General features: G+C 47.0%; 2 protein-coding genes across 8 annotated transcripts in view; both read right to left on the minus strand.

Annotated features, from left to right (window-relative positions):
• Nucleotides 1–6,523, minus strand: part of LOC122564622 (endophilin-B2-like) — a 163,192-nt gene extending 156,669 nt beyond the window's left edge. For 3 of the 5 annotated variants that reach the window (XM_087998224.1, XM_087998223.1, XM_087998222.1), the window contains exon 1: nucleotides 6,173–6,523. In XM_087998224.1, coding sequence (XP_087854350.1) covers nucleotides 6,173–6,235 — 63 coding nt within the window. In that variant the 5' untranslated portion in view covers nucleotides 6,236–6,523. The remainder of the gene's footprint in view (nucleotides 1–6,172) is intronic. The other 2 variants (XM_087998225.1, XM_087998226.1) reach the window with 2 other exon arrangements.
• A 12,149-nt stretch (nucleotides 6,524–18,672) lies between these two features.
• On the minus strand, nucleotides 18,673–120,757 carry pip5kl1 (phosphatidylinositol-4-phosphate 5-kinase-like 1). Of its 3 annotated transcripts, none has more exons than XM_087998228.1 (10): nucleotides 119,413–120,757; nucleotides 71,579–71,770; nucleotides 61,301–61,351; nucleotides 60,298–60,452; nucleotides 59,244–59,368; nucleotides 39,211–39,245; nucleotides 32,484–32,539; nucleotides 31,410–31,522; nucleotides 28,819–28,981; nucleotides 18,673–23,615 (listed from the first exon to the last, which is right to left on the minus strand). In XM_087998228.1, exons 2-10 carry the CDS (start codon nucleotides 71,747–71,749, stop codon nucleotides 23,186–23,188), a joined length of 1,299 nt encoding a protein of 432 aa, XP_087854354.1. In that variant the 5' UTR covers nucleotides 71,750–71,770; nucleotides 119,413–120,757; the 3' UTR covers nucleotides 18,673–23,185. The 3 variants fall into 3 exon arrangements, with proteins under 3 accessions (XP_087854354.1, XP_087854353.1, XP_043576475.1); XM_087998227.1 differs by having other exon boundaries at nucleotides 119,376–120,757; XM_043720540.2 differs by lacking the exon at nucleotides 119,413–120,757 and adding an exon at nucleotides 95,750–96,220.
• Nucleotides 120,758–121,896: the final 1,139 nt, after the last annotated feature.

Raw genomic sequence — 121,896 nt, forward strand, 5'->3', positions numbered from 1 at the left:
ATTTTGATCTGTCAGAGCTCAAAACAAGCACCTTCAAACCAGCCAGCCTTTCAAAACCACAGCCGCAAGGAGCGAGGGAGGGAGGGAGGGAGATACAGCAGCAAGGAAGGGAAATGTGGGCGTGCGCGCACACAGTCACACACACACACGTGCACATACACACAAGGTACACACACACACACAGGCACACACACACAATGTGCACACACGTACAGGCACACACACACACACAAGGTGGACACACTCAGAAGCACAGGCATACTCACACGGTGGACACACGCACAGGCACACACACAAGGTAGGCACACGCGCACAGGCACACAGACACACGTGCACACAGACATGCACAGGCACACGTGCACACACACACACTCATAGGCACAGGCACACACACGCACAGGTGCACACACACAAGGCTCACACACACTCACAAACTCACATGCTAACATGTATGTGTACACATTCGCCACACACAAACTCATAGGCTCACACATGCTCTCTCTCTCACACACACACACACACAGCCAGTCCCGTGTCACAGAGGAGATCCACAGGGTGTGTTAACCCAGTACAACTGAGCTCAGTGAAGGAAGCAGTAAATGCTGGTTGTGGTTGTTGGAAGTCAGTCAGCTCAGCTCCAGGATGTCTCTGAAGGAGTCCCTCAGGGTAGTGTCCAAGGCCCAACCATCTTCAGCTGCTTCATCAAAGACTTTCCCTCCATCATAAGGTCAGAAATACACAATCCTCAGTGAACATGCCTGATACTCAGTACTGTTAGTGACTCCCCAGATACTGAAGCAGTTCCTCTCCAAATGCAGCAAGACCTGGGCCTGGACAATATCTAGGCTTGGCCTGATAACTGGCAAAAAACGTGTCACATTTGGCCCCAGCAATGACCATCTCCAACAAGAGAGAATCCAACCATCACGCCCTGACATTCAGTGGGATTGCCAACACTGAATGCCACCTCCACGACCAACATCCTGGAGGTTATACTGATGATGAACTAAACTGGACTGAGTACATAAACACAGTGACTCCAAAAGCAGGTCAGAGGCTAGGAATACTGTAGCAAGTAACTCCCCAAGGCCTGTCCACTGTCTACAAGGCACAAGCCAGGAGTGTGATGGAATACTCGCCACTTGCCCTGGGTGGGTGCAGCTCCAACAACACTCAAGACGCTTGACACCATCCAGGACAAAGCAGCCCCCAGCACCACATCCACAAACATCCACTCCCTCCACCACCAATGCTCAGTAACAGCAGTGTGTACTATCTACAGGATGCACTGCAGAAATTCAGCAAAGATCCTCAGGCAGCACCTTCCAAATCCACGCCACTTCCATCTGGAAGGACAAGGGGAGCAGATACATGGGAACACCACCCCCTGCAAGTTCCCCTTGGAATCCCTCACCATCCTGACTTGGAGAAAGATCGCCGTTCCTTTAGTGTCACTGGGTCAAAATCCTGGAACTCTCTCCCTAAGGGCATTGTGGATGGCCCTGCAGCAGTCCAGCCTCTGTTCCAACCTGACCCCAGACTCCCTGACCGAACCTCTGCACAATGAGACTCCTGTAGCCCCAGGTCAAAACCACAGTCTCTCTCTCTCTCTCTCTCGGAGAAAGTGAGTCATACTCACCGAGATATGACCAACAACATTCTCTCTGAACACATCCCTGGATTTAGGAGACTCCCCCCAGGGTCCCTGCCATCCAAATACACGGAGGAGTGCAGGCAGGGAGTCACCTGGCAGCAGGGTCTGGAGCTCGAGCCCGGAAACAGAATCCTAGAACCAGAGTAGGCAGCATCCAAGGAGAAGGAGAGTCGATATTTCGAGCATAAGCTCTTCATCAGGAATGAAGATGAAGATGATATTCCTGATGAAGAGATTTTGCTTGAAATGTCGACTCTTTTGCTCCTTGGATGCTGCCTGACCTGCTGTGTTTTTCCAGCACCATACGTTTTGACTCCGATCTCCATCATGTGCAGTCCTTGCCTTCCCCCTAGAACAGGGCCTAGTAGGCCCTCGAGCCTGTTTCGCCATTGAATGGCTGACCTGAGGCCTGACTCCACATAACTGCCTCCTGCCTGTCTCCCTTAAAACCCTCACTGGACACCAGCTGAGAGCTTCCCCTTTCTCAGGTACAAACTGATACCTCACCACCTCCTGACAAAACACCCACAACCATTTCCATCCTGAGGCAAAGGCCCAACAGGGGGAGGGGTTTACTTCATGCAGTAAGTTCCAGGATCTCCTCAGAAACAGCGTTGTGAAGGCAGATCCAAATCAGGGCTTTGAGTGATGACACGGACCATTACGTTGGGGTTCTGGGTAGGTGGGGAGCGGGCCTCCATCCAACACCAACACAGTGGGCTGAGTGGCCTCCCTGCTGCATTATCAACATGTCCCTACATTCCTAGTCTTACCCACTCTTACTCATAACCAGCACAAGATTAGCACATTCTATTAAACAAGCCCCAAAGTTCACTGAAAAGGAGCTGTTTATAAATCCTCAAACCGACGTGATGTTAATTGTGACAGGATTCCTCACAGATCCTGTGCTGACCTGTGCCAGGCCGGGAAACGGGAAACGGAATAATTAGTCAAATTGAAGAATTGGGGCAGGAATTGTTAGCAGCTCCTGGGTTGGGGCAGAGATAATGCCAGGTCTGGCTCAGCTCAGTATAATTAACCAGCACCTTTATATAAAAAGATGAATTCTGGTCTCAAGCTCAGCAGAGTACTCCAGCCTGAAGTTACACACAGACTTTAACCTGGATCGAAATCTACCCTCCACCACCTCCCAAACGACAACGGTTACATTTAAATTCATTTTAGAAAATGGTTCAGTTTCCCAGCCGTCCTGAGTCTGGAGGTATTAAAGTGTCACACCATCAGACCATTCCAGCTACTGGGCTCTGACACCATCCCGTTCATTACTGTCTCTCTGAGCCTCATTTGTTACACTCTCTGTTTCCGTCACCATCTCTGGGTCTGGGTCTCTCCCTATCGCTCTGCCCCTGTCCCACTCCCCTCCCCCATTCCCCTCTCCCTGTCCCTCTCTCTCCCCCAGCCCACGCTCCCCCTGTCGCCCTCTCCTACCCAAACCCCTCTCACCCCTGACCCCATCTCCCCTTCCCTCAGTCCCCCTCTCCTTCTGTCGCCCTCCCCCATCTCTCTCTCTCTCTCTCTCTCTCCCCCCTCTGAGGTGTGTACACTATCCCCCTCCCCTGAGGCATGTACACTGTCTCCCTATCCCCGTCCCCCGAGGCGTGTACATTGTCCCCCTCCCCCCTGAGGCGTGTACATTGTGCCCCTGTCCCCCTCCCCCTGAGGCATGTACACTGTCCCTTTGTGTCCCTCCCCCTGAGGCGTGTACACTGTGCCCCTCCCCCTGAGGCGAGTACACTGTCCCCCTGAGGAGTGTACCCTGTCCCCCTCTCCCCCTGAGGAGTGTACCCTCTCCCCCCTGTCCCCCTCAGGTATGTACACTGTCCCCCGTTCCCCTCCCCCTGAGGCATGTACACTGACCCCTGTTCCACTCCCCCTGAGGCATGTACACTGTCCCCCTCCCCCTGAGGCGTGTATACTGTCTCCCAGTGCCCCTCCCCTGAGGGGTGTACACTGTCCCCCTGTGGCATGTACACTGTCCCCCTGTCCCCCTCCCCCTGAGGCGTGTACACTGTCCCTGTCCCCCTCCCCCTGAGGCGTGTACACTCTCTCCCTGTCCCCCTCCCCCCTGAGGCGTGTATACTGTTTCCCTCTCCCACTGTCCCCCTCCCCCTGAGGCGTGTACACTGTCCCCCTCTCCCACTGTCCCCCTCCCCCTGAGGCGTGTACACTGTCCCTGTCCCCCTGTCCCCCTGAGGCGTGTATACTGTCCCCCTGAGGCGTGTATACTGTTTCCCTCTCCCACTGTCCCCCTCCCCCTGAGGCGTGTACACTGTCCCCCTGTCCCCCTCCCCCGAGGCGTGTACACTGTCCCCCTGACCCCCTCCCCCTGAGGAGTATACCCTGTCCCCCGCCCCCTGAGGAGTGTACCCTGTCCCCCTCCCCCTGAGGAGTATACCCTGTCCCCCTCCCCCTGAGGAGTATACCCTGTCCCCTTCCCCCTGAGGAGTGTACCCTGTCCCCTTCCCCCTGAGGAATATACACTGTCCCCCTGTCCCCCTTCCCCTGAGGAGTGTACACTGTCCCCCTGTCCCCCTCCCCCTGAGGAGTGTACACTGTCTCCCTCCCCCTGAGGAGTGTACACTGTCCCCCTCCCCCTGAGAAGTGTACACTGTCCCCCTGTCCCCCCTCCCCTGGAGGAGTGTACACTGTCCCCTGTCCCCCTCCCCCGAGGAGTGTACACTGTCCCCCTCCCCCTGAGGCCTGTACGCTGTCTCCCTAACCCCCTCCCCCTGAGGAGTGTACCCTGTCCCCCTCCCATCCCCCTGAGAAGTGTACACTGTCCCCCTCCCCCCCCTCCCCCTGAGGAGTGTAAATTGTCCCCCTGTCCCCCTGTCCCTGAGGCGTATACACTGTCCCCCTCTCCTCCTGTCCCCCTCCTCCTGAGGCATGTCCACTAACCCCCTGTCCCCCTCCCCCTGAGGAGTGTACACTGTCCCCCTCCCCCTGAGGAGTGTACACTGTCCCCCTCTCCTGAGGCGTGTATACTGTTCCCCTCCCCGAGGCGTGTACACTGTCCGCCTCCACCTCCCCCGAGGCGTGTATACTGTCCCCCACCCACTGAGGCGTGAACACTGTCCCCCACCCACTGAGGCGTGAACACTGTCCCCGTGTCCCCCTCCCCGGGGCGTGTACACTGTCCCCCTGTCCCCCTCCCCCTGAGGTGTGTACACTGTCCCCCTGTCCCCCTCCCCCTGAGGTGTGTACACTGTCCCCCTGAGGTGTGTAAACTGTCCCCCTGTCCTCCTCCCACTGAGGCGTGTACACTGTCCCCCTGTCCTCCTCTCACTGAGGCGTGTACACTGTCCCCCTGTCCCCCTCCCCCTGAGGTGTGTACACTGTGCCCCTCTCCCCCTCCCCCTGAGGCGTGTACACTGTGCCCCTCTCCCCCTCCCACTGAGGCGTGTACACTGTCCCACTGTCCCCCTCCCCCTGAGGCGTGTACACTGTGCCCCTCTCCCCCTCCCCCTGAGGCGTGTACACTATCCCCCTCCCACTGAGGCGTGTACACTGTCCCCCTGTCCCCCTCCCCCTGAGGCGTGTACACTGTGCCCCTCTCCCCCTCCCCCTGAGGCGTGTACACTGTCCCCCTCCCCCTGAGGCATGTACACTGCCCCCCGTCCCCCTCCCCCTGAAGCGTGTACACTGTCCCCATCCCCCTGTGGCGTGTACACTGTGCCCCCGTCCCCCTCCCCCTGAGGCCTGTACTCTGTCCCCCTCTCCCTCAGGCATGTACACTGTCCCCCTCCCCAAGGTGTGTACACTGTCCCCCTGTCCCCCTCCCCCTCCCCCTGAGGCGTGTACACTGTCCCCCTCCCCCTGAGGTGTGTACACTGTGCCCCTGTCGCCCTCCCCCTGAGGCATGTACACTGTCCCCCTGTCTCCCTCCCCCTGAGGCGTGTACAATGTTCCCCTCCCCCTGAGGCATGTACACTGTCCCCCCTGTCTCCCTCCCCCTGAGGCGTGTACACTGTCCCCCTGTCTCCCTCCCCCTGAGGCATGTACACTGTCCCCCTGTCTCCCTCCCCCTGAGGCGTGTACAATGTTCCCCTCCCCCTGAGGCATGTACACTGTCCCCCTTGTCTCCCTCCCCCTGAGGCATGTACACTGTCCCCCTGTCTCCCTCCCCCTGAGGCGTGTACAATGTTCCCCTCCCCCTGAGGCATGTACACTGTCCCCCCTGTCTCCCTCCCCCTGAGGCGTGTACACTGTCCCCCTGTCCGCCTCCCCCTGAGGCATGTACACTGTCCCCCTCCCCCTGAGGCATGTACACTGTCCCCCCTGTCTCCCTCCCCCTGAGGAGTGTACACTGTCCCCCTGTCCCCCTCCCTCGAGGCGTGTACACTGTGCCCTCGATGTCCCTCCCATGTAAAGGCCTCTCAGAATGAGCCTCCCAGAATGTGCTCCCATCGTCCATCCCCCTGCCAGCCCTACCCTGGGGTAGGGGAAGGGAGGAGGGGGGAGGAGGGGTGTGGGTAGCCTGGGCAAACAGCTCCTTACCTGAACGGCTCGACTGAAGAAAACGCCAGCGTCTGAAGCCAACTTCTTGACGTTGAAATCCATGGCTGCTGCTGCCTGCCTGCTCCTGTCTCTCTCTCACACACACAGACACAAACTGAGCTAACAACAACCACATCCAAACCCTAGCAGCTTAACCCATCCATCTCAGCAGGCATCAGCAGGCACTGCCTCTTAAACTGGAAATAGCCTTGGACAGTGAGGTTCCCCAGCTGGTAGCTCCTTCCCTGGGCGACAGGACAGGGCACACAGGCTGGTCCCAGCCTGACCCTGTATTTGAACCTCACAGGGGTCAAACCCCTGGCAAACGAGAGAGAGAGAGAAACACCACAGAAAATGCTCAAAACCCCCTGATCTCATCCACATTCTCAGCAATCAGCCAGACAGCCTCTTAAAAGGGCAACTCCATGTACCAGTCCCTCCTCCCTCTCTCTGTAACCTGACGCCATACCCGGCTCAGGCACTGTGGCCAAGTTAGGAGGAGGGTCCCCAACAGCCCGTTAAAAGCCAGACTGTGTCAAAAACGCTGCAAAGCCTTGTGTTTTGTGATATGTGATTGTCACAGAGGATTACAGCAACAACACAAACCATTGAAGTGGGGAGCTGCTCTGAGCTGGAAAACTATAGTTTGCTCTAACTCACTGGGGGCCCAAGGTAGTTCCAGTACAATGAGGCCTTCATGATATCCCATATAGCTCCCCAGAGTCAGGCCGGTCCCGAAACATTAACCCTGTTTCTCTTCTATAATGTCTTTTCCCTAGGGTGGGAGATTTCAAGACGGTGGAGGGGGGAGGGTGTGGAAGTGCACATATTTTTAAGGTGAGAGGACAGAGATTCTAAAAAGACATGAGGGGCAATTTTTTTTTTACACAGACAGTGGTGAGGGAGTGGTGGATGTGGGCTCAGTTACAACGTTTAAAAGATATTTTGGATACGTACATGAATTGGGAAAGGTTTGGAGGGATATTGGCCAGGAGCAGGCAGGTGGGACTAGTTTAGTTTGGGATTATGGTCGGCATGGACTGGTTGGGCCGAAGGGTCTGTTTCTGTGCTGGAGGACCCTGTGCTGACAGACCTGCTGAGTTTCTCCAGCTTTCTCTGTGATTGTTTCAGACTTCCAGCATTCGCAGGAATTTATCTTAATTATGTAATTATTACTGATTGTCATTCAAGACCCACCTGGTTCACTAGTCCACTTACGGAAGGAAATCTACTGTCCGACTGTATTTGCTGCTCACAATGTCGTCACTGGGGAAACAAAGCATGGACTGTGTGATCACTTCACTGAACACTTACGTTCTGCCCACGGTCCCTGAGCTTCCCATCGCCTGCCACTTTAACAGCCCACCCCTGTCCCCTGACCAGCCTCTCTGTCCCCTGACTGTCTGCAGTGCTCCAGTGAAGCTCAGTGCAGGCTGGAAGAACAGCACCTCATTATCCACTTGAGGACCCTGCAGCCTTCTGGACTCAATATTGAGTTCAACAACTTTAGGGTCTGAGCTCTCCCACTTCATTACGCCAACCCCCACACACCAGGCCTTGTCATCACATGGTCTGCTACCACAAACTACCCACTCTCACCTGTCAATGGTCCCCATTAGCAGCTATTGATCCTCCCAGGTTGACCTTTACCTGATCTATCGTGCTTCCTTCCTCAGGTCTGTGTCTCCACCTATCATTTACTCCAACCCATCTCCCCCCACCCCACCTTCAGCACTTATACCATTATCACCATCGGCAGGCCCTCACAGAGGAAGATGACTCTCTCCCCCTCCCAGGGTGAGTCTGTAGGCGGCTGTACAGACCGATGTAGCTACCGCGGGCACTGTTATACTTGGGGCAGGTGGTGGTCACGGGAAGGGGGTCATGATTTGGAGGAGACAGTGTCGGACTGGGGTGGACAAAGTTAAAAATCACACAACACCAGGTTATAGTCCAACAGGTTTAATTGGAAGCACTAGCTTTCGGAGCGCTGTTCCTTCATCAGGTGGTTGTGGGATGTTGGTGTGGCAGTGCGCCCCTTCACCAGGTGGTTGTGGGATGTTGGTGTGGCAGTGCGCCCCTTCACCAGGTGGTTGTGGGATGTTGGTGTGGCAGCGCGCCCCTTCACCAGGTGGTTGTGGGATGTTGGTGTGGCAGTGCGCCCCTTCACCAGGTGGTTGTGGGATGTTGGTGTGGCAGCGCGCTCCTTCACCAGGTGGTTGTGGGATGTTGGTGTGGCAGCGCGCTCCTTGCGTTCTTTTCTCCCGGATTCCATTTTTAGCCGAGAGCAAGTCTCGAGGTGCTCAACAACTTCCTGGATGGTGCTCCTCCACTCAGGATGGTCTTGGGCCAGTGATTCCCAAGCGTTCTGTGGGAACGCTGCACTTTACCAGTGAGGCCTTGTGGGAATACCAACCAGCTCCAATCAGTGCTGAAGCAGGGTCATTGGACCCAAAACGTTAACTCTGCTTTCTTTCCATAGATACTGCCAGACCTGCTGAGTTTTTCCATCAATTTCTGTTCTTGTTTCTGACTTCCAGCATTCTCGGTTTTTTCTGGTATTCAAAATCTGATCCCTTCTCTCGATTTCCAACAATTTACTCGGTGAGGGAATGGGATTGGATAATCTGAGTTGCTTTCTCTCTGGCCGAGAGAGATTCTGCTGACAACATTACGTGTCAGTGAAAGGTTACTTAGACTTTTAATGACCTGAATTTCTGCGGCACCTTCACTGAACAGTTAATACACTAATCAGTAAATTTTAAGAACCTTTTGGGAGATTGAAGGCAAGATGCAATTTTTATTAATTTTGGAGGCACTCAGCCATTTGTGAGGGTTCATATTTCATGGGTAGCTCCTTCACTTGCAGATGAACATTAATAACTGCAAAACTTCAATCACACACCATTATTTCTGTCTCAATTTCCAGCCCACTCTGTTAGTTACTGGTAAGTGTGATAGGAAAACCAATTCAATTCAGTAGAGTTGATAAAAACCAGCCAATAGGTTATTTATCAAAGAAATTATTAAATCAAGTGATCTGGGTCAAAACTCGAGAATTCCCTCCCTAAGGGCATTGTGGGTCAACGCACAGCAGGTGGACTGCAGCGGTTCAAGAAGGCAGCTCACCCCCACCTTCTCAAGGGGCAACTAGGAATGGGCAATAAATACTGGGCCCAGCCAGTGACGCCGACATCCCACAAACTGAATAAATATATTTTTAAAAAGTGATCGATCCAAGTGATTCTTCCTCCTGGCAAACACAACTTTTAATAAATTTGTGCTTTGCCAACAAGACATTCTCCGAACCTATACACCGTCATATGCACCGGCTTTTCAAATCCTGGGGTTGCAGCTGGCGAGAAAATTAAATTTATATAGCAACTTTCTGAAATGCCTCAAAGCATTCCCGCTACATTGGGGGCCTGGCTGGTACTGTCCCATGAGGAAAAGCACTGACCATCCTACACACAGCAAGGTGTAACAATCAGCATTGTCCTCAATTACTCGCTAACAAGTACCATTATCCACCTCGGAAATTCTGTGTCACTGGTCATGGATTCTATGGGTCCTTGTGTGGGTGGTGATCCTGCAGCCACATCTCTGACCACTCACTGGTAAGAGTTTCAGGGAAGCAGCATTGGCCCTTGACCTTGAGATAGCTAGCATTCCCTTCTCCAGTTTATTTTCTTGCCTCTTGCTGATGGGTCTTCTCAAAGAATTGTGCCCCTGCAAACAGGAACTTCCTCCAAGACAGTTTCATTTGAACGAGGGTCTCCCACGCATTGACATCTACGTTCCATTTCTTGAAGGAAGCCTTCAGAGAATCTTTGAAAACTCCTTTTGTCCTCCTCTCATTCAATTGCCTTCCTTGAACTTGGCAAAGACAATTTGCTTTGGTTGTGGGAACACAGACACCCTAAGAGCAAAGCCAGCCCAATGCAGTTGGTTTCGGATGACCATGGCCTTGATGCTGGTGCAGCTACTGGGTGCAACTAATATCAGGAACCTGAACGATCCCTCTCTTCAATTTCATTGCAGTTTTCAAAAATTCAGTAATAAGACCTGGTCTTGGCTGGTGGATGTTAGCTCCCTTCTTAAACTACTACAGTCCTTGGGATCTAAGAAAACCAACAATATTGTCAGGGAGGGAATTCCAGGATTCTGACCCAGTGACCGTGAAGGAACAGCGATATATTTCCAAGTCAGGATGGTGATTGGCTTGAAGGGGAACTTGCAGGGGGTGGTGTTCCCATGTATCGAGATGGATGTGGCCGTAGGTTTGGATGGTGCTGGCTGGGGAAGTTTGCGAGTTGCTGCAGTGAATAATTTGACAGAAGCATGTCTACAATATGTAAGCTCAGTTATTGTGTATGTTCAAGAGAAAAATTCAAAGATTTCTAGGAATGAAGGAGCTTAAAAGATCTGGGGAAATGGTGTTGAGACAAGTAACCAGCCATCACCTGGAATAGGAGCATAGGCTTGGGGGCTGAATGGCCAACCCCTTGTTTCAAAGATTTTATTTTGATAGCATTCCTAACACTCCTTTAGCAGTATCTAAGGATAGGTGCATTGTTTCATGTCAATAATAGACAAGTCTCACTTTAATGTCTCATTTAAAGGACCACATCACTACCTTCGGATCTCTCCCTCAGCACTGACCCTCTGACAGTGCAGTATTCCTTCAGTGCACACCCTCCGACAGTGCAGGGCTCCCTCAGCACTGACCCTCCGACAGTGCAGGGCTCCCTCAGCACTGACCTTCCGACAGTGCAGGGCCCCCTCAGCACTGACCCTCCAACAGTGCGGCACTCCCTCAGCACTGACCGTCCGACAGTGCGGCACTCCCTCAGCACTGACCATCCGACAGTGCCCGCTCCCTCAGCACTGACCCTCCGACAGTGTCCGCTCCCTCAGCGCTCACCCTCCAACAGTGCCTGATCCCTAAGCACTGACCATCTGGCAGTGCCCGCTCCCTCAGCACTGACCCTCTGACAGTGCGGCGCTCCCTCAGCGCTGACCCTCCGACAATGCCCACTCCCTCAGCGCTCACCCTCCAACAGTGCCTGATCCCTCAGCACTGACTGTCAACAGTGCCCGCTCCCTCAATACTGACCCTCCGACAGTGCCACACTCCCTCAGCAATGACCCTCCGACAGTGCCCGCTCCCTCAGCACTGACCCTCTGACAGTGCGGCACTCCCTCAGCACTGACCCTCTGACAGTGCGGCCCTCCCTCAGCACTGACCCTCCGACAGTGCCCACTCCTTCAGGACTGACCCTCCGACAGTGCCCACTCCCTCAGCACTGACCCTTTTTTTCCCTGACAATCAGTAACAGGTTTCCTGGTCATCACTAATTGATTGAATTCAAATTGCATCCTCTGGGATCTGAACGCAGGACCATGGAACATTACCTGGTTGCCTGGATTAATAGTCTCGTAGTAATACCATTAGACCATCATCTCCCAGTGTTAATGCCCCTTCCAGGTGGTCCATTTAACAGCACAAATTATTCCCCACTGCCCCACCTCTCAAAGCTTCTCCCTTCCATCACCTCAACCCCTTTTACTGATGGGTGAGCCTTCAGTCTGCTAGGGAGGTGGTGGTGTCATCCGAATGTCACTGGGTTTTGTTCACTCAGAGGATGTGGAGTGACTCCCACTACAGCACCTGGTGAAAGTTGACTTCAATGTGGGGGAAGACAAACATCTGAAGTAAAAAAGCTTAGTTTAATTACAGCTATCTAACCACCAGTGATTGCTGTTAAAACCCCTTCGGGTTCACTAATGTCCTTTGGGAAAGGAAATCTTCCATCCCTGCCTGGTCTGGCCTACACAAGACCCACAGCAATGAGACTGGCACTTAACTGGGCAATGGAGAATAAATGCTGGCCCAATGGTTAATAAATGCTCCTGATTTAATCTTGTGAACTCACCTTTGACCTCCTGTGCTCTAAGGGGAACAATCCTGGGTGTTGAGTCCCTCTGTGTAACTTTGTCCCTGTCTGTGCTGTTCTGTAAGTCTCCTGTGTCCCAACAAGAGATGGAAGCATATCAGATTCTGAGGGAGTTTGATAGGGTCAATGTTGGCAAGGTAATCAAAGGCAGGGACAGTGTAGGATTAAAGGGTTGCTCAGTGGTTAGCACTGCTGCCTCACAGCGCCAGAGACCAGGGTTTCATTCCAGCCTCGGGTGACTGTGTGGAGTTTGCACATTCTCCCCGTGTCTGCGTGAAATGGGGCAGGGAATTTAAAACACGGACACTGTTTCAGGACAAAGGGTTGACCCTCAGACTGAGATGAGGAGAAATTAATTGACTTTGAAGCTTGTGAATCTTTGTAACTGTCTCCCTGAGAGGGCTGCTCCATCACTGAGGCAAGGATAGAGATAATTTTAGTTTCTCGGAGAATTGAGAGACAGGGGAACAAGCCAGATTGTGAAACCCATGCTAACCATGGTGACATTGGATGGCTGAGCAGGATTGACAGACCGAATGATCATCCTTCTCTCCTCACTGACAAAATTCCGTTCTTGCTTTCTGTCATCTCAATGTGACTCGGGGGCATGATGGCTCAGTGGTTAGCACTGCTGCCTCACAACGCCAGGGACCCGGATTCAATTCCCGGCTCGGGCGACTGTCTGTGTGGATTAGTCATGGGTAAATGTAGGGGAATGGGTGGGTTGCTCTTCTCGGAGGGTCGGTGTGGACTTGTTGGGCCGAAGGGCCTGTTTCCACACTGTAGGGAATCTACTCTAATTCTGGGGTACAAATCTTTCACAGAGTCTGTGAACCACTCCCAGGGCTGTTCCTCTGAGTAATGTGAAGAAACCTTCGAGATTGGGCTAATTCTGTCCATGTCTCTGTCCTAGGGGGTAACTGGCTCCCTCTAGTGTTTGTGGCAGGTAGATCAACTTCATTCACCAAGTCAAGCCATCGATGGCTCTGAAAAGCCAGGAGACCAGTTATCAATGTTATCAGAGGGACCCCTGGGTCATACCCAGGGTTATACCCAGGGGTGTTACAAAGTATGCTTCTCTCCCGCGCTGAAATAATTCAAGTTAAATTCTGAAATTGTAAAGAAAATATAGGGAGGCTAATGTACTCGAACTAGGGGCATATATAATTTCAGTGACATCACACTGTAAACATTTGCTATAAATTGTGTGTCTTACGATCTTATTCACCACAACCACCTGATGAAGGAGCAGGGCTCTGAAAGCTAGTGCTTCAAAATAAACCTGTTGGACTATAACCTGGTGTTGTGTGATTTTTAACTCAAAGTAAGGGGGGAGAGATTTGGGACCGAGTTGAGGAGGAACTTCTTCCCCCAAACGGTTGTGAATCTGTGGGATTCCCCGCTCAGTGAAGCAGTTTGAGGTTACCTCATTGAATGTTTTTAAGGCAAAGGTAGATTTTAAACAGTAAAGGGATTAAGGATTTTGGTGAGCAGGCGGATAAGTAGAGCTGAGGCCATTGAAAGATCAGCTAGATGGTCTCCTCCTGTTCCTCATTCTTACGTTCTTATGTATAGTTCAACACAGCATTGGTGGGTACTGTATACAGTGTTGGTCCCCATATTTAAGGAAGGGAGCATATGCATTTCAGAGAAGGTCTACCCAGACTGAGACTTGATTCAAGTGGTGCTGGAAAAGCACAGCAGGTCAGGCAGCATCTGAGGAGCAGGAAAAACGATGTTACGGGCATTCCTGATGAAGGGCTTTTGCCTGAAACGTCGATTTTCCTGCTCCTCGGATGCTGCCTGACCTGCTGTGCTTTTCCAGCACCACTCTGATCTAGACTCTGGTTTCCAGCATCTGCAGTCCTTGTTTTTACCTACAGACTGAAACTTGCCATGGGCAGGTTGTCCTTATACGGAGAGTTTGGACGGACTGGGCTTGTAGCCATTAGAGGTCAGGAGAGTAAGATCTGGGCAGGGTCATGAGGAGAGGATGCTGCCTCTTGTGGGAGAATCTAGTATTACCAGTTGCTGTTAAAAATAAAGGTGTCGCTCTTTCAAGACAGTGATGAGGATTTTCTTCTCTCAATGGGTCATGAGTCTTTGGAAGATTCTTGCTAAGTAAAGGAGGGAGAGTGTAGGCAAGAATGTAGAGTATTCAGATCAACCGTGATCTTATTGAACAGCAGGGAAGATTCAAAGGGTTGATTGGCCAACTCCAGCTTCCAACTTGTCTTATGTTCATATGTGTTGGCAGGTCAGAGATATAGCAGAAAAGTCATAAAAGCAGGTACAGTGTAGGATTAAAGGGTTGTTCAGTGGTTAGCACTGCTGCCTCACAGCGCCAGGGACCTGGGTTTGATTCCAGCCTCAGGCGACTGTGTGGAATTTGCACATTCTCCCTGTGTCTGCATGGGTTTCCTTCGGTGCTCCGATTTCCTTCCACAGTCCAAAGGTGTGCAGGTTAGGGTGGCCATGCTAAATTGCCCATAGTGTTCAGGGATATGTAAACTAGGTGCAATGGTCAGAGGTAAATATAGGATAGGGGAAATGGGGCTGGGTGGGTTACTCTTCAGAGGGTCGGTATTGACTTGATGGGCTGAAGGGCCTGTTTCCACACTGTATGGATTCTATGATAACTTCAAATGATGAACTTAGAAATAGATGATGTGTCCTTCATAATAATGTCACACGATCTTTTGCAGAGACTGGGTCCCAATAACTCTGGCAGTGCAGCACTCCCTCTGTAGAACTGTCATTCTGAATTGCTTCTTCAAATGTCCAGAGTGGGGCTTGAATCCACAACATCTCTGATTCAAGATCGGAGAGTGCTACCCAGCGAGGCAGTACTGGCCTCCTTACCCTAACTGCAGCTTTGGTCAGTCCACAGGCAACAACCCTCAGAAATTCCATTGAATTTTATTTCAGGTAATCTAAGTGACCAACTTCCCTTGAATTAAGGCGCAGTTTTGGAGGATTTGAGAACTGTAAACATTACACTCTTGTTCAAATTAAAAAGTTTCAAGGATCAAGCCAGTAACTACACCACCAGGCAGTTAAACTTTGGTGATGGGGAAACTTCCAGAAACAATTATTCAGGCTAGAATTAATACTGTATGTGGAAAAGTGTGAATTGATTGGGAGGAGACAGCATGGATTGGTTAAGGGAATATTGTGTCAAATAACTTGGAGTTTTTTTGAAGAGGTAACGGATAGGGTTATGAGGGTAACACTGTATGTTTGATACAGGCCACACAATAGGCTTGAGGAATTGTACAACTGGTGGGCCAGTAGCAACATGGATACAAAACAGGCTGAGGGATAGGAAACAGAGGGTACTGAAAACACCACATGCTGGAGATCACAATGGGGTCAGACAGTATCCCTGGAGAGACACTAAACTAACATTTCGAGTCTAGGTGACTCTTCATCTAAAGTTTACTTCAGTTCGGATGAAGAGTTATCTGGACTCAAAACTTAAGCGTGCTCTCTCTCCATGGATGCTGTCTGACCCCAGTGTGATCTCCAGCATTTGTTGTCTTCAGAACAGGTTCCAGCGCCTGCAGTAATTTGTTAGGACAGGAAACAGAGAGCAATGGCCAATGGATATTTTTCGGGCCGGAGGAAGGTTTGTAGTGGAGATTCCCAGGGATCAGAATTTAGGACCCTTGTTTTTCCTGATACATATTCATTAATGATCTAGATGTTAGTCTGCAGCGGACAATTTCAAACTTTGCCTCTAACACAAAACTTGGGAGAAATGTAAACTAGAGAACTTCACAAGGACTTTAACAAGGTGATTGAATGGACAGGTAAGTTAACGGGTGAAATTCAAACCAGAGATGTGTCAGGTAATGTAACTGGGTGATATTCCTTAGAGATGACACAAAGATAAATGAAGGGACAGGTAGTGTTGAGGATGTGAGGAGGTTGAAGAAGTCTTGGACAGGCTCGGAGAGCGGGCAAAGCAGTAGCAGATGGAATACAATGTCAGAAAGTGTAAGATTATGCACATTTGAATGAAGAAGAGGCATAGACAATGCTGTAAATGGGGAAAGGCTTTGGAAATCTCAAGCACAAAAGGACTTAGCAGTTCAGGATTCTCTTCAGGTTAACATGCATGTTCAGTTGGCAGTTAGGAAAGCAAATGCAATGTTAGCATTCATTTCAAGAGGGCTAGAATACAGGAGCAGGGATGTACTGCAAGGGGCGTATAAGGCTGTGGTCAAACTGCATTTGGAATATGAGCAGTTTCTGTATCTAAGGAAGATGTGCTAGCATTGGTTTGGGGAGTGGGGGGGGGCGGGGGCGGGATTCCAGAAGAGGTTTACAAGAATGTTCTGTGGGATGAAGGCTTTGTCATAGGGAGTGGTTGAGGACTTTGGGCCTGTATTCAATTGAGTTTAGAAGAATGGGGGGGGGGGGGAAATCTGTTTGAAATGTACAGAATACTGAAAGGCCTGGATAGAGTGGACATGGAGAAGATGATTCCTCTAGTAGGAGACACCAGGACCCAAGGCACAGCCTCAGAGTGAAGGGACAATCCTTTTCTACTGGGATAAAGAGTAATTTCTTCAGCTAGAGGTGGTGAATCTGTGGAACTCGTTCCCACATAGGGCTGTGGAGGGCAAGTCGTTGAGTGTCTTTAAGACAGGTAGGTTCTTGATTAATAAGGGAAATAATGGTTACAGGGAGAAGGCAGGAGAATGGGGTTGAGAAACATGACCTAATGGCAGGGTAGACTCAATGGGCTGAATGGCTAATTATATTAGATTCCCCTACAGTGTGGAAAAAGGCTCTTCGGCCCAACAAGCCCACAACGACCATCCGAAGAGTAATCCACCCAGACCCATTTCCCTCTGACTGATACACCTAACACTATGGGCAACTTAGCATGGCCAATTCACCTGACCTGCACATCTCTGAATTGTGGGAAGAAACCGGAGCACCTGGAGGAAATCTATACAGACACGGGGAGAATGTGCAAACTCCACACAGTGGCCTGAGGCTGGAATTGAATCTGGTTCCCTGATGCTGTGAGGCAGCAGTGCTAACCACTGAGCCACTGTGCCACCCCAGTGGCTCCTCTTAATTCTCCTCCTATACCTTATGATACAAAGGAGATATGGAGGCAGTATAAAATAAGGGTACTATGCTACAGGATCAGGGAAATCTACATGACACGTACACGTAAAATAGCAGAATGGGTAGAAAGTGCTGTTGATATGGGGGGAGGTTAAGATGAACTTGTTTAAGAAACTGATTCAACCTCAGCTGAAGTACTGTATATGAAACTGGCTGTATTGCAATAGGAGGAACGTGAATGCTTTGGGGAGAGTGCAGAAGCGATTTACAACAATGGTTCCAGGCAGTTATGAGGATAGATTGGGAGAAATTGGGACTGTTTCCCCTGGAGAGGAAAAGGCTAAGAGGAGATTTGATTGAAGACAGATCAAACGCAGGCATAAGGGTTTGAGTAGCCGATGAGCTGAGGCACAGGCAGAGACAGATACCAGGTCATCCGGTTGGGGCCGTCAGATATAAACTTCCTCCAAATATTTTGGTGCATTATTTTCAAGTCTCCTGCTTGTGAAACGTTCAGGTGCCCTCAGTGTCAGGTGGCTCTCTCAGGCAGATGTGAAATGGACACCATGTTGAAGGACAGCGCACGGGATCCTTTCTGATATCCTGGTCAATATTTGATTCCTATCCTTCAATAAACATCCCAAAATCAGATTAGGAGCAAATTATTACAAGTGCTGGAATCTGGACTGAAAACAAAAAGTGCTGGAGATCACAGCGGGTCAGACAGAATCCATGGAGAGAGAGCAAGCTAACGTTTCGAGTCTAGATGAGTCTATCGGAGCTGAGGTTAGCTGTGGAAGGGGCAGCATTTGTGCTATAGTTGGGGGGGGGGGGGGGGGGGGAGAGGGGGCGTGTGGAGTGCTGAGGGAGAAAGAATATTGATGGTGCAAAAACAGATTACCTGGTCATTACCACATCTCAATTCGTGGAAGTGATCTGTGCACAAGTTGGCTGACACATTTTCTACATTGTAAGAGTGTACATTGGCGGTGAAGTAGTTAGCAAGATCCTGTGGATTACTGTCTGGTTAAACCATACTGTTAAGTTTGTACATGCTTTTTATTTCAGGTTCAGAAGAAAGAGGTGGTTGTATTAATGGTTGAGCACATATATAGAGGAACAGGCTCTTGTGGCACAGTGGTAGTATCCCTGTCTCCGAGCCAGGAGGCCCAGGTTCTAGTCCCACCTGCTCCAGAGGTGTATAACAAATTCCTTGAACATATTGGTCAGGAAGCCATCTGTAGATAGGGGAGTATCTGTCCCACTGTGAGTGGAAGAACTGTAAGACTGAGTAGTTTATTGATAAACTACAGTCACAAAGGAAGGTGTTTTGGTTTCTGTCTCATAGACTGACATGAATCCTGACTGGCAGTGAATGGTGTTCAATAAATGCAAGTCTCTCCCTTTTTCGATCAGATTGATTGCACCTGAAAATACCAGAACAACAATAGGGGTGGGAAAAAAACCAATTTAATTCACCAGATTTTGCATTTACATTTTCAAATACTATACAATTTATTAAATCAGTTATTCGCACAGTGTGAATTCATTATACATGATGCCTGAGTGTTCACGTTCATATTTTACAAATGCACTAAATCCTCACAATTCTGAACCCACAATTCCCTCGGCCACAATGAAGAGTGCTACTGTTTGAGCCAGATTGGCACCTGACCCTACACTTGGCCTGTGGATTGTTACATGTTCTATGGTTGAATGAAGGTATATTACAAGTCACATGATTTAAAGAGGATGGATTTCAAAGTCATGTGGTTTTGTACAAGTGTTGTGACAAATTGTGGAATCCTATCGGATCCGGTAAACATGGTGCAGTATGATCCATTGGGGCTTTGTGTGGTCCCATGGGCTTGCAATGTAAGTCACAAGGGACAGTATCCAGCGCCTCCCTATAGAGTCATAGAGTTGTTATAGTACTAAAGGAAGCCATTTGGCCCATCAAGGCCCTGCCAGCTCTCTGGGTAATAACCAGTCAATCCTACACTCCACTCTCTCCCCCTAGCCTTGCAAGTTTATTTCCCTCGAGTGTCGATCTAATATCAGTTTAAATCTTTGACCATCTCCATTTCCACCAGATTCGAAGGTAGTGAGTTCATTAGCGCCCCTCTTCCTCACACATCCCCCTCATTACTTGCCAAAAACCCTGACACCTGATTTCTTGGATTATCTGACAGCAGGGACAGTTCCCCTAGCCAATCTTGTTTTAATTCTGTCACAGTCCTGCCTGGTTTGTGATACAGAGTGACACTAACATTGTCTAAGGTTACCATGGAGGACTCTCCTTCTCACACTCTCCTCTCACCTGAGGTGGGGTGGCTCAGGTCAAACCATCAGCAGTCAGCTCTGTCTCTCTCTCTAGAGAGCAGCTCTATGATCCAGCAGGATACCCTGACTTTACCTTTCATCTGTCCAGCTCCATTAAATTACTTCAGGGAGAACAAACCCAGCTTCTCCTCACCCTGGGAAGCATTCTGGTGAATACCCCTCTGCACACTCCCATTCTGCTCAAAACATCACCACCCAGAACTGGACACAACCCTCGAATCGTGGCCTACAACGTTGTACAGGGTCAGCCTGACTTCTCTCAGTTGGCCAAGTTGGTGGGAGAGTCCTGATCGCCAATGAACATTGCTGGAGAAACTCAGCAGGTCTGGCAGCACCTGTGGAGAGAAAGCAGAGTTAATGTTTTGAGTCCGGTGAGTCTTCGTCAGAACCAGTTCACTGAGCTCGAAATGTTAACTCTGTTTCTCTCTCCACAGTACTGCTGGACCTGCTGAGTTTCTCCAGCAGTTTCTGTTCTTGTTCCAGATCTCCAGCACCCACAGTTTTATGTTTTATTGAAATGAACATCCAATGGGCTTCCCAGGAGTGGGGTTAGACTTAAAGCAATCGGTGAGTGTTTAATGGGGCACGTGGAGCCCATTGACTGAGGGAGTGACCCACTCCCTCCAGCCTCCTCCTGTGCAAACCAAACTGACTCCCAGCCAAAGATACTACTAATGCTCCCTCGGGGCAACCTCTTATTGTCCCCGTCTCTCTCTAATCCCAGTTTATTCGATGGACCCTGCAACTGAAGCAGTAACTCCCAAATACTAGTGTAAACATTAGCGAGTCCTCACAGCTCCTGACTAGGTCTGACAATTGCCACTCAGGTGGTTTATCTTTTAACTAGACTGTCCAAAACCTTAGAATCTCCCATCCCAGGAGGAGGCCACTCATCCCAATGTTTCTGTGGTACCTTTTTGAAAGAGCTCTCCAATTATTCCCACTGGTCTGCCCTTTCCCCCATTGCCTTGCTGTCACTTCCTTTTCAAGTATTTCTCCTGTTCTGAAGCTGCTCTCACCGCCCTGCCAGGCAGCACGTTCCAGATCATCATCAATTGGTTTGTAAAATACCTCCCTCCTGCCTCTGCTTGTTACAGGGACTGGGGTGTACAAAGAGCTGTAAGACTGAGTAGTTGATAAACTCTACCTACACAGAGAGGCACCTCGTTTTCTGTCCTGCCGACTGGTATGGATGCAGGTTGGTATGTTTAAGTGTTAAAGCAGAGAGTCCAAGCCAGGTTCAATGTCTGTACTGGTTACCGTGGTGAATGAGGACTGCAATATAAAGAGGCAATCATTGTCACTTTGGCATCATGTGACACAGGCATGTCTATCAATGAGGTTTACAATTAACTGTCCAAATGAAAAACCCTCAAACCAGATTCCATTCCCTCACTTACCCATGAAGTGGGTTCAGTTTCACTAACTCAGCCCTGGTTAAACTGTTACTCACAGCCCGGGGATAGGATTGGTTACACTAACTCAGCCCTGGTTAAATCATTACACACAGCCCGGGGGTAGGATTGGTTTCACTAACTCAGCCCTGGTTAAATCATTACCCACAGCCCAGGGGTAGGATTGGTTTCACTAACTCAGCCTGGTTAAACTGTTACTCACAGCCCGGGGATAGGATTGGTTTCACTAACGCAGCTCTGGTTAAACTGTTACTCACAGCCTGGGGATAGGATTGGTTTCACTAACTCAGCCTCGGTTAAACTGTTACTCACAGCCCGGGGGTAGGATTGGTTTCACTAACTCAGCCTGGTTAAACTGTTACTCACAGTCCGGGGATAGGATTGGTTTCACTAACTCAGCCTGGTTAAACTGTTACTCACAGCCCGGGGGTAGGATTGGTTTCACTAACTCAGCCTGGTTAAACTGTTACTCACAGTCCGGGGATAGGATTGGTTTCACTAACTCAGCCTGGTTAAACTGTTACTCACAGCCCGGGGGTAGGATTGGTTTCACTAACTCAGCCTGGTTAAACTGTTACTCACAGTCCGGGGATAGGATTGGTTTCACTAACTCAGCCTGGTTAAACTGTTACTCACAGCCCGGGGGTAGGATTGGTTTCACTAACTCAGCCTGGTTAAACTGTTACTCACAGCCCGGGGGTAGGATTGGTTTCACTAACTCAGTCCTGGTTAAACTGTTACTCTCAGCCCGGGGGGCAAGATTAGTTTCACTAACTCAGTCCTAGTTAAACAGTTACTCTCAGCCCGGGGGTAGGATTAGTTTCACTAACTCAGCCCTGGTTAAACAGTTACTCTCAGCCCGGGGGTAAGATTAGTTTCACTAACTCAGTCCTGGTTAAACAGTTATTCTCAGCCCGGGGGTAAGATTAGTTTCACTAACTCAGTCCTAGTTAAACAGTTACTCTCAGCCCAGGGGTAAGATTAGTTTCACTAACTCAGTCCTGGTTAAACAGTTATTCTCAGCCCGGGGGTAGGATTAGTTTCACTAACTCAGCCCTGGTTAAACAGTTACTCTGAGCCCGGGGGTAAGATTAGTTTCACTAACTCAGCCCTGGTTAAACAGTTACTCTCAGCCCGGGGGTAAGATTAGTTTCACTAACTCAGTCCTGGTTAAACAGTTATTCTCAGCCCGGGGGTAGGATTAGTTTCACTAACTCAGCCCTGGTTAAACAGTTACTCTGAGCCCGGGGGTAGGATTAGTTTCACTAACTCAGCCCTGGTTAAACAGTTACTCTCAGCCCGGGGGGTAAGATTAGTTTCACTAACTCAGCCTTGGTTAAACAGTTACTCACAGCATCAATGAAGCGGCTGAGATCTTTCTTTGAAATCTTCTGAACCAATCTGCTCCGAGACGTTGCCACACGTCTCTGGAGCAAGTGGGACTTCAACCTCCTGGCTCAGAGGTAGGGGTCATTACCACCATGCCACCCTCTGAGTTGTCCCCTTGTGGAGGAATTCCTTTCTCCCCAACCCGCCCCCATGAGTTGATGTGCCGGAAGCATGGACAGGTTCACCTTTTGACAGGCTGGATAATGCTCTTGACCCAGACGTGGAGAGATTTGGGGGAAGAGAGAGCTGACGAGGGTAACTCAGCTGGATGTGGTTTTTCTGATTATATACAGCAATGAAAACAAAACCATTGTTTATACATGTTACGGAGCAGTGATTAGGTATGTACTTTATACTTGGCCTAGAACTCAACAGTAATGCTCAGCAGCGCACCCCCCCCCCCACCCCACAGTGATGAGGGTAGACAGAGGGATCATGCAAAGGTCAGGCAGCTTCCCCATGCACTCCTGAGGGCCGCAGACATCTCCAAACGCCAGCGCTAGTGCCAGGGTTTGTGAGCGAGTGATGGATGGAGCCTATGTCTGCTGCTATCTCAGCTCCAGACCAGTGTCCCCTCGGCCGTGGGACCCAGCCGTACACTGCCCAGTGTAGTGCCTCCCCTCCCGATAACCCATCCCCAATTCCAGCACCTTCTGTCAAGACACTGACTGCACACGGTCACGGGACCGGGGTTGGGTGCGGGGGGAGTGGAGAGAGCCCCCACCCTCCCCTGGCTCTCTCCTCGTCTGAAAATCCCAGCTGTCTCCAGATGGTCCTCCCCGTCAGCCCGTCTCGCCCAACCCCTCCCCACCAGATCTGGCACCCTACACTGTGTGGTCCTCTACCCACTGGCACAGTCGCTTTGCGTATTGGTCAGGGCTGACGGTGGAGAAGGATTGACCGCGGTACCGGATGGACTTCCACAGGTGTTCCAGCTTCTTGCGGAAGCCGTACACGGTGAAGATGTCGATGATGCCCACAAAGTAGCGGGACTGCGCCCCGTCGATGACGTGCAGAGAGTTCCGGAAGTTGGGCAGAAGCCGGCGGTTCTGGGTGGCCGGGTCTGCTTTGTCGAGCTCCGAGCTGCCGGTGCTGTCAGGCCCCGCGGTCGCGGTGGGCCCGGGGATCTCCTTGACATGGCACTCGTCTGTGCCACTCACTGTCTCAGCTACCAGCACTGCCGTATCCTCTTCCACCAGCCCTGGCACCGGACTACCCACCGAGGCTGTGGGGCTAGCTCCACTTACCATGGACCTGCACGGGAGAGATGGAGAGAGGAAAGTCTAATATTACACAAAGCCTAATACTACCTCGAGAGCTTTGAGTCACATCATGTACTTTGTTGAGGTCTAACACAGAGTAAATAGGAGCAGGAGTAGGCCATTCAGCCCATTGAGCCTGCTCTGTCATTCAATACGGTCATGGCCAATCACCCATCTCAGGCCTCGGTTCCTGCTTTTTCCCCTTACCCTTTGATCCCTTTAGCCTGAAGAACTATAGAACATAGAACAATACAGCGCAGAACAGGCCCTTCGCCCCTCGATGTTGTGGCGACCTGTGAATTAATCTAAGCCCATCCCCCTACACTATCCCATCATCATCCGTGTGCTTATCCAAGGATTGTTTAAATGCCCCTAATGTGGCTGAGTTGGCTACATTGGCAGGCAGGGAATTCTGTGCCCTTACCACTCTCTGAGTAAAGAACCTGCCTCTGACATCTGTCTTAAATCTATCACCCCTCAATTTGCAGCTACGCCCCCTCATACAAGCTGACATCATCATCCTAGAAAAAGACTCTCACTGTCTCCCCTATCTCATCCTCTATTAGATATTGTATGTCTCTATTAAATCCCCTCTTGTCCTTCTTCTTTCCAATGAGAACACACCCAAGTCCCTCAGCCTTTCCTCATAAGACCTTCCCTCCAGACCAGGCAACATCCTGGTAAATCTCCTATGCACCTTTTCCAATGCTTCCACATCCTTCCCATGATGGAGCGACCAGAACTGGACACAATATTCCAAGTGAGGCCGCACTAGCATTTTGTATAGTTGCAGCATGACATTGCGGTTCTGGAACTCAATCCCTCTACTAATAAAACCTAACACTTCTTAACAGCACTATCAACCTGGGTGGCAACTTTCAGGGATCTATTTACATGGACACCAAGATCCCCCCTGCACATCCACACTACCAAGAATCTTTCCATTGACCCAGTATTCTGTTATTCTTCCCAAAGTGAATCACCTCACAGTTATCTGCATTGAACTCCATTTGCCACCTCTCAGCCCAATTCTGCAGTTTATCCAAGTTGCCCTGCAACCTGAAACATTCTTCCACACTGTCCACTACGCCACCGACTTTAGTGTCATCTGCAAACTTACTAACCCATCCACCTATGCCTGCATCTAAGTCATTTATAAAAATGACAAACAGCAGTGGTCCTAAAACAGACCCATGTGGCACAGCACTAGTAACCGGACTCCAGGCTGAATATTTTCCATCAACACCACTCGCTGCCTTCTTTCAGAAATGATTTGGAGGTGCTGGTATTGGAATGGGGTGTACAAAGTTAAAAATCACACAACACCAGGTTATAGTCAAACAGGTTTATTTGGAAGCACTAGCTTTTGGAGCGCTGCCCCTTCATCAGGTGGTTGTGGAGGAGCAGTGCTCCGAAAGCTATTGCTTCCATTTAAAACTATTGGACCATAACCTGGTGTTGTGTGATTTTTAACTTCTTTCAGAAAGCCAGTTTCTAATCCAAACTGCTAAATCAACCTCAATCCCATGACTCTCCATTTTTTCCTTATGGAACCTTATCAAAGGTTTTACTGAAGTCCACGTATACCACATCAACTGCCCTACCCTCATCCATACGCTTGGTCACCTTCTCAAAAAACTCAGTGAGGTTTGTGAGACATGACCTGCCCTTGACAAAACCAGGTTGACTATCTGAAATCAAATTGTTGCTTGCTGGATGATTATAAATCCTATCTCTTATAATTCTTTCCAAAACTTTTCCGACAAGAGATGTAAAGCTCACTGGTCTATAATTATCTGGGTTATCTCTGCTGCCCTTCTTAAACAAGGGCACAACATTTGCAATCCTCCAGTCCTCTGGTACTAAACCTGTAGACAATGACGACCCAAAGATCAAAGCCAAAGGCTCCACTGTCTCCTCCCTAGCTTCCCAGAGAATCCTCGGATAAATTCCATCCAGCCCAGGGACTTGTCTACTTTCAGTCCTTCTAGAATTGATAACACCTCTTCCTTACTAACCTCGATCCTTTCTAGTCTAATATCTCGTACCTCATTCTTCTCCTCTACAATATTCTCCTTTTCCTGAGTGAAAACCAATGAGAAATATTCATTTAGCCCCTCTCCGATCTCCACAGGGTCCACACACAACTTCCGACTTCTCTCTTTGACTGGCCCTATTCCTACCCTAGTCATCCTTTTATTCCTCACATACCTATAGAAAGCTTTAGGGTTCTCCTTTATTTTATTTGCTAAAGACCGGTCATGTCCTCTTTGCTCTTCTTAATTCTCTCTTTAAATCCTTCTGAGCTGATCTGTAACCCTCCATCACCTCATCTGAACCATCTTGCCTCATCAACACATAAGCCTCCCTCTTCTGCTTAACAAGAGATGAAATTTCTATGTTAAACCACAGTTCCCTTACCTTATCACCTCCTCCCTGCCTGACAGGGACATACCTATCAAGGACATGCAATATCTGTTCCTGAAACCAGCTCCACATTTCGATTGTCTGCATTCCCTGCATTTTGCTACCCCATTCTATGCATCCTTATTCTTGCCTAATCGCATTATAATTGCCCTTGCCTCATCGATAACTCTTGTCAGTTGGCATGAACCTATCCCTTTCCATCGCTAAACTAAACGTAACTGAATTATGATCACTCTCTCCAAAGTGCTCACCTACGACTAAATCAAACACCTGGCCTGTTCATTACCAAGCACCAAATCCAGTGCAGCCTCCCCTCTTGTCGGCCCCTCAACATAGTGTCAGGAAACCCTCCTGTACACATTGGACTAAAACTGATCCATCCGACATACTGGAATTATAGCATTTCCAGTCAAAGTTAGGGAAGTTAAAGTCCCCCATAATGACCACCCTGTTCCTTTCACTCCTACTCAGAATCATTTTGCCAATCCTCTCCTCCACCTCCCTGGAACTCTGCGGAGGCCTATAAAAAAACTCCCAGCAGTGTGACCTCTCCTTTCCTGTTTCTAACCTCAGCCCATATCACCTCAGCAGATGAGTCCTCGTCGAAAGTTCTTTCATCCACTGTTATACTGTCCTTGACTAACAAGGCCACACCTCCCCCTCTTTTACCGCTTTGCCTGTTCTTAATGAAAGATCTAAACCCTGGAACCTGCAACATCCATTCCTCACCCTGCTCTATTCATGTCTCCGAAATGGCCACAACATTGAAGTCCCAGGTACCTAACCATGCTGCAAGCTCACCTACCTTATTTCGGATACTTCTGGCATTGAAGTAGACACACTTCAAACCAGCTTGCTGTCTACCAGCACATTCCTGTGACCGTGAATTCCTGTCCATGCCTCTTTACTCTCATCGTCCTGTGCACTGGAACTAACCTTGAGTTCCCATTCCCCTGCTGAGCAAGTTTAAACCCACCTGAATATCTAACTCCTTGAAAACATTCAATGCCTCAATTCCTTTCTGTGGCAGAGAATTCTGCACACTCACCCCTCTCTGGGGAAAGACATCACTCCCCATCTCTGTCCGAAAGGGCCTACCCCATATCCTTAAACTGTAGCTCTTGGTTCTGCACTCCCTGGTCATTGGGAACATCGTTCCTGCGGTTACTGCAGATGCTGGAAACCAGAGTCTGATGAAGGGCTTTTGCCCAAAACGTCGATTTTCCTGCTTCTTGGTTGCTGCCTGACCTGTTGTGCTTTTCCAGCACTACTCTAACATTGTTCTTGTGTTAACCCTGTAGATTCCTGTTAGAATTTTATAAGTTTCTATGAAATCTCTCCTTCATTCTTCCAAACTCCTGTGAATATAGCCCTCACTGATCCAGTCTCTCTTCAGATGTCAATCCTCCCTTTGGGGTAATCTTCGTTAGCGAGAGCCACCAATACCTATCCATGGCAGGAAGGATTGTGGAAAACAGGAGGTCACTCACACATCCCTTCTGTCAAAAGGCAGGCTCTGAATGACTGTGGTGCATGTGGTCCTGGTGAAATGGGTTCATAGAGTCATAGATGTGTACAGCAGACAGACCCTTCGGTCCAACTCATCCATGCCAACCAGATATTCTAATTTAATTTTATCCCATTTGCCAGCCTTTGGCCCATATCCCTCTAAACCCTTCCTGTTCATGTACCCATCCAGATGCCTTTTAAATGCTGTAATTGTACCAGCCTTCATCACTTCCTCTGGTAGCTCATTCCATACACTCATTACCCTCTGTGCGAAAACATTACCCCTTAGGTCCCTTTTAAATCTTTCCCCTCTCACCTTTAACCTATGCTCTCTAGGTTTGGACTCTGCCACCCTGGGGAAAAGACCTTGGCCAAACTGGGGTCCCTGCACTGCCAAGCATCACCTCTGGAGCCCTGAGTACAAACCCAACAAGCACTTGTGGAAAGGCAGAGACAATGCTATACATTACTGAGGAGTGTCAACTCAGCAATGGACTAATCACCTTCAACTCAGCAAAAGAGGTGATCTCTTGGCTCTGGGGATTTAAATAAATAATGAATTGGTCACAGAATATGCGAGAGAAACTCTTATTCAAGATGGTGGCCATGGGACATTTCATGTCCATCCAATAGGGCACCCAGTCCGATGTCTCACCCACATGATGGTGCCCTCTGTCAGTGCAGTACCTCCTTGGTACTGACCTTACTGTCACCCTGGAATCTATACTCAAGATCTTCGAACTCACAACCGCCAACTCAGAAACAAGATGCTAACCACTGAGGAGGAAGATATTGGGATGTGGCACAGAAAGAGGCCATTCATTTGCCATGGTGCTGAAAGTCATTAATACATACTTTCATGAGTGGGGCGGCACGGTGGCTCAGTGGTTAGCACTGCTGCCTCACAGCACCAGGGACTTGGGTTCGAGTCCAGCCTTGGGTGACTGTCTGTGTGGAGTTTGCACATTCTCCCTGTGTCTGCGTGGGTTTCCTCTGGGTGCTCCAGTTTCCTCCTGCAGTCTGTGGATGTGCGGGTCAGTATGGATTGGCCATAGTGTTCAGGGATGTGCACGCTAGGTGGGTTAGTCATGGGAAATGCAGGGTTAGAGGGTAAGGGTGTGGGTCTGATTGGTATGCACTGAGGTTCAGTGTGGACTTGATGGGCTTAATGGCCTGCATCCATGCTGTAAGGTCCTATGATTAGGAGATGGAAGGAGCCATTCCCTGGGAAAGGGGCCAGTTCCAAACTATCCACTTACTTCTTAGTGCGGAGAATGATGTTTGCAAAGGACCAGCTTTGGCGACGCTCATCGAGATGCAGGGGCTGGTGGGCTACCAGGAGGCTGTAGTCCAGGACGTTGAGGCTTCTCAGATACTCCGTGTCAACGTTCATCTGCCGAACCAGCCAGGACCGCTGCTGATCTGTAACAGAACACATCGAGAATCCAGAACAGCACAGAAAGAAAATTTAACAATACCAATACTGCCCGACGTTTATAGGCTCAGCACCTCACCAACAGCATAAAGGGAGTTGTTTCTTTTATGATTCACTCATGGAACGTCGCTGTCTGGGCCCAGCATTTACTGCCTGTCCCTAGTTGCCCCTTGAGAAGGTGGGGGTGAGCTGCCTTCTTGAACCACTGTGGGTTGACCCACAATGTCCTTAGGATGAGAATTCCGAGATTATGACCCAGCGACAGTGAAGGAACGGTGATATATTTCCAAGTCCAGTATAGTGAGTGGCTTGGAGGGGAAGTTGCAGGGAATGGTGTTCCCATGTATCTGATACCCCTGTCCTTCTAGACAGAAATGGTTGTGTATTTGGAAGGTGCTGCCTGAGGATCTTTGATGAATATCTGTAGTCCATCTTGTAGATAGTACACAGTGCTGCTACTGAGCGTTGGTGGAGGAGGGAGTTAACATTTAAAGTGGTGGAGGTGGACCTGTTTGGTCCTCATTGGTGCCCAGAGTTTGAGAGCTGAACTCACCCAGGCAAGTGAAGAGTATTCTATTATCCTCCTGACTTGTGCCTTGTAGATGCGGGATGGGGCAGGGGGTAAAGTGGGAGGGTTGTCAGGAAGTGAGTTACTCACCACAGAGTTCCCAATCTGTAAGTTGCTCTAGGAACCACTATTTATATGGTCAGTGCAGCGCATATATATTAATATTATATGCTCATTATATCATTAAAAACATACTGTGTTATAGACCAGTCCAATCTTTAACAGTGGACTCCCATCTTACTCAGTTAGGTAAAAACAATGACTGCAGATGCTGGAAACCAGATTTTGGATCAGTGGTGCTGGAAGAGCACAGCAGTTCAGGCAGCATCCGAGGAGCAGCAAAATCGACGTTTCGGGCAAAAGCCCTTCATCAGGAATAAAAGCAGAGAGCCTGAAGCGTGGAGAGATAAGCTAGAGGAGGGTGGGGGTGGGGAAAAGTAGCGTGGAGTACAATAGGTGAGTGGGGGAGGGGATGAAGGTGATAGGTCAGGGAGGAGGGTGGAGTGGATAGGTGGAAAAGAAGATAGGCAGGTAGGACAAGTCATAGGGACAGTGCTGAGCTGGAAGTTTGGAACTGGGGTGAGGTGGGGGAAGGGGAAATGAGGAAACAGTTGAAGTCCACATTGATGCCCTGGGGTTGAAGTGTTCCGAGGTGGAAGATGAGGCATTCTTCCTCCAGGCGTCTGGTGGTGAGGGAGCGACGGTGAAGGAGGCCCAGGACCTCCATGTCCTCGGCTGAGTGGGAGTTGAAATGTTGGGCCACGCCCCCCCACAACCCACCCTCCCATCCTGGCACCTTCCCCTGCCACCGCAGGAACTGCAAAACCTGCGCCCACACCTCCTCCCTCACCTCTATCCAAGGCCCTAAAGGAGCCTTCCACATCCATCAAAGTTTTACTTGCACATCCACTAATATCATTTATTACATCCGTTGCTCCCGATGCGGTCGCCTCTACATTGGGGCGATTGGACGCCTCCTAGCAGAGCACTTTAAGGAACATCTCCGGGACACCCGCACCAATCAACCACACCGCCCCTGTGGCCCAACATTTCAACTCCCCCCCCCCCCCCCCCACCCCCGACTCTGCCGAGCACATGGAGGTCCTGGGCCTCCTTCATCGCCGCTCCGTCACCACCAGAAGCCTGGAGGAAGAACGCCTCATCTTCTGCCTCGGAACTCTTCAACCCCAGGGCATCAATGTGGATTTCAACAGTTTCCTCATTTCCCCTTCCCCCACCTCACCCTAGTTCCAAACTTCCAGCTCAGCACTGTCCCCATGACTTGTCCTACCTGCCTATCTTCTTTTCCACCTATCCACTCCACCCTCCTCTCTGACCTATCACCTTCATCCCCTCCCCCACTCACCTATTGTACTCCACGCTACTTTCTCCCCACCCCCACCCTCCTCTAGCTTATCTCGCCACACTTCAGGCTCTCTGCTTTTATTCCTGATGAAGGGCTTTTGCCCGAAACGTCGATTTTGCCTGTCCTCAGATGCTGCCTGAACTGCTGTGCTCTTCCAGCACCACTAATCCAGAATCCCATCTTGCTCAGTGGGACAACACTACATTATGTTCCAATGTTCTCAATTTCAGAAACAGGGGGCTGCATCAGACATCAAAGACAGGGAGCTTACAATCACAAGATCACAGAGCTCTTACAGTGCAGGAGGAGGCCATTCAGCCCATCGTGTGCGCCGGCTCTTCAAGTGAGCAACTCACCGAGAGCCATATACCTGTGGAGAATGGCATTCAGTGAGCTCATTGGAGGGCTAACACTGGCATTCTTCTGGTCCTACACAAGTGAAGAGAGTTATGATGGGAAGCAGAATAAGATGGATCCTTACCCAGGCTGATGGTGTTTCCCTCGAAATTTAAGTCTTTGAGCACCACGATGACATTGCTCCCCTCAGGAGCAGGTTCGGTCCATCGACTTACCTGACAACCCTTGATGTCATACCTGGAGAAAGCAGTAACATTCTTGAGCAGGGCGCTGTGTGTGTCACTCAGGGGCTCGGATTAGGGGAGGGTAATAGGGCACGGAGTAAGGGAAAGTAATAGACAACAACCCAAGTTGAAAAAGCCATTAATGAGAAGCTAATGAAATTCTAGTACTTTACATCAGGGCAGAATCTACAGGTTGGTAACTCTCTTAGTTTGAAGAATGGCAGAAGAATAGAAACAGAGAAAATAGGAACAGCTGTAGGCCATTCGGCCCTTCGAGCCTGTTCCACCATTCAATAAACTCATCCAAGTAAGTTTCCGCTCGCTCCCCATACCCTCTGATTCCTTTAGCCCTAAGAACTCCATCTAACTTCTTCCTGAAAATGTTTAATGTTTTGGCCTCAACTGTGTTCTGTGACAGAGAATTCCACAGGCTCCCCACTCTCTTCAACACCCTTTCTCCTCATCTCAATCCAATCATTGAGTGATGGAATCAGACAGCACGGAAATAGACCCTTCGGTCCAACCCATCCATGCTGACCAGGTTTCCCAAACTAAACCAGTCCCATTTTCATGTATTTAGCCTATACCCCTCCAAACCTTTCCTTTTCATGTACCAATCCAAATGCCTTTAAATGTTGTAACTGTACCCGCACCAACCACTTCCTCTGGCAGCTTTACCCTTAGACTGTGACCCCTGGTTCTGGACTCCCCTGTGTTTACCCCATCTGTTAAAATGTTATAGGTTTCTATGAGATGCTCCTCATTCTTCTTGTGGTTGAGTTATCTGACAGACTGTGGCACTAACATTGTGTTAACTACCTTTATAACCTGCCAGTCGCACACTTCGTCCTTTTCATCATGAGCACAAGGCCCACACTGAGGTTTACATACAGACAAACCCCATTGGTGGAAACCCAGACAATAGTCAACTGACTGGACTTCAAAGAATCATTTTGGAAAAGGTGCAAACATACCTGGCAACAATTCTCTCGTCAGGGTAAAAGACACTCTGCATTATGATGAAGTACTTCTGTCAAGAAAAGAAATTGTTATTTTCAGAAGGATGGGAACAGTATCACAGTGCTTATGTTACTGGGGCTGGTAATTCGGAGACTTATGTCTCCAGACACAAGATCTCAAATCTCATTGTGGAGGCTGGGACATTTAAATTGAATGATTGAAATACGTCTACAAAAAAAAACGAGAAACTTCTGAATTGTCATAAAAATCTACCTGGTTCACCAATGCCCTTTAGGGAAGGAAATTAACCATCCCTACCCAGTCTGGCCTACACGTGACTCCATACCATACCCACAGTGATGTGGTTAACTCTTACCTGCCCTCTGAAACAGCTAAGAGGCCACTTGGTTGTATTCAAGAAAGCGATTCTCCACCAACTTCTCACATTAGAGATGGATAGCAAGTGTCATATTTGCCAGCAATTCCCACACTCTGTTAATGACTAAAGAAGTTGCAACTCACTGAATCCAACTACTCACTCTCAGCCTGTGCTGAGAGTCTGCACAGTCCCACTTTCTGCTAGACATAACTGCTGTATTTTACAACCGTGATTGTGCTCCAGGTGTGTTTATTTGGCTGTGACCACCCTCTGTGTGTTGTGCAGCTTTCCCCGGGGGGGATTGAGGGACTCTGGGGCCTGTACTTGCTGACAGCCAGGAGGTAGCTTTGTAACTTGGGGCTCTAGGCTGGCTGTCCTATTGAGGGAGAGGAAGAAGGACTCCTGTTGCTCCCGGCCTATCAGCTGCTGGTTCTGGAGCCTCGGTACTCTCACATAGAGGTCCAGCTGCTGCTGAGGCAGAGAAAACAGGAGCAGCAGGAGACCATTCGGCCCCTCAAACCTGCTCCACCATTCAAACTGATTATGGCTGATCATCCAGCTCAGTCCCCTGTTCTTACTTTTCCCCGTATCCTTTGATCCATTTATCCCTGAGGACTATATCTAACGCCGTCTTGAAAACATTCAATGTTTTGCTCTCTACTGCTTGTTGTGGCAATGGGTTCCACAGGCTCGCCCCTCTCTGGGTGAAGACATTTCTCCTCATCGCAATGCTGAAGAACTTACCCCATATCCTTAAAAACTGTCACCCCTCAGCGCCAGTCATTGGGAATGTCCTTCTGTTTATTCTGTCTAGTCCTGTTAGAATTTTACAGATGAGACCGCCCCCCCCTTCATTCTTCTGAACCCCTGTGAATATAACTGTAACTGATCCACTCTCTCTTCACACATCTCAAGTGATTGGAACGAGGTCAGGCAGGTGGACCTCATATGATTCCCCTGGTTGGGGCTGCTAACCTGATCCAATCAGGGAACCTCGGCTGACAAGTAAGAACAGGAGTGTCGCTGCACGCAGCAGTCCCCTGCAACCGCAGATTGCGGTGGTTCACGGACTCCCAGCCCAACTGCTTGTTCTGTGGCGCTGTGGAGTCCGTGGACCACGTGTATATTGGGTGTGGGTGTTTGCACTCCCTTTTTGATTTTCTTAAAAACCTTCTCCTCTGTTTTTGGCTGCACTTCAGTGCCACGCTCCTGATCTTCAGGCACCCGGTATGGAAGAGGGAGGGCAGGTCTGAAGACCTCCTCGTGGGTCTGCTCCTGGGCCTGGCCAAACTGGCCATCAACAGGTCCAGGCAGCGGGCCGTGGAGGGGGTCGTTAGGGCCGACTGCCTGCCCCTCTTCCGCGGTTACGTTAGGGCCTGGGTGTCCTTGGAGAAGGAGCACACGGTGTCCACCAACACCCTGGCGTTGTTCAGGGAGAGGTGGGCGCCGCAGGGAGTGGAATACATCATTTCTCCCTACAACTCTATTTTGATTTAGTCCCTACCCTCCCCTTCACTGTTTTGATCACACAGCACTGTCCCTTGATGTGAAGGGCAGTGTTTGTCACTGGCCACCCGGGTGTTTTCCTATCTTTGTGGTGGTGGAAATTGAATAAAGATTCGTGCACTTTGAGTCTCTCACTGTGTCTCACAGCTGCACACACACACCATGGCTGCTGGGGAAAAAATAAGCACTACCGCGGTGAGGCGGTAGTGTGGGGGTAAAAACAAAGAACCGAAGTGTTAGGAGTTCTGCTCACTCTGAGAGCTGGCTCTGAGGTAGCTGGGCTGGTGTCAATGACTCTCCACGTGTGAATAAAGGGTGACTTGGTGACAGGATACCGGCCTCTGTGGAGTTATTTCACATCAGTCCTGAAATCCCAGGGATCGGTCTGGTAAAACTACTCTCTCGATAGTCAGAACATCCTTCCTCAGGGAAGGAAACCAAAACTGCACGCAATATTCCAAGTGTGGTCTCACCAGGAGGCTTTATAATTGTAGCAAGGGAGCCCTGCTCCTGTACTCAAATCCTCTCACTAAGACCATCATATCATTTGCTTTCTTCACTGCTTGCTGCACCTTCAGCGACATGGTCATCCACGTATCCTTACACTTCCCCTTTACCCGATTTTTAAAAGATTTTTTCATGTGATGTGAGTGTCACAAACTAGGCCAGCATTTATTGCCCATTCAGATAATAATTTGCCTTCCTGTTTTTGCTACTAAAGTGAATAGCCTCCCATTTATTTACATTACACTGCATCTGTCTGGAGTTAACTTTGCTTCCACCAGATTCCCAGATGAGGACGGAGAATTCGGGGGAGGGTGTGGCTTAAACATGAAGGTATCATCAGAAAGATCAAAATGAGGTGGTCACTGATATCGGGGGCCCTGAAGCAGAGGGGAAGGAGCTCCAGTGGACTCCCTGTGGACATGAAGGTGGTCTGCCCTTTCTGTGGCCCCAACAATGGGGTATGGAGCCACTGGCCTTCTGTCGGAGTGATGTTCCTCTGGATTAGTGGTGCTGGAAGAGCACAGCAGTTCAGGCAGCATCCAAGGAGCTTCAATATCGACGTTTCGGGCAAAAGCCCTTCATCAGGAATAAAGGCAGAGAGCCTGAAGTGTGGAGAGATAAGCTAGATGAGGGTGGGGGTGGGGAGAAAGTAGCATAGAGTACAATGGGTGAGTGGGGGAGGGGATGAAGGTGATAGGTCAGGGAGGAGAGGGTGGAGTGGATAGGTGGAAAAGGAGATAGGTAGGTAGGACAAGTCCAGACAAGTCATGGGGACAGTGCTGAGCTGGAAGTTTAGAACTAGGGTGAAGTGGGGGAAGGGGAAATGAGGAAACTGTTGAAGTCCACATTGATGCCCTGGGGTTGAAGTGTTCTGAGGCGGAAGATGAGGCGTTCTTCCTCCAGGCGTCTGGTGGTGAGGGAGTGGGGGTGAAGGAGGCCCAGGACCTCCATGTCCTCGGCAGAGTGGGAGGGGGAGTTGAAATGTTGGGCCACAGGGCGGTGTGGTTAATTAGTGCGGGTGTCCCGGAGATGTTCCCTAAAGCACTCTGCTAGGAGGTGTCCCGTCTCCCCAATGTAGAGGGGACCGCATCGGGAGCAACGGATACAATAAATGATATTAGTGGATGTGCAGGTAAAACTTTGATGGATGTGGAAGGCTCCTTTAGGCCCTTGGATAGAGGTGAGGGAGGAGGTGTGGGAGCAGGTTTTACAGTTCCTGTGGTGCTTTTGCCTCCTGCAGGCTGTCAGTAAAGCTCAAGGACCTGAAAGATGGCCCTCGGTCAGCAAGCCAATCCATCCCCTGACCTGTCCAGTGCTTGTAATGCAAGGGGATGTCCCAGGCTGAGAGGATTCTACCCACAAAGGTCTGTACAATCAAAACTGAAATAAACATTGAGCCTGTCATTCATCATCCGATCACCAGGGGACAGTGTTTCTACAGGAATGATTATGTCTGAGTGAAGTTCGTTTCAAGCCCAATCCCCTCTCCCACATCAACCATCCTTATAAAAGCCAGACATGGAGGGGATTTAACCTGGCCGAACTGAGTCTACTCCACTCCCTCATATAGGCAGCTCAGATTACTCTGCAATGGGAAACTGGGCCATCAGATCACACAGTGTCACAGATGTGTTATGGCACAAAAGGAGACATTTAAGAAAGACTGTAATATTCAAACTTTCAGCTTTATTTCTTTATTTTCTACTTAAAATGAAGAAGGTCTGCAATGTTTACCTTTCACCTTATTTTGTATGCTTTACACTGTACTATAATTCTTGCAATGTTCAACTTTTAACTTAGTTCTTTCTTTCTACCTTGTTGTTATGATTCTGTACCTGGCTACTTGTCCCTAAGATGGTGCCTTGTGTGATGACATTATACACTTCTCACTGTACTCCTGTACTTTTGTACTTGAGTGCCCTTGGCAATAAAATCAAATCACAACAATTCAGCCCATGGTGGCTGAACCAGCCCTTCAAATGAGCATCGTGTTTTACTGCCGTCCCCCTGCTTTCTCCCATATTTAAATAATACCCTCCGGCATGCCTCAGTTAACTCTGCCCTGATCACATCTCCAGGCAGGGAGGGAGAAAGAGGGGACTGCAGATGGTGGAGAGTCAGAGTCGAAAAGTGTGGCACTGGAAAAGCACAGCAGGCCAGGCAGCATCCGAGGAGCAGGAGAGTCAACATTTCAGGACATAAGCCCTTCATCAGGAAGTGTACCTCCAGGCAGTGCATTCCAGACACAAACCACTTGCTGTGTGAAAAAGTTTTGATGTGGCTTTTCAGGGAGGGATATGAAAACCAGGAGGAGAATTGAAATAAAAACCCAAAAGGACTGCAGATGCTGCAAATCAGAAACAAAAACAGAAACTGCTGGAAAAGCTCAGCAGGTCTGGCAGCAGCTGTGGAGAGGAGTCAGAATTAACGTTTCATTTCTAAGAAAGGGTCACTAGACCTAAAACATTAACTCTGATTTCTCTCCACAGATGCTGAGCTTTTCCAGCAATTTCTGTTTTTGAAGAGCAGAAACTCTGATTCCAAAGTGGTTCTTGTTGAGGGGGTTTATTGGTAGGTCAGGGTCTGAGGGACATAGAGAAAGGACTGGATGTTACTGGTCAGGACACCTTACAGGGAGCCACCTGCAGCCTTCACCTGAAAATGTTTTGTGCTGTACAGGAGTGGAAGCTACAACAAGGCAAACGGGACAACTAGGATCTCAGGGAATGCGAGACAGCAGTTTGTCTCTGTAGGTTGTGACTGAAAAGAAGAGAGAGGAAAATAGGTGAATTAAAGTAAATTCAGAATCAGTGAGAGGAAAAAATTAACTGGAATTAGAGGGAGAGAATAAAAAACAGAAACAGAAAGGGATAATAGAAAACAAAATTTAAAAATTTGTACCAGGGATCTCAGATTTACAAACATGATCCCAGACAGGGGTGTAATTTTAAAGATTCAACATATAAATGTTTTCTTATTTTTACGAACTGCTACTTTACATTGTCCTGCATTGTGTTCCAAATTGTGTCCAAATGAACTTGCGAATGGACTCAAGAACAGAACCTGTTTGCAACTTGGAGATTGCCTGTATAAAGTAAATCATTAATAACACTTTACCATCTCCAGGAAGGAGAGTGAAACACTTAAAATTGTCACCTTCTGGGCTGGAGAAATTGATTGACATGTGTTTAATGTAGAGTTGTAGCAAGCTCCTAAGAATAACAGGAGGTTGAGAGTAGTGTGTTGTTAGTTGTACTGATAATGGGGGAGTGACATAAATTAAAGTCTCTTACAATCTTCTATAAATGCTGGTCAAGTCACCCGTTAGTAGTTTTGTGTATAGTTAGCATGCTGCAATTTTCCCACCAAAATCTGGCTTGCCGTCTTTCAATGGAGCATCATTGTTTTAGTGTAAAACAGAATATGCTGGAGAAATGTGTTCTGAAGAGTCATATCCGACTCAAAACGTTCTCTCTGTTTCTCTCTCCGCACTTGCTGCCACACCTGCTGAGTTTCTCCAGTACTTCCTGTTTTTATTTCCGAACTCCAGCATCCTTGGTGTATTGCTGTTACTTGATCATTTTAAACCTGAATTACAGCAACACTTGTTACATCTCCAAACCCATCCTCCAAATTCCTTCAACAAAACCTTCTTCGCTCTGACTGACAGCCCCTGATCCTTGTTGCCCTGCCTTTCACTGACTGCCTTCGTCAAAACAAGAAAAGAGCTTGCATTTATCTAACGCCTTTCATGACCTTGAGGGATCCCGAAGCATTTTGCAGTCAATGAGGTCCATTTTGCAGCATTGTGATGTAGGAAATGCTTCAGCCAATTTGCACCCAGCAAGCTCCCACAAGCAGATGGTGACTAAATAATCCAGTTCAGTGCCTTTAGGATTAATGTTCACCAGGATACCAGGTAGTACTCACCTGCTCTTCTACTGAATGTTGCCAGGGGATCTGTTACACCCATCCAGATGGGACCATTGGTTTAATGTCATATCTGAAAGGTGGAACCCCTTCAGTATCCAATCACCAGGGTGGGTCATAAAGCTAAATCATCACTTGGAGCACTTGGGGCTGGCATTTACCAGGGGGTCAATCACCTCGCCCTGTTCTAGACAAACCTGGACAGAGAGAATTCCAACGCATTTCACAGGAGCCTCCAGATTTTATCACAAACTACTGTGGGGAATAAAGTGGCACTGACTTTCAAGACGATGATTGTTTAGTGAATGTAGCCCCAAGCCCCCCGGACGCAGTCCAGACTGAGATGGTCTGGGGGTTAGGTCCTTGTCATCTAACCATGGTGCAGCAGAGTGTATTGGAGAGAATGGGGACCAACTCACCTTCTGCCCACGGGCAATCTTGATACTGTGAACACCTGCAGGAAAAGAGGAACACACCTCAAACCTCAAACAGTCACAAGTAAGAAGACATAAGAACAGAAGAATTAGGAGCAGGAGTAGGCCATTCAGCCCGTCAAGCCTGCTTCACCATTTAACATGATCATGGCTGATCCAACCTTGGCCACAACTCCATTTTCCTGCCTGTTCCCCATAGCCCTTTACTAATTAAACATTTGTCCAGCTCATCCTTAATACTACTCTGTGTCCAAGAACCCACAACACTCTGGGGGAGTGAATTCCACACATTCACAAGCCTTTGAGGGAAGTAATTTCTTCTCATCTCTGTTTTAAATCTGCTGTACCTTATCCTAAAACTATGACTGCACATTCCTGCCCCACAAGAGGAAACATCCTTTCTATGTCTTCAATTTGACATTTGTGATATTAAAACATTAATAACAGGAGTGGGACACAAGGTACATCAACAGGATGGTGATCCTGACCCTGGGATTACCAGACACCAGCAGATTTTAGTGCAGTTCTGGCTCAATTATGTGTTGTTCGATGTCGATATGAAATGCTTTCAGTAAACAAAGCAGTGCCTGAAAGTGTGTCAGTATTTAGAGTGGACACTCTTCCCCAGGAGATGGCAGCACTCTGACATTGAAAAGCATTATTCCCATTGCAGAAACCCCTGTAAATACTGACACACTCCCCAACCGCCCACACTGGGGAGACCCCCTGTAAATACTGATACACTCCCCCTAGGGACTCCCTGTAAATACTGATACACTCCCCCCAGGGACCCCCCTGTAAATACTGACACACTCCCCCCGGGGACTCCCTGTAAATACTGATACACTCCCCCCTGGGGAATCCCTTTAAATACTGACACACTCCCCCGGGGACCCCCTGTAAATACTGACACACTCCCCCCGGGGACTCCCTGTAAATACTGACACACTCCCCCCTGGGGAATCCCTTTAAATACTGACACACTCCCCCGGGGACCCCCTGTAAATACTGACACACTCCCCCCCCCGGGGACACCCTGTAAATACTGACACACTCCCCCGGGGACTCCCTGTAAATACTGACACACTCCCCCCCCCCGGGGACTCCCTGTAAATACTGACACACTCCCCCGGGGACTCTCTGTAAATACTGACACACTCCCCCCCGGGGACACCCTGTAAATACTGACACACTCCCCCCCGGGGACACCCTGTAAATACTGACACACTCCCCCGGGGACTCCCTGTAAATACTGACACACTCCCCCCCCGGGGACTCCCTGTAAATACTGACACACTCCCCCCCCGGGGACTCCCTGTAAATACTGACACACTCCCCCCCGGGGACTCCCTGTAAATACTGACACACTCCCCCCCGGGGACACCCTGTAAATACTGACACACTCCCCCGGGGACTCTCTGTAAATACTGACACACTCCCCCGGGGACTCCCTGTAAACACTGACACACTCCCCCGGGGACTCTCTGTAAATACTGACACACTCCCCCGGGGACTCCCTGTAAACACTGACACACTCCCCCCCGGGGACACCCTGTAAATACTGACACACTCCCCCGGGGACTCCCTGTAAATACTGACACACTCCCCCCCCGGGGACTCTCTGTAAATACTGACACACTCCCCCCCGGGGACACCCTGTAAATACTGACACACTCCCCCCCGGGGACACCCTGTAAATACTGACACACTCCCCCGGGGACTCCCTGTAAATACTGACACACTCCCCCCCCGGGGACTTCCTGTAAATACTGACACACTCCCCCCCGGGGACTCCCTTTAAATACTGACACACTCCCCCCCCCCCGGGGACTCCCTGTAAATACTGACACACTCCCCCCCCCCCCCCCCCCCCCCCCCGGGTACCCCCTGTAAATATTGACACACTCCCCGGGGACCCCCTGTAAATACTGACACACTCCCCCCCGGGGACCCCCTGTAAATACTGACACACTCCCCCCCCGGGGACTCCCTGTAAATACTGACACACTCCCCGGGGACTCCCTGTAAATACTGACACACTCCCCCCCCGGGGACTCCCTGTAAATACTGACACACTCCCCGGGGACCCCCTGTAAATACTGACACACTCCCCCCCGGGGACCCCCCTGTAAATACTGACACACTTCCCCCCCAGGGACTCCCTTTAAATACTGAAACACTCCCCCCCCACAGGGAGTCCCTGTAAATACTGACACACTCCCCCAGGTACTCCCTGTAAATACTGACACACTCCCTCGGGGACCCTCTGTAAATACTGACACACTCCCCCCCCACAGGGAGTCCCTGTAAATACTGACACACTCCCCCCCCCCCACAGGGAGTCCCTGTAAATACTGACACACTCCCCCCCCCCCCCCCCCCCGGGTACCCCCTGTAAATATTGACACACTCCCCGGGGACCCCCTGTAAATACTGACACACTCCCCCCCGGGGACCCCCTGTAAATACTGACACACTCCCCCCCCGGGGACTCCCTGTAAATACTGACACACTCCCCGGGGACTCCCTGTAAATACTGACACACTCCCCCCCCGGGGACTCCCTGTAAATACTGACACACTCCCCGGGGACCCCCTGTAAATACTGACACACTCCCCCCCGGGGACCCCCCTGTAAATACTGACACACTCCCCCCCCACAGGGAGTCCCTGTAAATACTGACACACTCCCCCCCCCCCACAGGGAGTCCCTGTAAATACTGACACACTCCCCCGGGGACCCCCTGTAAATACTGACACACTCCCCCGGGGACCCCCTGTAAATACTGACACACTCCCCCGGGGACCCCCTGTAAATACTGACACACTCCCCCCGGGGACTCCCTTTAAATACTGACACACTCCCCCCGGGGACTCCCTTTAAATACTGACACACTCCCCCCTCCCCCCGGGGACCCCCTGTAAATACTGACACACTCCCCCCCCCGGGGACTCCCTGTAAATACTGACACACTCCCCCCCGGGGACTCCCTGTAAATACTGACACACTCCCCCCCGGGGACACCCTGTAAATACTGACACACTCTCCCCCCGGGGACTCCCTGTAAATACTGACACACTCCCCCCCCCCCGGGGACTCCCTGTAAATACTGACACACTCCCCCCCCCCCGGGGACTCCCTGTAAATACTGACACACTCCCCCCCGGGGACTCCCTGTAAATACTGACACACTCCCCGGGGACCCCCTGTAAATACTGACACACTCCCCACCCGGGGACTCCCTTTAAATACTGACACACTCCCCCCCGGGGACCCCCTATAAATACTGACACACTCCCCCCCGGGGACTCCCTGTAAATACTGACACGCTCCCCCGGGGACCCTCTGTAAATGCTGACACACTCCCCCCGGGGACTCCCTGTAAATACTGACACACTCCCCCGGGGACCCTCTGTAAATACTGACACACTCCCCCGGGGACCCTCTGTAAATACTGACACACTCCCCCCCCCCCGGGGACTCCCTGTAAATACTGACACACTCCCCTCGGGGACTCCCTGTAAATACTGATACACTCCCCCCCACAGGGACTCCCTGTAAATACTGACACACTCCCCCGGGGACCCTCTGTAAATACTGACACATTCCGCCCCCCACAGGGACTCCCTGTAAATACTGACACACTCCCCCCAGGGACTCCCTGTAAATACTGACACACTCCCTGGGAATTCCCAGTAAATACCGATATTCTCTCCCTGAGGACTCCCCGTAAATACTGACACACTCCCCGGGGACCCCCAGTAAATACTGACACACTCCCCCCCCCCCACAGGGACTCCCTGTAAATACTGACACACTCCCACGGGGACTCCCTGTAAATACTGACACACTCCCCTCGGGGACTCCCTGTAAATACTGATACACTCCCCCCCACAGGGACTCCCTGTAAATACTGACACACTCCCCCCCAGGGACTCCCTGTAAATACTGACACACTCCCCCCCAGGGACTCCCTGTAAATACTGACACAGTCCCCGGGGACCCCCTGTAAATACTGACACACTCCCCCCGGGGACTCCCTGTAAATACTGACACAGTCCCCGGGGACTCCCTGTAAATACTGACAAACTCCCCCGGGGACTCCCTGTAAATACTGACACACTCCCTCCCCGGGGACTCCCTGTAAATACTGACACACTCCCCCGGGGACTCCCTGTAAATACTGACACACTCCCCCCCAGGGACTCCCTGTAAATACTGACACAGTCCCCGGGGACCCCCTGTAAATACTGACACAGTCCCCGGGGACCCCCTGTAAATACTGACACACTCCCCCGGGGACCCTCTGTAAATACTAACACACTCCCCCCCCGGGGACTCCCTGTAAATACTGACACATTCCCCCCAGGGACATCTGTAAATACTGACACACTCCCCCCGGGGACTCCCTGTAAATACTGACACACTCCCCCCGGGGACTCCCTGTAAATACTGACACACTCCCCCCGGGGACTCCCTGTAAATACTGACAAACTCCCCCCTGGGGAATCCCTTTAAATACTGACACACTCCCCCAGGGACCCCCTTTAAATACTGACACACTCCCCCCCCCACAGGGACTCCCTGTAAATACTGACAAACTCCCCCCTGGGGAATCCCTTTAAATACTGACAAACTCCCCCCGGGGACTCCCTGTAAATACTGACACAATCCCCCCCCCACAGGGACTCCCTGTAAATACTGACACACTCCCCGGGGACCCCCTGTAAATACTGACACACTCCCCCCGGGGACTCCCTTTAAATACTGACACACTCCCCCCGGGGACTCCCTGTAAATACTGACACACTCCCCCCGGGGACTCCCTTTAAATACTGACACACTCCCCCCGGGGACTCCCTGTAAATACTGACACACTCCCCCCCCCGGGGACACCCTGTAAATACTGACACACTCCCCCGGGGACTCCCTGTAAATACTGACACACTCCCCCCCCCCGGGGACTCCCTGTAAATACTGACACACTCCCCCGGGGACTCTCTGTAAATACTGACACACTCCCCCCCGGGGACACCCTGTAAATACTGACACACTCCCCCCCGGGGACACCCTGTAAATACTGACACACTCCCCCGGGGACTCCCTGTAAATACTGACACACTCCCCCCCCGGGGACTCCCTGTAAATACTGACACACTCCCCCCCCGGGGACTCCCTGTAAATACTGACACACTCCCCCCCGGGGACTCCCTGTAAATACTGACACACTCCCCCCCGGGGACACCCTGTAAATACTGACGCACTCCCCCGGGGACTCTCTGTAAATACTGACACACTCCCCCGGGGACTCCCTGTAAACACTGACACACTCCCCCGGGGACTCTCTGTAAATACTGACACACTCCCCCGGGGACTCCCTGTAAACACTGACACACTCCCCCCCGGGGACACCCTGTAAATACTGACACACTTCCCCGGGGACTCCCTGTAAATACTGACACACTCCCCCCCCGGGGACTCTCTGTAAATACTGACACACTCCCCCCCGGGGACACCCTGTAAATACTGACACACTCCCCCCCGGGGACACCCTGTAAATACTGACACACTCCCCCGGGGACTCCCTGTAAATACTGACACACTCCCCCCCCGGGGACTTCCTGTAAATACTGACACACTCCCCCCCGGGGACTCCCTTTAAATACTGACACACTCCCCCCCCCCCGGGGACTCCCTGTAAATACTGACACACTCCCCCCGGGTACCCCCTGTAAATATTGACACACTCCCCGGGGACCCCCTGTAAATACTGACACACTCCCCCCCGGGGACCCCCTGTAAATACTGACACACTCCCCCCCCGGGGACTCCCTGTAAATACTGACACACTCCCCGGGGACTCCCTGTAAATACTGACACACTCCCCCCCCGGGGACTCCCTGTAAATACTGACACACTCCCCGGGGACCCCCTGTAAATACTGACACACTCCCCCCCGGGGACCCCCCTGTAAATACTGACACACTTCCCCCCCAGGGACTCCCTTTAAATACTGAAACACTCCCCCCCCACAGGGAGTCCCTGTAAATACTGACACACTCCCCCAGGTACTCCCTGTAAATACTGACACACTCCCTCGGGGACCCTCTGTAAATACTGACACACTCCCCCCCCACAGGGAGTCCCTGTAAATACTGACACACTCCCCCCCCCCCACAGGGAGTCCCTGTAAATACTGACACACTCCCCCCCCCCCCCCCCCCCGGGTACCCCCTGTAAATATTGACACACTCCCCGGGGACCCCCTGTAAATACTGACACACTCCCCCCCGGGGACCCCCTGTAAATACTGACACACTCCCCCCCCGGGGACTCCCTGTAAATACTGACACACTCCCCGGGGACTCCCTGTAAATACTGACACACTCCCCCCCCGGGGACTCCCTGTAAATACTGACACACTCCCCGGGGACCCCCTGTAAATACTGACACACTCCCCCCCGGGGACCCCCCTGTAAATACTGACACACTTCCCCCCCAGGGACTCCCTTTAAATACTGACACACTCCCCCCCCACAGGGAGTCCCTGTAAATACTGACACACTCCCCCCCCCCACAGGGAGTCCCTGTAAATACTGACACACTCCCCCGGGACCCCCTGTAAATACTGACACACTCCCCGGGGACCCCCTGTAAATACTGACACACTCCCCCGGGGACCCCTGTAAATACTGACACACTCCCCCCGGGGACTCCCTTTAAATACTGACACACTCCCCCCGGGGACTCCCTTTAAATACTGACACACTCCCCCCTCCCCCCGGGGACCCCCTGTAAATACTGACACACTCCCCCCCCCGGGGACTCCCTGTAAATACTGACACACTCCCCCCCGGGGACTCCCTGTAAATACTGACACACTCCCCCCCGGGGACACCCTGTAAATACTGACACACTCTCCCCCCGGGGACTCCCTGTAAATACTGACACACTCCCCCCCGGGGACTCCCTGTAAATACTGACACACTCCCCCCCCCCCCGGGGACTCCCTGTAAATACTGACACACTCCCCCCCGGGGACTCCCTGTAAATACTGACACACTCCCCGGGGACCCCCTGTAAATACTGACACACTCCCCCCCCGGGGACTCCCTTTAAATACTGACACACTCCCCCCCGGGGACCCCCTATAAATACTGACACACTCCCCCCCGGGGACTCCCTGTAAATACTGACACGCTCCCCCGGGGACCCTCTGTAAATGCTGACACACTCCCCCCGGGGACTCCCTGTAAATACTGACACACTCCCCCGGGGACCCTCTGTAAATACTGACACACTCCCCCGGGGACCCTCTGTAAATACTGACACACTCCCCCCCCCCCCGGGGACTCCCTGTAAATACTGACACACTCCCCTCGGGGACTCCCTGTAAATACTGATACACTCCCCCCCACAGGGACTCCCTGTAAATACTGACACACTCCCCCGGGGACCCTCTGTAAATACTGACACATTCCGCCCCCCACAGGGACTCCCTGTAAATACTGACACACTCCCCCCAGGGACTCCCTGTAAATACTGACACACTCCCTGGGAATTCCCAGTAAATACCGATATTCTCTCCCTGAGGACTCCCCGTAAATACTGACACACTCCCCGGGGACCCCCAGTAAATACTGACACACTCCCCCCCCCCCACAGGGACTCCCTGTAAATACTGACACACTCCCACGGGGACTCCCTGTAAATACTGACACACTCCCCTCGGGGACTCCCTGTAAATACTGATACACTCCCCCCCACAGGGACTCCCTGTAAATACTGACACACTCCCCCCCAGGGACTCCCTGTAAATACTGACACAGTCCCCGGGGACCCCCTGTAAATACTGACACACTCCCCCCGGGGACTCCCTGTAAATACTGACACAGTCCCCGGGGACTCCCTGTAAATACTGACACACTCCCCCGGGGACTCCCTGTAAATACTGACACACTCCCTCCCCGGGGACTCCCTGTAAATACTGACACACTCCCCCCCAGGGACTCCCTGTAAATACTGACACAGTCCCCGGGGACTCCCTGTAAATACTGACACACTCCCCCCCAGGGACTCCCTGTAAATACTGACACAGTCCCCGGGGACCCCCTGTAAATACTGACACAGTCCCCGGGGACCCCCTGTAAATACTGACACACTCCCCCGGGGACCCTCTGTAAATACTAACACACTCCCCCCCCGGGGACTCCCTGTAAATACTGACACATTCCCCCCAGGGACATCTGTAAATACTGACACACTCCCCCCGGGGACTCCCTGTAAATACTGACACACTCCCCCCGGGGACTCCCTGTAAATACTGACACACTCCCCCCGGGGACTCCCTGTAAATACTGACAAACTCCCCCCTGGGGAATCCCTTTAAATACTGACACACTCCCCCAGGGACCCCCTTTAAATACTGACACACTCCCCCCCCCACAGGGACTCCCTGTAAATACTGACAAACTCCCCCCTGGGGAATCCCTTTAAATACTGACAAACTCCCCCCGGGGACTCCCTGTAAATACTGACACAATCCCCCCCCCACAGGGACTCCCTGTAAATACTGACACACTCCCCGGGGACCCCCTGTAAATACTGACACACTCCCCCCGGGGACTCCCTTTAAATACTGACACACTCCCCCCGGGGACTCCCTGTAAATACTGACACACTCCCCCCGGGGACTCCCTTTAAATACTGACACACTCCCCCCGGGGACTCCCTGTAAATACTGATACACTCCCCCCCCGGGGACTCCCTGTAAATACTGACACACTCCCCTGGGGACCCTCTGTAAATACTGACACACTCCCCCCCCCACAGGGACTCCCTGTAAATACTGACACACTCCCCCCAGGGACTCCCTGTAAATACTGACACACTCCCCCCCGGGGACACCCTGTAAATACTGACACACTCCCCCCCCCCCGGGGACACCCTGTAAATACTGACACACTCCCCCGGGGACTCCCTGTAAATACTGACACACTCCCCCCCGGGGACTCCCTGTAAATACTGACACACTCCCCCCCCGGGGACTCCCTGTAAATACTGACACACTCCCCCCCGGGGACTCCCTGTAAATACTGACACACTCCCCCCCCGGGGACTCCCTGTAAATACTGACACACTCCCCCCCGGGGACACCCTGTAAATACTGACACACTCCCCCCCGGGGACTCCCTGTAAATACTGACACACTCCCCCCCCGGGGACTCCCTGTAAATACTGACACACTCCCCCCCGGGACTCCCTGTAAATACTGACACACTCCCCCCCCGGGGACTCCCTGTAAATACTGACACACTCCCCCCCGGGGACTCCCTGTAAATACTGACACACTCCCCCCCGGGGACTCCCTGTAAATACTGACACACTCCCCCGGGGACTCCCTGTAAATACTGACACACTCCCCCGGGGACTCCCTGTAAATACTGACACACTCCCCCCCGGGGACTCCCTGTAAATACTGACACACTCCCCCCCGGGGACTCCCTGTAAATACTGACACACTCCCCCCCGGGGACTCCCTGTAAATACTGACACACTCCCCCCTGGGGAATCCCTGTAAATACTGACACACTCTCCCCCGGGGACACCCTGTAAATACTGACACACTCCCCCGGGGACTCTCTGTAAATACTGACACACTCCCCCCCGGGGACACCCTGTAAATACTGACACACTCCCCCGGGGACTCCCTTTAAATACTGACACACTCCCCCCCGGGGACTCCCTGTAAATACTGACACACTCCCCCCCGGGGACTCCCTGTAAATACTGACACACTCCCCCGGGGACCCCATGTAAATACTGACACACTCCCCCGGGGACTCTCTGTAAATACTGACACACTCCCCCCCGGGGACTCCCTGTAAATACTGACACTCCCCCCCGGGGACCCCATGTAAATACTGACACACTCCCCCGGGGACTCTCTGTAAATACTGACACACTCCCCCCCGGGGACTCCCTGTAAATACTGACACTCCCCCCCGGGGACACCCTTTAAATACTGACACACTCCCCCCGGGACTCCCTGTAAATACTGACACACTCCCCCGGGGACTCCCTGTAAATACTGACACACTCCCCCGGGGACACCCTGTAAATACTGACACACTCCCCCCCGGGGACTCCCTTTAAATACTGACACACTCCCCCCCCCCCGGGGACTCCCTGTAAATACTGACACACTCCCCCCCCCACCCCCCCCGGGGACCCCCTGTAAATATTGACACACTCCCCTGGGACCCCCTGTAAATACTGACACACTCCCCCCCGGGGACCCCCTGTAAATACTGACACACTCCCCCCCCGGGGACTCCCTGTAAATACTGACACACTCCCCGGTGACCCCCTGTAAATACTGACACACTCCCCCCCGGGGACACCCTGTAAATACTGACACACTCCCCCCCAGGGACCCCCTGTAAATACTGACACACTCCCCCCCCGGGGACTCCCTGTAAATACTGACACACTCCCCGGGGACCCCCTGTAAATACTGACACACTCCCCCCCCGGGGACTCCCTGTAAATACTGACACACTCCCCCCCGGGGACTCCCTGTAAATACTGACACACTCCCCCCCGGGGACTCCCTGTAAATACTGACACACTCCCCGGGGACCCCCTGTAAATACTGACACACTCCCCCCCGGGGACCCCCCTGTAAATACTGACACACTCCCCCCCGGGGACTCCCTGTAAATACTGACACACTTCCCCCTCAGGGACTCCCTTTAAATACTGAAACACTCCCCCCCCACAGGGAGTCCCTGTAAATACTGACACACTCCCCCCCACAGGGAGTCCCTGTAAATACTGACACACTCCCCCGGGGACCCTCTGTAAATACTAACACACTCCCCCAGGTACTCCCTGTAAATACTGACACACTCCCTCGGGGACCCTCTGTAAATACTGACACACTCCCCCCCCACAGGGAGTCCCTGTAAATACTGACACACTCCCCCCCCACAGGGAGTCCCTGTAAATACTGACACACTCCCCCCCCCCCCACAGGGAGTCCCTGTAAATACTGACACACTCCCCCGGGGACTCCCTTTAAATACTGACACACTCCCCCGGGGACTCCCTTTAAATACTGACACACTCCCCCGGGGACTCCCTGTAAATACTGACACACTCCCCCCCGGGGACTCCCTGTAAATACTGACACACTCCCCCCCCGGGGACTCATGTAAGTACTGACACACTCCCCCGGGGACTCCCTGTAAATACTGACACACTCCCCCCCCACAGGGAGTCCCTGTAAATACTGACACACTCCCCCCGCCCCCCAGGGACTCCCTGTAAATACTGACACACTCCCCCCCGGGGACTCCCTGTAAATACTGACACACTCCCCCGGGGACCCCCTGTAAATACTGACACACTCCCCCCCCACAGGGAGTCCCTGTAAATACTGACACACTCCCCCCGCACCCCAGGGACTCCCTGTAAATACTGACACACTCCCCCGGGGACCCCCTGTAAATACTGACACACTCCCCCCCCACAGGGAGTCCCTGTAAATACTGACACACTCCCCCCGCCCCCCAGGGACTCCCTGTAAATACTGACACACTCCCCCCCGGGGACTCCCTGTAAATACTGACACACTCCCCCGGGGACCCCCTGTAAATACTGACACACTCCCCCCCCACAGGGAGTCCCTGTAAATACTGACACACTCCCCCCGCCCCCCAGGGACTCCCTTTAAATACTGACACACTCCCCCCCCGGGGACACCCTGTAAATACTGACACACTCCCCCCCGGGGACACCCTGTAAATACTGACACACTCCCCCCCGGGGACTCCCTGTAAATACTGACACACTCCCCGGGGACCCCCTGTAAATACTGACACACTCCCCCCCCGGGGACTCCCTGTAAATACTGACACACTCCCCCCCGGGGACTCCCTGTAAATACTGACACACTCCCCCCTGGGGAATCCCTGTAAATACTGACACACTCTCCCCCGGGGACACCCTGTAAATACTGACACACTCCCCCGGGGACTCTCTGTAAATACTGACACACTCCCCCCCGGGGACACCCTGTAAATACTGACACACTCCCCCGGGGACTCCCTTTAAATACTGACACACTCCCCCCCCGGGGACTCCCTGTAAATACTGACACACTCCCCCCCGGGGACTCCCTGTAAATACTGACACACTCCCCCGGGGACCCCATGTAAATACTGACACACTCCCCCGGGGACTCTCTGTAAATACTGACACACTCCCCCCCGGGGACTCCCTGTAAATACTGACACTCCCCCCCGGGGACCCCATGTAAATACTGACACACTCCCCCGGGGACTCTCTGTAAATACTGACACACTCCCCCCCGGGGACTCCCTGTAAATACTGACACTCCCCCCCGGGGACACCCTTTAAATACTGACACACTCCCCCCGGGACTCCCTGTAAATACTGACACACTCCCCCGGGGACTCCCTGTAAATACTGACACACTCCCCCGGGGACACCCTGTAAATACTGACACACTCCCCCCCGGGGACTCCCTTTAAATACTGACACACTCCCCCCCCCCCGGGGACTCCCTGTAAATACTGACACACTCCCCCCCCCACCCCCCCCGGGGACCCCCTGTAAATATTGACACACTCCCCTGGGACCCCCTGTAAATACTGACACACTCCCCCCCGGGGACCCCCTGTAAATACTGACACACTCCCCCCCCGGGGACTCCCTGTAAATACTGACACACTCCCCGGTGACCCCCTGTAAATACTGACACACTCCCCCCCGGGGACTCCCTGTAAATACTGACACACTCCCGCCCCGGGGACTCCCTGTAAATACTGACACACTCCCCCCCGGGGACTCCCTGTAAATACTGACACACTCCCCCCCGGGGACTCCCTGTAAATACTGACACACTCCCCGGGGACCCCCTGTAAATACTGACACACTCCCCCCCGGGGACCCCCCTGTAAATACTGACACACTCCCCCCCGGGGACTCCCTGTAAATACTGACACACTTCCCCCTCAGGGACTCCCTTTAAATACTGAAACACTCCCCCCCCACAGGGAGTCCCTGTAAATACTGACACACTCCCCCCCACAGGGAGTCCCTGTAAATACTGACACACTCCCCCGGGGACCCTCTGTAAATACTAACACACTCCCCCAGGTACTCCCTGTAAATACTGACACACTCCCTCGGGGACCCTCTGTAAATACTGACACACTCCCCCCCACAGGGAGTCCCTGTAAATACTGACACACTCCCCCCCCACAGGGAGTCCCTGTAAATACTGACACACTCCCCCCCCCCCACAGGGAGTCCCTGTAAATACTGACACACTCCCCCGGGGACTCCCTGTAAATACTGACACACTCCCCCGGGGACTCCCTGTAAATACTGACACACTCCCCCCCGGGGACTCCCTGTAAATACTGACACACTCCCCCCCCACAGGGAGTCCCTGTAAATACTGACACACTCCCCCCGCCCCCCAGGGACTCCCTGTAAATACTGACACACTCCCCCCCGGGGACTCCCTGTAAATACTGACACACTCCCCCGGGGACCCCCTGTAAATACTGACACACTCCCCCCCCACAGGGAGTCCCTGTAAATACTGACACACTCCCCCCGCCCCCCAGGGACTCCCTGTAAATACTGACACACTCCCCCCCGGGGACTCCCTTTAAATACTGACACACTCCCCCCCCGGGGACACCCTGTAAATACTGACACACTCCCCCCCGGGGACACCCTGTAAATACTGACACACTCCCCCCCGGGGACTCCCTGTAAATACTGACACACTCCCCGGGGACCCCCTGTAAATACTGACACACTCCCCCCCCCCCGGGGACTCCCTGTAAATACTGACACACTCCCCCCCGGGGACTCCCTGTAAATACTGACACACTCCCCGGGGACCCCCTGTAAATACTGACACACTCCCCCCCCGGGGACTCCCTTTAAATACTGACACACTCCCCCCCCGGGGACCCCCTATAAATACTGACACACTCCCCCCCGGGGACTCCCTGTAAATACTGACACGCTCCCCCGGGGACCCTCTGTAAATGCTGACACACTCCCCCCGGGGACTCCCTGTAAATACTGACACACTCCCCCGGGGACCCTCTGTAAATACTGATACACTCCCCCCCACAGGGACTCCCTGTAAATACTGACACACTCCCCCGGGGACCCTCTGTAAATACTGACACATTCCCCCCCCCACAGGGACTCCCTGTAAATACTGACACACTCCCCCCAGGGACTCCCTGTAAATACTGACACACTCCCTGGGAATTCCCAGTAAATACCGATATTCTCTCCCTGAGGACTCCCCGTAAATACTGACACACTCCCCGGGGACCCCCAGTAAATACTGACACACTCCCACGGGGACTCCCTGTAAATACTGACACACTCCCCTCGGGGACTCCCTGTAAATACTGATACACTCCCCCCCACAGGGACTCCCTGTAAATACTGACACACTCCCCCCCAGGGACTCCCTGTAAATACTGACACAGTCCCCGGGGACTCCCTGTAAATACTGACACACTCCCCCGGGGACTCCCTGTAAATACTGACACACTCCCCCGGGGACCCTCTGTAAATACTAACACACTCCCCCCCCGGGGACTCCCTGTAAATACTGACACACTCCCCCCCGGGGACTCCCTGTAAATACTGACACACTCCCCCCAGGGACATCTGTAAATACTGACACACTCCCCCCGGGGACTCCCTGTAAATACTGACACACTCCCCCGGGGACACCCTGTAAATACTGACAAACTCCCCCCTGGGGAATCCCTTTAAATACTGACACACTCCCCCAGGGACCCCCTTTAAATACTGACACACTCCCCCCCCCACAGGGACTCCCTGTAAATACTGACACGCTCCCCCAAGGGACTTCCTGTAAATACTGACACACTCCCCCCGGGGACTCCCTGTAAATACTGACACAATCCCCCCCCCACAGGGACTCCCTGTAAATACTGACACACTCCCCCCCCGGGGACTCCCTGTAAATACTGACACACTCCCCGGGGACCCCCTGTAAATACTGACACACTCCCCCCGGGGACTCCCTGTAAATACTGACACAATCCCCCCCCCACAGGGACTCCCTGTAAATACTGACACACTCCCCCCCACAGGGACTCCCTGTAAATACTGACACACTCCCCCCGGGACTCCCTGTAAATACTGATACACTCCCGCCCACAGGGACTCCCTGTAAATACTGACACACTCCCCCCAGGGACTCCCTGTAAATACTGACACACTCCCTGGGAATTTCCAGTAAATACCGATATTCTCTCCCTGAGGACTCCCCGTAAATACTGACACACTCCCCGGGGACCCCCAGTAAATACTGACACACTCCCACGGGCACTCCCTGTAAATACTGACACACTCCCCGGAAACCCCCTGTAAATACTGACACACTCCCCGGAAACCCCCTGTAAATACTGACACACTCCCCGGAAACCCCCTGTAAATACTGACACACTCCCCCTCCACAGGGACTCCCTGTAAATACTGACACACTCCCCGGGGACCCCCTGTAAATACTGACACACTCCCCCCGGGGACTCCCTTTAAATACTGACACACTCCCCCCTGGGGAATCCCTTTAAATACTGACACACTCCCCCAGGGACCCTCTGTAAATACTGACACACTCCCCCCCGAGGACTCCCTTTAAATACTGACACACTCCCCCCAGGGACTCCCTGTAAATACTGACACACTCCCCCCGCCCCCCGCCGGGGACTCCCTGTAAATACTGACACACTCCCTGAGAATTCCCAGTAAATACCGATATTCTCTCCCTGAGGACTCCCTGTAAATACTGACACACTCCCCCCCCCCCCCCCCCCCCCTCCGGGACTCCCTGTAAATACTGACACACTCCCTGAGAATTCCCAGTAAATACCGATATTCTCTCCCTGAGGACCTCCTGTAAATACTGTCACACTCCTCTGGGACCTTGCTGTGGTGATCTGCTGACATGGTCTGACTACGATCAGCCACGGGGAATGGTTAGAATGGATACTGGTCCTCCAAAGCCAGCTGAACTGCTGCAGTACCCTCAGTTTGAGTACTAAGCGAGAAGATGCAGCTCGAGAGAAGACAGCTCAGCATCACTGTGAGTGACAGTGTAGCAAATGTTTATAATTCTCAGGGGGACGTTACAGGCCTGTTTACTGACATTGACACATTGTGTGGCCATATTATTATTTAATATGTGTAGGATAATGGCTACTAGGGAACAATTATCAGGCACTTCCTGGCTTTAAAGTTTCAAATAACCTCATAAATGAAGCATCATTTAGACCCTCCCGATAATGGGATGTGGAACAACATAATGCCCCAGGGGTGCTGGGTATCTTTTAAAAAATACATAATAACAGGTCTCCTGTGGCACTAATCAGGAAACGAGTAAATAAATCTACCCCTCGCCCAGTGCACTGCAAATGATGACAACTCTTCCCTGGTGGACCAGTTACAATAACAATCTTCTCCAATCTGCTGCTGCAGAATAACTAAATCGAGATGATCAGGGAACGTACAACAACCATCTGCATTTATGTAGCACCTTCGTCAGTGTAAAAACATCCGTGAGATGTTTCATGGAAGTGTTAATGGTCAGATAAATGCTGATTGTGAGCTGCATAAAGAGGCGTCTGGCCAGTTGACGAAAAGTTTTATCAATCAGATAAGTTACAAACAGCGCCTCAAAAGTGGGAAGGCAGAGAGCAGGATTACCAACACTGATTGGATATATTATTGGAGATTTCATCTCTGCCTCTGATCATCCAGCTGAATCAAATCCCTTTGTCCAAAAAGATACCCCAACTCCAACAGATTTGTAACTAATACACACAATCATTTAGTCATAGAGTCATAGAGATGTACAGTATGGAAACAAACCCTTCGGTCCAACTCGTCCAAGCTGACCAGATATTCCAACCCAATCTAGTCCCACCCGCCAGTACCCAGCCCATATCCATCCAAACCCTTCCTATTCATATACCCATCCAGATGCCTTTTAAATGTTGTAATTGTCCCAGACTCCACCACATCCTCTGGTAGCTCATCCATACATGTACCACACTCTGAGTGAAAAGGTTGCCCCTTAGGTCTCTTTTATATCTTTCCCCTCTCACCCTAAACCTATGCCCTCTAGTTCTGGACTCCCCCAACCCAGTGAAAAGACTTTGTATATATATCCTGTCCATGCCCCTCATAATTTTATAAACCTCTATAATTTGAAGAAAACAATTAGAAAACACTGTTTTTTTAAACACTCCCATTATTTCTTTATCCCTCCTGACCAGTGTCCAGGGGATTCATTCTTCAATTCTGGAGAATGCAAGATACTTCAAGAGGATGGGTGATTCGAGGGAAGAATCCCAAGCCAATGGAAGTACTTTATCTACCCTGCCTTTTCTGTTAATATCTTGAAGACTTCAATCGGTTTGCCCCTTAACTTCCTAAATTCCACATGAAAACAGACCTAATTTACATAGTTAAAAATCACACAACACCAGGTTATAGTCCAACAGGTTTATTTGGAAACATTAGCTTACAGATCACTCCGAAAGCTAGTGCTTCCAATTAAACCTGTTGGACTATAGCCTGGTGATGTGTGATTTTTAACTTTGTACACCCCAGTACAACACTGGCTCCTCCAATCATGGCTAATTTATACAAACTCACCTCATACCTTCACCCCTGGAGTTCAGGTATCGTTCTTGTAAACCTACACTGTACACCGTCCAAGGCCACCATACCCTTCCTAAGCTGTGGTGCCCAGATCTGCTCACTGTATTCCAAGGGGGGGTCAAAAGTGTGGCGCTGGAAAAGCACAGCCGGTCAGGCAGCATCCAAGGAGCAGGAGAGTCAATGTTTTGAGCATAAACTCTTCATCAGACATTCCATGTTGATTCTCCTGCTCCTCAGATGCCGCCTGACTGGCTGTATGTTTCCAGTGCCACACTTTTTGACTCTGATCTCCAGTGTCTGCAGGTCCTCACTTTCTCCTAGTGTTCCAAGTGGGGGTCTAACCAGGGTTTTTGTAACTGCAGCAACACTTCTGCATCCTTGTATTGTCTTTTCTCACTGCAACAAGAACTACCTTAAGCCTAATGACAGCCGGTATTTTTATTTCTCAGCAGTCGATGTAAGCTGTGGCTTTTAGCCAATAAGACAAAACCTTTCTAAATATGAAGCAGCCACCCTGTAGGCAAGGAAAGGTAACTGGAGAAGGAGAATGAAGGAACAGCACGTTATGACAAGACAAAAGGACCACCTTCCTCAACAGGGATCATAGAACTGCTTCCCAGTCTTCCCCTCCACCCATCGCACCCATGTGTTTTTTAACTGAAAGAACTGTGGATGCTGTAAATCAGAATCAAAAACAGAAATTGTTCGAAAAGCTCACCAGGTCTAGCAGCATCTGTGGAGAGACAGGGGTGGCACACTGGTTAGCACTAATGCCTCATAGCACTAGGGACCTGGGTTTGATTCCAGCCTCAGGTGACTGTGTGGAGTTTGCATGTTCTCACTGTCTGCCCAGGTTTGCTCTGGTTTTGTCCCGTGGTTCTAAGATGTGCAGGTTAGGTGTACTGGTCAGGCTAAATTGCCATAGTGTCTGGGGATAGGTGGACTAGCCATGGGAAATGCAGAGTTATAGGGAGAGGGTCTGGGTGGGATGCTCTTCGGAGGTTCAGTGTGGACCCGATGGGCCGAATGGCCTCCTTCCACATGGTAGGGATTCTATGAAATCAGGTTGAGTGACCCTTCCTTAGAACTTCTCACCTGCTGAGCTTTTCCAGCAATTTCTCTTTTTGTTGATTTTTTTTTAACCTGTCTGTATGTTTATCTGTGCAGAAGGGGGCTTTACAATGGGGATGGAGAGGAATAGGGCTTCAACTTGCAGAGTTATATGCTGACTGTTCATAATTGTTTACTTACAATTAGAATCAATTTATTTGTAATAAATAATAATTTGTATTAAGTACAGATGAGATTGTTTCCATGAGTAAGGGAATTCTAAAGCAGGGTGGGAGGGTTGCCTTAGGATAAATGATAAAGAGAAATTTCCTCATTTAAAGGTTTGGGAATCTAAATCTGTACCTCAAAGTGTTGTGGATGCTCTGCCATGAGATGTTTTTGAGGTCAGGACAGAATTAGTTTTGGTCCCATGAAATTGAGGAATGAGGAAAGGGGAATTGGAACTTCAAACCATCCATGACCACACTGAATAGCAGCGCAGGCTCAATGACCAAGTGGTCTCCTCCCACTCCTATTTCTTGGTTTCTTGTGAGACGCTCAGTGGGGATGTAGCAAATGGGATGAGTGGCCTGTTTCTGAGCCGTCTATTCCACGAAAGATTGACAAAGACACACTTTACAATGAGACTCACTGGACAGTGACCAGAAATACTTGATTGTGTTTTTTACCTCAACAACAGTTCCACTATCCTCTCATGGTCAGGAAAAGCAGTACAGACTAAACTTTGACCTGAACCTTGTCTGGCCATTGTCTTTTGTTTACACACTGGGTGGCAGTAAACACAGACAGTGGCTCAGTGGTTAGCACTGCTGCCTCACAACGCCAGGGACCCAGGTTCAATTCCAGCCTCAGGCAACTGTCTGTGTGGAGTTTGCACATTCTCCCCGTGTCTGCGTGGGTTTCCTCTGGGTGCTCCAGTTTCCTCCCACAATCTAAAGAGTTGCAGGTCAGGTGAATTGACCATGCTAACTTGCCCATATTGCTATGTGCATTAGACAGGGATAAATATAGGGTAGGGATAAATATAGGGTAGGGGAATGGGTCTGGCTGTGTTACTCTTTGGAGGGTCAATGTGGACTTGTTGGGCCAAAGGGCCTGTTTCCACACTGTAGGGAATTTAATCACTGCCTTTAACTCAGGCCCTGGGAGGAGCTCCTTCATGAAAAATATAATGTTCCTCTTACCCAGAAACTTGACAAGCAATGAGTGTGGGTATTTCTCCATGTGCTGAATGTAGGACCGCAGGTTCGATAGCAGAAACTTTATCTCTCGCTTCTCCTGAGTTTTCAGGAAAATCCTCTTGTCGTTCCTAAGTGTGTCAATTCAAGACAAATAAAGCAGATTAGCTAAAGGTAGTTCAGGAAAATTCTCTCAGAGATCAGCAGCTCAGTTCCTATTGTTCCCTTTGGGCTCCTATTTGTGTGGGGCAGATAGGTTCCAGGGTGTGGACAAGGACATGAGGAGCAAGAGGTGGGGAGAGGGAGAGGGGTCAGTCTCTCTGCCTGTGGAAGGAGTAACTTTGCAAGGGTGTGCATCATTACACAAGGGAGGCAGGTCACTGTGCACAGGGAGAGAGTCATTTTGCGAGGGGAGAGAGAGTCACTGTACATGGGGAGTGTCACTCTGCTCCAGGAGTGGTCTGGGTGTATCAATTAACTTCTCTCCTGAATTATTATCCTTTGCTATTATCTGTCTAGTTTAGAACATGCAGTGCTTTCGTTAACGTTTGCATTTGTGATAGTACTGTTTTCATAACCTTGTGTATAAAACTAGTCTGTTTGTGATAGTATAACAGAATAGCCAGCCAGGGCTCTCGAAAGAAAAGCGATTTCTACTCACCTGGGTTAATGGAATCCAGTCAGCTTGACTTATAGGTATCAGCGTTATGTTGTAACAGTGATGCTACTAATGAAGGGGATAATTAAAATTAAACTAAACTGTCTGTAAGTGTTTTTTAAATTCCAGACTTCCAAAGAATATGATCTCTGGGAAAACCCAAGAAAGGCTTATAGGTCTGAGTCCACAAGGGATTCCCTGAGCTGAATCAAATCTGTGCTTTAAGAAAGGGAGGAAGGTCACTGTGCAAAGGGAGGGAGTCATTTCGCAAGGCGAGAGAGAGTCACTGTAGTGGGGGATGTGTCACTCTGCTCCAGGAGTGATCTGGGTCTTTTGTTACCAATTCTGTCACAGTTGCAGGAAATTACTGCCCCATTCTCCATGTGTGCCAATCTCACTCACGTCAGGAAGAAGTTGGCCTTGCTCTTGGAGTTGCTGATGAACTGAAGGTAGAATCCTTCAGAGCTGAGGGACTGCTGGTATTCCTTCTCGCTCATGCCCAGCATGGACCGGAACTTTGCAAATACAGGTCCTGCAAACGTCCTCATCTCAAAACCCTGTGACAGAGAACAGGCAGACAATCCGAGCTGTCTGATTTGACAACATCCTTAACACAAGGGCTGTAGACAAGGACAATATTAAACATCTCTTCCAAGACAGCATTCAATTACTCACTGCCTTTGTTAATTCAATATTGTGTTGGTAACAGCAAAACTTAAATGATGCATCATCAATAAATTACATGATTGGTGCAGTTGGTAGTGTCCCTGTCTCAGAGCCAGAAGCTCTGGTTTTGAATCCCACTCCAGGGTTTGACAGACATTTATACCGGCTAAATTGGTATATAAACCGGATTATAAACTGGTATATAAATGGATTATAAACCTGTAAATCCTTCCAACTCTTGACAGTGGCTGGCTGGTGTTAAGACCAGGAGAGATTCCCAGTAAATCATGATGGAAAGAAATTGGAGCCTCTACCATCATGGTCCAGAGCTCTGTGCTACGACATGCAGGTAAAACTGTCTGCTGGCTCAGTGGGACTAGCTCAGTAGGGAGAAGGCTGGTATAGATCACATTGGGGCTGACAGACAGGGGTTCAATCCCCATTCAGGCTTGTTTCAGGGCCTGCCTCCCACCCTCCTATCCTGGTGGGAGTCAGAGTGCTGTGGGTCAGATTTACTTTTGGATACAGAATTCACAAAGAAAATATTGCACAAATGCACTGAAATGTAAAGTGTCATTAGCAATGCTCCCCTCAGGACCTTACTCATCAAGGAAGGGTCTTCTAATATTATCAGAAGAAGGTCTTCAGTGCAGACAATCCTGAATGAACATGCTTCTGCTACTCCAGAGACTGATGGCTCCAATCTACACATTCAGCCAGAGGAAGTGGTGAGACATACCTTGTGTATTTGGGTCAGTACAGCTCCGAAGTCCGGGTCACTGAGTATGCCCTGAACAAAAGAGAAGAAAACCATAAAGTACAAAGAAGCAAATGTTTCCTTGCTCTCCAGTACAAAAAAGAAAGACTTGCATTTACATAACACCTTTCATGTTCACGGGATACCACAAAGAACTTTAAGATCTTCGGTCAAACACGTCCTGCAGTGTTGTAATGTAGGAAATGCAGGAGCTGATTTGTGATGGCAAGATCCCATATAGATAAACACACAGACATATACACATACAGACAGAAACGCACACCCACACCCACATACACATAACCACACACACAGCAATGTGATAGCGATAAGACAATAGGGAACTTTCAGAATTGAGGCATTGAATAATATTGCACAGGTGGAGGCTATTGATTCCTGGAAAGAGTTATCCAATGATTCCTTGCTCCCACTCCTGCTCTATCTGCGTAGGCCTCATTTATTTTGCCCCGACGTGTATTCACCCAACTCCCTTCGGAAGGTTATTTCAAATCTGCCACCATCACCTTGTCAGGCAGTGCACTCTAGACCATAACAACTTGCCATTTAATAAGGTGTCCTCACCTCCCTTTGTGTCCTTTGCCAGTCACCTTTAATCTGTGTCCTCTGGTTGTAGTCATAGAGATGTACAGCACGGAAACAGACCTTTCGATCTAACCCGTCCATGCCAACCACATATCCCAAATTAATCAAGTTCCATTTGCCGGCATTGGCCCATATCCCTCTAAACCCTTCCTATTCATATACTCATTCAGATGCCTTTTAAATGTTGTTACTATACCAGCCTCCACCACTTTCTCTGGTAGTTCATTCTATATACATATCACCCTCTGTGTGAAAAGGTTGCCCCTTAGATCCCTTTTAAATCTTTTCCCCCTCATCTTAAACCTATGTCCTCTAGTTTTGGAGTCCCCCACCCTGGGGAAAAGACCTTGTCTATTTACCACCCTCTGTCTTTTACCTTTGAGCCAGTTCTGATGCCCCCTCACCTTAAACCTAGGCCCTCATTTTCCCTGACCCCAGGGAAAAGACTTTGTCTATTTCCCCTATCCATGCCCCTCATAATTTTGTAAACCTCTATAAGGTCACCCCTCAACCTCCGATGCTCCAGGGAAAACAACCACAGCCTGTTCAGCCTCTCCCTATAGCTCAAATCCTCCAACCCTGGCAACATCCTTGTAAATCTTTTCTGAACTCTTTCAAGTTTCACAACATCTTTCCGATAGGAAGGAGACCAGAATTGCACGCAATATTCCAACAGTGGCCTAACCAATGTCCTGTACAGCCACAACATGACCTCCCAACTCCTGTACTCAATACTCTGACCAATAAAGGAAAGCATACCAAACGCCTTCTTCACTAGCCTATCTACCTGCGACTCCACTTTCAAGGAGCTATGAACATGCCCTCCAAGGTCTCGTTGTTCAGCAACACTCCCTAGGACCTTACCATTAAGTGTATAAGTCCTGCTAAGATTTACTTTCCCAAAATGCAGCACCTTGAATTTATCTGAATTAAACTCCATCTGCCACTTCTCAGCCCATTGGCCCATCTGGTCAAGATCCTGCTGTAATCTGAGGTAACCCTCTTCGCTGTCCACTACACCTCCAATTTTGGCGTCATCTGCAAACTTACTAACTGTACCTCTTATGCTCGCATCCAAATCATTTATGTAAATGACAAAAAGTAGAGGACCCAGCACTGATCCTTGTGGCACTCCACTGGTCACAGTCCTCCAGTCTGAAAAACAACCCTCCACCACCACCTTTGAGCCAGTTCTGTATCCAAATGGCTAGTTCTCCCCGTATTCCATGAGATCTAACCTTGCTAATCAGTCTCCCATGGGGATCCTTGTCGAATGCCTTACTGAAGTCCATATAGATCACATCTACTGCTCAGCCCTCATCAATCCTCTTTGGTACTTCTTCAAAAAACTCAATCAAGTTTGTGAGACATGATTTCCCACACACAAAGCCATGTTGACTATCCCTAATCAGTCCTTGCCTTTCCAAATACATGTACATCCTGTCCCTCAGGATTCCCTCTAACAACCTGTCCACCACTGAGGTCAGGCTCACCGGTCTATAGTTCCCTGGCTTGTCTTTACCACCCTTCTTAAACAGTGGCACCACGTTTGCCAACCTCCAGTCTTCCGGCACCTCACCTGTGACTTTCGATGATACAAATATCTCAGCAAGAGGCCCAGCAATCACTTCTCTAGCTTCCCATAGAGTTCTCGGGTATATCTGATCAGGTCCTAGGGATTTATCCACCTTTAACAGTTTCAAGGCATCCAGCACTTCCTCCTCTGTAATCTGGACATTTTGCAAGATGTCACCATTTATTTCCCTACAGTCTATATCTTCCATATCCTTTTCCAGAGTAAATACTGATGCAAAATATTCATTTAATATCTCCCCCATTTTCTGTAGCTCCACACAAAGGCCGCCTTGCTGGTCTTTGAGGGGCCCTATTCTCTCCCTAGTTACCCTTTTGTCCTTAATATATTTGTAAAAACCCTTTGGATTCTCCTTAATTCTATTTGCCAACGCTATCTCATGTCCCCGTTTTGCCCTCCTGATTTCCCTCTTAAGTATACTCCTACTTCCTTTATACTCTTCTAAGGATTCACTCGATCTATCCTGTCTATATCTGACATATACTTCTTTCTTTTTCTTAACCAAACCCTCAATTTCTTTAGTCATCCAGCATTCCCTATACCCACCAGCCTTCCTTTTCACCCTGACAGGAATATACTTTCTCTGGATTCTTGTTATCTCATTTCTGAAGGCTTCCCATCTTCCAGCCGTCCCTTTTCCTGCGAACATCTGCCTCCAATCAGCTTTTGAAAGTTCTTGCCTAAAAACGTCAAAATTGGCCTTTCTCCAATTTAGAACTTCAACTTTTAGATCTGGTCTATCCTCTTCCATCACTAATTTAAAACAAATAGAATTATGATCGTTGGTCCCAAAGTGGTCCCCCACTGACAACTCAGTCCCCTGCCTTGCCTTATTTCCTAAGAGTAGGTCAAGTTTTGCACCTTCTCTAGTAGGTACATCCACATACTGAATCAGAAAATTGTCTTGTACGCGCTTAAGAAATTCCTCTCCATCTAAATCCTTAACACTATGGCAGTCCCAGTCGATGTTTAGAAAGTTAAAATCCCCTACCATAACTACGCTATTATTCTTACAGATAGCTGAGATCTCCTTACAAGTTTGTTTCTCAATTTCCCTCTGACTACTGGGGGGTCTATAATACAATCCCAATCAGGTGATCATCCCTTTCTTATTTGTCAGTTCCACCCAAATAACTTCCCTGATGTATTTCCGGGAATATCTTCCCTCAGCACAGCTGTAATGCTATCCCTTATCAAAAATGCCACTCCCCCCTCCTTTCTTGCCTTCCTTTCTATTCTTCCTGTAGCATTTATATCCTGGAACATTAAGCTGCCAGTCCTGCCCATCCCTGAGCCATGTTTCTGTAATTGCTATGATATCCCAGTCCCATGTTCCTAACCATACCCTGAGTTCATCTGCCTTCCCTGTTAGGCCTCTTGCATTGAAATTAATGCAGTTTAATTTATTAGTCCTACCTTGTCCTTGCCTGCCCTAACTGTTTGACTCACTTCTGTTCTCAACTGTACCAATCTCAGATTGATCTCTTTCCTCACTATCTCCCTGGGTCCTACCCACCCCACCTTACTAGTTTAAATCCTCCCGAGTAGCTCTAGCAAATCTCCCTGCCAGTATATTAGTCCCCTTCCAATTTAGGTGCAATCCGTCCTTCTTGTACAGGTCACTTCTACCCCAAAAGAGATTCCAATGATCCAAAAATGTGAATCCCATACACCAGCTCCTCAGCCATGCATTCATCTGCTCTATCCTCCTATTCCTGCCCTCACTAGCTCGTAGCACTGGGAGTAATCCAGATATTACTACTCTCGAGGACCTCATTTTTAAATTTCTGCCTAACTCTCTGTAATCTCCCTTCAGAATCTCAACCTTTTCCCTTCCTATATCGTTGGTTCCAATGTGGAAACTGCCTTTGCTGTTTTTGAATTCATGTGTCACTGGACATCCGAGTGCCTCTGGGAAAATTAGCAAACAGTGAATTTCACAACTAATCTTGGAGGAACTGTTGGGCAAAGTTCACAACACAGAATCAGATAAGTTAATTGTTGTTTTAAGTCTGTCCAAGAGAAAGGCTGTATTAGTGAGTACAGTGGGTTCTTTCTTGATTACATGTTTTTGGAGATAAGTCTCTTGATTAAAATATAAGCCATAGCTATTAATTTAACCTGGGACAGTGTTTGTAGAGGAATAAGACGGTGTTATTTTCTGGGTCTGTAGATTGTGAAGGAGCAAAAATGGCTTTTGCAGTGATATGTACTTCTTGTCAGATGTGGGAGTTTAAAGAGAGTTTAAGGGTTCCTGCAGATTATATCTGCCATAAATGCTGTTGGATGCAAATCTTATCAGATCGAGTGGATTGTTTGGAGATGACAAATAGAAGCGATGAGGAATTTGCAACAGCCAACAGTATGTGATGGATGGCAGTTATAAGAAGGGGGGGAAAGTCTCAGGTACAATCACATAGATGGGTTAACTCCAGGAAGGGTAAGAGAGGTAGGAACCTATGGCAGGAGTCTTTTGTGGATATACCCATTTCAAACAGGTATGCTGTTTTGGAAAATGTAGGGGGTGATGGATTCTCAGGGGACTGTAGCATGAACAGCCAAGTTTCTGGTATTGAGACTGGCTCTAATGCAACGAGGGGTATGTCGACTTCCAAGAGATCAATTGTGTTAGGGGATTCTGTAGTCAAAGGTACAGACAGACGTTTCTGTGGCCAGCAGAGAAAAAGCAGAATGGTGTGTTGTTTCCCTGGTGCCAGGATCAAGGATATCTCAGAGAAGGTGCAGAATGTTCTCACAGGGGAAAGGGGTCATTGATTTGCCAAAGCTATCTCATGTCCACTTTTTGCCCTCCTAATTTCCATCTTAAGTATACTCCTACTGCCTTTATACTCTTCTAGGGATTCACTTGATCTCTGCTGTCTATACCTGACATATGCTTCCTTCTTACTCTCGTCATCCAGAATTCCCTACACCTATCAGCCTTGCCCTTCACCCTAACAGGAACATACTGTCTTTGTACTTTAGCTATCATACAAGTGTTTTTACAAGGAAAGACAATTAATGGATCATGAAACCAAGTTGGGTAAAGATGGTTGTGATAATCAGTAATAATCTAAATGAGTCGCAGAACAGGTTTGAGACGCTGAATGTCCTCCTCCTTTTGCTATGGTGATCAATAAATATTTATCAATAAGGGCTTGGCAAGGTTAGTTAATACTCCAGGTCTTAAGCTGGTTCAGAAATATCCAAGGCACGCTTATGGGGCTTTAAGACGTTGTGTGGCTTTATTATGTTGACATCAACAGTGTAACCACAGGAGAACTTACAGCTGTAATAACAGGGCAGCTTTAACCCTTGGGGTATTGAAAAGTCTCTGTAATGTGTTTGTCAACAAGGAGATGGGCCAAATCTCAGCTTTCCAATGAAGCATTGTCAGTGACACATGTCACCTGTGAACCGAACAAAATGACTGGGTTACTACTAGAGAGAGGGACCAACTCAAACTCTCACCTGCACCCAACAATTTGCTACTGCGACGAGAGTTGGAACAACAGGAGGCCATTCAGTCTCTTTAGTCTGTTCTGTCACTCAGTGAGCTCCTGGTTGATCTACACCTCAATCACATTGAGCTACTTTTGTTCACTATTCGCCTACCAATGAAGATCAATCAATCAATTAAAAGGAAAAATTCTTTGCAACAAGACCAGTCATATTGGACCTAAAATGTTAACTCGGTTCCTCACTCCACAAATGATCTCAGTCTTGAAAATGTCAACAGATACACCCCCATCCCCACCACCCAAAGTCCTTGTGGGAAGGGAATTCCAGATTTCCATGACTCTGTGGGAAAAGGTACTCCTAAGCATCTCCCCTTGTTCCTGATTCTCTCCAGCAAGGAAATTGTTTCTCTCAATCTAACCGAACACCAACCTTTTAAAGGCTGCAAACATTTTCAAACTTAGGAAATGTAATTCTAGACTGTGCTAATTTAACCTTCTTAACCACCAGGATTGATCAGAATGGCATTGGATTTAAGAAGACAGATGGGATAGTTGCCTTTATTCATCGATGGTGTGGAGGTGCTGGTGTTGGTCTGGGGTGGACAAGGTCAGAAGTTCCATGACACCAGGTTATCGCCCAACTGGTTTATTTGAAATCACAAGCTTTTGGAGCGTTGTCCCTTCACCTGATGAAGAGGCAACATGCCGAAAGCTTGTGATTTCAAATAAACCAGTTGGACTGTAACCTGGTGTGGTGTGACTTCTAACTTTATTCACCAACGCAAGGAGTTAATCTGGAGCAGTATATAATGATAGCGAGGCCATAGCTGAAGTACTGTGTGCAGTTCTGGATGCCCCACTATTGGAAGGATGTGATTGCATTGGAGAGGTGCAGAAAAGATTTACCAGGATGTTGCCTGGGCTGGATTGACTTAGTTATGAAGAGAGGCTAGAGTGGCTGGGGTGGTTTTCCTTAAAGCAAAGAAGGCTGAGGGGAGTACCTGACTGAAGTGTCCAAAAGTGTGAAGGGCATAGATAGGATAGATAGAAAGAAACAATTCTCCTTAGTCAAGAGATCAATAATCAGAGGGTATAGATTTAAGTTAAAGGACTGGAGATTTAGAGGGGCGAAAGGAAGACATTTTTCACCTAGAGGGTGTTGGGTATATGGAACTTACTGTCGAAAGGGGTGGTAGAGGTAGGAACCTTCAAGACATTTAAGTAATGTTTAGGTCAACACTTGAAATGCTACAGTGTATAAGACTAAGGGTCAATTGCAGGAAAATGGGACTAAGGCAGGTAGTAGCTTCATTCTGACATGGACATGGTGGGCTGAAGGTCCTCTTTACTTGCTGTAAAACTATATGACTTCATCATTCTAATCTGCACCACATCCCCTTCCAAGGCCACCATCTCCTTCCTAAGGTCCAGGGGCTAGAACTGAATATCATTACTCCAGGTGGAGTCAGTCCAAGGCTCTGTATAAGTGAAACATTATATCTATTCTTCACTTCAAAATCCTTCAGATAAAAGTTGAAAACTGAAAGAAAGATTCTCATTTCTTTCTCTTCCCTGAGATGTGGGCCTCACTGAGGAGGCCAGCCTTTAGCCCATCCCTAATTGTCCCTGGTCGGTGAAATTATATCAGAGAATAACTACAGTCAACCCCATTGCTGTGGGTCCGGAGTCACATGTAGGCCAGACCAGGTAAGGATGGCAGTTTCCTTCCCAAACCAGATGGATCCATGATTTCTGTCAAAGTCACACTTACTGAGACCAGCTTTAGAACTCAAATTTATGAACTGAATTTAAATTCCACCAGCTGCCTTGGTGAGATTTCAACCCATGCCCCCCGAGAATTAGGCTGGGCTTCTGGATCAATTACAAGTCCAGAGACATTACCACCACATTACTACACTTTTTTTTGTGGGATGACAGAACATCCTAACTTTGCTCGCCTTCCCAATGTAACCAAACGTCATTGATCTGAGTGGAACACTTTTTCAGAAAAGATGAACATTTCCATTAACTGAGTGGAAACTCTCTTCATGAAGGACTTCCTTAGACTGGTTTCCAGGCTGGTATAACCAGCCTATGGGTCTCCCCACTAACTTACACATGTTTGGGATTCCAACAAATGCAAATTCAAGTGTTCATTCTTGTGACGATGCAAATTGAAACACTGAATTGCCTGATAAAAAAATTGAACGACTTGCCGGTCCAGCAGATGACCAGCTCAATCACTGCAAGGCATTCCAGGCCCTTTGCTATGGAGCTGGGTTTAGTATGCGTGCTGGGGCTGGAGGGGCCCCATCAGGGAGAGATCTTCATGACTTCTCTTTTGGATTCGCCAACTCCAGATGGATCTGTTCATGGAATTGTCACATCACTGGCCCGCCACCAATCACCTCACCCTCCCCCGTCGCCAGACACATTCCTGGAATCCCATCACATGACCACCCTGTTTCCAACCACCTCACGCACCACACCCCTGCCATTGGCCTTTTGAAGACAAATAGGGCTGGTCAGACCAGATGCAGGGAGGATGTTTCCCCATGGTTTGTGGAATCTAGAACTGGGGGAGGTCACAGTCTAAGGATATGGGGAAAGGACTGAGATGAGGAAACATTTCTTCCCTCAGAGGGTGGTCAACCTATGAAATTTGCTACCACAAATGGCTAGGGAGACCAGATCACCGAGTATATTCAAAAAAAAGTTCAAGGACAGGGTTAAGAACGGCTTTTTTCCTGCTATTATTAGACTGATAAATGGGCTTCCTAACTTCAAATAATGATCTTGTTAATGTTGACCTAGCTTCATGCCCCTCCTGTGCAGTGTAACCTGTATGCCTCACTCTGTCTAAGCACCCTGTGATCTGCATGTCCTTGCACCTATGATTGGCTTGTACTGCTCGTAAACAAGGCTTTTCACTGTATTTAGGTACACGTAACAATAAATCAAATCAAAAAACAAACTGATAAAGTATTATCTCTGTGGTATCAAGAATCAAGTGGTATGGAGAGAAAGAGGGGGAATATGGTATTGAGATACAGGAATTGCCATGAATGGCAGAACAGGCTTGAAGGGCTCAATGGTTGACTCCTGCTCCTAATTTATATGTTTCTACACCAATCACCTTCCAATCAGAAGGTCAGCTGATTCTCCCTTACCCAATCAGATGTTTTTCGTCTGTTGGTCAACTGGTCTTCCCTCCCATCTCCAAAACTTCCCCAGGTAACAAGTTAAAGAGAATTCACAGATTTTTAAATGCTGCTAACAATGTTTCAACAGGGTTTCTGGTAATACTGTCAAAGGAAATTAGTCTTTAATTTCTGGACCGTACAGGATGCAGTTGGATAGATAACAATCCTCAGTTCCTGAGAGGTGTATTTGAGATTTGATCTGAGAAAGGAACTGTTCTGTTATGTCTACAACAAATAACATCAAGTCCCAGTCTAAGTGGAGGTAATCAGTAACTTCCCCGTCAATTCACAAGACTATAAGATGTAAGAGCAGAATTAGGCCATTTGGCCCATCACGTCTGCTCTGTCATTCGATGGTGGCTGATATATTTCTCAACCCCATTATCCTGCCTTCTCCCCATAACCTTGATCCCCTTACCAATCAAGAATCTGCCGATTTTTGTCTTAAAGACACTCAGGGACATGGCCTCCACAGCAATGAACTCCACAGATTAACCACTTTCTAGTTGAAGAAACTGCTCCAACTCATCTCAATCACACTTAGAAACCAGACTGATGTATGGGACTTGGACTGATGCCATGCACAGGCTTAGGACACAATCCCCCTCTCACTACATTGCAGACTGCTGCAGGAACAACCCTGCTTTCGTCGGTAGAAATTGCTACAAACGTGGTCATGAATTGTTTGCTGATGTCCATTGAGACGCTTCTTTCCCCTGGCTAGTCCACTCCTGGACACTATCAGACAATTTAGAATGGCCAATTGACCCAACTGTGGACTGTGGGAGGAAACCCATGCAGACTTAGGGAGGGTTTGCAAACTCCATAGTCAGTCATCCGAGGCTGGAATCGAACCTGGGTCCCTGGTGCTAACCACTGAGCCACCATGCCACCCTTTCCTTGACAGAAATAAATTCTGTTATATAATCACGAGACGATTAACCCAGAGACCTAAATAATGTCCTAGGTCCCTAGGTCTGAATTTGAATTCAATAGGAAGTATGGGATTAAGGCTCTGAACACCATGAAACCATGGTCGGTTGTCAGGAAAAACCCATCTGGGTCAGTAATGAGCTTTCGGGAAGGAAACTGCTGTCCCTACCTGGTCTGGCCTACATGTGACTCCAGACCCACAGCAATGCGTTTGGGTTTTCACTGCCCTCTGGATAACTACGGTTGGGCAATAAATGCTGGCCTAGCCAGGGACACCCACATCCTGGAAACGAATGAATTTAAAAATGGATTGCTGTGTGAGTAAACACTGCTTTCTGAGTCAACATACCCTGATTGCTGTTTGCATAATAAATGGACCTTATTTGGTGTAAAATAGGCAACCATCATACATCTCTACTCACTGAGTGATATGGTGGGGGCCAATTGGCACACTGGTTGACCTTACCATATGTGGATTGTCAATGGAGACTTGGACAGCCGATGTCAGCCCTTCCTTCAGCATACAGGTAAACCCGTAAAATTCATGATCTCGATCAATCTCAAACAAACCCAGCAGTTTCCATTTTTGTCTGACTCGCCACAGAAACTTCCTCTTGGCCGCTGATCTTTGGTTCATGCTGGCATCTTGGCTTTCCGTCTGGAAAAAAAAAGAACCAAACAGCTTCAGAGTCCTAAACCTCTCTTAATAGCTCATCCAGTTGAATCCCAGGGAAGTGTCAATACATTATTGCTGGATTATCACACAGAGAACACCAAGAAACCACGATATTAACCTGCGCTTGCTGTCTTGACTAGCAATGTCATCTTTAGCTGTAGAGAGATAGTTCAGGGTTGCCAACTCCCATGGAATATATTTCTGGAGGATTAATCATAAAGTAATCTGCCCTGCCCCCACAATTTTTCTGTAGACCATCGACATGTCCTAGTCATGTCCTTCCCATTCATAGACAATGGGCAAGAACTCTCAACAGGGTCACACTTGGTCATCAATCGAGCTGGTTATACCCAAATATCTTAATATGTAATTAACAAGGATAAGTTTATGAAGAAAATTAAATAAGCACATGCTTATTTTGAGGTCCAATATTTTTTCTCCTGGGTGTTGCTTACTACCTTGTTCAGAAAATGAATCTTTAAATGCTGGAGCTGGCAAGATCCAGCCAGCTTGATGCAGCCTGATGTTGAGGTTAATTCAGGTCAGTGAGCGCACTGAAAGGGAAGCCTTGTATATTGGCTTTCACGAGACAAAGAATGCAGAGACTGAATGCATTATTTGTGGTTACAGGGCGCAACACAGTACAACAAATTCAGCCAATAACTAGCAACTGATTCCTGGGATGGCAGCACTTACATACGGAGGCAGTTAGGATTATATTCACTGGGAGTTTAGAAAAATGAAGGAGGACTCCCATAGAAACTGCTACAATTCTAACAGAACTACACAGAGTAAACACAGGAAGGATGTCCCCGATGACCAGGGAGTCCAGAACCAAGGGTCACAGTCTGACGATACAGGTTAAGCCACTTACGACTGACATGAGGAGAGATTTCTTCCCGCAGAGACTGATGAGCCTGTGGAATTCTCTGCCACAGAAAGTGGTTGAAGCCAAAACATTGAATGTTTTCAAGAAGGAGTTGGATACAATTCTTAGGGTTAAAGGGATCAAAGGGTACGGGGAGAAAGCAGGGACAGGGGAGTGAGTTGGATGACCAGCCATGTTTGTATTGAATTGCAGAATGGTGTTGAAGGGCCAAATGGCCTACTCTGCTCCTGTTTTCTGTACATTGGGGAGGGAAGACTGATTATAAAACAGAAATGAAGGTTTCAAATGATGCCCACACAATGAGGGCATGCCAGAACACCATGAAGAATGGCTCAAGTATTTTGAACTGGCTGCAGTTAACCAACAATGACTTGCATTTATATGGCACCTCTAACACAGCCAACATATCCTCGCATGCTTCACAATCGCTGGGCAGACCAAATTCTGACACTGAACCCCAGGTTGGAGTTGATGAAGATGGTGATATGGACAACTCTGGGAAAGAAATTCCAATATTTAGGATGATCACAACAAAAAGAAAAGCAGCTGACAATGGAGCGAATGGAGCAGAGGATGGTCAAGAGACCGGAAATGGAGAATTCTCAGAAGGTTTAGGAGGACACAAAGATAGAGACGGGTGAGGCTGGAGGGATTTGAACATAGGGATGAGAATTTTGAAATCAATTTGCTCAGACAAGGAGCCAATGTATGTTAATAAGCAATCAGAGGATGGCTCAACAGGATTTGGGGTGAGTAAGGTTGCAGCTAGGAGGCGTTGCTACCAAACTGGAGATGGATGTATCAGCCAATATTAACATCCTTCAAAATTTCCACTCAGCTCTTCATCAGCTACAAGGCGCAAGTCTACATTGTGATAAGACTATTAGATGGCAGAGCAGAAGTCGGTCGTTCAGCTTGAGTTTGCTCCACTGTGGGATCGTGAGAATCCTCAACTACACTTTCCTGTCTTTTCCCCATATAGAGTCATAGAGTTATAGAGATGTTCAGCAAGGAAACATATCCTTCGGTCCAACTTGTCCATGCTGACCAGATATCCCAATCCAATCTAGTCCCACCTGCCAGCACCCGGCCCATATCCCTCCAAACCCTTCCTATTCATATACCCATCCAGATGCCTTTTAAATGTTGCAATTGTACCAGCCTCCAGCACTTCCTCTGGCAGCTCAGTCCATACATGTACCACCCTCTGAGTGAAAAAGTTGCCCCTTAGGTCTCTCTGGAACTATTTGGAGGCATATAGAAAACTTCTAACAGGGTGACCTCTGCTTTCCTGTTTCTAATCTCAGTGCATACTACTTCAGTTGACGAGTCCTTAAACATCCTTTCTATCACTGTAATACTGTCCTTGACTACCAATGCCACAATCTCATCTCTCAATTCCTTTGCTGATTAAAAATTTGTCTATCTCAGCCTTGAATATACTTAACGATCCAGCCTCTATAATGCTCTGCAGTAAAGAATTCCATAGATTCACTCCCTCTAGAGAGAAGAAATCCCTCCTCATCTCTGCTTTAAATGGTCCACTTTATTCAGAGATGATGCCCTCTGGTCCTAGACTCTCCCACAAGGGGAAACAATCTTTCTGTATCGGTCCTATCAAGTCCTCGAGGAATCTCATATGCTTCATGGAATACTCCCCACATGTCTGGATAAATGCAGCTCCAACAACATTCAAGAAGGTTGATATCATCAAGGATAAAGCAGCCCAAATAATCTGCAGGTCATTCGCCATCTAAACATTCACTCTCCTCAACATGGCTGCTGCATAGCATTTCCCAACTGAAACATCCAACAGCTAGAAGGAGCAGGGCACCAGACACAAGGGAATATCATTGTTTCCAATCTCACACCATCATCATTCATTGACCTCCCACATAGTGGAAGCAGGCCATTCAGCCCATCAAGTCCACACCGTCCCTCTGAAGAGCATCCCACTCAGACCAACACCCCTGTTCTATCCTATCCCTGAAACCCTGTGTTTTCCCACGGCTAATCAACTTAGCCTGCACACCCGTGGACACTATGGGCAATTTAGCATGGCCAGCCCACCTAACCGGAGCACCCGGAGGAAACCCACGCAGACATGGGGAGAAGGTGCAAACTCCACGCAGACAGTCATTCAAGGATGGAATCGAACCCGGGTCCTTGGTGCTGTGAGGCAGCAGTGCTAACCACTGAGTCATCATGTTGCTGCTGTGTCAAATCAATGATAATTATTTATTCATTCATGTGGGCTTTGCTGCCTAAAGCAGGATTTATTACCCATCTCTATATGAGAAAGCAGTAGTGAATGAAGGTAGTAAGAAAGGGCCTCCCAGCTTAATTTCTTTGATATAACTGAGTGGCTCGCGAGGTCATGAATGTTCTGCTGTTGTGCTGTAAGTGCCCACACCATTCCATATCAAATCATCAAACACATATCTCTGTGGAAGCACCTTCACCACACGGGCTGATCTAGTGAACAATAAACACTGGCTTAACTAGTAATATCCACACTGCAAGAAGGTTTGTCAAATTTCCCAGTGAACACCATCAAGGGAGCAATATAAGTCAAAGTTGGCCACTTGACAATGTTTCCAAAATTACACAGTTTCCACTTTACGCCCCTCCCTGGGAGTCCCTGCAGTCTCTTGCTGGGATCACACTGGGATGTTGGTTAGTTTCCCCACAGGATTGCTGGGCTGTGTTGCTCAACGTAGATTGAGCTAAAGAACATGAATGAAACTGATTATCTGGCTATCGAGATGGAGAGAGGGCACATTCGCTAAGCACGGACTGTAATCTTCGCAGTGCAGCATGAGCTGGCTACATTTCAAATCCAGCCAAGTCTTCAGAGCTGTGATTCCGAAAGTACAATGGCTGGCATTTAATGGGAGCCGCCAAACACTGGGCTGTTGTGACTCTGAAAGCAAGTTATTGTGCTGCCTGTGACACTCTCACTCTGGAGACGGTATTATCTATTCCCAGGAAATAAAGTCAGGGCATGAAACACATCCTTTCCTTCCAGTCCCACAAACAAGGTTGGACCATTGGCCTCCAAACTGCAGCTGACCTTCCAAATTTGAGCTGTTTTATGAAGGAAGGTTCAAGATGCAAGTTAGACATCACGTCTTACACAAATATGTGCCCAGACTCGTCCCTGCTTCAGTACAATGGCTGAAAGCGCTGGGTCTTGTACCCAGCACCACATTTTAAGAAGGAGCCAAAGCTTTGGAGTAGGTTCAGAAGAGAATGATTAGAATGGCTGTAGGGATCAGCGAGTAGTATGAGATGGAGATTCTGAGGAAGCTGGACTGCGGCCTGAAAGCTGAGAGGAGATTTGACAGAGGTGTGCAAAATCACAAAGGGTTTGGACAGAATAATGTTCCAGCCAAGGGTCAATAATCCTGAGGGTATGGATTTACAGCGAGTGGCAAAAACACAAGAGATAGCCTGAGGAGAAACATTTCATTATGGTACAAGTGACAGGATGGATGGGTACAGTTTCAATCAAAGCTTATAGGGTAATGGATACAATTTCAGTCAAAGCCTATAGGATGATGGATACAGTTGCAGTTGAAGCCTATAGGGTAATGGATACAATCTTAGTCAAAGCCTGTAGGATGATGGTTACAGTTTCAGTCAAAGCCTATAGGGTAATTGATACAGTTGCCATCGAAGCCTATAGGTAATGGATACAGTTTCAGTCAAAGCCTATAGATAATGGATACAGCTTCAGTCAAAGCCTATAGGATAATGGATAGAGTTTCAGCCAAAGGCTATAGGTAATGGATACAGTTTCAGTCAAAGTCTATAGGATGATGGATACAGTTTCAGTCCAAGTCTATAGGTAATGGATACAGTTTCAGTCAAAGTCTATAGGTAGTGGATACAGTTTCAGTCGAAGTCTATAGGATGATGGATACAGTTTCAGTCAAAGCCTATAGGTAATGGATACAGTTTTAGTCAAAGTCTATAGGATGATGGATACAGTTTCAGTCAAAGTCTATAGGTAATGGATACAGTTTCAGTCGAAGTCTATAGGATGATTGATACAATTTCAGTCAAAGCCTATAGGTGATGGATACAGTTTCAGTCAAAGTCTATAGGATGATGGATACAATTTCAGTTAAAGCCTATAGGTGATGGATACAGTTTCAGTCAAAGTCTATAGGTAATGGATACAGTTTCAGTCAAAGTCTATAGGATGATGGATACAATTTCAGTCAAAGCCTATAGGTGATGGATACAAGTTCAGTCAAAGCCTATAGGTAATGGATACAGTTTCAGTCAAACCTGGATCAATACTTGAAGGAGGAAACAAAATGCAGGAAATACCGGGAGTGGATGGCTCCACAACATATCAGGCTGATGGGCTGAGCAGCCTCCATCTGTACTGTCCTAGTTTATGATTCTATAAGTAAGGTAGCGGGATGGAGGGCCAGTGATGGCCACTGTGACAGGGAGGGCTGAGTCCAAAAAGGAACACAAACCTGAGAATTTTAAAATTGAGGCATTGGTGATGGACCTCCCTGGCTCTTCCAATTCTGGCCTCTTGCCCATTGCCAATTCCTTGGTTCCTCCTTTCGTGATGGTGGTTTCAACTATCCAGGTCCTAAGTTCCAGAATGTACCCCCTATACCTTTCTCTGCCCTTGCTTAAGATGCTCATCAAAAACTCACCACATTGTCCAAGCTGTGGTCCACCTGCTCAGATGTGTCTTACATGACAATGATCATCCAGTGTTTGATAATTCCCCTGTGAAGGACCTCAAGATGTTTAACCATGTTAAATGGCTCTATGAATATGTACATTGTGTTGTGGGTGTTAGGCTGAATTCGATTAGAGCAAAGCAAGGGCAGGGCTGGAAGGAGAAGATCATGGTAACATTGTTGGACTAATAACCCAGAGACGCAGGCAAATACTTTGAGGATGAGAGTTCCAATCCGAGCACAGTGGCTGGTGGATTTAAACTCGATTAATAAGAAAGCTCGGCTGAGTAATGGTGCAAATAAACTCTCGTTGTGTGCTGAAAAATCTAGACTTGGTTTGAACATGGTGCTTGCGTACAAACCTCTAACATTTTGACTCTTCAGTCACTGGAAACTGCAATTCTTCTATCCAGACCTGTGGTGAGCTGGAGAGTTGATGAAGAGAGGTTAGACAGACTGGGGTTGTTCTCCTTAGAGTACAGGAGAAAGTCAATGCACTCTTGGTCTCTTTGTCATTTCAGTTTTACAAACCTTTGTCAATGAACCAGAGATACTGATCAAATATTTACACCTAGCCACTGGATTGTCAGTCTCCAGCTGACCACAGTCTACGTCTACATAGCAATAACAATCAGCATTTATACAGCAAAATTAAAGCAAAGTACTGTGAATCCTGGATATCTGTATTGAAGAGGAGACATGATTGAAATGTACAGAATCATAGAATCCCTACAGTGTGGAAACAGGCCCTTGGGCCCAACAAGTCCTCGCTGACCCTCTGAAGAGTAACCCACCCAGATCCATTCCCTTACCCTATTACTCTACGCTTACCCCTGACTAATGCATCTAACCTACACGTCCCTGAACTCTATGGGCAATTTAGCATGGCCAATTCACCTAACCTGCACATCTTTGGACTGTGGGAGGAAACTGGATCACCCTGAGGAAATCCACGCAGACACGGGGAGAATGTGCAAACTCCACACAGGTTGTTGCTCGAGGGTGGAATCGAACCTGGGTCCCTGGAGCTGTATGAGAGGCATAACCAGGCTAGACAGGAAGAAAGTTTTCCCTTTGCTGGAGGGAATCAATGACCGGAGGGCCATGAACTTAAGGTAAGGTAAAGGGGTAGGAAGGTTAGAGGGATGTGAGGAAGAACCTGTTCATCCAGAGGATGCTGGGAATCTGGGCCCCACTGGCTCTAAGTATGGGAGAGACAGAAATGGTGATCACATTTGAAAAGTATTTAGATATGTACTTGCAATGTCAAGGCAGACAGGGCTCTGGGCCTAGTGCTGGGAAATGGGTTTCGAATAGTATGTGGGTTGTTTCTGACCAGCGCAGACTCGATAGGTCAAAGGGGCCTTTCTCTGTACTGTAGATCGCTATGACTCTATGACTTCTGTCTAATCTCCTCTAAACTTTTCTTCAGAGGGCAACAAGCCATTGAATAAAAACAGGAGAAAGTCAACGCACTCTTGGTCATTTCAGTTTTATAAACCTTTGTCAATCAGCCAGACATACCGAGCAAATACTTACACCTAGCCACTGGATTGTCAGTCTCCAGCTGACCTCAGTCTACACCTACATAGCAATAACAATCAGCATTTATACAGCAAAATAAAAGCAAAGTACTATGAATGCTGGGTATCTGTATCAAAAACAGGAAGTGCTGGAGAAACTTAACAGGTCTGGCAGCATCTGTGGACAAAGAGAGAGGGAAAACCAGAGTAAACGTTTCCAATCCTGACTCGTCTGGACAGCCCTGGACTAGCAGCTAGTGCAGGCTGGTGGTCACAGGGACCTGCACTCGGTGCGACAAAGTGGCAGATTTATGGATCAGTTCAGGTTTCAAGAGGAAGGTGGCCAGGAGATAAGTTAACATCAGCTCTGGTGAAGTCCTGAGATGAGGAATAACACCCTGTACTGGGGAAGTGAATCGGAAGGTCAGGATTGGGGATAAGAGGGAGAAGGGAGAACAATAAAGAATGATAGCTCATCAAACCAATTTCACTTTTCAACGAGGTGACAGCTCAGCTGTATCTGAATTCCATTTTACAGGCTTGGATCAGTAATAGTAAATATCTTTAGTACCCTAGCTTTACGATATTAAAATCTTTTCTTCTTAAAGAGAGATAACAATTACCAAGAAAGTAAAGTTTGAGAACACAAAGTAAAGCAAACAAGCAAAATAACAATCTGTACCATAAGGGAGTCGGACTGTATCAGAGCCGAGATAAGGAATTCTACAATGTGACAGAACAAAAGGAAGAGATTCTGCTCTTTACAAAAATGCATGTGATCACATTTAGATATAAATATAAATTACAAGGAGTTACGAAGCATTGACAGCACTGAAACATGTCTAGTTGGTCCTTTTTTTGATATATTCAGGGGATAGGGATGTTGCAGGGAAGACTGGCCACTGTCCCAACTTCCACCCTCCTCAAAGCTGAACTCATCTAAGAAACTGCCACTCACTCGCGTCAAGGTCATCCATTGTTCTTGTGCTCACTGTCCTACACTGCCTACTGCTCCAGGATTCTCCAAAGGAGTTGTATTAGGTTAGAAACGAGAATTGTCCATTGCTAATTGCCCAACTTCTTGACAACTGATTGGTTTTCGGGAAATTTCTGAAGGCGGTTATGAGTTGACTACAAATGGTCTGGGTCCAGAGTTGAATGTAGGCCAGATTAGGAGAGCAGATTTCCTTCCCTTGAGAACATGACATGAACAGCTGGCTTTCTAAGTGATCTGGTAGCTTTCTGGTTACCATTACTAATACTAGTATTTATAATTTCTAAATAAATTTAGATTAAGTAGTTAAATTTAAATTCTCCCAGCTACCATGGTGAGGTTTGTTAGTGCTAGGCCTCTGAAATACTCAGTGACAAGGCTAGTATTCTACTGTTGCTGGTGTCACAGAGTCGTACAGCACTGAAACAGACCCTTCGGTCTAACCAGTCCATGCCAACCGTAATCCCAAACTAAACTGGTCCCACCTGCCTGTGTTTGGCCTATATCCCTCCAAACCTTTCCTATTCATGTAAATATCCAAATGTCTTTTAAATATTGTAACTGTGCCTGTATCCACCACTTCCTCAGGAAGTTCCTCCTACACATGATGTACTCTGTGTGAAAAAGTTGCCCCTCAACTTTTAAAAATCTTTCTCCTCTCATCTTAAAAATATGCCCCCAATCTTAAAAAATCCCACCCTAGGGAAAAGACACTTGCCATTCACCTTACCTATAATCCTCATGATTTTATAAGCCTCCTATTCTTCAGTGAAAAAAGTCCCAGTCTATTCAGCTCCTCTCTATAACTCAAATCTTCTATCTCAGGCAACATCTGGTAAATCTTTTCTGAACTCTCTCCAGCTTAACCATATCCTTTGTAAAACAGGGACAACAGAACTGGACACAAGATTCCAAAAGAGGCTTCTATCAACCTCAATATGATGCCCTAATTCCTACATTCAAAGGTCTGAGCAATGATGACAAGCGTGCTGAGTGTCTTCTTAATCACCCTGTCTACCTGTGACACAAACTTCAAAGAATTATGTACCTGAACCCCTAGATCTCTCTCTGTTGTACAACACTACCTTGCCCTCGATTGTTTTACCAAAATAAAATAGCTCACATTTATCCAAATTAAACTTCATCGGTCATTCCTCAGTCCACTGACCCAATTAATCAAGATCCCTTTGTAATCTTAGGTAACCTTCTTCATTGCCCACTATCCCACCAATTTTGGTGTCATCTGCAAACTTGCTAACCATACTTTCTATAATCTCATCTAAATCATTCACATAAATGACAAACAAAAGTGGACCCAATGGAACACCGCTGGTAAGAGGCCTCCAGTCTAGAAAGATAACCCTCCACCATCACCCTCTTATTATTTACATCATCTCCTCCAACCTGCACAATTTCCTCTTCTTTAACATTACGAAAATGAAACACAAAATTGAAATTTTGCTTTTGTGTTCATCAGGACTGGAGTACAAGAAACTAAGCTTAGAAAAGGGAACAATAATTTATACAACATCGCAGTCTTTTAAAATGGGGCGGCATGGCGGCTCAGTGGTTAGCACTGCTGCCTCACAGCGCCAGGGTCCCAGGTTCAACTCTGGCCTCGGGCGACTGTCTGTGTGGAGTTTGCACAGTCTCCCCGTGTCTGCGTGCGTCTGCTCTGGGTACTCCAGTTTCCTCCCACAGTCCAAAGATGGGCAGGCCAGGTGAATTGGCCATGCTAAACTGCCCGTAGTGTTAGGTGCATTAGTCAGAGGGAAATGGGACTGGGTGGGTTACTCTTCAGAGGGTCGGTGAGGACTTGTTGGGCCGAAGGGCCTGTTTCCACACTGTAGGGAATCTAATCTAGGAGAAGGATGTCAACTGACTGGATTTTGCATTATTTTCTCCCTGAGATACTTAAAATGTGCATGCACCCAGTGCTCAAAAAGCCTCAAACCCTTTGAAAAATGAAACAAACTTATTAAAAAAATGGCAAACCCTTATGAAATAATCATACTTGATTTTTTTTTTGCAAGGTTACTTCAATCTGTGCCTGCTTACAAGGTCTGAGAGTCAATTCCATCTCACTCACAATGAAAACAGGTTAAAGATGATCCTCTCACTCTGGAAAAGGGAGAATGATGTGATAGGAAAGGATCAGACCATTTGATATCCACGCGTTTTCCAACTAACACGGACAAAATATTTGCTTGAATAACATTTGAAGAAAACACCAGGACTGAGAGTTTTCTTTTCACTGCATCCCTCAAAATCACGTTTTGAAAGGTCTTTCACATACTTGGTATATAGGTATTAGTAACACTTGTTATCCATACCTCACTACAATGCTTTTCACTTCTACATGGGTCCCATACAAGTTGCATGACTGTTTCATGAATACAAAGCTGCTAACAATAGATTTTTTTTAAAATTCATTTGCGGGGTGTGGGTGTTGCTGCCTGTCCCCTTGATAAAGTGGTGGTGAGCTACCTTCTTGAACTGGTATAGACAGGGTGGATAGAGACAAGCTTTTTCCCAGGGTGAAGGATTCAATAACGAGAGGTCATGCTTTCAAGGTGAGAGGTGGAAAGTTTAAGGGGATACACACGGCAAGTACTTCACACAGAGGGTGGTGGGCATTTGGAATGCGTTGCCAGCAAAGGTGGTAGAGGCAGGCATGGTAGATTCATTTAAGATGCGTCTGGACCGATGCATGAGTAGGTGGGGAGCAGGGGAACAGGTTTAGAGAGTATATTTGGATTGGCTCAGGCTTGAAGGGCCGAAGGGCCTGTTCCTGGGCTGTAAATTTTCTTTGTTCTTTGTTGGGGCAGTTTTGTGCCACAAAGGACAGATGTCTTCAACATCAGGAGAAGCCTGCAGGAGTCAGATCACAGGAGACTGTTCACGACACCCCCTCCATGATTTCTGCTCTCCTCCAGCCCTACAATGCTCAAGATCTGTGCTCACCCATTTCTGGCTTCTGATGCATCCCTAGTCCCCTTCCAGCCACCTCCAGGGTCTGTGTCTTCAGCGTGTTAATCATCTCCACAAACGTTTCTGCTTCTCTGCCTCGCTCACTCCTCCTCAAAGACATTCCTTGGAATCTACTTACTTGACAAAACTGACCGCTTATGACATAAAAGATGAGAATGACCTTTCTTAAAGAGTCTCGCCTGTCTTCGGAACATCTTCCTACGAAGGGGGGTGGAAGGACAGCCTTTGAATATTTTTTAAGTGAGAGATTAAAAGGTTTCTTAATTATCAAGAGGTGAATGGTCACTGGGGGTAGGCAGGAATGTGGAATAATCAAGTCAGTAATAATTTTATTAACAGACAGAGCAGATCTGATGGGTTTACTGTCCTACTCCTCCTAATGCATCTTCCTAAAATTTAATCAAGCAGTTCCAACATAAAGCAGGAACAGGGTGTTTGGTCTCCCATGTCTGTGCCGACCATGGTGCCATTCTGAGCTAATTTCATCTGCCTGCACATAGTCTGGGCCCCTCTATTCCCTACCTGTTCATGTGTCTGTCTGAATCCCTCTTAAACATTGCTATTGTATCTGCCTCTGCCACCTCATCAGGCAGCACGTTCCAGGCACCCCCCACACTCTGCGTAAAAAGCTTGACTTGAACATCTACCTTAAAATTTCTCTCCTCACTTTGAAGCTATGCCCCATAATACTTGGCATTTCCACCCTGGGAAAAGGACTCTTGACGACCCACCCTATTCATCTCTTTCAATTTTACATACTTCTGTCAGGTCACCCCCTCGGCCTCTGACACTCTCGTGAAAACAATCCAAATTTGTCGAACCTCCCCTTATAGCTAACACACTCCATTCCAGGCAACATCCTGGTAAACAAAAACAGAAATTGATGGAAAAACTCAGCAGGTCTGACAGCATGTGTGGAGAGAAATCAGAGTTAATGTTCCAGGTCCAGTGAGTCTTCTTCAGTCTGAGTTTTTCCAGCAATATTTGAGTGTGTTTCTGATTTGCAGCATCTGCCGTTCTTTTGGTTTTTTTAACGTCCTGGTAAACCTCTTTTGAAGGTTCTCCAAAGCCTCCACATCCTTCCCATAGTGTGGCGATCCAGAACTGTACATAATATCCCAGATGTGGTCTCTCTCTAAAGTTTCATACAGCCTCAACATGACTTGCCAACTTTTATACTCAATGCTCCGACCGATAAAAGCAAGCATGTAATACACCTTCTTTACCAACTTATCCACTTGATTTGCCACTTTCAGGGAGCTCTGCACTTGCACCTCAAGATCTCTCTGTATAGCAATGCTCCTAAGGGTCTTGCCTTTTATTCAATACCTTCCATTCTGTGTCGAATTCTGTTTGATAAGGCTGCTGTTAAATGTCTTGGGTCATCATACTGGAGATGCTAAATCAATTCAATTTGCAGTAACAAACCTGACTTGATTAAATTGTTAAAAATCACACAACATCAGGTTATAGTCCAATAGGTTTATTTGGAAGCACTAGCTTTCGGAGCACTGCTCCTTCATCAGGTAGCTCGCTGGCATTGTGTGATTTTTAACTTCATTCACTCCAGTCCAACCTCATCACCTCCACATCATGATTAAATTGTTGCAATTGTGCAAGAAATGGCAAACATCACTAAAATATTATGAGCACAAAGGGGCTTTTTATGGGTTAAGCAATCAATCAAGGGAGATGGAGAAACTCTACCCTTCCTTTGCTAACTGCCCTCTGTCAGGCACTAACCGAGTTTCCCCGGTGTGAACTTCCCAGAGAATATTCTGGAGGATATTCTTCTATTGAAATCATGCTGATTCAAATACTTGCTTGAGACTGCTACTGAATGCAATCTCTGTAGAACCTGGTGGAATTTTCCATTCTCTTCCGTCCACTTGTTCATTATTGCCTCGTGTAGGGTTTGTGACACAATGTAAACAGGCTCTCAAAGCAACAAACACAAACAGAAACAGAGAAAACACAACACAACATTCTGGCTGAATAATGCATCACCACCACTTCCCTTGCATTTGTTCAAGCTTCCTTATCGAGCACATCTGTGTTTATTACCACATATGCGTGTATATTGTGAATATATATCAGCACAGCGGCAGAACTTCTCCAATTAAATTACTGTCATTATTATGATGCTACTATTTTAAATACAGCACTTCTAGTTGCTCATTCATCAAAGCCTTGAACAGAATCAAAGCCTCTCATTCTGCATAAAGCAATATAAAGCATAGCAGATCCAGGTATTAAGTCAAAGAGTCATACTGCACGGAAACAAACCCTTCAGTCCAATCAGACCACACCATCCATAATCCCAAACTAAACTAGTCCCACCTGCCTGCTCCTGGCCCATATCCCTCCAAACCTTTCCTATTCATGTACTTATCCAAAACGTCTTTTAACATTGTAACTGCGCCCACATCCACCACTCCCTCAGTACGTTCATTCTACACGTGAACCACTTTAAGTGTAAAAATTCTGCCCTCATGTCTTTTTTAAATCTCTCTCCTCTCACCTTAAAAATATGCCCCCCACCCCCCATCTCAAAAGCCTCCATCCTAGGGAAAATTGACCCACCATTAACCCTATTTATACCCCTCCAGATTTTATTAACCTCTGTAAGGTCACCTTTCAAACTCCTACGCTCCAGTGAAAGAAGTCCCAGCCTATCCAGCCTTTCTTTATAACTCAAACCTTTCATTCCCAGCAACATCCTGATAAATCTCTTCTGAACCATCTCTAGCTTAATAATATCTTTCCTATAGTAACTAAAAGGAGGAAAAAGTGAGGACTGCAGATGCTGGAGATCAAAGTCGATTCTCCTGCTCTTTGGATGCTGCCTGACCTGCTGTGCTTTTCCAGCACCATACTCTTGGCTATAGTAATTAAAAGAGTCAACAGTCTGCTCTTGTGACTGATTTTCAAAAGTTCATTCGGGGGATGTGTGCTTCAGTGGCTGGGCCACCATTTGTTGCTGCTCATTAACTCTTCCTGAAAAGGGACTGTTGGAATGTGAGAGTGTAAAGTGGGAGGGAGTTTTGCCAAAATTGAGAAAGCAGGTCTACATACATATTTTCAGGGATCATGTGTTCATACACATCTGAACAAAACATGTGTTTCCTTGTTCAGATCCATGTATCACAGGACATTCATAACTATCCCTTTCTATTGTACACTAGCTTATCCAATAGTATATGACAGTTTGACTCTGTAGGATAACAACTTCTCCAACTATAGAATCAAAATGGTTGTATTTTTTAATTCGCATAGTAAGAAGAACTTTTAATTCAAATGCAGTGAATATTCATTTTGGAAAGAATAGCTTTGGAAAATAAGTTGCATCCCATAAATTGCCCAACCGCCTTGTCACACTTAACCAATTCATCACATTCACCCCACCCTGTTGCCACCCCCTTTCCATTCTGTCCATTCCTCCCATCCAACTCTTATTAACACCCCCTGTCCCTCCCATCAATCCCATCCCAACATCCCTTGAAGAGATAGTCTTTCCTGCCAGGGTAACTTTGTTGTTGGACTCCATCTTTGCTACCTTCCTCTGTTTTCATCCTGCTCCCTCACCACTCCCCACTCTTGGACCTGGGCCCGATCCACATCTCAGCCACCTCTTACCAAACAAACCCAACAGAGAGATTCCCCTCAAACAGTCAAGATATACAGAAAATATTTTTGTTATAGATATTTCTGAAAAATACATTATTTCTCTACATTCCCCAGACATTTAGTGGGTACATCATTACTGAACACCCAGAAGATTCAAAATCAGAGCAGTGGTAGGCCATTCGGCCCCTTGAGCCTACTCTACCAGTCAATAAATTCATGGTCGATCTGATGTGACCTTAACTGAACTCTCCCACTTTCCCCTACTAACCACACCCCCCCCATGACCCTTGACTTCCTTTCCAATCAAACTCTGTTATGGTTATATTAGAACATAGAACATAGAACATAGAACAATACAGCGCAGTACAGGCCCTTTAGCCCTCGATGTTGCGCCGATCCAAGCCCACCTAACCTATACTAACCCACTATCCTCCATATACCTATCCAATGCCCGCTTAAATGCCCATATTCAGTGATCCAACTGCTCGCTGGGGGTGAGAATTCCAAACTCTGATGACCTTCTGGCGAATTCTCCACTCTTAACATCCTGAGAGTTGGTATTGATCGAAAGCACAAGTGGGCCTGCCATTATAAATACCACAGCTACTAGAGTAGGTCAGGGCCTGAGTAACTCACCTGCTGATCAAGTTCTCCCTAAGCTTGATTGGGTATATAGTAAGCCCAAGATACCTCCACATGCTACACAAAAATAGGCTACTTTAAGTTACCGCATGTGCATGGCCAGGCAAGATTTTTAAGAGCCCACACCTTTTAACCACCCACGTATCCCAGGAAGAATGAGAGAATGCTGCTCTTGACTTCCCACGCCTTGTCACTATCTACTGGCACAGGAGTGCGACGGAATACTCTCCACATGCCTGATGTTTGCAGCTCCAGCAACACTCTGGGTCGTTCTGCTTCATCACCCACTTCTGTTCCTACCTCATCCTAAACCCAATCTCTGCTTTTGTCACCTTTAGACTTGATTGTCCTAAGGTGATCATTCCTTGCCCTCCTTGAATTTCTACTTGCTCACAATTTCATAGCAAAAGCCACCTTGTGCGGATGCTGGAGATGCAAAATAAAACAAAATGCTGGTAAAATTCATCAGGTCTGGCAGTATCCATGGAGAGAGAAACAGAGTTAACGTTGGGTCAGGTATGACTCTTCTTCGTGGCTCTAGATTCCAAAGAAAGCATATCAAAATCGAAATGTTAACCATTTCTCTCTGAACAGATGCTGCCAGACCTGATGGGTTCCTCCTGTACTTTCTGTTACACAATGTCAGCTGCCCACACCCTAGCTGTCAATCAGCTCAGGCTCTGGGCTCATCCAGGCAGGTGGCCCATTGAAGTGGAATAAATCCGCATCTTAAAAAGTGCTTGATCCTTCTTCTTTCTTTTGTGCAGCCCTAAATCTTCCAACTTTCACCTCTGTCTATGTGTCCTTTTCCGCATCCCAAAACTAGTTAACAAAGAATCCAGCTCTTGCAAGGAGCTCTCATTTTAAAGCCCTACTGACTCCTAACTCTCCCAGCTTTGCTTGATGTCCATTTTATTTCTCCTGTTATTTATTTGTCTCTCCTTCCTCCCTGATGTCTCGGTGGATGCTTTGACCATTAAGGACAAGATCAACATGCATCCTGTGACTGGGAAAGACTCCATTAAGAATGCAGATTGTCACTGGGGAGCTTTGAGTGACATTTCCCAGAAGAGGGTTTTTCCAGAGACATCACTACAAGAATGGAATGTCAAGCAGTGCGATCATTCTCACTGCTGCAGGACATAAAGTTGGCCAAGGGAGAGTGAGCATGGTTAAAGACACAAATCTGGGAAGCCATGAATTCAGATCAGCCATGTTATAATTAAATGGTGGACTCAGCTTAAAGGATCCTGTGTCCTAGGCTTCCTCCTACTACTGCCACATTTCTCTTGTCAAACCTTCCGAAATTCCCAGTTCCAGGGCCATACTTCTATTGGATTCACTTACTATTTCTTTCACCTCATGAAGACCAGAGCATACAAAAGGGGCCAGTTGCTCTATCTCATTAATCTTTAGAAACCACCACACAACACCCTACTGCCTTTTGAACCAGAAAATCATCAATATTTACAGCGTGTAAGGTCATTCAGCCCATCATGTTTATGACAGCCAACAAGACAGACAGCCCAAGCCCACTAATTCAACTCTTAGTCTGTAACCTTGTAGGTTACGGCACTTCAAATAAATATCCAAGGATATTTTAACATGTACAGAAGTTTCCTGCCTCCAGCACCCTTTCCAGCTCCACTACCCTTTACATGGAGACCAGGTCAGATACTGCAGCAATCATGGAAAGTTCAAGGAAGATCTTCCAATAACGCTAACCCTCAATTCCATTTCTCACTAACCTAAGCCTAGTTGTACGAGTGGAGAGATCACGTTTGTAATTGACCCTTGTGGTAAGATCCAGAATCTAGAACTCTCCTAGAAAGGGTACATGTATGTGTGTGTACGTGTCCACATGAATACTGGGAGGATCAAGACCTCCCTTAGAGTGTACGTGCATGTGTGCTTTTTTCTTTATTCATTCATGGGATGGTAATGTCGCTGGTTAGGCCAGCATTTATTGCCCATCCCTAATTGCCCAGAGGGTAGTTAAGAGTCAACTACATTGCTGTGGGTCTGGAGTCACATGTAGGCCAGACCAGGTAAGGGTGGCAGAGATCCTTTGCTAAAGGACATGCGTGCCCACGTAAGAATTGGAGGGGAATCTAGAACTCCTCGGAGAGAGTGTACATGTGTGTGCATGTGTATCTGTGTCCACATGAGTGTTGGGGGAGTCTAGAACACAGAAAATAGGAGCAGGAGTAGGCCATCTGGCCCATTGACTCAGCTCCACCATTCAATATAATCATGGTTGATTTTTTCATGGGCTTACCTGCCTGCTCACCATTATCCTTAATTCCTTTACTGTTCAAAAATCTATCTACCCTTGTCTTAATGACATTCAACGAGGTAGCCTCAACTGCTTCACTGAGCAGGGAATCCCACAGATTCACAATCCTTTGGGTGAAAAAGTTGTTCCTCAACTCAGTCCCAAATCTGCTCTCCCTTAGTTTGAGGCTATGCCTGTAGTTCTAGTTTCACCCACCAGCGGAAACAACCTCCTTGTTTCTATCTTATCTATTCCTTTCATAATTTTATATGTTTCTGTAAGATCCCCCCCTCATTCTTCTAAATTCCAATGAATATAATCCCAGTCTCCTCAGTCTTTCCTCAAAAGCCAACTCTCTCAACTTCCTCTGCACCCCCTCCAGTGCCAGTCCATCCTTTCTCAAGTAAGGAGACCAAAACTGTACACAGTACTCCCGGTGTTGCCTCACCAGCACCCTGTACAGCTACAACATAACCTCCCTGTTTTTGAACTCTATCCCTCTAGCAATGAAGGACAATTTTCCATTCGCCTCCTTAAGTACCTGCTGCACCTGCAAACCAACTTTTTGTGAGTTACGCACAAGTACACCCAGATGTCTCTGTACAGCAGCATGTTGCAACCTTTTACCATTTAAATAATAGTCCACTTTGCTGTCATTCCTACCAAAGTGGATGACCTCACATTTACCAACATCGTTCTCCATCTTCCAGACCCTTGCAGACTTTCAGTGTCCTCTGCACACTTTGCTCTACCACTCCTTTTAGTGTCTAGGTTGGCATCAGAACTGAGAGTACCAGGAAATAGAGCTCTTTTCTCTAGAAAGGAGAGATTGAGGGTGATCTTTATGACAATGAAAGGATTTGTAGTATGGTGGAAAAGAGAAGATATTTCCATCTATAGAGAAGTAGAAGAATAGGGTGCAATAAATAGGAAAAAATATATCCAATACGTAATTTAGGATAAATGTATTTATCCAGAGAGTGGTCACTATATGGAACTCATCACTACTGGGAGTGATCAAGGTGAATGCTGTTGATATGTTTAAAGAGAAGCTTGATGAGGGAGTAAAGAGCAGAAGGTGTTAATAGGATGAGATCAAGAGGGGGCTTAACTGGGGCACAAGTACCAGTATGAGTGAGATGGGACAAATGGCCTGTTGACACTCTGTATGTTCAATGCAGAGGTGTAATTCTGTGCACAAAGATACAGCTCAGGCATGGATTCCCAAAGCAGGGAATAATACAGGTACATGCCTGTATTGTTCTCAGACCGGCATCTGTTCCTGAACATAGACTGGATCCTGTTCTAAGATTCTATTGTATCTTTCTTTCTCCTTCTCCAGTCAGTAAGGAAAGGATGGAGTCTGTCTGCTCACCATTAATGAGAGGTGTTCAGTGGCTGGGAATATTTTGTCCTTCTCCCATGCTTGTTTTAATCCTAACTTGACCAGATAATGGATTTACACAAAGGGAAAAAGCCTTCAGGGCCACAAGGGAAGGGTGAAGTAATCGTAGACTAATGGGATAGCTCTTCCAAAGTGATGGGCTGAATTGCTTCCTGCCATGCTGTAAGATTCTTCCAAAATCCAAACAAGGCAGAGTTCTCACAGCTGTTTGGACAAGTATCTGAAATCAGGGCTTTATTCAATGAGTCATAGAGTCATACAGCATGGAAACAGACCCTTCGGTCCAACTCATCCATGCCAACCAGACATCCAAATCTGACCTAGTCCCATTTGCCAACATTTGGCCCACATCCCTCTAATCCCTTCCTCTTCATATACCCACCCAGATCCCTATTAAATATTGTAATTTTACCACTTCGTCTGGCAGCTTATTCCATACACGAACAACTCTCTGCATGAAAAGGTTACTCCTCAAAGACTTTCAAAATCTTGCCCCCTCCTGCCTTAAACCTATGCCTTCTAGTTTTTTACTCCCTTACCTGTGAAAAAGACCTTGGCTATTTACCCTATCCATTCCCCTCATGATTCTATAACCCTCTACAATGTCGCCCCTCAGCTTCTAATGTTACAGGGAAAAAAGCTCCAACCTATTCAACCTCTCCCTCTAGCTCAAACCCTCCAGTTCTGGCAATATCTTGGTAAATCTTTTCTGTGCCCTCTCAGGTTTAACAACATCTTTCCTAAAGAAGGGCTACCATAATTGTACACAGTATTCTAAAAGTGGCCTCAACAATGTCCTGTACAGCCGCAACATGACGTCCCAACTCCTATACTCAATGTTCTGACCAATAAAGGCAATATTCTTACCAAACACCTTCTTCACCACCAGACAGGATAAATAGACAAAATCTCTTCCCTGGGGTGGGGGAGTCCAGAACTAGAGGGCATAGGTTTAGGGTGAGAGGTGAAAGATATAAAAGAGACCTAAGAGATAACTGTTTCACGCAGAGGGTGGTATGTGTATGGAATGAACTGCCAGAGGAAGTGGTGGAGGCTGGTACAATTGCAACATTTAAAAGACATCTAGATGGGCATATGAATGGGAAGGGTTTGGAGGGATATGGGCTGTGTGCTGGTAGGTGGGATTAGATTGGGTTGAGATGTCTGGTCAGGATGGACAAGTTGGACCGAAGGGTTTGTTTCCATGCTATACATCTCTATGACTCTATGATAATTCGCAATTCCTCAGATACTGAAGCAGTCCGTGTCCAAATATAACAAGATCAAGACAATGTCCAGGCTTGGGCTGACAAGTGGCAAGTAACATTCGTGCCACACGAATGACAGAAAATGACCATCACCAACATGAGACAATCTAACCACCGCCTCTTGACATTCAATGGTGTTACCATCACTGAAACCCCATTATCAACACCCTGGAAGTTATCATTGATCAAAAAATCAACTGAACTCATAAATGCAATAGCTACAAGAGCAGGTCAGAAGCTAAGAGTATTGCGGTGAGTAACTCACTTCCTGACTCCTCAAAGCCTGTCAATCATCCACAAGGCACAATTCAGGAGTGTGATGGAATATCTCCACATCCCTGGGTGAGTGCAGCCCCAACAACACTCAAGAATCTTGACAGCATTCAGGCAAAAGAATCTGCTTGACTGGCATCGTATCCACAAGCATCCACTCCCTCCACCACCGATGCTCCGTCGTAGCAGTGTGTGCCATCTACAAGATGCACTGCAGCAATTCACCAAAGTTCCTCAGGCAGCAACTTTCAAACCCACGCCCACTTCCATCTAGAAGGACAAGGTCAGCAGATACATGGGAACACCACCCCCTGCAAGTTCCCCTCTAAGTCCCTCATCATCCTGACTTGGAAATATATTGCCATTCCTTTAGTGTCGCTGGGTCAAAACCTTGGAATCCCCTCCCTAACGGCACCAATGGTCAACCCACAGCACACGGACTGCAGCGGTTCAAGAAGGCAGCTCTCTCCCACCTTCTCAAGGGGCAACTGGGGACAGACAATAAATGCCGGGCCCAGCCAACAACGTCACATTCCATAAAATGAAAACAAATAAAAATAATGTTCTCCTTCCTTTGCACTTGATGATGACCTATTGATTGAAGAGGGTGCGATTCACAGCTACATTGTGTAAACTTGATTTATTTTTCTTAAACAAACGTAACAGTAATGACGTTGCTGATCATACATGAAGCACATTCTGAAGTAAGTGGGAATGGGGCGAAGGTGGGGGCTACGAGGCTGCACTGAGGTAGAACATACATCGGCTTTGCACATGACCATGTCAATGCAGGTACTTCTTGGATTTAAACACAATTGGCCAACATAGAGATGTACAGCACAGAAACAGACCCTTCGGTCCGACCCGTCCATGCCGGCCAGATATTGTAATCCAACCTAATCCTACCTGCCAGCACCCGGCCCATATCCCCCACACCCTTTCTATTCATATACCCACCCAAATGCCTTTTAAATGTTGCAATTGTACCAGCCTCCACCACTTCCACGAGAAATCTCTCACTAAGAATATAGATCCTGTCTCTCTCTCTCTCTCTCTCTCTGCAACCTTGCCACCCTCCCAAAATTTCCAATTTTGTTATCCTGATCAGGTTGTTGTTTCTAGAGTACATAGTCCAGAAAACATTCAGTATCTTACGCAGGTAGTTGAGACTAAACCTGTGGTAGTACAGCAAGTCATTAACAAGGTGGTCAGGGTTGATTGATTAATTAACTGGCTGGGTAAAAAAATCAGAACTAGCTTGTGGAAGGACCAATAGGGTTTTAGTAGTTAATAAACCTTACCAATGAAAGAACAATGTCTCTGCTTCTGATTAACTGACTGTCTTGGATCAGAGTTGACAGTTTGGACAATAAATATCAGCAGGTATATATTACCATGGATCCTGACTTACTCTGATCCTCCAAATCCTGGTGGCCACACAATGATAAAGAGCCCAGAAGCAATATGAAAAAAACAGGTTTACAACAGCATACCTTTCTAAAGCAACTTTCACTGAGGAAAAAGCACTCCACAGGAGCGTTCTCAAACAGAAATCGATAGAAATTAAGGCAGGTGACCAACCACAAGGTCAAATAGGTATGTTTTAAGAAATGTCTTAAAAGAGGCAGAGGGATTTAGGGAGGGAATGCCTGCCAATAGTAGAATGGTTAAAGTAAAGTACATGATGAGGAACACACTAACACTTGGGCAGCTGCTCCAGAGGCACAATGGGGATAAGTCGATGTCTAAGGCCTTTCAGCAATAGTAGACTGAGGAATTGGAAACTGTGTCGAACCACCCAGTCTGTGTTTTTGTGAGCATCACAAAGATGGAACTTCTACTGAGGCACCACACAGTGACACGTGCTGGAGGGAGAGAAGTTGAATTTAATTGAACTTTCTGTAGCATTACATTTTTGTGCTCAGAGCCTTGTGCTTGGGATTTTCATCATGAATACGAGGAACGTTGCAACTGTATTAGGGCAACTCACAGTTAGTTACGCTGTGTGGCGAAAAGTTCAACTTTATTACACTTTCTGTACTATGTATGGGGAGACAGTAGGATAGTGGTAATATCACTGGACTAGTCATCCAGAATCAAAGGTAAATGTTCTCGGGAGGGAGGTTCGATTCCCACCATGGCAGATGATGAAAGTTGAATCCAATAAAAATCAAATCTAATGGTGACCATATAACCACTATTGATTACTGTAAAAATCCATCTGCTTCACTAATGGCCTTTAGTGAAGCAAATCTACCATCCTTACCTAGTCTAACACACATGTGACTCCAGACCCACAGCAATGTGGTTGACTCTGAGCAATCAGAGATGAGCAATAAATGGCTGCCTGCCACATTCCGTAAAGAATAGAAAAAAATCAATATAAAATGGTTTGCAATATACATTTGCAAGTTTTACAAGAGAACTATATTTTTGGCAAAAAAGATGAGAAATGCTAGACATCAGAATTGGCAGATTATAAAGATTTTAGAGGATTATAGAGCTGGAAGAGATTACACAGGTATTTCAATTATTTCACAAGCTTCCCTTCCTTCTCCTCATATTTCCCCAAGTAACCTCTGACAACTCAGGAGAAACCACTTTCACTGGAAATTGACAGAATGTGGAACTTAGCACCACACGTGGAGTAATTGAGGCTATTAGCACAGATGCACTTACGGGAAAGCTAGGGAAATGACATAACGGAGAAAGGAGTAGATGGATGGACAGTCAGGGCAAGATGAAGGGAGGTGGAGGGCAGCATATACACCAACATGAACTAATTGTGTCAATCCTTTCTGTAGCTTTTACCTATTTTCCTATGACAGCACATCAATAGTCCACTTTAAACTTTATGCAAATTAAAATGTCACTATGTATGCAGTCATCAAAGTTTGTGCCAGGACACATTATTTAACCGACAGCACAGTATTAACTCCCAATTTCATTCCATGCCAGCTTCCCTGATAATTACTCCCGAACCGGAGCCTGAATAATAGATTTTCTATTTACAAAAATACTTTCTGCAGTATAAATTGAACACCGCAGCTTTTAAAATTAGATTATTTTAATTGCAGTCAAATACAATCTGTAAGAAGAGGAGTAGTGTTCTGATGCATTCACAGGACAGGGCTGGAGATATGCAGAAAATGTTTGATTCAATCAACCTGCTGGGCTCTCTGGGCTCCGTGGCTCTCAAATTAAACTTGCAGGTTTGATTATCATTCCAATTTTTTTTCTTAATTATGTTACAATAAATCTCTAAAATAAAGGAAAAAAGTAAATAAATCACAGCAATAGTTCCCACTCCCACCAGCTTGCACGCCAGGATATTACACAGATTTCACCCAGCTATTTCTTACCTCCTCAGCCATAATGCAAGGATGTTGACAACACGCTGACTTCCCTGTGATCTGCTAGATCTACTCAGTTTTTTTTTGAGCTCCCTGGGGTTAGGTTGGGCTGATACCCACTCTCCTTTTTTTTTCCGGCATCCTCCTTTGCTAGTTAGTCCCTCCTGAGGCCCGGGCACAGCCCATGTTCTCCAGTGTCTCCTCTAGTGCAGTGCCTCCACTTAAAAGACTGGCTGCTGATTCCAGGGCACCCCCTACACCATAGAAACTCGCCAACGTGAAAAATCCATTACTATTCGAGATCAAGAGCCTGTGGGCCGAACCTTTACTAAAATTGCAGCAGGGGTGGTCAGATTTCACAAATGCATGTACAACCCTGGAAGTAAACCTGACACAGTTACTCCTTTTAAGTGACACCCTTAAATTGTTTTAGCTGCAAACCTTACATCTGACAATATACTATTTGTTCTTTTCTTTAAGCAGAAACATTTATGCCACTTTCCAACAATGGAATGGTGCAGGGAGGGTTTTCAGACTGTACTAGAATAAAAACCAACAGTCAGCAGGACTAATATCGACAGCACTGCAGTTAATGCTAGTGCTCCCATAATCACGCACTAGCTGATAAACAACCATGTTGCTAGGTAACTTCAAACACCTACTTATTTCAGAGGTGCAGGTGTCTTCCACCAAAACATCTAGCAGAAAAATACCCTTACACCAGCACAACAACTAACATCAAGGTGACAGGTGTGCTTCTTACAGCCACGTTTGGACAGGATCTTCATTCCCATTTACAACCTGTGACTGTCAGATCTTCTTAAAGAAAAGCCAGTACAAACACAAATGGACTGCACCCATGCTTTTATAGAACCATTGTGACTCAGTGCAGAATAAGGCCGTTCATCCCATCTGCACAGCCCTGCATATTTATTCTCCTGCCAAATCAATGTCCAATTTCCTTTTGAAAGTTACTGTTGAATCTGCTTCTGCCATGCTTTTAGACAATGCATTGCAGATCACAGCAACTGACATTGCAAAAATATCTTCATTTACCATCTCGTTATTTTATAACCTATCTTAAATGCTTCACTATCAACATCCTGGGTGTTATCATTGACCAGAAGGACCTGGTATATACATACTATGGATTGGAGAGCAGGCCAGAGATTAAGAATCCTGCAGCAAATAATTCAACTCCTGTCTCCTCAGCATCTGTCCACCACCTTCAAGGTACAAGTCAGGACTTTGATGGAATACTCCCCACTGACTGCATGGTGTGGCTCTAACAACACTCAAAACGTTGCACACCTTCCAGGGCAAAGCTCCACAACCCCAAATATGCAATCCCTCCATAACCGACGCACAGCTGCAGCAGTTTGTACTATCTCCAAGATGCACTGCAGAAATTAGACAGCGCCTTTCATATCCACAATCACTACCATCTAGAGGTACAAGGGCAGCAGAAACATGAGAAAACCACCATGTGCAAGTTCCTTTCCAAGCTATTAACCATCCTGACTTGGAAATATATCGCCGTTCCTTTAGAGTCGCTGGGTGAAAATCCAGAAACTTTAAAAATCATTCATGGGATTTGGATGCCACAGTCTTGGCCAGCATTTAATGTCCATCTCCACTTGCTCAGAGAGCAGGTAAGAGTCAACCACATAGCTCTGGGTCTGAAGTCACATGTAGGTCAGAACAGGTAAGGACAGCTGATTTCCCTCGGTAAAGAATATTAGTGAACCAGATGGCGTTCTAGGACAGTCTGAGAGTGGCTATGTGGTCATAATTGGACTATCTTTTTAATTCCAGATGATTACTGAACTTATGTTTCACCATCTGCTATGGTTGGATTTGAGCCCATGACCCCAGAACGATAGACTAGAGTACTGGATTACTAGATGAGTGACATTACTACTAGATTACGGCCTCCTTAACAGCATTGTGAGTACAGCTACTTTAAATGGACTGTAGTGGTTCAAGAGACAGCTCAACACCACCTTCATGATGGCAACTAGATATGGGTGATAAAAGCTAGCTCAGCCAGAAAAGCCCTGAGTGATTTTTTTCAAATTTAAGGCTAAGAGTGGATCTGATAGAGACATTCAAGATGATCAGAGGATTAAATAGGGTAGACAGTGGAAGTTTTTTCCCTAGGATGATGACGTCAGCTTGTATGAGGGGGCATAACTACAAATTGAGGGGTGATAGATTTAAGGCAGATGTCAGAGGCAGGTTCTTTACTCAGAGAGTGGTATGGGCGTGGAACGCCCTACCTGCTCAGCCACATTAGGGAGATATAAACATTTTTGGATATGCACATGGATGATGATGGGAAAGTGTAGGAGGTTGGGCTTAGATTAGTTCACAGGCCGGTGCAACATCGAGGGCCGAAGGGCCTGTTCTGCGCTGTATTGAAATATGTTCTGTGTACCTCTTGTGCCTTTAATATCAAAATATCTGTCAATCTCTTTCTCTAATATAAGCAGTGAACTGACTGTCAATTCCACAAAACCCTTCATGATTTCAACCCCTCTATTATTCTCCCTACAACTTTCTCTGTTCCAAAGAGAACAATTTCTCCAGGTTATTTACTAGAGTCCATTCTGCTATTAAATCTGATTCTCTCTCTCCACCAATGCTGTCTGACCTGCTGAGTGTGTTCCAGCTTTCTCTCATTTCATTTCAGATTTCAAGCCTCCATGGTGATTTGTTTTTGTTGCGTGTTTCTGAAGTGTAGTCACTGCCGTACTATAGAACATGTGGCAGCGACAACAAACTCTCTCAAACAGCAATGTGATAATGGTCTGGTGATTTGCTTTTTGTGAGAAGGGACACATTTTGGGCAGACATGGGGGTGGGTGTGGGGGAGGTGGAATTCCCATTTCTCTGTGCAAGTGTGCCAAGTGATTTTTTTACATCCAGACAACAGACAGGGATTCAGTTAAACATCTCATTGGAAAGATGACTCTCTGATCGAGCAATGCTATTTCCCGACTGTCAATGCGACTATCAGCTTGGAACGAGGGTTCTGTAGTGTAGTGTCTGTAGTGAGACTTGAACCCACAACAATGTGAAAGAAAGGAAGGATATTATTAAGCTAGTAAGGGTTCAGAAGAGAGTTACCAGGATATTGCTGGGTTGGGAAGGTTTGAGTTACAACGAAAGGTTGGATCAACTGGGACTTTTTCACTGGAGCATGGGAAGTTGAGATGTGACCTTATGGAAGTTTATAAAATCATAAAATCAAGACGGGGGCGCACATTTTTAAGGTGAGAGGAGAGAGATTTAAAAGGACATAAGGTGCAACATTTTATACAAAGAATGGCTCATGTGTGGAATGAACTTCCTGAGGAAGTGGTGGATATGGTACAATCACAACATTTAAAAGACATTTGGATAAGTTCATGAATGGGAAAGGGAGAGATGTGGGCCAGGAGCAGGCAGGTGAGACTAGTTTACGGTCAGCATGGACTGGTTGGACCGAAGGGCCTGTTTCAGTGCTGTATGACTCTATGAGAGTAATAAATACTGAGATAAACAGAAGTCGCTTTTTCCCAGTCTCGAAGTTTATTTTGTTTTCTTCATGTGTTTCAGTGTGTCACTGACAAAGCCAGCCTTTCTTGCTTATCTCTAGCTGCCCTTGAGAAAGTGGTGGTGATCTGCCTTCTTCAACCACTGTGTTCATGTGGCATTAGAGATGGAATTCCAGGATATTGACCCAGTGATACTGAAGGAATGGCGATATATTTCCAAGTCAGGATGGTGGACAATGCGGGTGGGCTACGTGTCCACTGCCCTCGTTCTTCTAGCTGGTAGAGACCATCAGTTTGGAAGGTGCTGTCGAAGGGTCCTTGGTCAATTATAGCTGTGTATCATACAGATGATCTACACTGCTAGTTCAGTACATCATGATGCACGGGTGCCAGTCAAGCAGGTTGCTTTGTCCTGGATGGTACTGAACCTTCTGAGTGTTGCTGAAGCTGAATCAATTGGGCAGGTGAGGAGTATTCCATCACACTCCTGACTTGTGCCTTGTAGATAGTGAACAGGGCTTGGGGAGACAGGAAGGGAGTTACTAACTGCAGGTTTTTCAGCCTCTAACCTACTCTTGTTGTTAAAGTATTTATAAAGCTAATCCAGTTAAATATCTGGTCAATGGGAACTTCCAGAATGCCAATAGTGATATATATATTTAAAAATAAAATTTACAATAAATACAATATATTTTTAAAATGTATTTTTCTCTTAAAGTGTATTTGTGTGCTCAACTGTGGCCTCTTTGACAACACCTAATCCAGATAAATGGTCATTTATGTTACAACAATGTCTGCAATCTTTCTGTACACACACCAGCCACCTACAATAACGACGGCACTTCAAAAGGGCCTTTATTGACTACAAAGCACTCTAGGGGAATCTTGAGAGGCGCTATATAAATGCAAGTTATCACTGAAGCTTATCTTAAGAGTTATTTCATATGTGAGTGTAGGAACTTTGCAATGTAAGGTATTTTAACTTACAAAATAGAATGTTTTAGTGCTGGGTAGGGAAGGTTTGAGTTATAACGAGGAATGGGCAACCAATGCTGACCTAGCCAGTGATGCCTAAACCCAGTGAACAAAGTTTTTAAGGTGAGAGGAGAAAGATTTAAAAAGGGCATGAGGGGCAATTTTTTATTTAGTCAGAGAGTTGTTCATGTGTGGAATGAACTTCCAGAGGAAGTGGTGGATGTGGGTACAGGTACAAGACAGTTGGATAAATACATTAGTAAGAGATGTTTGGAGGGATATGGCCAAGCGCAGGCAGGTGGGACTAGCTCATTTTGGGATAATGGTCAGCATGGAGTGGTTAAACTGAAGAGTCTGTTCCCGTGCTGTTAGAGTCTACGACTCTAAGCCTCACCCTCAGTATTTCACATTGCAATTATCAGCAGTATTAATAAATTGCACAAGTTCTTAAAGAAAAGATGATTGAGATGGAGAGGAAGGAGAGATAACTGAGTTTCCTTACAGGCAGGACTTCACCTGGGATTTCCGCACTCTCAGGGTAAGCTAGGTCAATGAACCTTTAATATCAAAATATTTTTTGTAAAAAATATGCACACAAGTAACTTACATGGTTGACTTTTGTGAGCATCCGGATGTAATCGAACTAAAGCAATACAACAAATCAGTGGTTATAACTGCAACTGGAGTAAACACATCCTCAAAGTGTCCCATCCAGTCCAGCGGCCTTTCATTCCCACCTCCAATATTTCTACAATCGATGAACCAAAGTGATCAAAGAAAATTTGTCTTAAAAAATACACACACACAATGCTTCTCATTTCAGTTGTGACTTTACCCCTACCCAGGGTGTTGTTCTCAGTAGTACAACCTGGAAATTAATCTGCAATTCTAGCTAACAACAGAGAAATCCTGAAAGGGTGGCAATCCTTAGTGGTAATGTACCGATCTCTGAGTTGGGATACCCAGGTTCAATCCCACCTGCTCCAGAGGGCTGTATTAATATCTTTGAACAGGTTGATTAAAAAATGTTTAAAAGAAAGTAAACCTTTCCCCATCTGAGCATTCACCAGCGATTGAATGGTTTTCAGCTCCATTTTCACATAGAACCTATTCATAGATTCATAGAGATGTGCAGCATGGAACCAGATAATTGAATCCAACTTGTCCATGCTGACCAGACTTCCCAAATTAATCTAGTCCCATTTGCCAGTATTTGGCCCATATTGCTCTAAACCCTTCCGATTCATATACCTATCCAGATGCCTTTTAAATGCTGTAATTGTACCGGCCTCCACCACTTCCTCTGGCAGCTCATTCCATACACGCACCACTCTCTGCATGAAAACGTTGCCCGTTAGGTCCCTTCTAAATCTTTCCCCTCTCACCATAAACCCATGCCCTGGTTTATGCCCTGTCTATTTATCCTATCCATGTCCCTCATGATTTTATAAACCTCTATAAGGTCACCCCTTAGCCTTCGACGCTCGAAGGAAAACAGCCCCAGCATATTCAGCCTCTCCCTATAGCTCAAACCCTCCAACCCTGGCAATGTCCTTATAAATCTTTCAAGTTTCACAACATCTTTCCTACAGCATGGAGACCAGAATTGCACACAATATTCCAAAAGTGGCCTTTACCAATGTTCTGTACAGCCGCAAATGACCTCCCAACTCCTGTACTCAATGCACTGACCAATAAAGGAAAGCATACCAATCATCTTCTTCACTATCCTATCCACTTGTGACTCCACTTTCAAGGAACTATGAACCTGCACTCCAAGGTCTCTTTGTTCAGCAACACTCCCCAGATTCCTGATGAAGGGCTTAGGCCTGAAGCATTAACTGTCCTGCTTTTAGATGCTACTTGACCTGCTGTGCTCTTCCAGTGCCACACTTTTCAACCCTTACCATTAAGTATGTAAGTTCTGCCCTGTTCTGCCTTTCCAAAATGTAGCGCCTCACATTTATCTAATATTAACTCATCTGCCACTCCATTGGCCAATGTGATTAAGATCCCGTTGTATTCTAAGGTAACCTTCTTCGCTGTCCTCTACACCTCCAAACTTACCTCCTATGCTCACATCCCTATCATTTATATAAATGATGAAAAGCAGTGGCTCCAGCACCAATCGTTGAGGCACTCCACTGGTCACAGGCCTCCAGTCTGAAAAACAACCCTCCACCACCAACCTCTGTCCTCTACCTTCGAGCCAGTTCTGTATCCAAATGGCTAGTTCTCCCTGTACTCCATGAGATCTAATCTTGCTAACCAGTCTCCCATGGGGAACTTTGTCGAACATCTTACTGAAGTCCATATAGATCACATCCATTGCTCTTCCCTCATCAATCCTCTTTTTAACTTCTTCCAAAAACTCAATCAAGTTAGTGAGACATGATTTCCCATACACAAAGCCATGTTGACTATCCTTAATCAGTCGTTGCCTTTTGAAATAAAATCTAAAGTCTTGCATTTCACATAAAAGTGAATACTGGAGATCTCTGAAATAAAAACTGAACGTGCTGGAGAAACTCAGTAAGCCTGGCTAAATCTGTGGAGACAGAAACATTTAATGTTTCAAGGTTCTTCTCCCACAGCCAGATCTGCTGAGTTTCTCCAGCATTTTCTGTTTTTAGTTTGAAGCCTTGAGGTTTCTGACTTCAGACTTAGCGCATAGTCACGTTGGTGAACAGCGTGAGGCTTGTGAGCATAACTCAAACTGCACTGACTCTTTTAAACTGGCTCCAAGTGGAACTGGGAACCAAACCAGACGCTGCCTGGTTTCTTGATGATGTTGATAACTAGTAGTTGGGAAGTCAGGATTGTATAATGTCAGAGGACTTTAGGCGCATCATGTCTGTAAAAAAGCCACCCAATTCATCCCAACTCTGACATGCCTTTTCTTCTTTAATTTCTTACATAATTCTCTTTGACAGTAAGAATGAATTTGCAACCTCCACATTCTCAAGCTGTGAATTCTAGATCACATTACATGAAAAAAATTTGAAATTCTCTTCATCTCCCTTCTCTGGTTTTTTTGTTCATTGCCTTGAAAGCTGTGTCCTCTGGTCACTGACCCGCCTGCTAGAGGAAACAGTTTCAACTATCCCAAGGTTTTCGTGAAACATTTGAACTGTGCTAAAGCATTAAACAAGCCGTGCCGAAATCCTGTTACCTATCCAGTTCCAGGGAGAACGCTGTGCTAGAAAACGATCCCATAGGCAGCCACCCAACCCTTGCCTATTCTCATCACATTATGCACATCTCCTATCAGCCCAGGTTCTGCTAATCTCACAAATGACCACAAGCAATAAACCTTAGTTGCGTACAGGGGAGAGCACAACCCTGGCAACACCTTCAGCCAGCATGTTCCCCTTGTCTTGCATCATTTCATGTTTGCTTACATTTTTGCCTGTGCAAGGTTAAGGCATTCAAATCCAACAGCATGGAAATCAAAATCATCAAACGTTCTATGCAAACAAACATGGGGAAAAAAACACAAACTGATGAAACCATTCTCAGCACACGAGCCTACTTGTCAACAATCTTACTTTTGGAATTACATTGCTACAAATGGCACATCTTACAATCTTGTATGTGTGGTACAGGTTAGCTGGAGAATGTATCAGAACTGTGTGGAATCTCTCTGAAAGAGATATTCTTGGAAAGCCAATGCTGTCCTGCTCATCATCTCTTTCTGCACTCTGTACACATCAGCAAACCTGTTGCTGCCATGTCCTACCTTGCAATAGGTTCCTCTCACCCACCAATCAGGTCTCGATGTTAGCCCCCAGATTCTTTATTAATTCAGAGAATGTGGGCATCACTGGCTAAGCCAGCATTTATTGCCCGTTCCTAATTGCCCCTGGAAGGTGGTGATGAGTTGCCTGGAATAGTTGCAGTCCTTGTATTGTAGGGAGACCTGCAGTGCTATTAAGGAGTTCCAGGATTTTGACTCACTGACAGTGAAGGAATGGTAGGTATAGTACCAGGTCAGGATATTGTGGAACTTGGAGGGGAACCTGCAGGTGGTGGCGACCCCAAGCTGCTGCCCTTGTCTTTCTAGATGGTTGATGCTGTTGAAGGAGGCTTGGTGAGTTTCTGCAATGCACTCAATTTAAAATAATGACCATTGTGCTTAAAGCCCTCTCTATCCCATCTCAAGTTCTACAGACACTCCTTTCCTCTGACTCTGGCCTCTTAAACATGCCCAACTTCCCTTGCACCATCATTGGCAGCCATGCCTTCAGTGACCTTCACGTGAAGCTCTGTAATTTCCCCCTGAAACTCTCTCACCTCAGCCTCTGCACCTTTACAAAACACCTTTCAAACCCACTTCATTGACTAAGTTTTTGATCAACTTTGTTAACATGGCATTCTGTGGCTCAACATTCATTTTTCTTTGGGCGAAAGTGAGGACTGCAGATGCTGGAGATTAGAGTCGAGAGTGTGGTGCTGGAAAAGCACAGCAGGTCAGGCAGCATCCGAGGAGCTGGACTTAGCAGCCGAAGGGCTTTTGCCCGAAATGTCGAATCTCCTGCTCCTCAGATGCTGCCTGACCTGCTGTCATTTTCCAGCATCACAATCTGAATTAATTTTTCTATGATACTTGCACCTCTCTGAAGATCCAGGGAAGATTTTGAGGTGCTTTACAAAAGCTAAGTGTTGTCTTTGCTATTAATTATAACACGGTTTAATAGATAAGTTCACGATGGTGTCCTCCATCACCTGTACATTGTAACCAGAGAGAAGATAGTTTGACCTCCTGTACCAGACAGAAATTCAAATGTGTTTATCAAACACAATTATTTATTAATTATACTTTGAAGAGATTTTCATAGCTACCAAACATCAGTTTTGAAGTGAGCAATGTTTTGATGGAGAATGAAATGAGGATTATGTCTCAATGTGGCTCATGGTTACAGTATGTAACCATAGAAACACTGAATGGTAACAGCATCAAAAAAGGTCATTCAGCCCATCGGGCTCTCCATGAGAACAATTCATGCTGTTTCCCTGTCCTGCCTTTTCCCCAAAGTCTTGCAAATGTTTCCTTTGAAGATAATGGTCCAACTCCTTTTGAAAACCTTGACAAATCTGCCTCCACCACACTCCCAATCAGCACATTCTAGATCTGCACTCTTCGCTGAGGGAGAAAATTTTGCCTCATATCTCCAGTGCGTCCTTGGATACTTGATCCTTCCACCAATGGGAACAGTCTCTCTCTCTCTATCTGATCTGTCAAGATCCCTTTGTGATTCAAAGTTTGTGAGAAGATTTGTAGCTCGGGTGCTCGTTGCTGTGGTTCTGTTCACCGAGCTGGAAGTTTTTGTTGCAAACGTTTCGTCCCCTGTCTAGGTGACATCCTCAGTGCTTGGGACCTCCTGTGAAGCGCTTCTGTGGTGTTTCCTCCGGCATTTATAGTGGCCTGTCTCTGCCGCTTCCGGTTGTCAGTTTCAGCTGTCCGCTGTAGTGGCCGGTATATTGGGTCCAGGTCGATGTGTTTGTTAATGGAGTTTGTGGATGAATGCCATGCTTCTAGGAATTCCCTGGCTGTTCTTTGTTTCGCTTGCCCTATAATGGTAGTGTTGTCCCAGTCAAATTCATGTTGCTTGTCGTCTGCGTGTGTGGCTACTAAGGATAGCTGGTCCTGTCGTTTCGTGGCTAGTTGATGTTCGTGGATGCGGATCGTTAGCTGTCTTCCTGTTTGTCCTATATAGTGTTTTGTGCAGTCCTTGCATGGGATTTTGTACACTACATTAGTTTTGCTCATGCTGGGTATCGGGTCCTTCGTTTTGGTGAGTTGTTGTCTGAGAGTGGCTGTTGGTTTGTGTGCTGTTATAAGTCCTAGTGGTCGCAGTAGTCTGGCTATCATTTCAGAGATGTTCTTGATGTATGGTACCGTGGGCGGCACGGTGGCACAGTGGTTAGCACTGCTGCCTCACAGCGCCAGAGACCCGGGTTCAATACCCGCCTCAGGCGACTGACTGTGTGGAGTTTGCACGTTCTCCCCGTGTTTGCGTGGGTTTCCTCCGGGTGCTCTGGTTTCCTCCCACAGTCCAAAGATGTGCAGGTCAGGTGAATTGTCAGGCCTGTAGTGTTAGGTAAGGGGTAAATGTAAGGGTATGGGTGGGTTGTGCTTCGGCGGGGCGGTGTGGACTTGTTGGGCCGAAGGGCCTGTTTCCACACTGTAAGCAATCTAATCAATCTAATCTAATCTAATCAATCTAATCTAATCTAATGGTAGTGTGGCTAGACTACCATACACCCCCAGCAACAACACCCCCAGATTCTATGGACTACCTAAAGTGCACAAACCAGACATCCCACTCAGACCCATAGTATCACTACCAGGGACACCATCACACAAACTGGCGAAAGAACTACAGCAGAAACTGAAACACTTGATCAGCGGATCCAGACACTCTATACAATCAACACAGGAATTCTTGGACATCATCAGAAATATACACATAGACAAGGAAGAAACCATGGTCTCATTCGACGTAACGGCACTGTTCACGTCTATTGACAAAGCCCTAGCCAGAGAAACAATAGCCAACCTGCTGAACAGACATAACAGACAACAGGACGTTGAACCCATCAACAAAGACGGCATACTTAAACTACTGGACTTGTGCCTCACAACACACTTCACATTCAACAACCAGATATACGAACAAATCAACGGCACACCCATGGGCTCACTGATCTCGGGACTCATAGCAGAAGCGGTAATGCAAAGGTTAGAACAAACAGTCTTACCACAAATTCAACCCAAACTCTGGGTCAGATATGTGGAAGACACCTTTGTAATCATTAAAAACACGGATATAGAGAATACACACCGGATCATCAACTCCACACGCACAGGAATCCGATTCACGAGAGAGGAAGAAAAGGACAACCAACTCCCATTCCTAGTCGTGAGGGTACAGAGAGCACCAAACGGAGAATTCACCACTAAGGTACACAGGAAAGCCACACACACAGACCAAGTCCTGAACTATGAAAGCAACCACCCCAATACACACAAACGAAGTTGCATCAAGACACTATTCAAAAGGGCCACAACACACTGCAGCACACCAGAACTGCAAAAAGAGGAAGAGGAACACCTATACAAGGTATTCGCAATTAACGGATATCAGCGCAATTTCATCAACAGATGCCTAAGGGAAAGACAACAGAATGAGGACATGCTGCAACCCAAAGGACTAGCCACACTACCATACATCAAGGACATCTCTGAAATGACAGCCAGACTACTGCGACCACTAGGACTTATAACAGCACACAAACCAACAGCCACTCTCAGACAACAACTCACCAAAACGAAGGACCCGATACCCAGCATGAGCAAAACTAATGTAGTGTACAAAATCCCATGCAAGGACTGCACAAAACACTATATAGGACAAACAGGAAGACAGCTAACGATCCATATCCATGAACATCAACTAGCCACGAAACGACACGACCAGCTATCCCTAGTAGCCACACACGCAGACGACAAGCAACATGAATTTGACTGGGACAACACTACCATTATAGGGCAAGCGAAACAAAGAACAGCCAGGGAATTCCTAGAAGCATGGCATTCATCCACAAACTCCATCAACAAACACATCGACCTGGACCCAATATACCGGCCACTACAGCGGATAGCTGAAACTGACGACCGGAAGCGGCAGAGACAGGCCACTATAAATGCCGGAGGAAACACCACAGAAGCGCTTCACAGGAGGCTCCCAAGCACTGAGGATGTCACCTAGACAGGGGACGAAATGTTTGCAACAAAAACTTCCAGCTCGGCGAACAGAACCACAACATCCCTTTGTGATTTTTGCATCAATCAAATCTCCTATTGCCCAAGGAGAACAGTCCCATTGTTTCCAATTTATCAAAGTAATGCCATCTGAGAGAGTGGTGGAGGCAAATTCAATAATACTTTTAAACAGGAAATTTTAGAAGAATTGTGTAAGAATCATTGTGGACTTGATGAGCCAAATGGTCTACTTCCACACTGCAGGGATTCTACGATTCTAGATCTTGAAGAGAAAAGATCCACAAGGCAGTTGGGAAGATGCAAGGCAGCATGGTTAGCCAAGGTGGTGCTGGGTTGCCTGGAATAGTTGTGGTCCTTGTGTTGTAGGGAGACCTGCAGTGCTATTAGGGAGTTCCAGGATTTCAACCCACCGATAGTGAATGAATGGCAGATATAGTACCAGGTCAGGATATTATGGAAGTTGGACGGGAACGTACAGGTGGTGGCGACCCCAAGCATCTATCTGGGGTCTCTGACAGTAGAGACAGAAATGGACACATCAGACCCGTCTCTTCTATCACTCCATATACCTGCAAGGACTCCCTGCCCTCAATCACTGGCACTAACACTGTCACCGCAGCTCCTAGTGATCCCTATCACCACATAGTGTGGGCTGGGAGGTCTTGAGAGATCAGGAATTCACACCCATCTTACACAATAGGAATCAAAACATCGCAGCAAGGTTCAGACAAGAGCTCCACAGACAGACTGAGAGAAAGGGGAAGAAGAGAGAAACAGCATTTGAGTTGGTGGAAGTGGGAAAAGAGGAATACTGGGAGTAGTATTTCAAGGTGGGACCTGAGGGCACAGCCTCAGAGAGAAGGGATGACCCTTTAAAACTGAGATGAGGAGAAATTTCTTCAGCCAGAAGGGGGTGAATCCACGGAACGCATTGCTGTGGAGGCAAAGTGATTAAATGTCTTTAAGACGGGGATAAGATCATAAGACCATAAGATGGATAAGTTTTTGATTATAAGGGGACCAAAGGTATCAGAGAGAAGGCAGGAGATTGGGGTTAGGAAATGTTTCAGCCAAAATTGAATGGCGTTGTAGACTCAAATTAGAATAGTCTAATTCTGCTCCTATATGTTATGGTCTTAGAGATGAGAATGGATGAGGCTACCCAGTGTTCATAACAAAACAGATAAACTGACAGCTCAAACAGAAATGAATATACATGGTCTGACAGCCATTAGAGAGATTGCAAAATGGCAAAGGCGAGGACCTAAATATTCAAGGGTATGTGACATTTCAGAGGGACAAGAAAACAGGAGAATGGGAGGGAGTAGTTCTATTAATCACAGAAACAACTTGTACTTTACAATCTATAGGTATAACCTTACATTTAAAAAAATAAGCTCTTGAAAGGGAGGACACAAATCTTCATTTAACTCTACAGAAGACTATCATAGAAAAATTATGTCTGACAAAAACCAATGGAGCTATGAGAGGCCGTAACAGTAGAATAGATGCATAGGAAGCAATCGGTGTGGTAGATTAAAGCTTTTTATAAAGTCCCATATCAGAGGTTAGAATGGAAGATTCTTGCACATAGGATAGGGGTGAATCTAATGGCATGGATTTAGAATAGGTGAACAGACAAAAAGTACAAATTAGGGTTAAATAGGCATTTTTCAGAATGGAAAAGCTGACTCACCAACTTTAAAGGCATTTAAATGGTTGTTGGATAAACATATGATTGAAAATAGAATAGTATAGGATAGATGGGCTTCAGATTGGTTCCACAGGTCGGCGCAACATCGAGGGTCGAAGGGCCTGTACTGTGCTGTAACATTCTATGTTCTATGGAAGGCAATAATTAGAGGGATATCACTGGGATCAGAGTTCAGGTGCCAGACAAATTTGAGCAAAGGATTTAAACGTAATATTTCCAAATTTACGAGCAGTACAATACTAGGAGTGGTGTTGGTGGTGAGGAGGAAGTACAGGTTTTCAAGGCGATTTAAACCAGTTGAGTAAGTAGCAAATGCATGACAAATGCAGTATGACACGATGAGTGTAAAGTTATTCACTTTGGTACAAGTATTATTTAAATGGTAACAGAAGGGGAAATGTCAATGTACAAATGGATCTCGGTACCCTTGTACACCAGTCTCTGAGAATAAACATCCAGGTGCAGCAAATAGTTAGGGAGGCAAGTGGTATGTTAACTTTCATTGCAAAAAGATTTGAGTAAAGGAGCAAGGCAGCCTCGCTACAGTCGTAGGGCCTTAGTAAGGCCATAACTGGAGTATTTAGTCTCCACTACTAAGAAAATATAGACTTGTGCTATGGACTAGACCAGACCATGCAAAACATTCTTAAGCAGGCAGCCCAGACCATAACTCTGCAACTTGTTTCAGGAAGTGTACAGTGAAAATTACCCAGAGTAAGTTAGCTAGGTTGACTAACGGGTTTTAAAACAGACAAAACTTTATTCACAAAATTACACAATGAAACACAAAGAACAGAATAAAGAACCCTTATAGAACTCAGACTATTCAAACTAGACTTAACTATGCTATTCTGAATGTACACAGCAGTCCCAATAAGCAAACCTCCTTAAAAAAAAGAGTAAAAATGAAACAAATATTTACAGGTTGAAGTTAGAAGGGCAGAAGGAGAGAGAGAGCCTGTTTCTACACAGCTGAACTCCTAACTAGTTCTGGACTGAACTGCTCAGCTTGAGAGCTTGACCACTCCCCTCTCATTACACAGGTCACTTCTAAAACATGACTACTTTGGCCTGAAGTCGCATCTGCTTACATATAAACAAAAAGGCCCCTCAATACCCTTTAATCTCTGTTCCAACTAGTCACCTCAGAGTCGGGAGCTGTTTATGACCCCTCTGAAAAAAAATCATGGACACAGGATCTTCAAGAAAAGGAACAGCTTTTAGAAAAAAGGGACCAGCTTTGTGACATGTGCCGTAGAGGGAGTTCACCAGATTGACTCCTGGGATGGCAGGATTGGAATGCAAGCAGAGATTGGGTCAACTATTCTGCATTCACTGGATTTCAGAAGAATGAGATAGGATGACATGGAAATGTATTACATTCCAATAGGGCTAGAGAGACTGCCTGCAGGGATGATATTCCCAAGGTGAGAGAATTTGGAACAAAAGGTCACCATCTCTAGACACATTGTAGACCTTTTAGATCTCAGATGAAGGGAATTTTTTTTCGTTCAGCAAGGGGTGAGACTATGGAATTCTCATTACTCCCCATAAAGTAATGGAAGTCATCGATTAACACATTTAAGAAAGAAGCAGATCAATTTTGAGACAGTAAAGACATTGAGGGGTATGGAGGGAGAGCAGGAGTATCGCAGTGAGATAGAGGATTAAATATAATCCTATTGAATGGCAGTGCAGTTTCAATGGGAGTTCACGTGAATAAATGTCAAAAACAGGTGCACCAATAATCAAGGAAGCTAATGAAATACTGGTCTTTACACCTACAGAACTGAAATATAAGAATGCAGACGTTTTGCTGCAGTTATACAAACATCTGGTTAGACTCCACTAGGAGTACGCAAGCAAATCTGGGCACCACACCTTCAGAAAGGTAGGTTGGGCTTGGAAGGAGTACAACATAGGTTTACAAGAATAATATCTGGACTTTGGGGGTTAAATTATGAGGAAAGATTAAATAAATTAGACCTGTTTTCTTGAGAATTTAGAAGATAAAGGGGAGATCTGATTGAACTCATCAAGATACTAACAGGAAAAGACAAGATAGATGAAGTTTAAGTATTTCCACTGGTTGGGAATTCTAGAATTAGGGAGCATAATCTGAGAATCAGGGACAGACCGTTCAGGACAGATGTTAGGAAGCACATCTACACAAAGGGTGGTAGAAGTTTATAATTTTCTTCCACAAATGGTAATGGATTTAGAATCAGTTGTTAATTTTAAATCTGAGATGGATACATTTTTGTTAAACAAAGGTTTTAAGGGATATGAGGCAAGGCCACGGATCAGCCATGATCTCAGTGAATGGTGGAACAGGCTCAAGGGGCTGAATGATCCACTCTTGTTCCTGCTCTCTTTGTATACATCGATAATTTCCAATATCACCTCCCGTTTTAAATTCAAACGTTGCTGTATCCAGTGGAGGAGTGGGACAAAGAAAGGAAACAGTTCACGCTTCAGAACTGGCTAGAAATATAAAAACAGGAAATTAACAAGTATAAAGTAAAGTGAGAACTGGCCCTCTAGAGAGTACGCCTGGGGAATTAACAATGGAAAATGAGGAAATACATCTTTTGCAAAAAAAGGTGAAATTATAATCACCAGGGAAAGGGTACCGACAAAATATTTACAAGTAAAAGCTGACAAATCTTCAGCTCCTAAAGGACTTTCTCTGAGGATCTCAGAAGAAGTGACTGGAGAAATCGTTTTAATAGTTTAATTTTCCAACAACCTCTAGATGCTGAAAAGGCCCTATCAGATTAGAAAATAGCAAATGTAACTCCTCTATTCCTGGAAGGAGGGGAGACAACAGACAGGAAACTACAGACCAGTTAGTTTAACAGCTGTCATAGCAAAATTCAGCAGAGTCCACATGGTATTGCAAAAGGGAAATTGTATAATTTATTACAGCTCTTTGAGGACATAAGAGACGTGGATGAAGAAGAATCAGTGGATGTGATGAACTTAGATTTACAGAAGGCACTTGGCAAGATACCATATTACTACATAAAGAGCTCGTGGTGTGGAGGGTAATAGAGATAACCAATCCACTATCCACATCAAGAGGAAACCGTATTGACATAAATGGGCAATTTTTAGTTCCGCAAGATGCAATGAGTGAAATGTCACAAGATCAGTGCTGGGACCTCAACCATCTACAATCTTCATCAATAATTTGGATGATGGGACAAAAATTATTATTACCAAATATATTTATAACATAAAGACAGATAAACTAAGTTGTGAAGAAAGAAGGAGTCTGCTCTGCAAAGGGATATAGATAGGTTAGGTGAGTGGGCAAAAAAATTGGCAGATGCTAAATAATGTGGGAAAGTGTGAATTTGTCCACTTTGTCAGGAAGAATAAAAAATCAGCAGAGTAAGGAGAGAGATTGCAGAATTCTACAGCATAAAGAATTAGGTTGTCCCGGAGCATATATCACGATGCAGATGGTAAGTGACTAGGAAGGTAAATTCAATGCTGTTTATAGCATGGAGAATGGAGTATAAAAGTGAGGATATTTTACAATCATACAGGGCATTAATGAGACCACATCCTGAATACTGCACCATTCAACTCTTACTTAAGAAAGGACATAATTGAATTGGAAGATGTTTGGAGAAGATCAACAAAACTGGTTCCTGGGCTGAGCAGGGTTTCTTATGTGGAAAGGTTAGAACATAAGAACTAGGATCAGGAGAAAGCAATTCAGCCCCTTGAGCCTGCTCCATCATTCACCACGATCATGCCTGATCTCATCTTGGCCTCGTCTGCATTTTCCCTCCTGTTCCCATAATCTCTTACTAATTAAACATCTGTCTCCCTCCTCCTTCAATGTCCCAACATTCACTGCATTCTGGGGCAGTGAATTCCACAGATTCAAGACCTTTTGAAATAAGTAACTTTTCCTCATCACTGTTTTAAATCTGTTACCCCTTATCCTAAAACTATGACCTCTCATTCTAGATTGTCCCACAAGAGGAAACATCCTCACTGAATGTACTTTGGATTGATTGCTTGTACCGATTGATGCTTAAAAGAATGAAGCATACAAGTTCCTAAGGTGATAAGAGGTATAGTTAGTAAGTTTGCAGATGACACCAAAATTGGAGGGGTAGTGGACAGCGAAGAGGGTTACCTCAGATTACAACGGGATCTGGACCAGATGGGCCAATGGACTGAGAAGTGGCAGATGGAGTTTAATTCAAATAAATGCAAGGTGCTGCATTTTGGGAAAGTAAATCTTAGCAGGACTTATACACTTAATGGTAAGGTCCTGGGGAGTGTTGCTGACAAAAGTGACCTTGGAGTGCAGGTTCATAGCTCCTTGAAAGTGGAGTCACGGGTAGATAGGATGGTGAAGAAGGGGTTTGGTATGCTTTCCTTTATTGGTCAGAGCATTGAGTACAGGAGTTGGGAGGTCTTGTTAAGGCTGTACAGGACATTGGTTAGGCCACTGTTGGAATATTGCCTGCAATTCTGGTCTCCTTCCTATCAGAAAGATGTTGTGAAACTTGAAAGGGTTCAGAAAAGATTTACAAGGATGTTGCCAGGGTTGGAGGATTTGATCTATAGGGAGAGGCTGAACAGGCTGGGGCTGTTTTCCCTGGACAATCGGAGGCTGAGGGGTGACCTTATAGAGTTTTACAAAATTATGAGGGGCATGGATAGGGTAAATAGGCAAAGTCTTTTCCCTGGGGTGGGGGAATCCAGAACTAGAGGGCCTAGGTTTAGGGTGAGAGGGGAAAGATATAAAAGAGACCTAAGGGGCAACATTTTCACACAGAGAGTGGTATGTGTATGGAATGAGCTGCCAGAGGATGTGGTGGAGGCTGGTACAATTGCAACATTTAAGAGGCATTTGGATGGGTATATGAATAGGAAGGGTTTTGAGGGATATGGGCCGGGTGCTGGCAGGTGGGACTAGATTGGGTTGGGATAACTGGTTGGCATGGACGAGTTGGACCAAAGGGTCTGTTTCCATGCTGTACATCTCTGTGACTTGACAGGGTGAGTGTTGATGGGAAACTGCTTCTTGTGGGAAAGACTTGAACTGGGGGTCACAGCTTATAAAATGGGAAATAGGGAAAAATATTTTCTTTCTGAGTTGAGAGTCTGTGGATGTTGTGGACCCAAAGAGTGGTGAAGACTGAGTTAATTTATTATTGTAAGAGACAGATCAATTGGCTCCCTTGTTAAAAATGTGTTGCTGGAAAAGTGCAGCAGGTCAGGCAGCATCCAAGGAGCAGGAGAATCAAAGGTTTGGGCATGAGCCCTTCTTCAGGAAGAAGGGCTGGAGAAGGGCTCATGCCTGAAATGTCGATTCTCCTGCTCCTTGGATGCTGCCTGACCTGCTGCGTTTTTCCAGCAACACATTTTCAGCTCCGATCTCCAGCATCTGCAGGTCCTCACTTTCTCCTGGCTCCCTTAGTCAAAATCCAAAGGTATCTAGAGTAGGTAGGAAAATGGATGTAAAGTCACAAACAAATCAGCAAATCTCAAGCTCAAGGGGATGAAGAGCCTATTTCAGCTCTTAATTGTATGTTCATGCAGCAGGGATGAAGCATGCCAACTTAGAGAATGGTGATGACATGAACATGGGTTACTAATTGTTATTGCAACAGTAAGCCATTGACAGCATTCTGGTTAAGAAGAATCCAAAGGGATTTTATAAATACGTTAAAGACAAAGGGTAACTTGGGAGAGAATAGGGCCCCTCAAAGGTCAGTAAGGCAGCCTATGTGTGGAACCGCAGGAGATGGGGGAGATACTAAATGAGTATTTTGCATCAGTGTTAGCTTTGGAGAAGGACATGGAAGATACAGAATATGGAAAAATAGATGGTGACATCTTGAAAAATGTCTATATTACAGAGGACATGGTGCTGGATGTCTTAAAATGCATTAAGGTGGATACATCCCCTTATCATGTGTACCCTAGAACTCTGTGGGAAGCTAGGGAAGTGATTGCTGGGTTACTTGCTGAGATATTTGCATCATCGATAGTCTCAGGTGAGGTGCTGGAAGACTGAAGGTTGGCAAATGTGGTTCCACTATTTAAGAAAGGTGATAAAGACAAGCCAGGGGACTATAGACCGGTGTGCCTGACATTGGTGGTGGACAGGTTGTTGGAGGGAATCCTGAGGGACAGGATGTACATATATTTAGAAAGGCACAGACTGGTTAGGGATAGTCAATATGGCTTTGTGCATGGAAAATCATGTCTCACTAATTTGATTGAGTTTTTTGAAGAGGTAACAAAGAGGATTGATGAGGGCAGAGCGGTGGATCCATATGGACTTCAGTAAGGCATTCGACAAGGTTCCTCATGGGACACCGGTTAGCAAGGTTAGATCACATGGAATACAGGGAGAACTAGCCATTTGGATACAGAATTGGCTCAAAGGTAGAAGACAGAGGGTGGTGGTAGAAAGTTGTTTTTCAGACTGGAGGCCTGTGACCAATGGTGTGCCACAAGGATCGGTGCTGGGCCCACTGCCTTTCGTCATTCATATAAATGACTTAGATGTGAACATTGGAGGTGTGCTTAGTAAGTTTGCAAATGACACCAAAACTGGAGGTGTAGTGGACAATGAAGGTTACCTTAGAATACAATGGGACCTTGATCAGATGGGCCAATGGACCGTGGAGTGGCAAATCGAGTATAATTTAGATAAATGTGAGGTGTGGCATTTTGGAAAGGCAAATCAGGGCAGGACCGATACACTTAATGGCAAGGTCCTGGGGAATGTTCTGAACAAAGAGACCTTGGAGTGCAGGTTCATAGCTCCTTGAAAGTGGAGTCACAGGTAGATAGGATAGTGAAGAAGGCATTTAGTATGCTTTTCTTTATTGGTCACAGCATTGAGTATAGGAGTTGAAAGATCATGTTGCAGCTGTACAGGATAATAGCTAGGCCACTTTTTGGATATTGTGTGCAATTCTGCTCTCCCTCCTATAGGAAGGATATTGTGAAACCTGAAAGAGTTCAGCAAACAGTGACAAAGATGTTGACAGGGTTGTAAGGTTTGAAATCTAGGGAGAGGCAGAGGAGTCACTAACAGTACTGAGCATCAGGCATGCTCACTGAGGATTGTGTACTTGTGACCTTATGATGGAGGGAAGAATGAAGTAGGTGAAGATGGTTAGACCTAGGACACCACCCAGAGGAACTCTTGCAGAAAGGTCCTGAAGCTCAGCTGATTGAGCCCCACAAACATAACCGTCTTCTTTTGAGCTGGATGTGACTCTAACCAATAGAGCTGGATAAATACATGAAGGAGAAAAGGAACAGCAAACTATGATAGTAAGGTGAGATAAAGTAAGGGGAGGGGTGTCTTTTGGATGTAGGTTTGCTCGTGGAGCTGCAAAGTTCAGATCTCATTTCCGAGATCTCTTTGATGTAGGGAAGAGTGGCTAGGGTTTCTGGTTGAGTTTTGTCTGCTTGTTTGGGTTTGTTACTGAAAAATCAGAAGACTGTGTTCATTGGATACCCATTCGTTTTGAATACACAGTATTTTCTCTGCTCTGCGTAGTTCCTTTGTGCTGCAATGTATGTTGGCTCATTGAAATAATGTTCTGATGCAGCTTTGTTTGTGAGTGTTGGGATGATTGCCTCTGTAATTCAATATTTGGTCTGTATGTGTTGTTTTCCTGTAGACGTTGGTTTGATACTCTGCTTTGTTTGCTTTACTGTGACATCCAGGAATGGCAGTTTGTTGTTGCTTTCCTCCTCTTTAGTGAATTTTATGCCAGTAAGGGTATTATTGATGGTCTTAAAGGTTTCCTCTAATGTGTTTCGTTTAGTGATGACAAAGGTGTCATCCACGTAGCGGACCCAAAGTTTGGGTTGGATGGTTGGCAGAGCTGTTTGTTCAAGTCTCTGCATTGCTGCTTCTGCTAAGAACCCTGATTTCGGAGATCCCATGGGTGTTCTGTTGGTTTGTCTATAGGGTTTGTTGTTGACGGTGAAGTGTGTGGTAAGGCATAGGTCCACTAGCCTAATGATACTGTCCTTGTTGATAAAGTTAGTGGCGTTTGGTGTATGTGTCTTTGGGCCTTCTAATAGTGTAGTCAGTGTTCCCTTGGCCAGGTTAATGTTGATTGATGTAAACAGGCAGGAAATGATTGCCAGACTACTCAGACCCCTTGGCATCATGGTAGCCCACAAACCCACCAACACACTAAAACAGCAGCTAATGAACTTGAAAGACCCTATACAGACAATGAGCAAATCTAATGTCATTCACAAAATACCGTGCAAGGACTGTAACAAACACTACATTGGACAAACAGGCAGAAAACTAGCCACCAGGATACATGAACACCAACTAGCGACAAAAAGACATGACCCTCTCTTACTAGTGTCTTTACATACGGATGAGGAGGGACACCACTTCAACTGGGACAACACATCCATCCTAGGACAAGCCAAACAAAGACACGTACGAGAATTCCTAAAAGCATGGCATTCTAACCGGAACTCTATCAGTAAACACATCGAGATAGACCCCCATCTACCACCCCCTGAGAAAAGGAACAGGAAGTGACTTCACCACAGGAAATGGCATCACCACAGGAAATGACATCACCAACCCAAATAAACCTAAACATATAAATAGAACGCAGGAATTTTCAGCATTGCTTCGCCTGAGGCCCACTGAAGATGTTACCTAGTAAGGTAACAAAACGCCTGGAAATGAACCTTGCAGCTCAGCGAGCAAAGCTACATCCAAAACCTCAACCTGAGCTACAAATCTTCTCAAAACTTGCTCATGAGGGGTGTCTCTGAGAACTGACACTAACATTGGCAAGATGGGCAAATGAGCTGCTTTACTACTGTAAATTAGATTTAATTCTTTATGAACCTTAATCTGTGTCTTTATTACCATACTTTTATCAATTTATGCTCCATTACTCATGGCATGTTCATATGACTTAAACCCAATCTAGAACCAATTGCACCGAACACTTAAAACACATTGGTTGGGGAAGTGGTGGCTAATGTATCAGGTGCTCCAAATGCAAAACTGATAGAAATACCTGGCCATTCACAAAGTTTCTGCATCAATGCTGTCTTCCATTTAAGATAGAAATTAAAAGAAATGGTGATGCCAACACGTGGCCTATTGGATAGGGCATGTGACTTCAGTGTTCGAGAAATGATCAGACGATTGCAGATTTGAGTTCTGCTGTATCAGAGAGAAACGTTTTACAATGCCTTTTTGGGGCAATTACTGCCAATTCTGTTTATTTTCACCACTTGGATATTTTTATTGGGATAAAGTAACAGGGTGCTTAATGGTGCCAGGTGGGAAGAGCTGTGTGGGAATTGGACAGCTAGCTATTTACACAAAGATTATGGTGATAGTCAAAGACCTGGTTGAGAAAAATGCAGCACACAATGGCTGAGGAAATCTAAAGCCATCATCCACTGTCATTCTGATTAGAGTAAGAATTCCTTCCTTAAAATCTTAAAATAGACAACTAGTTTTGAACAAAAATCAAAGATCCTTCACAATTGAGTCGCAGTCTCCAGTATTTATATTTAAATTAGCTATTAATTTTGTGGTGTAACTTTAAAGGCAAGAACATTTCTGATTACTTTTCACTGCTGTATCCAAGACAGTACGTGTTCAAACCTTTCAGCAGGTGCAAGATCATCTTTCCACTTGCTTGGCTGTTCCTGGAGGTATCAGAATTTCTTATTCCCTCCTGACTTGCTCCAGTTGTTGCCGTATTCACTATGAGACACCAAACATGGGCATCATCATTCTCCTTCCCATCTCGATGTTCTCAGTTGCTCCACTGGAGAAGTCCGCATTCGATGAACACAAAACAAATATAATGACTCTCCAAAAGGCAGATGATGATGCCCTGCTGAGTTCTGGTGAAGGAGTCTCTTTCCCTAATTCATCATTCAAAAACAAATCTTCCTTCTCAAAATCAATGAATGCGCACAAATAAATCCTCTCACAATCTTTTGAGTTCTTCAATGTCTTCCAGCAAGGCTAAGCAGTTATCATATCAGTATTACTATTAAATATTCATAAAAGGTTGCTAGGCAATGACACAAGTAATTTAAAACGGAACTCTATTTATAGCCTACATGTTTCAGAACTGACCATAATTTACAAAATATTACATTTCCTACCTGCAGTGCTTCCAGTAATTGCTAATATTTTCACTACAACACTAAAACTCACTGACAATTCCTTTCAATTAAGTGTCCTCTTCCCCAACATCTTCCAATGGGACACTTTCTATCATTAATAGCTGCTTCTCCAAATGATCATTCCTCCCGAAAGTACTAGACCCTCAGGCTATCTGACCGAAGGCTGCAATTGGAGAATGAATTCAACATTCAGGGAGGCACTTTCCTGCAATAGATCATGGCATATCATTTGGAAATTACTGCTCTGGTTCAGGGCGGCTGTGTCATTGAATATAATCAACATAACCAGCACAGAGAAAAGTAATTTTGATTTAATGGCTTATGAAAGCAAGTGACATTTTAGAAACCAGATGTAGGTGGACAGAAAAGGAGTTTTGCTATTCATTCATTCATAATTTCCCCTCGAGAAAGTGGGGGTGAGCTGCCTTCTTGAACCGCTGCAGTCCATGTGCTGTGGGTTGACCCACAATGCCCTGAGGGAGGGAATGCCAGGATTTTGATCCAGCGACAGTGAAGGAATGGTGATAAATTTACAAATCAGGATGATGAGTAGCTCGGAGGGGAACTTGCAGAGGGTGGTGCTCTCATGCATCAGGCCCTACCATTCACCATGAAACCCTTACCTTGATTTGACTTTCCAAAATGCAACACCTCACACTTATCTATATTAAACTCTATTTACCATTTCTCAAGCCACTTCCCCAGCTGATCAAGGTCCTGCTGCAATTTTTGAGAACCTTCCTCACTGTCCATGACATTCATCAGCAAACTTACTAATCCTGCCTTGTACATTCTCATGAGGATCGACGTTTCGGGCATAAGCCCTTCTTCAGGAATCCTGAAGAAGGGCTTATGCCCGAAACGCCGATTCTCTTGCTCCTTGGATGCTGCCTGACCTGCTGCACTTTTCCAGCAACACATTTTCAGCTCTGATCTCCAGCACCTGCAGTCCTCACTTTCTCCTTGTACATTCTTATCCAAATCATTGATACAGATAATAAACAGCAATGGGCCCAGCCCCGAGCCCTGAGGCAATCCACTAGTCACAAGCTTCCAGTCCGTCAAGCATCCTTTCACTATTACCCTCTGCCTCCTACCATCAAGCCAATTTTGAACCCAATTTGCCAGCTCATCCTGGGTTCCATGTGATCTAACCTTGCAGAGCAGCCTACCATGAGGAACCTTATCAAAGGCCTTACTGAAATCCACATAGATTATGTCTACCGCCCTGCTCTGGTCAAGCTTCCTGGTCACTTCATCAAAGAACTCTAACAAATTTGTGACGCATTATCTCCCACTCACAAAGCCATGCTGACGGCTCCTAAACAAACCCTGTCTTCTCCAAGTGCATGTATACCTGATCCCTCAGAATCTCCTTCAGTAACTTACCCACCACAGATGTTAAGTTTATTGGTCTAGGTTTTTCTTTGCAACCCTTCTTGGAAAATGGTACATTCACTACTCTCTAGTCTTCCAGGACCTCACCTGTGGCTAATGATGATGCAAAAATATCAGCCAGGGCCCCGCAATTTCTTCTCTAGCCTCTTGCAGTTTTCTTGGATATATCCGGTCAGAACCAGGAGATTTATCCACCTTCATATATTCTAATACATCCAACACCTCCTCTACTATGATACTATGACTGTCCCCAAGATATCACCACTAACTTTCCCAAGTTCCCATCTTTCTCCATGGTAAACACAGAGGAGAAATATTCATTGAGAACCTCACTCATCTTCTACTGTTCTGCACATACATGTCCACTTTGGGTCTTGGGGGGGGTCCTATTCTCTCTCTAGTTATTCTTTTTCCTTTAATATACTTAAAGTACCTCTTTGGATTCACAGTAATCTTCTTGGCCAAGGCTGTCTTGTGCTCCCCACACCTTTTCATCCTCCTGATTTCCTTCTTCAGTAAACTCCTGTATACCTCCAGGGATCCCCTTGATCCC

The sequence above is a fragment of the Chiloscyllium plagiosum genome, unplaced genomic scaffold (assembly GCF_037043375.1).
Source record: "Chiloscyllium plagiosum isolate Xiang-an unplaced genomic scaffold, Cpla_swu_hap1 HiC_scaffold_21, whole genome shotgun sequence".
Taxonomy (NCBI): Eukaryota; Metazoa; Chordata; class Chondrichthyes; order Orectolobiformes; family Hemiscylliidae; genus Chiloscyllium; species Chiloscyllium plagiosum.

What these genes read in the sequence shown, in the direction of transcription:
- pip5kl1 (XM_043720540.2), bottom strand. An exon ending in GACGAGAGAATTGTTGCCAG is followed by an intron (nt 31,523 to 32,483) that starts GTATGTTTGCAC and finishes TGCTTTCTCCAG; the next exon opens with GTATGACATCAAGGGTTGTC. An exon ending in ATCATTCTCCGCACTAAGAA is followed by an intron (nt 23,616 to 28,818) that starts GTAAGTGGATAG and finishes TCTCCCGTGCAG; the next exon opens with GTCCATGGTAAGTGGAGCTA.